Source organism: Takifugu rubripes, chromosome 8, assembly GCF_901000725.2.
Source record: "Takifugu rubripes chromosome 8, fTakRub1.2, whole genome shotgun sequence".
Classification (NCBI taxonomy): Eukaryota; Metazoa; Chordata; class Actinopteri; order Tetraodontiformes; family Tetraodontidae; genus Takifugu; species Takifugu rubripes.
In genome coordinates, this window is record NC_042292.1 from 16,871,503 (window position 1) to 17,012,147 (window position 140,645).

General features: G+C 53.7%; 3 protein-coding genes and 1 long non-coding RNA gene across 7 annotated transcripts; 1 reads left to right on the forward strand and 3 right to left on the reverse strand.

Moving 5' to 3' along the window:
- Positions 1 to 886: 886 nt before the first annotated feature.
- LOC105416848 (uncharacterized) lies at positions 887 to 19,129 on the reverse strand. 2 transcript variants are annotated; one of them, XR_003889294.1, is made up of 4 exons: positions 18,959 to 19,129; positions 12,683 to 12,763; positions 12,473 to 12,567; positions 887 to 1,213 (listed from the first exon to the last, which is right to left on the reverse strand). It is a non-coding gene; the product is annotated as an uncharacterized lncRNA (long non-coding RNA). The 2 variants fall into 2 exon arrangements; XR_964755.2 differs by lacking the exon at positions 12,683 to 12,763.
- Positions 19,130 to 51,450: 32,321 nt separating this feature from the next.
- On the reverse strand, positions 51,451 to 111,501 carry arap2 (ArfGAP with RhoGAP domain, ankyrin repeat and PH domain 2). 2 transcript variants are annotated; one of them, XM_029840438.1, is made up of 33 exons: positions 111,304 to 111,501; positions 109,144 to 109,980; positions 108,618 to 108,700; positions 106,836 to 106,912; positions 106,497 to 106,558; positions 105,448 to 105,756; positions 105,013 to 105,082; positions 98,180 to 98,297; positions 92,835 to 93,019; positions 88,857 to 88,963; positions 84,267 to 84,466; positions 81,853 to 81,938; positions 81,557 to 81,739; positions 78,658 to 78,832; positions 74,625 to 74,750; positions 68,990 to 69,134; positions 66,937 to 67,039; positions 66,264 to 66,462; positions 61,970 to 62,033; positions 61,481 to 61,644; positions 61,192 to 61,404; positions 61,005 to 61,110; positions 60,769 to 60,916; positions 60,033 to 60,110; positions 58,172 to 58,246; positions 57,847 to 57,964; positions 56,126 to 56,242; positions 55,764 to 55,903; positions 55,245 to 55,327; positions 54,013 to 54,048; positions 53,418 to 53,481; positions 52,019 to 52,147; positions 51,451 to 51,945 (listed from the first exon to the last, which is right to left on the reverse strand). In XM_029840438.1, exons 2-33 carry the CDS (start codon positions 109,920 to 109,922, stop codon positions 51,598 to 51,600), a joined length of 4,890 nt encoding a protein of 1,629 aa, XP_029696298.1. In that variant the 5' UTR covers positions 109,923 to 109,980; positions 111,304 to 111,501; the 3' UTR covers positions 51,451 to 51,597. The 2 variants fall into 2 exon arrangements, with proteins under 2 accessions (XP_029696298.1, XP_029696299.1); XM_029840439.1 differs by lacking the exon at positions 111,304 to 111,501 and adding an exon at positions 110,473 to 110,618.
- Positions 111,502 to 112,960: 1,459 nt separating this feature from the next.
- On the forward strand, positions 112,961 to 118,931 carry dthd1 (death domain containing 1). Of its 2 annotated transcripts, none has more exons than XM_029840908.1 (9): positions 112,961 to 113,437; positions 113,515 to 113,866; positions 113,936 to 114,248; positions 114,344 to 114,523; positions 114,622 to 114,857; positions 115,162 to 115,317; positions 116,956 to 117,448; positions 117,524 to 117,581; positions 117,652 to 118,931. In XM_029840908.1, the coding sequence occupies exons 1-9, from the start codon at positions 112,993 to 112,995 to the stop codon at positions 118,020 to 118,022; spliced, it is 2,604 nt and encodes an 867-aa protein (XP_029696768.1). In that variant the 5' UTR covers positions 112,961 to 112,992; the 3' UTR covers positions 118,023 to 118,931. The 2 variants fall into 2 exon arrangements, with proteins under 2 accessions (XP_029696768.1, XP_029696769.1); XM_029840909.1 differs by having other exon boundaries at positions 112,961 to 113,428.
- On the reverse strand, positions 115,128 to 116,430 carry LOC115250792 (uncharacterized). The gene is made up of 5 exons (XM_029840910.1): positions 116,074 to 116,430; positions 115,873 to 115,992; positions 115,645 to 115,804; positions 115,346 to 115,575; positions 115,128 to 115,270 (listed from the first exon to the last, which is right to left on the reverse strand). The coding sequence occupies exons 1-4, from the start codon at positions 116,379 to 116,381 to the stop codon at positions 115,366 to 115,368; spliced, it is 798 nt and encodes a 265-aa protein (XP_029696770.1). The 5' UTR covers positions 116,382 to 116,430; the 3' UTR covers positions 115,128 to 115,270; positions 115,346 to 115,365.
- Positions 118,932 to 140,645: the final 21,714 nt, after the last annotated feature.

The following is a 140,645-nucleotide window of genomic DNA, read 5'->3' on the forward strand; positions in this document are numbered from 1 at the left end:
TAAAGTGTGTGTGTGTGTGTGTGTGTGTGTGTGTGTGTGTGTGTGTGTGTGTGTGTGTGTGTGTGTGTGTGTGTGATGTACAGTAAGCAGTTATTTTTTTATTTTTTTTTTCATTATTGGGGAGGAATTCTGCTGAAACCAGCATCTTCGGCCGCTCAAAGTTGTTTAGCATTTGGTTATTTTCTAATTTTACTGATGAATGGACGGAACAACAACATGCTAGCTCCGCGAAACAGGAGTTCATTAGTGGGAATCTGATTCTGGCCTCGGAAATGGGCCGAAAATTAGCGGCTTCTTCCGCGGAGCATCCCTCGGTCCATCCGTTAGCGTCGTTACTCACCGCTACCAAATCTTCCTTCCTCCGAGGAGTCGAACCCGTGACCTCTTTGCTCAGCAGGGAGCTACGTCGGCTCCGCCCTCACCCCCCTCTTCCCAAATGAGGGGGGCCTGTTCGGAGCCGATCCATCACCTTCCGGAATGAGGAGCGAGCCGCGGCCCTCGGAACGAGCCCGGTTTCCCTCCTCCTCCAACCTTCCTGCCCCGGGCTAAGTGCTAAGTGCTAAGTGCTCGGGGACGCGATCCCGCGGCGGCAGCTACGCTTCCCCAGCCCCCGACAATCCAGGTCCGGGTTTTTCTTCTTGGACGCCATCCATCACGATCCACCAGGCCGGGTTAGCACATGGCTCATACCGACACTAGCGCTAGCAAGATAGCTGTAGCGGTGGCACTGTTGAGAGTGGCGGCGTCGGGTTGAGCTAACGGCTCCTCACAGCCAAACGTGTCGTCGGTAAAGCAACACGTTTCCTGACGGGAAACACGTTGGGATGATGAAACGGGAAAGGACAGCTCCGATTAATTATTCAGGAAGGAGGAGAAAAGAGGGCCTTTAATAATAAAGCGGCATTTCAGACGGCTTGTCATGCTAGCTCGGAAAATACGAGGATTCTCTCTCAAGTCAAAACACATAAGAGTCCGACTTTTGTTCGTGGGTGGCGGCTCCTGTTGTGCGATGATGTTTCCCGGATGTCAAACAACTTCAGGTATTTTCATTCCTCCCAAGGGAATCGCTGCTGCCGGCATGCTACGCTAATCACTAAATGCGACAGTGGGGGGGCAGATGCCGTCAGTCTGCCCACTGACCATGCGGAGGTAGGGACGCCATCTCCATGGCAACATTAGCCCCTCCCATTCTTTGTGGGAGGCGTAGTTACGACTGTCAGGAGGAAGAATAGCATCCACGTTAGCTTCCTTAGCGTCTTTACAGCTGTAGTAATGCTACTAATGAGACAAAGTTAGCAAAAAATAAAAAAAAACCTGAAAAGATAAATTGTTAAAAATCAGGCAAATCGGAGAAAATTGCAGCGAAAGTTTTCCGGAGTCGGCGAGGTCGTCTGTTCCCTCCGGACAGAAACTATCTGCTGTGAACTCGCGCGGCGGCGGCGCCATCCAGGGAAATTAAAGCTCGCCCGGAAGATTAGATGTCGCTGCGCCGGAAACGTCATTTTTCATCTTAACCCGCCGCCAAAAGACGGGACCCTTCAGAGCCGGGACGACCCGGAGCGGAGGCGGAGCTCCGGTGGGCCGCGACAGCAACCGGAGTCTGACTCGGAAGCCTCGCCGGCGCTCCCGGCGGGAGATAAATCCCGATGATCGGGCCTTCCTGCATAATTGAATCCATCTTTTTTAATCCATCGCTGCCTCACCTGTTGTGGTGCAACGTGCTAACCGCTGCGTTCCGGGGCTATAAATAACTCCGACCTGGACTCCCGATGCATCCGGCGGCATTCCATCAGGATGCCTGATGAATGCAGCCGCACACCAACTTCGACTCCCGTTTAGATTCATTTGTATCCGTCCCGGGAATCACCTGAGGGCGACCTCGGTGTCCGAGCTGCCCGCTTCGATTATCCCATTACGCTAAAAACGCCAGAGCCCGAAAATGTGTTGCACCTGTTCAGGGAAGAGGACGAATGTCCAGACGGGTTTGAGGACTCCGACATGACATCCGTGTGTGTCCGGGGCGCGGCGTTCCCCGTCTGGGACACACCTGTTAACTTATCGATGCCAACATTCAATTTCCCAATATTTCCAAACTGTTTTTCCCGGAAAACGGAGACTCAACATCTGGAAGCAGGTCCCGACCCGCCTGGTGCTTCACCGTCATCGTAACGCGTTCACAGTTTTCCACGTTTCGGAAAAAACGGCAGCGTCGACATCCGCCCGCGCGGCATCAGTCAAACAATCGCACCAATTAATTCTCCATTACCGCGTTTCCCCTCCAGGGGAATCCACTCCACACTCCCGTTAAAGCCGGAATCCAGGAGAATATGAATAATTCCACTTTTCATTTGCAGCTTTGATCCCGGAGCGTGTAAACGCTCCATGACCGAGTGGCTGCGCGCGGCGGCGTGAAGCGGCGAACCCCTCACGCCGATGAGGCGACCCCGATTAATGCCGCGTCCTCATACGTGTGGAAGCGGATTAGCCAACACGTGTCCGGGGAGGGGGGGGGGTGTTTTCCGTGTGTTGCTTGAGGTCGTTTCCTCGCCAAGACTCTGGAATGTCGCACCCTTGTACTCTTTGGTGCTGTTTAATTAGGGGACGCTTATCATAGCGAAGGGGTGACGACGCCCCGGTGTTGGAAAATTAATTACATCACTAATGTGGCCCCCGTGTGCGGAATAGCTGAACTCTTCCCAAACAGCTCATTAATCTTCAAACAGACACTCCTGGGCTGGGTGTCGCCGTCTGGAATTCCAATACCCGCCCTCGCCGCCGTAACCTTTCCGAGCGCCGCGCGCTAATCCGGCAGCGTGCTCCGCTTTAACGGCGAAGGAAAGCTTGAAAATGAGGGAAGCTAGCCCGGCCGACAGCAGGTGTCGGATTTACCCACAAACCTTCCAAATTCCATTCGGAAATTCTGCTTCTGAAAACGACGGGACGCGTCGGAGGTGTCAGGGGTCACGAAAAGGTCAAATGAGGAACGCGAAGGCGGGTCTGATGGAGCGCGGCTGATCCAGCCGGTCCCCATCCCGGTTCCCATCCCTGTTCCCAGCAGCTTCCCGACTGCTCCGCTCCTCCTCCAGTGATGAAAACTTTAGGTGAGGCTGCCGGAAAAGTGCGTTTTCCCTCATTACCGTCGATTAGGGACGCGTCTTTTTTGCCGAGGGAAATTGAACCGGAGCGATCCCAGAGATGCTCGGAGAGGAGCATTCCCTAATTGGTTCTAAGGGTCGGGAGGACCTGGATGAACCGCGTTTCCTCACCCCATTAAGGAACTCAGATGGCCGATCGGAGCGCTCTTTGAACTGGCCTCAATTACGGAACTCGGGTGTGACATCATCCAGATGTGCGCATGAATCATTCATGGGTTTACGTCCGCTAACAAAGGGGACGTTAATCTGTTAGCCAGAAATGTGCTAAAAAGCTAAATGTATGTGTACGAGTCATTTTATGTCACATGATTGAAGCTTTCTGCATCAAACAGCATGTTTAGACTGCCCCCTAGTGGCGGAAAGGACCAGACAGCATGAGTGAAGCCAAAGCACTGGAAGCTAGCCTCAGCTAGCAGCTAGCGTCACCACATGACATTTCGAGCAAAATTCCTCTGCTTCGCTGGGATCGAGGGCCTCGTCGCTCCATCTGTTTCGCCACATCCACCCTGATGTCTGGTGCCGCCACGCCGCTATTTTTACCTCCTCGCCATCTTTGACGCCAGCGAGCGAGAAGCGTTGACTCGCCGCGCAGTAAAAACCGGCGCACCTTCCGCGTGTTGAAGAGCGACCAAGATAAACAGCTACTTCCTGTCGCTGTGGACCTACTTTGTTTTGATTCGATTAGCTGGGAGCTTGCTCACACTAGCTAGAAGCGTTCATGGAACACCGCCCGATGGCTAACAGACCTCGGGGCACCTGCCAGGGCGTCGGTGGGTGTTTTAGCTCAGCCAGAGTCGATGCTCAACCTTGTCCAAGGTCGATCCGTCGCCCCGCCGAGTGTTAGCATCCGTCCTCGACGCTCGGCCAACTGTCTGCCGCCGCTAACGCTTAATCGTCTTTGTTACATTATAGATGAGCCTTCAGCGGCGCTCCGGCTCCCGCGGATCAGAACCCCTTTTTCCGTTTTAGGAATCGCCGCGTTGTTACGCCGCCGACCTCATCCCGAGGACGCCAGATTTCCCAAACACGTTAGCGAGTTCGAACACTTCCTGCCGTTGTGCTCCTGCCCAGGCGGCAGCAGCCGCTAACACCCCGACGTGCTCCTCTCGTTAGCTCTCGACACGTCGAGCGCCGCTCCGTTAAGTCTACCTAATTTGAGTTGACGTCCCTCGGGAATTCCTCCGTGCCGGCGAATCCTCGGAGAGAACTCAAGTCGCGCACACAAACAAAGCGAAAAAGCGGCGTTGAAGTTTAACGTTTTACCTTTGGGCGTGTTTGCTTTGCGAACGCCTGTGATTCTGCAGCCGCTGAGGGAATAACAACAACAACAAACAACAACAACTAAACCAGCCGCGCTCAAGATCCGCGCGGATCCGGCGCCGACGGAGCCCCGCCCCCTCCCGCAGACCAGAGTTTGATCTGACGTCTGTGGGGACCCAGGGGTCAGAGGTCGAGGGGATGCCGACGGACTGACTGGTGGGATTCGCCGGGTGACTCCGGCGCCGCCTCCTCGCTTGATCGGACAGACGACATTGATGAGCGGGCGCCATCTCTCCCGCCTCCCTCTCGTCTGGCGATGGCGACACCTTGACAGGTTAAAACTCGCCGTGTTCGACCTCCCGGGCCCGGACAAACGCCCTCTCACTTCAGGGCGCCGCCACATACCGCCAACGCTCGCGGTGAATACAAAGGCATCGGTCCAACAGCGTTAGCTTAGCCGCGCTGCCGCCGACCAGGTCAGAGAGCAACGTGCACATCGTGCATCTTTTGATTGAGCGAGTCCTCAAGTCCCCGGTAGAACCGTATCGACCACGTTGGCGTTTTTGTCTCTGCTGTAGCTTCGCGGCCTTTGATGACCTCATTGCGGGGCAGGCGCTAGGTTTCAGGAGCTATTTGTAGCTATTTAATGGTTTAAGCTAATGAAAAACAAGCCGTGCCGAAGACACGTCGTGCTGGTCGCTTTAATCTCATCTTGAAAAGGCAACTAGCTAATGACGCGCGACGCAAACTCAAGAGCGCGACCTATAAACGCCCATTAGGCGCTGCCCTTGTGGTCGCTAACGGCGGCTGAAGGTTGCGGTTCCAGTTGGGCGCCGACGCCGCTGCGCTAAATTAAACTCTTCCAGGTTCCAGCGGGACACTTTGTCAAGAGATTCTTCGGAAATTTGGCAAATCAGAAAAGCCCAATCCCGTCCCGTTTGCGTCCGCTTCCGTCTCCTTAACGAGACCCGGGACAACAGACGGCTGCGTCTTTATTGATTCTGCGAGCGAGTCGGAATGTGATTAAAGGGAATTAAAGTCCAGCCGCTGATGCAGATCAGGGCCGGAGGCAATGAAACGTCCAGCTGATCCGCCCCAACGGAGGGCGGAGCTCTCCGACCCTGCGCGGGGGCGTCTGAACCCGCCCCCTTCCAGAACGCCATTGAGGATTCAAGGCGGGTAGTTTGAGAAGCTGCCAGGCCGCCGTCAGAGTCGATCCGGAGGACGGCTGGCCGCCCGCCAAGCGCAGAATTATGCTAATGTTTGTTCCAATAATAAAAAGCAGCCCAATCTATTAATATCTCAACAGAGGAACGGCCCCCCCGTCTCAGCCGGAATGCTAATCGCGCGCGTTTGCAAGGAGCGCCGGCATCCTTGACACGATTTCCAGTCGGAATTTCGGACGTAGCGGGCGTGCATTTGTTCGGCGTGTCCGGCTCATTAGCGGGCGCGCAGCTTTAAACGCCGGCGTTTGATGTGGAGAGCGAGCCGAGCGCGCGGAATCATGAATGTTTCATGCGGGTCGGGCCCAAACGATGCGCCAATTCCGATTACATCGTCCTCGCCGAGGCAGGAGGTTATTCCACGGACGTCGGGAGCGGACCGGACCGGACTCGAGCGACTTCTGGAGAATGAAGAGGCGAAATCTGCAGCTCAATTTGTCGTTTTAAGCTAGCCGCTCTTTAGCCTGGCGTCGTTAGCGTTGGGCGGCTGTGGTGGAGGCTCCTCTGGAGGTTCTCGGGTCTCAAAGTTCGGGGGGGGGTCGGGTAGATAAACACGTACCCGCCACTTCGCTCTAACGCCCCCCCCACTGGTTCCATCTCGCCGGGTCAGCGCCTGAACGGCTGCAGATTAGCGTGACACCAGGATTCAGAGCACGTGGAGCCCGTGACGCTAATCTGATTCTCCAGGAGGAGACGGGACCTGCGGGGCAGCCTGGGTGGGATTCGCCCTCCTCCCGACATTCTTCCCTGGCTGCAGCTCCACCCTGATTAAGTGCTTTTTAATGAGTTTTAATTACTTTGGCATTAGCGAGCTCATAGAGCGTCGGAAACTGGGTGCACAAGGTTAGCGCAGCGGAACTTCTGGACTATAAACTGCACGACGGCCAAATTCCAGATTAACACGCCTGAGGTGGGAGGGTTCTTTAGTCAGAGCTGACGACAAATGCTAACACAGCCGTCCTCATGCTAGCATCATGGGCCCCTAATTGAATATCATGTCACTCTTCCTAATTAGCGCTGCATTAGCGTGGATGTTAAGATGCAGCAGAAATAGTCATTAGCTAAAGGTTATTAGCAGCTAAACGCATGCGGAACATGGAGCATGCTGGGCAGCGAAACAACACACTCAGGTTTGTTTATTTTAGCTAACGGATTGTTTTCAGATAGCAGATTAATCCCGCCGTTGCTAACAGGATTAGCATCAGATGGAATCGGCCATTAGGAGCAAAGAGACACATTAGCGCTCAAAGCTATTAGAAAAAATTATGTTTGCATCAATTTGTAAAGCGATACTTTACTACGACGCACCTTTCAGAAAGAGAGAAGTATCGCGACGTTAAAACGCGGTTGCGTAGCCTCCGGTTAGCAATAGGCTAGCAGCGTTTACATCTCACTACTTTGGCTTGAGCTCTGGGGCTCGATCCACTTTAATCCACTGGTTCTGGCTCTGATCCCAGTCCGCGGCGCTCGGCTGGTCGTTGATTTTGAGTCCGATCGTAAAAACATTATGAGGTTTGGATAATGGCCGCCGAACGCTTTTACACGGAAGCAAACATTTAAATGCCCCGTGTGTGGGATTGAGAGTATCGGCGGGGCCGTCTGGGTCGACCAATCGGAGCCACCGGACCACCGCCGCTCTTGTGGAGAGTCCCCATAAACACTGATGATTCCGCCTGGCGGGCGACTGTAAATCCGAGGTTTTTACGACGTCGCCGAGCTCGCGGGTCTGATTTTAACGTGCGTGTATTCGCCGCCGTCCTAATAAAACCGTATATCAAACTTCAGAGAGCCGAACTCGCACTCTCAGCTAATGTGCCCATTTCTGCTCGTCTATGCTAACAGAAACCAAGGAGGACCAATGAGAGAGACGGTTCTGTCGTTACCGCTCGATTTAGCACGAAGAAATAGCGGCACAGTTTCTGAAATATCGACGGGGTCGCGGGAAAAAACCTCTTTTCTCTTGTTTAAAGCCGGTAAATATGTTAGCTCCGAAATGCTAAACACGGCCCGTTTGCAGCGACAACTTCAACAGCTGGAGTCCGAAATAAAGACGTCCCAGAGGACCTCGGTCCACGATACCCGATGCGGCTAACAGGCGCCGTTTCCCGCTAGTGCCCGATACAGAGCTGCTTCACGATCTTTTATCAGGCGTTAAAAATCCGATTCCGGTGCTCCGGTGCTTCCAACGACTTGGACCCCAACCTTTAATTTAGGAGGCTACTTTCTGTTCAATCCAGCTTTTTGGCAAATTTTAATCGGAACGCTGGATTTTTCACTGTGTTGCTCCTGTTTTTTTTATCCGGCCAAACAAAAAAACCTGCGTCCTTGCAGCTCAAAGAACAATTGTTTGTCCTTTATTGGAAACTCCAACGTTTCCTCATCATCCCTGGATCAAAGCCTCGTGAATAAAACATGAAAGGGAAAGAAAAACACCTGAAAGTACACGGTTAGCAAACAACCCGGCCCCTCCCCCCAGGGCCGCCTCGCTCATCCCCTCTTAAGACTCGAGGACACTCGGTCACATGACCCGGCTACAGGATGAACCCGCAAATGTAGCAGAATTCCAGAATATTCCAGTGGACAGGGTCAGCCCCCACCCCCCCAGACACAAGCGTCCGCGGCCCCTGTTAGCGTTTAGCCAACGTCCGCGACATCGTTAGCACTGGCACGAGTGCGGACCGAAATGTCGGACGGCTTCCTGCTCTGAGACGCTCGGCTTGGCTAAGCTACGTAGCGACGTGGCAACACGTTCCGGTTTGTGGCGTTTCGGAATACCACCAGCTTCCGTTTAGCCCGATGCTATTCCTGCCAGATTTCCCACAACACTAATGGATTAAAGAAAGTGGGATAGCGCGGCTGAACGGCGGCGTCTTACACTCTAAAAAAATTGATGCACTTTCAGGTGCCTTTACTCCCCCCCCCCCCCCCCCCCCCCCCAACATCCACCCCCCAACAGCCCCCCCCCCACACACACACACACCCCCGGCAGCATTTCCAGCTCCCCCTCTGGAAAATAAAGCAAAACTTGGACTAAATGGCAGGTTGTTCAGTCACGAGCTATTAGCAGAGCCGCACATTAAAGTTGTTTTTGCAGTTGAGGAATAAATTTCCGGCTTTTTTCCGCGTTATTTTTCTCGCATAAAGTGCAAAGATATTAAAAAGAGACGGGAAGAGGAGGGAGCGCGGGGCCGACACAAAAAGGGTCCCAGGAATCCTGCGAACGGGACAAACACTAAATCTCACTTGACGTTCGCCGCTCCGTGTTCTATATAAAGTACATCGGAGCGTCTGCGGGAGGAAAGATGCCGAGATATTCCTGAGAAACGAGTATTTGTGCGAGTTTGGGATCATTTTTAAAAGCGTTTTCCGGAACAACAACGTGGTCCCAGGAGGGTTTCAGGGGCCAGAACAGAAAAAGATCTGAGGGCGGACCGCCTGGAATAACAGACCCGACGCCCGGGTCCATCTCTCATCTGCTTCCACGCGGTCAGACTCCGGTTTTAGCTCGTTACAGCGTTTCCTGCTAAATTTGAAGCTACGGAAATATCACCAAAAACGACGTAAAAGAAGCTTTTCGATCAATTAGGACAAAACTTTTGCTAATTTAAGCATTTTTCTGTCTATTTTTACAGAACGAGGGAAAATCAAAGTGGCTCAACGGATTTAGCTTGTTAGCCGCGTGCTTTCTCAGCACGCTAGCGTTAGCAAATCTAGCATTTCTAGCAGGAAATCGGGATTTTTACCTCATCTGAATTCACCAGGAGAAATATGACGGAAAAAAGCCATAAGTCACCTTTGTAAGCAACCATGGCAACGGCTGGTTAGCATTCATAAATTAGCAGGTTATTAACCCGGACAACCTCGGCCGAGGAGGCAACGCTAACATTTATTATCATAGCTTCACATCTGAGGCGCGATGCACCGGGAAGGTTGCCGGTGAACTCCGGCGTCATTAAACATCTTTTGTTGTTCCCATTTTGTGTCTCGGAACTGGAGGGCAAATAGCGTGCTAGCATGATTTAGCTCCGTCGGCGGGACGACCGCTGACTGAGGAAAGTGTTCCGACGGCGTTTGAGCCCGTGTGAGCGAGCGGCGGCGTGTTTTCGGAATATAAATCAGCTGCTCCCAACTCACAGCGCTGTAAAAACGGAGGAGTTTAGCCTCCGTTTTTACAGCGCTAGCCTCCATTAGCGTCAGCTCTGTTAGCAGCGACCCGTGTTTCCAGATAAACATTATCACCTGTGATCGGAGACGCGTTTTTATTTTAAAGGAAACATCTTCGACCTTCCCGTCGCCACGTCCGATGCTGTAAACGTGTCCAACTGCTCTCGTATTCACACGTTTATGTGCACTTTTATAACCTCGGAGGTTTTCAGCGCGCGTCGCTAACGCCTCGCACGTCGCTAACGCCTCGCCGTGCGTGTCGCTAACGCCTCGCCGTGCGTGTCGCTAACACCTCGCCGTGCGCGTCTTTAAAAGGCTGGAGCGAATTCTGATGACTTGTTATGATGGATGCAGCCGGATTCCTTATTTTCCGTTAGCAAAGAGGCGGTTTTGCTATTTAAGGGGACTGAATGCGTCCGTGACCTCAACTCGGCCTTTGAATCTTTCGCCCGAGCCGAAGTCGTTCCAAAAATTCAGGAAGCAGATTAATGCGGATCAGGAGGTTTTTCCTCCCACGTCGGAAAGACGAGCAGCCGCTTCCAGTAGGGAAATTTCAACCCCCTTTGAATACACGTCGTTAGCGTGTCGCGCCGGGTGATCCGGAGGTAACCTTCGGATGCTCGGGAAAACCAGGGGTCAACCGCAACGTCGCGGATGCAGCCTTTGGAATACAGGCAAACCTCCTGTTTGTTGATCGGGAAGCGGCCGGAATTCTTAACGCTGTCGCGATGAGAGGGAGAAATTCGGTTTCCTTTCCGAGCGACCTAATACCTGAACCACCTGGAGTCTCCGAGATTCCCCCTCAGATGGGGGGACGTCCGCCCACCGTCTTCCTGGCAGTTTGCCGGGAAGAGACGTCATCAAAGCAAAGATCAAAGCCAGAAGCCATCGTGGCTGCTCGATCATCAGGGGACCAGCGAGGCGGAGACGACACAGGTGAAACACTCAGAGGCTAAAAGGGGGGGCGGAGTTTGTTTTTCCTGGCCCACGAGCATCCACGGAGGGGTGAGAATTCCCGTATTTGTGCTGCGTTCAGGTTCAAACCCGTCATCTCCGACACCACGCCGCCGTGTCGTGATGCACCTGTGGGCGACAACAGGCAACATCAAAGCACCGACTTGGGAAACGAGAAGCGTCGGGAGCGAAAGCTGCCGCTTCGGAGAGGAGGGGGGTGAAACGCTAACACGCTAGGACTGCCGGCGCCTGGAAGCTAGCTACCCAGCTACAGGCGACGGCCCTAGAGCGCCCAGGCTACCTGTTGCATACGGGATTAAATCCAAGTCCTCCCGATCCGACAGCTTTGCCGGGTCAGGATCCCCATCAGCAGATTTAGTCGCCCTCGCGGTTCAAATATTCCCGATTCTTTATCCGCCCTCAAGCATCTGGATCCACCTGCTTCGTTAGACTTTAGAATGTGGTTAGCCACACTTAGCCAGTCTGGCTAGCGCTGGGACTTAGCCTGCAGCCTTTATACGGATGAATGCGGATTAAAACCACTTCTGGCGCTCGCCGGCGCGCTAGCTGTTTACTGGCGGGGGACGCGATCCGGCCGTTCCGGGGCGCCGGAGGAAAAGCCGTCCCGTTTCATCCGGTACGGATGCGAGACAACATTTTGATAAGGTCAGAACCTGTTGATCCGTCATCAGCCGAGGGTCAGTATATTAGCATCGTCGCCTCTAATTTATGCTCCACGGAGAGATTAGCACAAAATTAGCATCTTAATGCTCATCAACACATGCTGAAGAGCAGGGCCGCATACCTAAGTTAGCTTGCTAATGTATTAGCAGGAAATGAACTCTCAGAACTCCTTTGATACGACACCCAAGCCGACGGCGCGGCTCCCCCTGGTGGTCGGCTGTGGAACAGCTCAAAGGTTCAGACGGCGTCGGGTAAATTGAGGCACAGGCTAACATTAGCATAGCGACAGGGAGCTGGTGTGAAATTGACACCCCAGCTTTAATCCTCGGATGTCTGGAGGGCTGCTGAAGCGCGATACTTCCTCTTTTTTTCCATTTGAATAATTCCGGGAGAGATTGAAAGTACTTGGATTTCCAGACTCTCCGACCCCCTTGTATCATCGTTTGTCTTGGAAGTTTCCATTATTCCGCACTCTGCTATTATCGTAGGTGGGAAAAAGGGGGTTGGAGGACAACTGGAGTAGCGAGTGGCGCTACTGTTAGCATCGCTAGCGAGGAGGAGTTACAGGGCGCCACCACGACCTGCAGAGACGGACACTTAATCAGCGCTACAAGGCAGAAATACAGAAATCGGATAAATGGAGTGAAGGAGTGGTTTACATGTCGGATTACAGTAATCGGAATACTTGTGGTCACGTCCACACACACCTGGAATTTCAGGGTCAAAAGCCAAGCACAAACGCTTTTTGGCTTTTTCGTGGGATCGGAAACGCCGCGCCGACCAGAAGCCTCCTCGGAAAACTCTTCCGGGCCGTTCCCGACAGCCCGCTCCGGGCGGGCGGCCCTTCGGAGTAGGTTCCTCTGCGCCTGGAACAGCTGGGCGGAATTTAAACCGTCTGATTTTATACATGAGGAAACAACAATGCAAATGGTTTCCTGAGCGACGGCGTCCTCGTGTGTGTGTGTGTGTGTGTGTTATTCCTGCTCTCTCCGGTCCCGTGGAGAACACCATGCATGAATACTCCCACCTCACCTTTCACACCCTCATCCATTATTCACAGACTGTGGACGGACCGCCGGATCCACTACAGCCTTTTTACAACCGACGCAGCGTCGCTATGCAGATACCTGACACACACACACACACACACACACACACACACACACACACACACACACACACACACGGGAAAGTTGAGACGCATTTAGGGAACGTTAGCGAAACTGAAGGGAGGTTCTTCACGGGAGAGGAGGAAGTTCCGGGATCACGTTCCAGGTTCCAGACGGGCTCCGGGCCAACTCCGAGTTCTCCGCTCCGTCGCCCCTTGAATATTACAGAGTTCTTGTTAGCTAGCATCCTTCACACAGGCGCCGCCTCAGGGAAGGCTAACGCTAAGTGTTAAACACGAGCTTCCACTGCACATTCACACCCAAGAAAGGAACCGCGGGCTCCACGTAGCATCTTAATGTAGCGACAAAGGTGGGGAAAGTCAAGGAAAGCAACCGACGAACAGGAAGCCTGATGTCGCCCCAGAAACGCCGCCGACGCCAGCGTGCGCCGATCACGAGGGAGCGTCGCAGAGCCTTTTGTTTTCTCCGTAAATATGCGTGTCGCGGCTAATTTTCTCCGGGATGCGACATGAATTAATCAGCGACGTCTTTAAAGACCTTTCAAAAATGAGGCAGGAGGGTTTTTTTCTGCCAGGCTGCTGCGTCTGAAAGCTAAACTGTTAGCCGCGCGGGCTCATCCTGCGCTCTGACGGGACCCAAAATACATCTTAGCAACATCTATTGGCTCGTTATCTTTGGAGTGTCGGCAGCGATTCACAAACGGCTAAACGAGCCGAGCGGGTCGTCAAATTCCTGCCGGCCGACGCGTCAAACTCGGGATGTTTGTTTTCATTTAAATAGAATTCCTCCTTTCACAGGAAGCCGCTACGTTAGCCTGATGTTTACCGAGAGTTCGTCTCCAGCGTTGGAGCAGAAGCCATTAAGCTAATGTCCAGCGACCGCCGTTTTCCGGGGTCGCGCTCCGATCGCTCAGCGCCGACGGTCGTGAATGTGCGGACGCTTTCCATAATTTTCCCATGAAACAAAAAGGCCGAAGCGGTTGGAATTAGCGCTTCTGGAACGGCCGTTTCCTCCTAATCAGGTCCGTTTTTACAGCGCTAATGGTTCTGTGAAGGGACAGACAGGAAGTTCTGTTCATTCTTCCAGGTTCTTCAGGAAGACGGGTCGCTCGTAGATCCGTGTCGGCCGTTGTTGAGCGTCTGTTTACATTTATCCCCCCCTCGACAATTTCAGCTAATCTGCCGGCGGCCGTTTGCGTCAGGTAGCTTGACGACAACAATGGAGCTCATTATAGCGGCGGCGGCGGCGCTCGGAAGGCGGAAAAACACGAGTTTTCAATCTAAAAAGGGAGGAAACGCAGACGGAGGACAACAAAAGCCGAGATATTGAAAGGTTAGTATCTCCGCTCTGAGGTTAGCGTCGATAAGCCCGACGAGACGAGCGCTAGGCTAATCACAGTTATTTGTTGGGATGACTATGAGCAGGTGTGCACCACCAACGCTAAAACATGCTAAAATGGCTACCACCACCCACGATAGCCAAGAGGACCTGGAACAGAAGAGACCTTAAATCCTGCTTCATGTGCTGCAAACACATTAACGCTAACGCCTTAGCGCTAGCTGAATATGTTCGATTGTGTCATCAAACCTCCTCCAGCCAATGAAACGAGGTCCGTTTCCGAAGACGGTTGTTGTGGAGCAACTCCGTCTGCGGCTTCTCATCGTCCATTTGCGGCGCTCCCGCCTGGTTAAGTGCCTAGCGTGTCACTGCCTGTTAGCGTCTCTCCCACGGGTCCGCGGTCCCGACGCTAACGGGAGCCACTCGCGACAAAACGGAGCGAGCAAACAACAAATCCACGCGGCAGCGAGATGTGAAGCATCCCAACAAACCACTTATGTAAACATGAGGAAGAATCCGGGCGGGCGTTCGTCCCCGTGGTGGAGCCCAACCGCGCCGCGAGATTAGCATGGAAATGTTTGACGGTGCCGGTTCAACAGCTGCTCAAGGTGGAAACTCTTGAACTCGTCAGAGGCTCTCGCTAAGATGCTAACGAAAGGCATCCCGACCGCGTCACGCAAAGCGAACCATGCTAACGAGGGCGTTCAGGTTGTCAAAACAACGATATTCAAGTTCGGCGGCGTAATTGTGTGTTTTTTGTAAATGTCCATTTTAGCGCGACGATTACAGCCGCGACGACCGTCCCCGCTGTGGGACATTTAAGCTAACCGAATTTAGCCTTTACTGAAGGTCTGAGGCGGGAAAAGGGACTGCGGAGTTTTGAGCCTTGTTTTTGTTCCTGGCAGTGCAGGCCGGTGCACGTGCGTGTGCACGGTCTCATCAGCCGATTCTGCCTCCAGGACTGGGAAGGGGGGGGGGGGCTCTTTATTATCCGATGTAAATGAGCTGAATGTTTTCTGCAGAGGCAATAATATTTGCAGAGTATCTCCAAAAACAACAATGGTTCCGTCTGCGAGAGGCGTTTAATTTCAGGAGAAAATACGATATTCCAGCTGCGGAGACGCCAATTATTCCCCCCCGGAGCAGCGCTCCCTCAGGTGGAACGAGCCGGCGGCTCCCACTGGGGAGGGAAAGGTCAAAGGGCAGGAAGCAGCATTGTGGTCAACGCCGTCGCCAGATTAGCCCCCCCGATGCTAATCGGCTCAGGCTCTAAATTTAGGGAGAAACGGGGAAAAGCTAAGATAACGCTATAAGCAAAACATCCAGAATATTCCAGAAACTTCCCAGTGTCCTCGGTGGCGAGGGACCACCCAATCCACAACATCCTCAAGGATTCCAGGGGGGGGTCACGCCGGTCCTCGCCCGTTCACCCCTGGACCCTCGCTGTCCTTCAAACTCCCGCCGATGAACCCAGCGGGCGTGGGAACGCCGAGCCCAAACGTGGGAGCTCGCTATGCTAATGTTAGCCTGTTCCTTCCCTGCCAACGTTGCCTTGAGACCAGGCGGAGCTACAGCGGCAGCGATTGTGCATCTAATAATAACGAGGCTAAAAATACACAGGTGAAACACGCGCGCGGCTACCGCGGGGACGCGGCGCCGCCGTCCACCGGGGGAGCGCGCGGCTAATGAAGTTGCGAAGCTTAGAGCAATTAGACACATCAAAGCCGGAATCTGAAAATTAATTAGGCTCTCCTCTCTTTTCTGCTCAGCGCAGCCGCTCATGCAGGAGCTAATTAGCATAGCGCCGTCAAAACAACACAGGTGTTGGTGGTGGAGACGGTTTTGGGCAACACGTGCTGATCACGTATGTTCAGACGATCAAAGACAAAACGGTGAACGAGCCGCCCTGTCAGAACCGCGCCAGAGCGGCGGCTACATGTGTAGCGTGCCCCCAGCTTATTTACCCACCGATGTTGACGCTCTCTGAAGCTAGCGACCGTTCGCCGGGGCGTTTGAGGACCATTTAGCGCGTCAACGCTCGTTCATCCTAGCAAAGATCTCTGGCGCTAATTATGAACACCTGATCTGGAATGCAGGCTACATCATGCTACATCACGCACTCACAAAGGGGGCTATGCTAGTCGCGCAGACGCGCTATTGTCCACACCTGCAGCAAACAGTTCAGGAGGAGGTGACATGGTTGGAGGCGGAGCCAGAAGTCGCACACAGCCTATAATTAGCATTAGCTTTGAGCTAAGAAACACTTTAAAGAAGATCAAAGCGAGACGGGGAATGCTCGGACGAATCCTGGCACTGGATTTCGGCTTCCAAACAGGCTAATGACGTGGAATATTAGCTACCTGTTAGCATCAGCAGGCTTTTCTAGCGGCGCCAATCAAATCTTTCCTGGAGGTTTTTTAGGAATTGTCTCTGTTCGGCCGCTCTGCCGTGAATATTAATGTAGCCCGTTAGCCTGCTGCGGTTGGATTAATCACCCCGGGGGTGGGAAGGTTGGGGGGTTGTCCGCGAGCATTCCGCATAAACTTCCCAAAGTTCACGGACCACGGAAGTCGATCAGCTCCCTGCAGGAGCCGGAGGCGGGAAAAGAGCCGTCTCTTTGAAGCGGCAACGCCGACACCCGGCAGGTGAGCGAGGACCTCTCCGAGTCGACACGGCGGGAAAACAAAGTTCCGGCTGGGGGTGGGAGATAAATCCCAACGGTAGACAAAGCCGATATTTCCGTGTCTCGGCAGGTTTGCTCTAATCTGTCTCTCTCAGCCCTGGAAGCTATTAGAGGCGGGAGAAGGCCGGAGAAGGCGTCCGGTGCTAAGCGCTAAGCGGGAGGTCTTATTTACCGGCTAACTGCCACTTTGGCCCAACACCTCCGTCTTCCTCCCCCTCCGCCATTTTCCTTCTCCCGGCGTTCCTTCACACTTCCATCTGCCGCTGTGGGCTTTTAATCTCAAGAAGCCCAGATTCCATCTTTGGTCCGAAAGGGCCGGCGTTCCGACTCCGTGTTTCGGCGTTTAATGGAACCATTGTTCAGGTGGAGGCAGATCCCATTAGGCCGAGCCCGGAGTGGAGGGAAAACATAAGTAATGGGAGCCTGCTCCGGCAATTCCGGCTTTCAGTCTCACCACTATTAAAAAGGTGGGTTTTTTTGTTGTTTTCCAGCCGCGGCTACACATGCTCACAATAGCGTAGCAACAAGTGCGGCGCCGCGCGGCCGGATTGGAGTCGGTGGTCAGGACCGGTTTCAGTTCTCATCCGTTACGCCCTTAAAGCTGCACAACTCCTGTCTGGAATAAAACCATTCCGGAGCGTCACTGCATCGCGTTAGCGGAGTCGTTACCGATACCGACGTTAGCCACAGCGCTAGCAGGAGGGAGCTAAAACAGCTGTATTTAAAGTCAGTCAAACAGCGTCAAGAAATAGACACGATTTATTGCTATTACAAAATGTCCATATTAAATTAGCCAATGCTAAAGCGTAGCTACTTTTCAAGGGTGAGATTTCTTCTCTATTTCTCATTTTTGACTTTCAAAAGATCAGATAATCTCATATCAGAGCTGCCCCGCGATACCGTCACGAGTCGACCAGTCCTCACCAACGCTAGCCGGCGCTAGCGGTTCTACAAGTGAGAAAAAAATATATTTTTCCTGTGTGACCAGAAGCGAAATCCAGATCCAAGCTGTCAGCAAGTAAATAACCCCGGCGGAGCGGCATTATTTGCATCACGAGGCACCTTAAAAGCGCCTGACACAAGTCATAAAAATGTATTAGCTTTAGCGGGACGTGGGCGGCGGGAGATGTGCTGAGTGTGTTGCCTCGCAGTGCTGAATAAGCTAACGCTAGGGAAGCTTCCTGGGAGGCCTGCGACGGGATACGGGCGGGAATTGATCTCATAATCATGAATCTGACACCTTGTTGTGCGGAGCCGCGGGGAGCTACGCGGTTGCTGCCCCTGGGCTGAACGCTAGCTAGTCGTGAGCATTTTGGTTCGATTACTCAAAAAGCTCGATCGGCGCGGGGGGACAGTGTCACCGGGGCAACGCTGAGGGAGTCGACGGACGCACAGCCGCGACGCAACCTTGTGCTCTGAAAATGCTAATGCTAGCAGAGAAAATCTCAATTTTTAATCGCCAGTATCGACCAGTAGCAGCCTTCAAGGCCCTGAAATTTGGAAAACATCCTCCCATGAAGCGCCACACACACACACACACACACACACACACACACACACACACACACACACACACACACACACACACACACACACACAAAAATTCATCCATTCACCTCTGCCCTGTTCTCCAGGCGTCCCTGGTGAGCCAAGTTCACCATCACTTCCCTCCATTACTGTAACTATGCTATGCTATGCTATGCTACGCTACGCAGTAAAAGGCCTGCTTGCCACAGCACTTTTGGATTCTGTCACGTCTGATAACGTGCGGCACCGCTAACGTGTTAGCATTCACTGAAGCCTCGATATTCCCAGATTTACAACGAGCAGCAGGTTTACAGTCATGTGACAGCGGGTGAAAGCATTAGCTTATAAAGGTCAGTGCTAACATCGGTGCGGTCAGAGCGCAGCAGTAAAGGTCAAGAAGGTCAGAAGCTCTTACCTGCAGCAGGAAGGAAGGAAGCAAGGAAGTAAGGAAGGAAGGAAGGAAGGAAGGAAGCAAGGAAGGAAGGAAGGAAGGAGCTTGTTTAACATTTTTCCATAATTTATCTTCAACCATGGATTAAAGCAGTAAAATGGCAAATTAAGGAAAAGATAGCATTAGCATTAGCATGTGACACACAGCTGTTCAGCTTTAACAGAACCAGAACCTCAAATCTCTCTCTCTCACACAACTCCTCCCCCCCCCCCCCCCCCCCCACACACACACACACACACACACACACACACACACACACACACACACACACACACACACACACACACACACACACACACACACACACACACACACACACACACCGCAGCAGCTCATTAAATCAGCTAGCAGCAGTAACAAACAGAAAAACCCAAACTGGTGAGACCGACCTTTAGTTCTGCGGGTTTCCTGGTTCTGGTTCTGAGCTGCTGAGGACTGAATCCACATGCAGGTGAATGTTGCTCCAAACATTTCTCCAGAGGAGACACACCTGTGGTCCGTACCCTTAACGACTTCCTGGGCGGGACCAGGAAGTTGGACCAACTAAGCCCCGCCCACCACAGGTCAGGGCTGACCTCCAGCAGGAGCAACTTAAATACAGACGTCTCACATGAACTACAGACGTTTGACATGAACTACAGACGTTTGACATGAACGACAGACGTTTGACATGAACGACAGACATTTCACATGAACTTCAATGACACCACTTCAAAAACCTTTTTCATAAATAAATAAATAAATAAAAGCTTTTATTCATTTCAGGGATTTAAAAGTAGTTTATTGTCATAAAAGAGCCCAAACTGAGAAACATGAGCCACATTTGGCCTTTAAAGCAACACGAAAGGAAGCTGAATAACTGTAGCATTAAGCTAGCAATGCTAACCCAAACAGGCGACATCTCTATCACAGCTCTGACGCCATCGAAGCGTGCGAGAGGTTAAACGTGCGGCCAGTCCTGATCCAGGCTCGGCGGCGTGCTCCTGCTCATCTCCACCGTCCGGGGGGGGCGGGGCGGGGGGGTCAGACGGATGAGGCTGGAGCAGGGGTGGACTCGGGGGGGGTCAGAGCTGTCAGGACGGCGGTCTGTGATGTCCTGTTTACGCTCCTGGCGTTGGCGCCGGCTGTTGTTTGGACGCCTTCGCTGTCAGAAGGCGTCAGCGGCGGGATTAGCCTCGACCCCCGGCCCGAGTTGGCCCCGAGAAGATAAAAAAACAAAACAATAAACAACAAGAGATCTTTCATCGGCGTTCAGCCTTGGACGCTAAATCAGGAATCAAAGAGAGCTAAAGACGTGTGTGGGGGGGGGGGCGTTAGCTGGTTGATAAGAGGCGTTGAGCACGTGTAGCGGTGCCGCGCATGCTAAGAAGCCTCGCAGGCCCAGCCGGGGCCTGAAGAAGCTCTGGTACCGAACGGGCGGAGCGGCGCTGATGCGCGATCGTTAGCAGTCTGATAATTACCTCGGCGAGTGTGTGTGTGTGTGTGTGTGTGTGTGTGTGCGACGCAGATACCGCCGTTACCACGCGGCGAGGCCTCCGAGACCTGGAGATTAGCGCCGCGTTTGTGCCTCCTGCGCCTCAGCGTTGTTTACGTGTGGCCGAGCCGCGTCCCGCGCCGGCTTTGCGTTAGCATCCGCGCTTACAGCCGAAAAATAGCAGTAAATCGGCGTCCAGGAGGCAAAGCCGGCGAACGCAGCGACCCTGGACGGATTAAGACAACGCGCTCGTCTCAGGAGCGACCCAGGTTTTCCCTCCGTTTTTAAATTCAAAATTTTTTGATTTCAAATGTGCGTTTTTAGCTAAGCTAACGCAGCCAAATTCAAATAAATCTCATGAAAGCTAGCTCAGCTAACGTTGATTCAGAATGAGTCCTCCTCAGGCAGCAAAGCTAACCAAAAGCTAGATAGCACAGCAGCTAAGCCTCTGTGAATACAACATGTCTTTGTAGCATCTTAGCTATCCCCTGGAACAGCCTGAAGGGTGACGCGGAATGGGACCGCTGACATCACGCCAGGGCCAAAGTTAAACGCTGACATCAGGCTGCGAACGTGCGCGGCGCCGGTGGATCCGGGCTAATCCTCCCGTCTGCCCTGCTCAGATATCGGGGATCCGGCTCCAGACCGACACTAAATTCCACCTTTACACCCCGGAGAAATGTGCTCCGAGTTTTTCCACTAGCGACAGCATCTTTCTGTCGGCGGGGATGTGAAACGCCGGCGACGTGACGGACCGCGGCGGCGTGCCGGCGAGTTTTATCTCCCAGCGCTCCGAGTCAACAATGGCGCCTTTGTTACGGCGCCGCCGACGTGTTTGGTGTCCGTCCAGACCCGCGTTTGGGCGAAGCAGAACCCGAACAATCGCGGCCCGTCTGCTTTAGCCCGCGGCGGGTAATTGAATAGCATCAAGCTGGAGGAGCGCTGAGCCGTGGGGGGGGGGGGGGGGGGGGGGGTCTGAGCCAGCAGCAATTAAACAAAGAAATGATGCGTGAAATAGCAAAAGGAGGAGAGACGGGGGGACGGGGGGACGGGGGGGGGACGGTAAAGGGGACGTAATCGAAGACACAAACGCAGATGTGAGAGCAGATTAAAGTTGTGTGAAACAAACAAAAGACAAGAAGACGTTCGTGCTGCGTTCAAGGACGCGTCTAAAGTGTCGCCCCGTCCCTCCGTCCCCCCGTCCCTCCGTCCCTCCGTCCCCCGTCCTTCCGTCCCTCCGTCCCCAGTCCCTCCGTCCCTCCGTCCTTCCGTCCCCCCGTCCCTCCGTCCCCAGTCCCTCCGTCCCTCCGTCCTTCCGTCCTTCCGTCCCTCCGTCCTTCCGTCCCCCCGTCCCTCCATCCCTCCGTCCTTCCGTCCCTCCGTCCTTCCGTCCCCCCGTCCCTCCTTTCATTGACATCCCGTTAAAAGGTGACCCCCCCCCCCTCGGCCCAATAATGGACATTTTCTTTCTGCCGCAGCGACTTCGGGAAACCAAACTTTCCTCACTCCTAGTCCCCCACACCCCCCCACATCCACCCCCCCCCCCCCCCCCCCCCCCCACATCCACCCCCCCACCACCACCACATCCACCCCCCCTCCCAGTCGATGAGGGCCTGATCTAATGATCCTCGTTGAGGAGCAGGAAGTTTGACTCTTTCCAGCCGGGACGTTTTTGCCCCCAACGAGCGAAGGTGCCGGTTCACTTCCTCCCCGGTATCAACGGTGACCTTTGACCCTTCTGTCCCTGTTTTCCCCGGCCAGCATCACCAGAGTCCTGGAGAGAAATATCGTCTCTATTGGCGTCTTTAAGGTGAAAAGGGGGCGGAGACAGAGGAGGTCAACCCAAACGGAGCCCTGGGAGATAGCCGAGACAGGAAGTTTTCGGACAGGAACGTCTCTGGTTGGGGACCGGGGGACGGCGTGGTGGGACGGAGCGGTGCCGAATCACAGCGCATCCAGAACGCCGGTGAGCAGCGGCACCAGCTGCCCTCCGTCTAATCCCGCCAGCGGAGTTCCATTAACTGTCCGGACTCCCCTCACAATTCCGTTAAAAGTACATTTGCCGAGCGCGCTTCCATTTCACAGGCGGCTCCGGACACTAAATCCTATTTGCGGAGCGTCACACGCGGCCGCATTAACATGACAAAAGTGCCGCTCTGCTGGTCCTGCTCAGGGTATCAATCCCCCGCCTCCTCCCAGGACGGCGACCCGCGTCCGTCAGGAACGCCGGCATCATCGGAAGAGGCTTCGCCTACGAATCAATAACCCCCGCTCTCCCTCCTAAAACCGTCGGCAGCTTAGAGGTGATTTCGGAAGTTCAGCCGGATCAAAGCGCAGCAGAAATGGAAGGCAGCACATTTATGAAGAGCTTTTGAAGTAAAAGGGAATCGCGGACGATTCCCTTCCAATTTCGATCGGCTTTAATCTCTAATTGTCGGCCTTGTTCAGACTGTCGGGCAGAGTCGGAGCGCTCCCACATCCGAACGTTATCCAAGGTGACGTTTGAGCTGCGAGCAGGAGGAATCGGAATGTCTCTTAGCATCATCACAGCCGCAGAAACGTTAGCGCGGATACGAGTATCGTCGGGGATCGAGGGCGATACGCCGCTCCGGATTAGCAAAACTCTGGTGGCTCCTCCCTTTTCTGGTCCCTCCAGCTCGCTTCCCTCCTCGGCTCCTCTTGTTTTCCCCTCTGGTTTCATTCCACATCTTTAGTCGTAAATTATCGCTGGAAAAGAAAAAAGCCTCCTGAGGAGGAACCCGGCATCCATCCGGCCTCGTCCCTGAATGAACCAGAACTGGAACGTCTCGACATTCCCAACAACAGCTAATGGGTTTTCCTTCCGAAGCGGCAGGGGGGTTTGGGGAAAAGCAGCGTTGGGGCAACTGATGACAACATCCGGATCCACTCGGAATACCAGGAAAAGACTGTGGCTGTTTTAAGGATGTCAGGATTTACATCATGGAAGAGCCACGCAGGTTCTCATCGCTAGCTTCCAGATGGAGCGAACCAGAGGGGGCGGGATAAAAGTAAGAGCAGACCGGTCTTCCTTTAGCTTAGCGTCTTAGCTCATCCCAGGTGAGCATGCGCGGAGATCCTCCAAACCTTCGGACCAGTGGGGAAGTTTCCTCCCCGATCAGAAGTTGCGGAAGTGCTGCCGCAGCGAGTTTAGCGCGCTAACCTTCCAACATGCGACAGTGTTTACATAAAAGGCTCCGGACTTTGTTGGAATATTAATTATTGATGTGAAGTGTGATGAAAGATTCATAACAAACCAATCAAGAGCCGTCTCTCGGCGCCACCTGAGGGGTATTAGATATTTATGAGTCAAGGACGCGCTGTCATTGTGGGGGCATTCGTTCTTCACACCTCGCAGCTTCCCCCCCCCCCCCCCCGTGGGTCCGCCTTCAAAGGCCGACGCTATTGGCTGTTCAGCAGAAATCGCTCTCGGGGACGGCGCCTTCCTTTAACGTCCGCAAGCATCAAGTTTTGCCGCTAAAGGTGAGACCGGAGTGCAGGGTCAAAGGTCGCCCACTGACCGACACCAACCGGCCGCTACCCCACCTAGCGTTCCCGATCCGGCGGACTGAGACGTCGTTTTCTTCGCGTTTTCTGACGAGCGGTTTGTTGGAAACGACCTGCCAAAAACTGCGGCCTCCCTGTAAAGATCCAAGTTTTTAAAAACTAAACGCACTCGAGGAAAATGCTAAAAAACAAGGCTAAATCGATTAAGGGCACCATTAGCGCTGCATGCAGAGCAATATGCTAAGTGCTTTGATTAATGCCTTCTGTTAGCGAAGGCGGTTAAACAAGGTAGCGCGTTGCCGTGGTCACCAGAGACACGTTGGTTGGCTCCACAGTGAGTGGGTCACCTGGGGGAGCGGAGCCACTGAGTGGGGCAGATTGATGGAATTACCCCCCCCCCCCACCCCTCCTGATTGGTGCGACTGTAAATGGAGGTCAGGCAGGTTGCTGTTGTACACGTTGCATAACTGATAATTAGGAGCCTTCCGATATCCAGAGCAGATTAATTCATAGGAACGAGATCCCGCCAACGCCGGATCGGACCGGATCACGGCGGCAATCAGACGAACCTTGGCGAGGGGAACGGCCGAAGGACGATTTTCACGGACAATTAGCGCTAAATACCGACAAATGTGAGCGGGTAAAAAATAATAATAACGTTGGCAATGATTGAACCAGTTTCCTGGGTAAATATCGTCATTATTAGTCGCATCGCTGTCGGAATTATAGTTCGACTCGTTCACAAACCGTCACGGAATCAGGTCTCAATCCCTCGATTTAGGCGACTGCTAGCTATAACGTTAACAGCTATAATGCTACAGCTGCTATAGTTGCTTCTTGAAGGGGCAATAAGATCTGAAGATACGGCCTCTTTGAGTTTATTGGATGCAAAATAAGCCTTTTTTCCCGTTTTCAAGAGGATTTAAAGGCCGACTGAGTGCCTGACAAAGGAATACCGCATTGTATGGAGCGATATCAGCTAAGCTAAGTTATGTTGCGCTGTAAAGAGGCCCACTTCCCTGTGTGGAGTGCACCAAGGCCTGTTTATTATCCTCCTACTCCCGCCCACCCACACATACAGCCGCCTTTTGATAGCCACATTTTCACTTTTTCGAGGGGCCGTCGCTAAGGAAAGTTCAAGAACGGAACGCGACAAGAGTCTCTCCTCTGTCCTTGATGCTTTTTTTAGTGAAGGTTCGGACAACGTTAATGTATCGGATTCTTCGCCACGGAAGTCGGTCCCGGCTGCCTGCGCGAGGGAAGCGAAGGCGGTGCGTCGACAGGCCAGGGGCTCAAATTCCGGCTCCATTTATAAATCAATAAGTCTTCATAATCCAAAGACAGCAAACGGTGCGCTTCTCGGAATACGGTGGCGTTCCGAGGCTTTGCATATTTGTGGGATTTACGCAGGCTAGTTCCTCCCGCGGCTAAGCCTCGGCCCCGTGACGGTGCTCAAACCTGTTGTGAAGGATCCTGATGTGGTGACGTTTGGAGCGGCGTTGGCGCCGGCCAGGGGTGCGAGCACCCAGGACCGTGTCACGTGGCACGTTGTCCTCCCATTGCCCCGCAGGGCTTGTTTCCCTGGCAACGCAGCAAACAAAACAGCAGTTACGGCACAGTAACTTTAATCACACCGCTTTAACCACGATGAATGAAAACACTATTTCAGGCTTGGTTTAAAGAGCTAGGCCACACTCACACCGTGCTATTAAGCTAGCAGACGCTAGTTTTGGGAACCAGCAGAGTCTTTTTCCCGCCCTTTTTGCGAAAAGTCAAATTAGCATTGACGCAATGCTAAACGTCTCCAGCAGAGATGACCAGAAGTCAAGCGTCCGATCGTTCTGGTTACGTTTAAATGAAATATCGAGAGAAAGCAGTGTTTGGATTATCGTGTTCCACATGGTTTGCCCCCCCCCCCGCCACCCCACCCCCCCTTCCCTGGCATATGTTATCTGCGGCTGCAGCTGCATGGCAGCAACTCCAGAATATCCCCCCTCTGCTCGTCCAGACGCACTCCTTTATTTTCATCGCTTTCGCTCTATCGGACCCAGAGGAGCCACTAACCTGCTAGCGCCGTGTAGCAGCCGCGGCGCTGGCAGGATTCGAACCCTCCCCGTGGCCGGCGTGCCGTCCAATCTGCTCGGACTGGCCGACAGTGGCGCTTTAGTTCCACTTCCCCCTCCTGGAGCCCCTTCAGAGCGCGCGCCAGTGTTAGCGCCATCCCTCGAATGTGCCCCGGTTCCGTGCCAACGGGCGCCGCTGCCAATTATTTGTTCTATTGTTGCCCTCGACCGCCAGCACGACGCGTTTCTGCAACGTTCCTGCGGCGGCTGTGTGGCTCCCGAAGACACCCGGACTGGAATCGCGATTGAAGACAAATCGGAAATTCGCTCTTTTTCCTGACGAGGCCCTTATGACGCAAGGCCCCCCCCCAAAGGTGACAAGAGGTTCCCGAGGATCAGGAGGCAGGAGGGCAGCACGAGGGGCCACGAGGGACCTCCAGGGGCCGAGTGTGTACTTATGCTGGATGAAACGACGCCCCCCCCCCCCCCCCTCGGAGGTAATTTTCCGGTAGTTTGCTCCGTCCCAGAACCACATACATCTTCCCTCCACAACCAGGATCTAATTAATGAGCCCGTCTTTATCAACACGCACTAGCGCCCCTCTTCGGCTCCCACCTGCTTTGTCACCGACATGGAACTTTGTTCCTGGTGAAGGTGTGTGTGTGTGTGTTGGGGGGGGGTCAGTGCTGCCTTCACAGGGATTATTGGTTCTGGACAGCAGCTATTTTAGCGCTTTTTTCATTTGCTGCTGTGGGTGGATTTGGAACCAATTTCCGAACACAAACATGCTTCAGACCGGTGTCAAGGAAACACCTTCAAGACCCCGATAGCACTCGAGCTAGCGGCCATTTTTGCTTGGCTCCGCGGCAGCTTAGGGAGGCGCCGTATCTCCCGTCCGCCTCTCCTCGCCTGTCGCTCACACACTCCGACTACAAAGGTGCCCAGACGCCTCAAATCTCCAACGCTGATCTCCTCCGGCAGACGGTCGACCCACGCGGGATCCGTCTTGCTAATCACCGCCTGGAACCGCTCGGGGCTCACGGGCCGACAGATAAAGTCGGCGGGAAATCGCTGCCGGCCTTCCTCCTGCACGCCGCGCTTCCATCTTGCCGTTGGAAGAAAGTTCCAGCACAGGGGGGGCGGAGCAATGTCACCTCTGAGCTGGCGGAATGCACGCTCCACAGCAGGTTAGCGTCAGCTGGGGTCGCATGCATAATCATCGCAGTTTCATTGTTTTTTAATGTTTAGCATTAGGACTGCCCCCCCCCCCACACGGCCGACTCCCTCTCAGGAAAGGGAGCGTGTGATAAACGATGAACGGCGAGGCCCGGAGAGCGAGCACCGCATGACTGCACCGAATCCGCAATTAGCCATTTCATTAGCATCCATTAACATTTCATTTTATTGTGTGTGTGGGAGCAGCGGCGGAGGGGGGGGGGGGGGCATCTCCTCACTGACCCGTGAATACGAAGGCACTCCGGTGCTACGCTAATAGCAGCTCCTGTTCCCGCATTTGATCGTTGAATGTAGCCAAAAGGGGCTTGTTAGCTACAATAAAAAGGAAGTTTTGGAGGGGATAGCGGGGCTGCTAAACGTGCGCTAACCGGGGTTATCAGAAAGTTGCTCAATGTTAAATGGGAGGAATTAATGCGCTCACCGGCTCAGTCGTGCACTCTTGGAACTGACATTGCTGCTAAAAGGCAAAGATTAAAAATCAACACAATTAGCATAATCGAGGAGGGGAGCTGTGTTTACGCTAACGTTGTTGGAGGCATTTACGTTCTATATCACGACGGCAGGATCGTGTATCGTGTCTTGACAGCTTGCAACGAATAAAATAAAAAAAACACGCATGCAACATTCATGCTAAAGGGCTAACGATAGCTTTTTGGTAGGAACAGAACACCGACAGCGACAAAGATTTGTTGCCACGGTAACTTAGGCCAAACATTACGTTAGGTATGACTTAGGTCTTAAAATTCTACCTCTTAAAGTCTTAAAATCTGACTAATTTGTGCTTTTATTGCTATTTGAATTTTTTTGATAATAAACGAAACACCAGTGTTTTTGTTTCCTCTGTGTTTGTTGATGTTTGTGACTGTTTACCTGTGAATTCCTGGCCGGTGGGTGGGGTCAACAAAAGCTATTTGCTTTGATCTTTCAAACACCTGGGAATCACATTAGCTTAGCATCTATTGTCCCGTTTAAATGCACATTTCAGCTTTCGAAGAGAGAAATAAACACTGGGTGAAGTTCTTAACATCCCAAAAGGTTGGACGAGGACTTTTTCCTCTTTTGACCTTCGTCACTTCGGATTTGTTTCGTTTTAAAACCAATATTTTTCTCCTCCTTTTTCGGAAAATCTCATGTTTTCTTTCCGTTGTTGTTCAAAGAACTGGAGGTTCAGCCAGTTCGGATCGTCAAGGGCGTCCGGTGCCTCCTCTCTGCGACGTTGTACCTCGTTTGCACTCTGTGCTACAAGGGCACTGTTGTCATAGCGACCTGGCGGGGAGCTTTTGTCACGGTACCAAAACAAAAACACACGGCGACATTAATGGACGGCGAGGGAATCGCTGTTCCTGGGACCCGATTGGAAACCCACCAATCAGGGCTCTGCAGCAGCCGTAGCCTCTTAGCTATGCTAAAGTCGCGACATTTTCCCTGTGGAAATCCAGGAAGTACCCAGTAACCCCCCCCCCAAAAAAAGACAGATTACCTTTTTTCTGTGGGACTAATTGGAATTTGGCAGAGTCACAGCGGCCACGTGAGCCGCCAGCAGGGATGAGCTCCAAAGGCCCAGCCGGAAAACTGTGGAGCAAACTGGGATACTGGGACTGTCAGAGTGGTGTGGCTGAACTGGGAGGGGGGGGGTTGTTCCCTCGTCCTTCACAGACCAGCAGCCACATTAGAGGAGACAGGAGAGGGAACGGTGGAAGGCACCCGGCTGGATCCATCTGGACTTTCATCTGGAATATTTCTCTCCCATCGATGCTGCTCCGGAGCGACATTCCGGGATCCTAAAAGCCTTCTGAGAGTTTCGCCCATTTCAGCCTCATGACAGGAAAGTGGACATAAGTCAAAGGAAGACGGGCTGGAGGGGCAGTTTTCCCCCAAACTCCCCGATGGGAGCTGGCGCTCGTTACGGTGCTTCCGTATGGACGGAATCCGGGGATGCTTGAGGAAGGAGTCCAGGGAGTCGCAGGGTCCACGGCGAGCGAGTCCTCGCATGTCCCGCGCCGCCGTTACCTGATGGCACAGGTCCAGAAGTAGCTCCTGGGGGAACATCTGCCCCCTCCGAGGGTCCGACTGAGTAAAGGCCAGAAAACCGGAACTGGAATTTCACTGAGCTGTTCGGTTGTTGAGGTTTTCCCAGACTTTAAACAACGTAACCCGTCAGGTGACCAGAGGTCGTCAGCGCGACCCCCCCTCATTAAAATGCTAACATAAACACCCCAACTCCAGAACGAGATCCTCCCCGGCGCCGAGTGCCTGGCCCGGGTCCAAACCGGCTTTATGTCCAGGTGGAATTATTCCGGCTGCTGCCAACTCCCGATTCACTCCGATGCCACAATCATTTCACGGCGTCTCCAGCGGCTTCAGAAGGCCGAACTTTCCCTCCCAGCCGGCGCGGTACGAAGTTCCCAGCAGATACGATCTTTATAATCCAGTTTGAGTTTAAGAGCAGGCTTATTGAATATCCCGCCGTGTCCCGTCTGTATCCGTGCCGCTCCTGATTTGTTTTCTGGCTGCTCATGATAAAGTCAGCAAGATGGCCGGTGTTAGCGGCCAGGCTGCTGCCCAGGAGCTACAAACAGTCCATTAAGAGGCCGGCCTGCTTTCCATCTCTGCTCTTTCCACCGTTATTCCGGAACGGCTCCCGGGAACGGCAAATCCCGATGCCGTGCCATCAATCAGAACTCCGTTTCTCCAGGAAATGTCCGGAGAAAGCAAAGCTTCTGGTGTCGATGAGGTCATTTTCCTGCTCGTTACAGCAGGCAGGCTAACAAAAACAACAAGCTAACTTTTTCTTTATTCCACGCGTATGTTGGGGGGAAAAAACAGGAATTTAGTATTTTCATTCAAACAAAAATGTGAATTAATTACCGATTCATAATGAATTTCTTTTGTGGGGCTAATTGCGCACATGTGCATTAGCTTGATCTGCACAGTTTTCAATTATCCTGGAAAGCGCGTCCGATCAAATTAACGCTACAGAGAAGCGTAATCGGGAATTATAAGGGAATTAATCAAGTGTCTCGTTTCATTCAGGCTGAATCCGATTTTGATGTGTTTATTTGCGAAGATCGCGTTTTGTTAAAAAAATCCTCAGATAAGAATTATCTAAAGGTTTTAACACGGAAACATGCTAATGTCCTCGTTAAAAGTTCTTAATGTAATTTTATTGAATTAATACCTCGATTTCACCCGTTCAGACAAACCCCATTTAGCTGCTGTGTAAAGTCGTAATTGCCTTTTTTTTTTAAGTTAATTAATCTGCGCTCTGGGGAAACGCAGATGAGTCAAATTAATTTCAAGTCATTGTTTCATTTTTTTTTAAAAAAAAGCTCATCACACTTTCAAGAATGTTTCCCTCCGTCTGTAGATGGAAAGTTTCTCAGCACAATTACGAGGATTTCGCTTATTTCGATTGTCTTGAGATAAGCAATCAGCTCCAAGTGGAAAATGGCTTTTGCTAACAGCTAGCGGGACAATTAGCCGCCTTTCAGCCCTCAGTGATTTCACTATTGTGCTGGAGATTCTGTTAGCATTCATGTTTAGCGTGAGTCTACATAACGCTACCAGATTTCAGTTACCAAATAAAAGCCTGAAGAAGCTAGCAAACAAAGATAGCAGATTAGCATCCAGCTATTTTCTACTTTAAAGTTAAAAACTTTATAAGAGTCATTTCCAGACTCTTATCCGACCCTCAACAGTTGGTCATCACCCAAGAATTCCCAACTCCACCATAACAACCTGACCAAAACTGGAAAAATTCAGCCAGCTAGCTTAGCAGCAGCGCTACATCACACCCTGCGGGAGGATTTAGAAGGGTGAGCATTCCCCAACATTCCCCAGGACCTGCTACACCTGTGCCGGGACGGTCGGGGCCGGGCTGGCGGCACACAGTGGGAATATCCTGGGTGATCCGACAGGATTACCTCTAGCAGCAACAGACACGGAAGCTGGAAGATCCTCAGAAGCAACACACAGCTACCACCACAGATCCCCGGAGGGCGGAAAACTGGTGAAGGCCTCGTTTAGGACAGGTATTCCTCATGTCATCGGAATTCTTCGCACTGCCAAATCTCCCACACCAGAGATTCAGACCATCTGCAAATTCCACATCTGCCTGCAGAAGAAGCAGGAAAAAGGCATCCGGTGTTTTCCTTCAGGAGCTAGCTTGGCAGCTGGTGATGAGCCCCCCCCAGGAGAGGCTCTGGGAGGGGGTCAGAGGTCAGAAGCGTGACTCAGTGGGAAGGTTTGAGAGCCCAAAGGAGCCCAGAACCACCAGAACCACCAGAACCACCAGAACCAAGGCTACGGGGGGTTCTACTGGTTCGGGGGCCAGCCGCAGCGCTGCCACACTGGTCCAAAAAAGTCCAAAGATAAAGCTAACTCATCATTTAAAAGCGCTAGTACTGCTAATAAGCGCGTTACTGCCGCCTGTGCGAGCTACACCTAGCATACCTGAACCAGAACCAGAACCAGAACCTTTGACCTGTTGGTACATTAGCATGATTCCGTTGCCGCACTTGACGTTTTCTCGCCAGCTTGTCAGACGTTTTCGTGCAGACAAAATAGTACCTGCAGCTAGCGTAGCTGCAGCTAGCGTAGCTAAATGTCTTCTCTCTCCGCTAACGAGGGGCATTTCTCAGCAGGTCTCTTAATCACCTGGACGATTCATCTCTGCGCTCCGACCCGCCGGCGTCCCGGTGTTTCCTGCCTCGCTTCCCCTCCCAGGCGAGGTTGAAAAAAACGTGCACTTTCACCGACCCAGCAGCGCCTCCTGGGGACGCCGCGGGTCCGTGGCGGCGGCACCTGGCAGGTGGCGGACTGGGCGTCTTGATTAAAGGGGGGAAAAAAATGGTGGCAATTAATTCTGAAGAGGGGAATGAATCTCCTCTGTCTTATAGCGGGGGGGGGGGGGGCGCCATAGCGACGATCGAACCAATGAGGAAACAGGAAGTGCAGGATGTTTCTGAGCCTCCTTCAGCTCTGGGCCGGTGCTCGATAGGATGGTTCCGAGTCCGGAGGAACTCCATCCAGTCTAGAGGAACGCCATCCTGTCCGGAGGAACGCCATCCAGTCTAGAGGAACGCCATCCAGTCTAGAGGAACGCCATCCTGTCCGGAGGAACGCCATCCAGTCTAGAGGAACGCCATCCTGTCCGGAGGAATGCCATCCAGTCTAGAGGAACGCCATCCAGTCCGGAGGAACGCCATCCTGTCCGGAGGAACGCCATCCTGTCCAGAGGAACACCATCCAATCCAGAGGAACACCATCCTGTCTGGAGGAACGCCATCCTGTCCAGAGGAACACCATCCAATCCAGAGGAACGCCATCCAGTCCGGAGGAACGCCATCCAGTCCGGAGGAACGCCATCCTGTCCGGAGGAACGCCATCCTGTCGTTGCCATTAGCGGCGACGCCTGTGACTTTGCTTTGACACATCAGAACCAGTGTGGATCCCTGTAGGGAATCAGGCGTTCCTCGGGCCTCGAACCCTCCAGTCGGGAATCCTCAGATGTGCCGTCGGCGTACGCCTACGCCCACCGGAGCAAAGTCAAGAGGAGCGCCGGCGCACGCTTGATGTTCCAAATGACTGGAGAGAACAAGAGCAGCCCAGTCGGCTGTTCCGATACTTTCCTCCCCCCCCCCCCCCCCCGCCGCCCTCGGAGCCCCGCCCCCACCTCCCCGTGGACCCAGCCGACTGTTCCCGACGCCCACGACGGTTTGTGAGGTTGATGCTGCAGCGCGGGAAGCAATTTAGCAGGAACGATGTTGCTATACGGAGCAGACCAATGCTTAATTAATCTGTAACGTTGTGCCGCTACGTCCATGCTAACGTCGCTACGCCGCCTTAACGAGCGCCTATTTTAGTCAGACGCACTTATTTCGTCCTCGTTACGGCGGCACGACATCAAACTGCTCCAGTTGCCGATGTGGGCCGATGGAACGCAGCCACCTCAGGAACACGTCTGTGTTGAATCAGTTAATTACCCCGCACCCTGCAGCGAGAGCCCCCCCGCCCCCCGCCCAGGGGTAGTAAATGATCCAGATGCAATATGCTACATGCTAATCAACAATTGGGGTTTATTTCTCGACGAATTGTGGGATCCTTTCACGAGGGCAGCACTCGCTAAAGGCGGCTAGCTAAAACCCACTGGGGTCACGCACGGGCGGCTGTTGGGATCGTGCGTTTGTCGGCGCAGCGCGGCGGAGCTACAAGTGCGGAGCTACGAGCGCGGAGCTACGAGCGCGGAGCTACGAGCGCGGAGCTACGAGCGCGGAGCGGAACAATCCGCCGTGATTGCGCCCATAATTGTCATTGTGGAAGCCAAGCGGCGTTCGCTGCAGCTGCCAGAGAATTAGCCGCCGTTTGTCATGATAGCGCCACGTGCTAAATGAGAACATTAATTCTGAATTCAAAAATCCCCCAAAAAGGTTCGTTAGGTGCTTAAAAACATCAAAGACATCAAAGCGACACCCTCTGAGCTCCATCCAACGAATCCTGACTGGCATCCCATACGGTGTTACGCGCGACATCCTCGGTCAGGTGACCGGGAGCGAGGGTGTGTCGGTGAGGAATTTACCTGGAAAACCCCTGGTTGTCATGGAAATGCGCGGATTTTCCGGCACCGATGGAAAACAACCTGATTGATTAGTCAAGACAGGAGGTTCGTTTGCAAACGTCCACGCATGGCGCTAAACGTGTTCCCGCCCCCGCACATGCACGTACGTGCACCACCAGGCCGTGGCCCGTGTTTACACCCCCCTCCATCCCCTAATATCTCGCCTGCCGGATGACTAATCACCCCCCACCAACCTCCCCAAGGCTCCAAGTCAAAAGAGCAGCTAACAGCAGCTAAAGGAGCCCATAATCATCAGCAACGTAGCGCCGCGGCTACATCATCAGGAAAGGCCAAATGAGCATTTCTTCCCGCTTAATTCTCCAAAAATAGGTCCAGTTGGGGCGGTGGAGCGCTCCGGCCTCTCCAGTGCACCATTACCCCCCTCTGCTGGTGAACGAGGGGAACCCCCCCCCCAGCCACCACCTCATTGTCATGAGCCGGCACATTCCGCCGCCGCGGTGTTAAACAAGAGCTCGCTGTAGATTTTATTAGCAGAGCCGCACGCCGCCGTTCGTTCCGAGGCAGCCAAGTGAAGTGCCCCCCCCACCCAACCCGACCCCCCCACCCCCTCTCATTTACTGCTGAATTCATTAGCTGTGCCGCTACGCTACCGACGTGGTGAGGAATGCTAAGCAAAGTGGCGGCGCTGATATCCGCGGACATCTGCCGGCGACTGGGACCGATGTCGGCATCAGAAAAATCCTCCTGTCCTCCGTCCACGGCGTTTCCCTCCATCACCCCTCCCCCGCGGTGCCCCCCCACCCCCCCGCCCGTCACACATGGCCTCCCCTGGACCAGTATGCTTTGTTTTGTGTCATGCTAGCGGGCGCCGCGGCGAGCCGCGTACGGATGGTTTCAATCTTTGAGACCCCGGCAACACTTTTATTCTTCTTTCTGTCAGACAGATATATTTGCTGCCTTGTTCCCTTGAGCAATTCATCCTCCACCTGAGCACCGCCGCTGATGTATGTCACCATGCTAATCGATTTAGCCGCGCCCAGTGCTTGTACAACAACTTAACTGAAGCCTCAGCTGGGAAGCACACGGTGTCGGCATGTAAAACTGTTTCTTTATTTCGCAATTTAGCATAACACATCAGTCAAGCTAATGCTACTGACCGGCAGCCATCATGCTAATGCTGTCTGTAAAAACACATATGCAGGACATTAGCCACCTTAAACCTGGTAATCGTTCAACAATTGCTTTGATCGCTCAAAACAAACCACAGAACACAAATCTGAATGCCATCTCATTTGTTAGCAGGGTTAGCTAATCTGAATGCCATCTCATTTGTTAGCAGGGTTAGCTAATGTGATGCTACTGCAGGGCATTATTTGACCCTTCTGTTCAGGGATGTGGAATGAAAATACATGCAAAAAACATGTTTCACATAATTGTAGCTTTCCAGAGTGTGCTAGAGCATTGAGGAGATGTTACGAATGCTAACTGCTAATTTCATGAGTTTCAGTTTAGCCGACCGCTGTGCTGTTACCGTAACACAATCGCATTGTACCGACTTTCTTTCCGATGTCGCTCAAACATCCACAATAAGCTACAACAACATGTGCGTTAACGCAGCGAAAGCTAAGAAACATGCTAACAACTTGGTTCTCTGGGGTCAAAAACAGGTCACAATGTCGCGGTGTCACGCCTGAGCCTCATCTCAGCTAGGTTGTAAGTTAACGGGCACAGAACAGCTAGCGTCGGAGTGGCGCAGCCCCTCCCCCCCCCCCCCCCGGCATTCCAACCCACTTTCTCCGTGCGCGTCTGCGGGTTTGTCATAGCAACACCGGTTGCTTTCAGCCGCCGCGTTCGCCATTTCTCAGGGGCTTTGACTTACTTACCGCGCCTCTATCTGCCCCCCCCCCACACACACACACACACACACACACACCCCAACTCCGGTCTCAGGAATCACAGGCAGGTTTGCCGCTGCTGAGGAAGCAGCCGCGATAATCCTCAGGCTCAACTTCAAAAAGAGCCTCTAAAGACTCGCACTCGCTACAGTTCTGGCAAGTCAGCCAGCGCTGGGGGGACGGGTGGGGGGGAGGGTGGTGATGGAGTCCCCTCCCCCTCACCTGCCTCGCACTCCTCTTCCCCAATCCTCCCCCCCCTCCTCCTCAGCTGGAAACGCTCGGTTCCTTCGCCGTGATGGAGAAGCAGAAGGGTGACGATGGGGGGGGGGGGATTCTCTGAGGGTCACCTGGGGCCAAGGAGGCTCCAAGAGGTGGACTTGGAGGCCTCAGACTTGTGTGGGTATCCCACAATGCATTTCAGCTGAGCTAGCGCAGCGGCGGCGCTGGACGGAACGACGAGTCCTTTGTGCGATTGAGAAACGGCTGATGATTAAAAGCTTTATGGAAATAAGCGTCGCAATTAGCGCATTAATGTTTTCACACACTAAAGAAAACAAACCTTATGGCTCCCACTGATCCCAGACATCAAAGCGCAGCATCTCGATGTGCTTTCATCTGATTCCATCTCGACTTCTTTGATTTCCGCATTCACAGGCGAGCCGCCGCGGGCTAAAGGCATCGAACGAACAATCCCGAAACTCGGAACGCGCGTAGCTTCAAAGCTAATATGACGCGTAAAAGTCGTAACGGACCGACTGATCGTTGCAGACAGAAGCAACCCGACGTCGTTTGCGTCGCGTCCGTCTGCGCGTCGGTTCCTGCAGCCGTTCCCAGGATCGATCGGCTCTCCCCCCCCCCCCCCCAATCAGTCGTAGCAGCGTTAATGTATTGATTTCATTACGCCGTCGCTTTGATCTTTTTTAATAGGAATTAAATTTCAGTCCGTACTTGAGCCCTCTGAGGGCAGCTAGCTGGTCGTCTCCACTCTCGTTGAGGACTCTTGGTGGTGGGGGGGGGGGAAGGGAAGGGGAGGGGGGGGGGGGCGCTCTGACAGGCGTGCCTTAAACATTTAAAAAGGAGGAGGCCCACTTCAAAGGGATGGCCTCACAATCAGTGTAGCCTTTCCCTTTCAATTAGCCCACAGTCTGCCGGGCTCACCTCGGAGCCGGAGCCCTGAAATATTGATGACCTCTTCTCGGAGCGAGCGGAACGCTTTGTGCTCCGCTCCCCTGGGTGACTTTATGTGTTTAAGACTTTCTTTCTCTCTCCCCCCCCCCCCCCTTTTTTTTTTTGACAGCACGGAGCTGAACGTGCGATTTGTTTGTTTGATCAAAGTGGGTGTGCCAGCGCTGCACCCCTAGCGCACGGCGCTAAACTCAATCAAAACACGTCTGGGCGAGCCCTCCTCCATTCCGGCCCGGCAGCACATGAATCTCGTACGAGCGGAACACAACAAATCGCTCTTTGTTAGCTTTGATGAATCTGGCGTCTCCCGACGTTCCTCCCTCAGCCTCAGAGTGACGCTAACTTATTATCCGCGATGTTTTACAAATCCATCCGCGGCGCTTCACCTCTGGCTGCTGCGTGCCAACTTGGAGGACAACTTTTCCTTTTTTTTTTCTCGCAGGAATCAAAGTCTTTTGCCTGGAACCACGAGTAAACAAGGCCTCATTATTTTCAGCCGCGTTCCCGCAATCATCGGGGATGCCGAACAGGCATCTGCATCGCTAATTGCATCAGCTCATCTATCCGACAAATGAACGGCGCCCAAACGCCTCATCGCGGTGAACCTCCGCAACCTTCTCCCCGGAAAAACGGCGCATCTGTGCCGGTGGAGGGAGGACGGCGTTCTTTTGATTCCGCCGCTACGTTTTCGAGGTCAAGATGCTCGGGAGTCGTTTTCGCGCATGCTAGCGAACGGGAGTAGCCGAGCGTTTAGCCGCTTGGAGTCCGGCCAGCATGTTTTCGGTGCTTTCTCACACGTCCAGACGGTTCCGGGGAAGTTCAGGAATGGAGCACAGGGTGTCCTCACGAGGCAGAGGTGCGGATCGGACGGGATATTAGTCTGGGGTCAGTCGGGGGGGGGGTCCTGCTTCGCCGTGAGGTGTCGCAGCCCTTAATGGGGCAGAGAAGTGATGTGCTGATGTCCATAATTGATGGATTAGAAGCAGATAATTCCCAGCACAGAGGAGAGAGGAGCTGGAACACGACCTGAACGGAGCAGCGAGTTGAGGAATTCCCGGGGCGTTTTATTTAAATGAGGCCGGAGGAGGAAATTAGGATGAGGAAAATGGGAGCGGCGAAGCAGGCTGAGGAGCCGGACAGGGATCAGAAGGCAAAACGAGGAAATAATGAGAAGGCTCGAGCTCCGAGAGGAGGATCCCCGTCAGAGTCGGGGGGAGGAGCGGAGGATCCGGATCCATCCCGGCGCCGCCCATCCCGAGCCATCAAAGAGCAGTGGGCGGAGAAATCCTGCCCGCACGCCACTAATCCTCCTTTAAACGAGCCTTCTCCAGGAACAAAGCCGCCATTACATCCAAGGGGCGTTTGAGGACCATCGGCGCTCCTCTCCCGCCGCCGTCATCAAAGGAAGCAGGAAGACTTTGAAATCCAGAAATGATTCGTTTGCCGGCTGTTGTTTACTTCCTGTCCCGCTCCGAAAAATGGACGTCGGCGAGTAGAAGCAACAATGAGGAACACGAAGCTGAAGCCCAGACAAGGGAGCGTCCCCAAACACCCCCGACTTCCTGCCCGGGGGTAAATATGGCGAGAAATTAGCCGCCTGATTTGAAATTTAGATTTTATTCTGCCGACATGATGGATGAAAGGTGATGACAAACTTCCTGGGCCACCGTAGATTCACCATAGTTGGGGGGGGGGGGACCTCAACACATTAACATCTCGATGCTAAGTGAACCAAACACAGCGATTAGCATGTTATTAGCATAGCATTAATCATAAAAGAATCCTTTTTCTGACAGCGGATGACAAATCGAAGAGTTTAATGAACAGCTTGCCCGCGCACGCCGCCGCCGCCGCATTTGTACGTCTCCATTTTTGGCCACGAGCTGGCGGCCCACGTTGATAAATGTTCCGACGGGGGCTAAGGGGACATGTAAAACAAAAAGGTCAGCTGCTGCGTTCGGCGGCGAGTGAAATCATTTCCACGGCGTGACATGACAAATGGAGTCTGCTCCTCGCTCTATTGTCAAGAGGGTCTCTCGCTCCCGCCGCCCGATCCCCGTCCTCGCGCTGCTCCTCGCAGAAATCCATGAATAAATAATTCAAGCCACAGACTTTTCATTTCATGACTGCAGATGATGTTGATGCCCCCCCCCAAACCCCAACCACCCCCCCACCCCCAATATGTTTGTTCACCTGAGACTCCAATAAGAACTTTTCTGGCCGCTCCAGGTTGAGGGGCTGCAAAGATGTTCCCTTTGTTTCCTTAGGCTCATCCCTTACCCCCCCCCCCCCCCCTTTACTCCATCACCCCCCCCACCACCACCCACCCCGGATCACGCTGGGAATCTCAGACAGTGACAAACTCCAACCAGCAAGTCGGCGTTTCGGCGTTCCCGATACCTCGCCGCGTCCCAATAATGGAGCAACCTGATCCGAGAGACTTGTTACGGAGGCCCTGGCGGAACGTGTGGAGCGTCCCATCCGTCAGTGGGGGGGGGGGGAGTGGGAAGACAGGAGGAGGGGCGAGGGGGCCACGGTTGGCTTATCGCAGCGGTGGGATTAATGGATGTGTGGGCTTTAAATTGGCTCCAGATGACAGCGGAGGCCGTGTTTCAATCACTTATCCACAGGTTCCTCGCCCTCCTCTCATCCCTCGCTCCCCCCCCCACCGCCGCCGATCGTCCCTAAACTTTTAAAGATTTCTATTTGAGTCCGCCGCACATCAATCTTTCCTCGGCTCTGCGAATCCAATCCTGGAGACAGCGTGGTGTCCAAAATAAAAAAAGTGACGGGAGCCGCTGAAATTACGCCGCCTGGCGCCGCCGCGTAAACGGGCCGATGAGCGTTTTCAATATTTGATAGGCGAGCGAGCGAGCGGCGAGGGCACGCCCAGTGTAAACACGCACGTCCTGCGGGTCGCAAACTGTCCGGGGCACCGGCGACCCAAACCCACATCGGACTGAGCAAATCACCCCGGTCACCGATTACTAGCTTAGCCCTTTAAAATCATGCTTTTATGCTGGAATTAGCTCAAATCTACTCTGAGGATTGCGAAGCTAAGACGCGAAGATGTTGCCCAATGCTAAATGCTAGCTCCGGGGAGCGCTACGCTCCCAGAGGTTCCGACCGAGCCGCCATCACGTCGCCAGGACTCCAACCACGTCCGTTTGAATGCGTTGGAGACCACCGCGCTAGCTCCAAAAGCTCTGAAAGAAACCCCCATTTGTGGCGGCAGATGTGCTCGGAAGGAAGAAGCAGCCGATCCGCCGTCGTGCCTCAATGGCGTAATTACGTCTGACTTTGTGCCGAGAAGAAACGGAGGAAGACGAGTTTGCGGTAGCACCAAGAAGCAGGAAAAGTCCCCCGTTTGTGCGCCCCCTTCTTTGTGTTCCACATCCTCGCCGCCACAAAGGTCCCCTGTGGGGGGGCGAACAAACCCCGTCAGCTCCGAAACGCACACGGGATTCATCCATTCACACTCACCGCTAACATCTGCGGCTAACGGAAGAGACGCCCGCTAGCTGTAGCGAGAATTCCCCGCGGCGAGTCTCAATTAAAGTCCTGTTGGTTGGAATGAAAAGGGATTATCCCGGGCAAAGGAAGCGCGTTTTAAAGACCCCGTTGAGCGTTTAACGGAAACTTTTGCATCGGGATGATGCGCTAAATTATTAAAGTCGTGCTGGAGCTTCTCTGAAGGAGCGTTTGACAGATCTTGGACGGGTTTGACATCCAGAGGAGTCGAGTTTGTTTAAGCAGAAGAAGCATCTTTACAAATGGCCCCTCAGCCGGGGCTAAACCAAGAGGGGCCCCGGGGGGTAAACGAAGACTGGAAGACTCTGGGACCCGGAGCCTCTGGGGACCACGAAGGGAAGAGGTGACCCAGTCTCAGAGTCGGTCCACTCCTTCGTCACGACCTTTTCCCTGTACAGCTCCGTTTCCTTTCCTGCTAGCGACTGCGGAATAAACATGGGCCAAAGATCAAAGACGGGCGCTTCAACATCAAAGCAAGCAACAGTGAGACTAAAGCCACCTTGGCCTCGTTTGGCAGAACACGTCTGGGTTTAATGGGGGGCGGGGGGGGGGGGGGGGATTTGCTGCCATTTCAAGAGTGAAAACACTCAAATGAAAGAGATTAATCAGAAATCCTTCATCTGCTGGGAAGCGCGTTGCTCAGCACGCAGGAGCGGTTGGCCCCCGCGGACCACCCCCCCCCCCCCCTCCGTTATCGGATTTATTTGGAGGAAAAGGCTTTATTGTCTCAGCCACCACGAGGTGCGCCCGCCAACCTCCGCGAATTGCTAAATGGGAAATTTTATAGCCGTCCCCTCCTTGAATGGCAATTAAGTGTGGCAGGCGTGGGGGGGGGGGGGGGGGGGGGGGGGGGGAGTTTGTATGCAGAGTGCTCAACAAAGTTAATGGACTTTTAAATCGACGGCGCGCACCAAATTCCCTTATTAACGCCACCTCTGGTCCCTGCCCACACGAGCGCCGGATCTCAAAGGTCAGCTCTCAAATGTCAACGTCGCGGCAGTAAATACGTTTTTATGATGCGTTCGTCGGCGTGGCGACGTGAGGAGTGGGCCGGCCAAGCGCTGCGATTCGTTTACCCTTTATTTATCTTGCCAAGTACGCGGCGTGCACGACTGTCCGGGGCCCTGCACGCGCTGCCTCTTACGGATGGAGCTATTAGCTTTTAGCGTCTTGCTAAACCAAGAATGTTACCTTGCTCATTCATACTGGCGCCTGGTGCGTCGTGCGGGGGAGGGGGGGTTACCTCGATACCCTCTGGAACACGTACATGTTTTAATTGTTTATCTTGGGCGCCGGTCTTTGTTGCTACTTCTGTTAGCTTCATCTTTCTCTCGGAAAGGTTCACGACCCTGCCGACAAACAATATGGTTTTCAGCTCACATCTCAAATATGAATCTGAACAGGCTGTTCACAACCAGAATAAAGACTTTGTAATCGCTTCCTACACTCCAAACAGCATGAGGGCGCGTCAGCAGATAAGAGGAGACGTTCTCCTGTCCGTTAAAAAATGCTAACAGGCAAGTAAAGGAGAAGGTGGGAGGAGGAGACCCAAAAAAAACAGGTCCCGGCTGAAAACATCCATCCGGTTTTGGTCAAACGTACGCTAGCGTTGAAAGTCGGTGGCGAAGAGCGACAACCAGGATATCAAAAAGAAGGTGCGGGGGGGAAGGAAAAACGGCGAATTCTTCAATGGCCTGAAGCAAACAGACTGTAGCTGTCGCTTTTAATTTGTTTCCATAATTATCTGATCATCGCCTGCGCCCGTGGATTCATTCCTTCTGCTAAATTTAGGACCGATTGTTCCAGAGCGCAGCCACCGAATCCTGCGTTCGCCGCTGGAAAAGTTAGCCTCCTCCCCTCGCTGAATAAAACAGTGTTTTGCTAATATGCCCAGAAGGCAGCGTCTGATCAGAGCCTCCAGATGTGCCCCCCCACCTGCTTTGTTGTTCGTCTTGTTGTTCCGGCTCTCATGGCCCGGAAACATGCCGCCACTGTTGGGACGCTAATGCGAAGGGAGAGTTTTAAAAAAAGAAAGGGAATTTATTAAAGAGAAGGTGGAAGGAGAAGTTTCGGGGTGTCGAGAGGCAAATGCAGAGAGACGGATGAAGGCGAAAACAGGAGGATTTGGAGAATTCAGATTAGCGCCGACGCTGGCGCGGAAGCTACGCACGTGTCCAATTCCCCTAAATGCTCATCGATTTCCCGTCGGGCCTCCTTGAGTGATACGCCGGGCGCATTCCTCCGTTCGTCGCGGTTGAGGAAGGAGGCGGAATACGACGAGTCGGGCCTCGTCTAGACGGAATCATGTGGATGCATACTGAGGTGGCGCCGCCAAATTATCGCCGATAATTCCGGGTGACATTTGCGGTTAGCTAGGGAAGAGCCACACAAAAGGAAGTTAGCATCTTAAGGGAATCGAGGGGATTTCGATACAAAGTGCTGAATACGGGACAGAAACGACGTTTTGGAGCGGAAGCCGGTTTTTTTTGGTCCCACAGACACGCGACAACATCGAGCCGACGTCTTCGTCCGTGTGCGTAACGATGACCGCCGTCATGAATTAAGCACGTCTCCCATCTTATTACCACTGATTAAAGGAATAACCGAGCAACAGTAGTTAGGCTCCGCCCACAATACTCATTTTACCGGAAAAAAGTTTGAGAGTCTAAGAAGCGAAACCCAGTTGAAAGGATTCCGCTGTTTCTGCGTGAGGAGTCTGGAATTCTTTCTCCATCTCTTCTCCATCGCTAATGGAATCGGCGCACACCCCATTTCCAATCAGCCCCCATAATGCCTTGCTCTGCGCCAGCCCCCGGCGATGGCTGTGACACGCTATAATGGTCTCCGCTCCTTATCTCACACACAGTTATGCAAATATTAGGTTCCATCCGAATATCTGGTGGCAGGAGCTTCTCCGGCTTGGACCCGCAGATGACGGCGCGATAGAGCCGCCGCTGTGGAAGCGACGCCGCGGCGAATCACCATTGGACACGTGTGGCGGTGGGTTCCACTCAAAAACTCGATGCTTTGGCCGACGAGTGCGTTTGTTTGTTGGAGACGCCGACGGGCGTCCTCAGAGAGGTGGGAAATCCTTTTCACGCACCCGAGTGTTGCGCCTAATATGCTACATTCTGTGTTTGCTAATGACGCTACAAGCCCGAGCGCCTTGATGCTCCCGCTGATCCGCCACAAATACGCAGTCGTCATCAGCAAAAGAAGTGATTAATTAGCCTCAAAAGTCGACACCTGAACGCATCATCGGGCGGTCGAGACTCTGGTTTAGCTAATCCGGCTCCACTTTGTTGACCCGATTCACAAACTGAGCAAGACTCGAACACACACGTGGTTCTAATTAACGATCGCAATTATTCGCCGTTGCATTTTAATCAAAACGATGTGATTATTGGAAAAGTCTGCAAAGGAAAAACAAACGAGGTTCTGGGTTTAATTAAAACTCATCACAGCGTTCGCGCCCCTGCAACTGAAGCTAATCTGCGGCTCCGTTTTTGTGTTTCCTTGTTAGCATCGAGGCACTTTTAAGGACACACCTGAACCGCGATGCAAAGCTGCTAATCCTGTGGGTTTTCGCCGCTTTTATTTTACGTTAGCATTTAGAAGATGTGCCGCGTTTAGCATCGCCGCTACAGTGCTGCGGGCTTGTGTCATTTCAGCTGTCCGCGGTCGCTCAGGTGACGGCGCCCGCCGAGTCCGTTGACAGCAAGTGTGAAGGAGGTAGCTGAGAAGTGCGTGAGCAAAATAACCAGTTCCTCGCTGTCACACACTCACACACGGGCACGCTCTGAAACCCCCCCCCCCTCCCCCAGGGGTAGTGATCTGTGACTCCTCAATGTTGTGTGCACATCCGAGATGACAGCGCACACAACATGGCCAGCGCTCCGGTCTGGGTTCCGCATGATCACCCACAGCAGAACTGTACAGCAAACAAGACACAAGTGCTTTGTGTGCAGACGGGGGAGCCGATCAGGCCGCCAGCCCGCCGCCGCCGGCGCCGCGCTCGCGCTCGGCCGCGGGAAACTGTTCAAATACTCCCAAACGTCGGCCTGATTTGGAGTCGCGGTTATTGACTCCGAGCACACAATAAAACACCCGCTCCTGTTGCCGTGTTTGCAGACCGTATCGAGCTATCGAGATCTCTGAGATCAAAGCGAAAATTTGCACATCCTGCTCCGAGACGACTTCCTGTCGGATAACCTGTGGGTGCACCCAGGTGTCGCGGTAGCGATGCTAATGCTCGCGGCCGCTTTGATGCTTTGATGATGAAACGAAAGCAACTGAAGTGACTCCGAAAGGCTCCGTGCGGTCCCGATCCGGCCTCATCCGATGGTGTCGGTGAGGTCGTGACCTCCGCGTAGGAGCCCCGTCGCTTCATCGGTGAGGAAACAGGTCTTCATCTCTCGTTAATCAAAAATTTGGCTTTTGACAGTCAGCATAAATCTGTGTCAGATGCTTATAAATGAGCTCCCACAACGCTCACGTGGAAGGGAACCCGGAATACCGGATGAGACTCGCGCTCGCCTTCCAGTCGTTTGATTAGGGCGGGGGGGGGTTGTGGGGGAGGGGGGGGTCCTCTGCAGATATAATCAAGTGTTTCATCAAACATGTGTATCGTCTGTGCGCTCCGAATGTAAATCCGTGTCTGTAGTTTCAAACCCCAGACGCGTCCGTCCACCTCCTGGTTACCTGCCGACGAAGGATTCCGTCCGAGGGGGGCGGATCACCAAAGAGTTTCGCCATTTGGGAAACAAATCTGAGATCCGTCTGGAGGTCGGGACCCAGAACGGGCGTGTTGTCGACGCCGCCTCCAACTTCGATTTGATCTTATCGCTCTTCCCACTTTCCCGTCTGTATTTTCAAGCCTCGCAAATTAAATTCAACTCCTGAAAAGACTCCCAGTTACCAGTTAAAAAACTCCTTTTTCCGAGAGTCAGCGTTTGTCCGGTAACACGACGGCGCTCTCCGGTTGGGACGCCATTAAGTTTTTAATATCCACACGGCTCCGTTTTGTCTCCGTCATCAATAAGGAAATTGTGTTATTTGATGTCCGGCATGCGAGGTGGCAATATTGGCTGCATATCCTGGAAGCAATAAAGGCGGTATTGAAGTTTTATTTATATTTTTCCCAAATTGATTTTCCTCCGCGGTCGGGAGAACATAACGCGGTTGAGTTTGATCTTTTCTGGCTTTAGCGACTTTAGTTGCCTTCTTGTCTTTTACTTTGTGGTTCCTTTAACGACAAAAACAAACCAAAAAAAAACAGCAATTACTGAATTCAAATGAAAACATTCCCGCTAACTTGTGGAATCGCCTCTAATTTCCCGGTTTTCCATGGACACAGGTGACACACACCAGAACGAACTGGGAGGTTTTTCTCTTGTTGCTCGCGCCCAACTTTTATCGTCTTTGATCTCCGACAAATTTGTCCTTTTCCCGTACCCTTCTGCCTCGGAATCTGCCCGTCAAAGATTTGCGAGAGCCGTGGACGGGGAGCCGGGAGGTTGGCACGGCGCCCGGGAAAACGGCGAGAAGAAAGAGATGGAGCGAGAACAGAGGAGGACCAGAAACGCGATCGGCGAGGAAGAGCCGAGGGAGTCGGCCGGTGCCAGATGAAAGCAGAACACGAGGACAGAGGGAAGAACGAGTGAGTAGGAGGTGTTTAACGGAGGGAGCCTGTGTAGGAGTGACAGGAGACCCCGCGGGGCCCCGAGGTGATCTGGAGGTCTGGGCTAAAGCACAAACATGAGCATAGAGGCCCCTCGAGTGACCCTACACCTCCGACTCCACCAAACCCACAGCCGAAAGGGTCCACATGGGGATCAACGGTCCTTTAGCAAACATGGAAATAGCCACAAGCTAACATCATGTGGTACAATTTTCACCACAGGAACAGGACGGAATCTTCTCCAGGGTCAGTTATTCCCAAGGGAAGGGGTCAGTGCACTTCAGGTAGGCCTTGAAATTCCGATTTTCTTCCCTTGGTAATGAGGAAGTGGCACAGAAACCATCAACGCGGCCGTCCTGCCCTCTTCCCGCCCGCTGACATTTGTCTGGAGCTTCGTAGGGAAGTGTTATTAATGGAATATCTTGTGGACAGGCGGGGGCCCGTAAACACCATCTCTCATCAGGGGAAGGAGGCTCAGGCGGCCAAACGTCCTCGGCCGTCCGTCTTCATGCAGTTTGGGGTATTTCATCAGAGACCGCCTCTGGCTCCGTTCACCCCCGTAGTCCCACACAAGACGAACATTCCTGGATACAATTCCTGGGTCCGCTCCTCCGCGTCCACCTCGATCGCTGTGAGAGAGATGAAAAACACGGATTTAATCATCTCGTGCTCCCTTTCCAAACACTTAGATTATGGCTTTGTTTTCTTTCAATTTGAGGGGGGAATCTGACGCCAGCCCTGCTTCATACATTATGGAGATGGCGGCGCGTGCTTCTTTTAATAAGGCCTGACTGGAACCACAGCAGGAATAACGAGACGGGCTCTGAGGCCCCGCCCACCACCAGGAACGCACCACAGCAGCGGGACGTCCACAAGACATCCTCATCAATTATGAAGGAGCCTCGAGTGCCATCCATTACACCCAATCAGCCGGAGAAATCACTGCTTTACCACCATTAGCTTCCCGCTATTCATTTGGAGAGCACGGGTGCGTCTGCTAGCACACAATGGGCCCAGCGAGACGGGGAAAATGTGGGCGAACTCAAGAGTTCTCAGAAACTACTTCCAGGTCCTGGTTTATTCATGACCCGAATGGAGTTCCAACGCAAACAGACCTTGAACTCGTGTTAATCAAGCGGACAAGAGCGAACACGGATCGATGGGAGGTAAAAAAAAGGAATGGAAGGGTAAAAATAGTGGACTGAAGCGGATCCATAAAGACAGGACAGGACAAATGGTCTTGGATGAGACCACGGGGACCCCTCTGACCAGGAAATCATCAAAGATCAAAGGTCTTGACCGAGGAACAATTCCCGACGTTCCAAAATGCAGGAAAACAAGGCCGTGCACTTAAAAACTCAATTATTTAGTTCTACGGAGGCGTTCCCACCCTGGCCGAGGCCCACGTCAGACGCCGGGCCGGCCTTGAACCATTTCCCACCGTCCGATCCGATTTCCTCAAAGACATTCCCAGCAGTTCACTGCTTTTTACCGAGTGGAGGAAACAAGATCAATGGAGAAGGTGGAAGTGGGCGGAGAGTTGCTGGGAGGGGAGAGAAGAAGACGTCAGAGGAGCCGTCGTCCCGGAGACGACCCGGCCCGGCAGGGACACTTTTCCAGGAGCCGCTAAGCTTAGAGGAATATTGAATGTGGATCAGGGGGGTATTATTAGGCTAAGCTACTATTAGGCTAAGCTGGAATGCTAGTTCCTGTCCGTATTCCACTGCAGCCGCTATCGTGTTTTCCATCAGCGAGGTTGATAAGCGGAGTTTCTTCCCGCTAAACGAGCCTGCGAGGGTGGAAAGAGACAAACAGCCTCCGAGTCGGAAGAAGTCGTTAATCAGCGCCTTTCTCTCCGTCCAACCCTTGACCCTTGACCTTTGACCCATCCCCGGGGAGAACCGCACAGCTCCCAGATTAAGGTGCGGAGCAAACGTGGACGGAAAAGAGGGCGAATTCCGTCAACACAGATCAGCCTTTCAGACGTAATTAGCCGCCATTGTTCCTCATCAAAAAAAAAAGAAATCTGCCAAACGAACGAGCGTCGTTATCTCACCATCAGGAAAAACGAAATCCCAGCCTGCGGACGACGTCTGACGCGATGTTTGTTCCGATAGAATTCAACCTTATCGCGAGAAAACGCAAGACAGGGTCATTTTCAATCCCCCCCATAGAAGGAGGATTTATATCAATTACGATAAACCTGTGCAATTGTTTTTCCGCTAATTGCTACTTCAAAGGAAGATGCGAAACATTAGCCTTTTTCTGCCACTTTCAAAATGAGATAATTGTAAATGATTCGGCTGTGACGACTTTAAGTGGATTCATTAACTGTTAGCGTTCGAGTTAACGTCATTTTTAGCAGGTGTTCACCCGGATGAACCAACCGAAGGCTAACACGATACGTTCTTCAATAACAATAAAATAGACACATTAACTGGATTTCCACGAAAATTATATTAAAGTGAATGTGCCATCTGGCTAATGCTGTAAAAGAGATTTTGTTAGCTACCTCAGGACGCTAAATAGCCTAGCCCTGTTCAAATTTACTCTGCAATGCCACAAAATTAGCTTCATGCAACAATAATGAGGCCGAACTCTTTGTTTGCCCGAAGCGTGTGTCAAATATTAAAGTCGCACCAAGGACACCTGAACCCGAGGACCGCTGCTACGCCGCAGCCGCAGAAATGCTAGCCATTTGCCGTTGATGAGTTCGTTAAAGCCGCGCTAAATTGATCTGAAGGTTACCCCGAATGGTTTGGTGCTTTAGATCAGAGGGGGATAAATAAGTAATGGACGGAGAATCAGGCGACAAATAACGCTGCCAAACTCCAATCGACGGCGTCCGATCTATACCCGCGTCCTTGGGCTAGCGCGCGCCGCAGTGGAGCGCGACAAACCGGCGGCCGTCTCCTGAGCTGTGCTGCTCCTCACTCTGGGGAACTGTATTAAAAGGCCGACGCGTGCACAGGCGCACGGCGGATAAAAGGGGCAAGAGGTCGGCGAGCATTAGCCGCCTCCCACCGCTGCACCTTCGCACCCGTCACGACAAAACTCTCCAGTACTCGGGCCCATTAGGCGCATTTTCTAACTCATTTCCTTCCACCTTGTTTTGTCCCCGTTCCTGAGGAAGGCAGCCGATTGGCCGGGGCCGGCGGGGCCATTCTGCTCGCTTCACCCTGGGGGAGGGGTCACTAAATGGAAAAGGCCGCCGGGTCGGCGGGTCTGACCCGACCGGCTCACGGCTGCTTCCTGCCTGCTCGTTGAGCATGCCTGCATCTCTGAAGGTGTTTGAACCCTCACCTGAGCTCCAGCCTCGCTAATGTGCAGCTAACCGCTCCGTGGGTGCATCAACTCACCTGGATTCTTTCGACCGCGTTCACCATGGCGACGGCGCCAGTTCACACTTGGGAACAAGAGAGAAAAACAAGACGGGGAAAGAGAGACGTGATCGTGAGATGAGCCTCTTCCAGGACGCCTCCATAAAAAGCTGCTCAACAGCGACACCTGGCGGCCATTTCTATTGAGTTAAATTGCGCCAACTAGCTTCTTTTAAAGACTTTCCTAAATGCTAACGTGGTCCAAACATTTTTTGAAACCCTTCAAATGTGTAGCCCAGCTCAGCCAAAGTCCGACATTTAAAGGCTACGCTAGCCTTAAGCATAGCGCCACAATTCCTGGGTGGCGCTATGCATAGGCAACCAGGTTGCCGTGGAGATAAAAAGGCAACATATATGCTGGTGACCTCCGCCACCTGGAAACAGTCTCCCGATAATAATAAGCTACAAATATGAAAATGATCTACGGCCCGCGTCTCCGGCAGCATTAGCTCGGAATGTTCGACATCCTCTTCGTTATTAGCTCTGCGGCGGCTCGTCCCCTCCCTGGACGGAGGAGGGGAGGGCGGAAAAAATATGATTGAGCTTTTAAAGACTCAATCCCAGTTGAACTGCAATTGCAGAGGCTTTTAATTAGATAAAGCTTGGCTGGTTTGGAGGTATACTTTACAGCCGTGTCAGGGTAAAAGGCTGCGAGCGTCGTAAATATCGCCCCAGACGTTAATAGAATCCAGATTAGGGCCCGAATGTGCAGATCAGCGTAAAACTGCAGCCGGCGACTTCAGCGGGAAGGAGGGGGGGGGCTATTTATAGCGGCTAAAATGGACGACTCCATTAAAACCAGGCTAACCTTTTTCTGGAAATGTAAATCCGGCGAGCCGAGTCTGTGACGGGTGGCAGGGAGTCGGACTCTGGGTGGTTCTGGATCTGGTGCCAAGGGACACGTCCTGGTGTCCACCTGGTGTCCCTCGTCTCGTCAGATGAAGGCCGGACCGGATGTTAGCCTCGGCGGACGCTAGCACGAGGCCGCCGACTGATCGATGACCGCCTCCTTTTCAAACCAGATTCCCGTTTTTGGTTCTGAAAACAGCGCCGGCGCTTTTCTGGGCCCCGTTGAGAGGCCTCTCACGCGCCCGTCTCTGTCCTTAGCAAAGAAAAGGACAGAACAGGCTAACGGACGCTCTTGGGTTGCCTTTACTGTTTTACACGATGTGGAGGAGTTAGCGGCTAGAAGTGGCCAAGTTAGCTAACAAAGAATTGGGGTGCAAATCTATTCCAGCAAAGGCCCACAAGGATAGCGTTCGCACATGGAGTAGCCAGGATTTGCAAGGCTAAATCCACATGCTAGCTCTGCACAGCTGCTGCGTTAGCTCAAAGGACCATTAAACCATCAAACAAGGTCAGCTTTAGTCGAACCAAACGCATCGTACCCACTGGCTCTTTCCCACCACGACGAAACGACGAGCACAAGCTGCTTGAACCTGAATCATCCCGCTGTGCTTTATATGCTAACGTAGGTCCGTCTCTAGATCTGGACTCTGGATTAAAACTGGACCAGTAAACGTGGCGTCTCGGTAAACGTGATAATATCGGCAACGCTAGCGAGGAGCTTCACCGAGAGACGCCAGGACCACAGAGGCGGCGGCCTTCCGAGCACGAGTGCGAGCACGTGAAACAAAGGCCAGGCAGCTAGCGCCGCGGCGGTAATGAAAATAAAATGTTAATATGAATTTTTCATGGAGGAACCTGCGCGACAGTTGCCGACGTGTGCGTTTTTCCCTCCGCGATGCATTATTCAGCAGGAGCGCCCGGCTCGAGAGGGTTTATTCTTACATTTCACTTGAGACGGCGCGAAACTTGATGGAAGCTCTGAATAAGGCGATCATTTAATTACACTGGAATTGGGTAGAATAGGGAGACTCTTCCACTCTTCTTTTACCGGGCAAAATCCGTCTGATGGGATATAAAAATATGGCCGTCTAGTAAAAGTGCACAGACGCACATCATAAAGGGGAAATGACGAGCAGGAAAAGAGAAATTCGGCGACGGAATGGCGGTAATTAGCATCAAATCCACCTCCGCGGTATGCTTACCGCGTCATGCTAATGCGCTAATGGTTCAAAATGATCAACGCGAGACGACTAAAAAGCAAAACGGTCAAATAAACAAGTCAAAGGTGATAAATGTTTACTAGGTGACTTACCCAAAGCTAGCCAGCATTCGCGGCGTAACGAGCGTCCTAGGGTCGGGCGGGTCCTCCGGAGAACGTGGAGCAGGAAGATCTAAAATAATCCTGATCCAGGACTTCCCATAAACGGGCTGGTGGTCAGACGCTCCCCCGTAAACAGACGACTCAATAAAACCCTGAAATCATGTGACGCTCCCAGCAAAAGCAGCTTTAATTCAAATATTTACACTGTACAATCACATCATGAGCAGTAGAAAGGGGGGGGGGGGGGTCCGGCGGAGGTCTGGGTGACCCCCCAGGGAAAGAGGGGGTCGTCGCTCCATCATGGTCCTCTTCTTAGTTCTCCTCTCTCCCCCCGAACCTGCCGCCGGAGCTGCGGTCGCTCCTGGTCAGCACAGAGTTGAGTTCGTTCATCAGACTGGGGGGCAGGGTCCCCCCCCGGCCCAGGGCCGGCCTCCTCTGGGGGAACCTGGAGCCGCCCCCCAGGGAGAGAGGCGAGGGGTGGGAGCGTGGGGACGGGGAGGAGAAACGAGGCCGGTGAAGGTCCGCAGAGTTGGGTCGGAGCGGGGCTTCCCGAGCCATCGTGTGGCCCCGCCTCTCGGCCGCGCCGGCGTCCCGCTGGGGGGCGGAGTCCTTGGCCAGCCTGGCGCTCAGCTCGTCCATGTACGCGCGCCCGCCGCTCGGCTGCCCGCCAAAAGTTCACGCACGTTACAAAATGTACAAGCGTCTCCCGGAAGTTGTTCACCTGGACGCTCACCTGCGCGCTCGAGTCCTGCTCCGACGTCCCGAAGGTCACCTGACCTCTGCTGGCTCCGCCCCCTCTGGAGGGCTTGGCCCCTGCGGCTTTTCTCCGGGTCGCGGCCTTGGGGCAGAGGTCGGAGCCGAACTGGACACAAAGAGCGGAGATCGTGACTGGACCGGAATCTCTCCACTCGGACATTTGTCCTAATGGGAGAACGTCTGGAAGCAGAGCGGCGCGTTCCCGTCTGGCCGCCGTTTGCTCTCCGGACAAACTTTGCTAATAATGTCTCCCTTTATGTGGGCGCGACCCGCGGACCTTCAGAACCGGCTCGTCTTTAACAAATCCTTGTTTCATTACTGCCGTGACCCGTCCTTCACCTTTATGCCGTTAGCCGCACCCGCCGCCGCCATCCATCCCGCCTAGCTTCAAAATGAGGCCCTCCATCAGCGGTTGCCATGGAAACTGTCAGCGCGCAGGCCTAGCTAACAGGTGAGAACGGCGCAGCCCTCTTTGTCTTCTTCCTCACATCGCTTCTCTCTCTCTGCCCCTACAAAAGAAAAACCTCTGTCCTTCTCACCAGCTCAGGCGAGTGGCGCCGACAGTCCCGATATTTAGCAGATTTGGGATCAATGCTAATATTTTCAGCCGCATGGAAGCCGCGACGGGTTTAGCCGAGCTTCCGCTAAAGAACAGAGGAAAGTCACCGAAATAAGCACCTGGAAACAGGAGACAAAAGTTGCCCCCCCCCCCCTCAGATCAATTGTCTGCTGACAGCGTTGGCCTTTATGTCGGCTAGCCCGGAGCGTGGCGCTAAAAGGCTTTTACGGTAAGCACCTGTGATAAACAGCGACGCCGCGCAGACGAGTTCCCATAACGGACGTGAGATGTGCTGAGAGAACAATAACGGCGACACCAAATCTCAATCTGCGACTCGATATCTGGGAATCGGCTCGCTAATGTGACCAGGAGGCGCCGCGGCTACGTTTAAGCGCCGGAAGAAGGGTGAACAATAAAGGCGGGGGTCTTACACATCCACGGTCTGCTAGCTTTAGCGTGCATTATTTATGTGGCGCGTGCTGCGTCAGCGACAACACTTAGCCGTATCTGGGCGCTAAGCGCCACAATGTGATTGTTATGGTCGCCTTGGCCTCGTTCTCGCAGCTTTTCCACCAAATATGATTTATGCCGCCGCCGAGTGACCTGGAAAACTTTACGTTCCTCTGCGTGTGCGCGCTCCCTCGGCGTAGCGGCGCCGCGGGGGAGGAAACGCGGCGCGTCTTCCGGCGGAACGAGACGAGGGCGGATTGGGAGGTTTTCGGAGCGAGGGGAACTTCCTCCCGCAGCGCTCCGGTCACCGCAGGTTGGCCTCATTAAAACGGCGAGCTAGCGCACGGCGTGCTAATGCCGATCTTACCTTCATCCTGATGATGTCCGTCACCCAGCCGACCTGCGCCTCCCTCGTCTCGCAGCAGAAATGCCTGAGGAGGGAGAGTCCGGTCACACACACGGTTCCACCTCGTTATGGTCGTTACGGAGTCAGCTGATTGGACGCGGCGGCTCACGCCGTTAGCTGAGTCTATTTTCAGCTAACGGTGGGCCGGCTGTCGCACTCCCGATGATAAAGATAACGCAGACCGACAGTGTCAATAAAACCCGTCAGCGTCGACGCTTCTACGACGTTTATTTCCATTTTTAAAAGCGCGTGAGGAGAATAAACGTAAAAATGTGACGACAATCAATGAGCGGAAGAAGCTAAATATGTATTATTTTACTCAGGAGATCTGATCTGCTCATGTTCCTGAGCTACATTTAAAGTAACTGAGCCAGGTTCCTACATAAATTGCGTTCAGTGCCGACTCGTGCTAGCTTTAGCTTTGTTTTTAATGAGCAAAAGAGCATTTCTGAGACTCTAAACGCGCCCGCAGCCCCACTGCTGCCGCGGAGCTCCTTCACTTTTCAAACTTTGCGATTGTTTCCGGTCTTCGGTCACTCCGAATCACGACACTCACCACTGTTGTTTGTCCGTGCAGACGGTGAAGCCCCAGCTGTCAAGCGAGAAGGACACAGGTCAGAGATCTGCAGCCTGGAAACCTTCAGCGAGCTAGAGATGGCGGTCGTTAACTTGTTTTTAAGAGCTTTCGCCTTTCACAATGATTTAGCTTAGCGGCAGCGACTCAGACGCCCACAAAGAGCAGAGTTGAACAGTCTGTTTGTGTAGCTTCAGCTTGGCAATTACACAAAAACTTGAGTCGAAAACATCCTAAATGCATCTGATCGCTAGCTTTGCTAGATCAACCAATTTTAGCAACAATCTGTTAATTAGAAACAAGAAAGAATGCCCTGAAATGATTTTCTGATTAGCATTTGCTTTGATGTTGAAACAAAGGACTTTGCTGTTCTTTAGAAAACTTTATTATACAAACCTTTTGGTAAAGACATTAAAGCAACTATGCTAGTTCAACACATTATGTGTCTGGAATTAGCCTCTTAGCGCGCCGTCTCATTTGAAACTCTGGATTCCGTCCGTCTTTATTGAGGAGACACCAGAAAGCTTCCTCCTTAAGGTGGAGGCAGCCTGCTTCAAATCCAAGGCGCTAACATTAGCATTGTCTGGATTAATGACTGCACTTCCACTGCTCACATGTTTGGAAACGACCTTATTAAGCTCTTACCAAAGTGTACAAAACAGAAGCTATGAGCAGCTAACCTATTAGCCTGTGAGGAGTCTGGAGAGGTGGATACCAGCAGTAATGAAGTTAAAGCCAAGCAGGAAGTGGCTGACAGGAGGCGTTGAGGCCACCCGGCTGCCGGGGCTCCGATCCCGAGGACCCCCCTCCTAATGAGCTGCCTCCACCCTCTCCGTCTTCCCGTCTCCGGTCCGTCACTTCCCCCCTCGACCGTGTCGCCATAAAGCGCCGGCGAGCGCCGATCGTCACGCTTCCCCGGTCCCCAAAATTCCGACACGGGGAAAATTACGAGGAATTATTCTTGGCTAATTCCGACGGTCGTCCGACCCGGAGGACCCGCTGAAGGTTCAGCAGACGGTTAAATCAAACTGCCGGCGGCCAAATTTTATCATTTGTTTGGGTTAAAATCTCATTAAAATCGGGAAAATATACGACGGGGTCGCGACTGCTTCCTGGTGAAATGGAACTGGGCATAAAGAGAGGAAAAACACACTTTCCAGCCAAGAGGAAGAGAAAGGAATGACAGGAACGCTGATCCCAAGGAAGCGTTTTACCTGGTCGGAGGTTTGAGCTTCCTCTTCAGGCCCAGGTAACATCTGGCGGAATCCAGCTGCATCGTTTTCTCGGCTTTAGCGCCCTGCAATTAAAGAGCGACCCAGCTTCAAAGCATCGGCGCGGGGCAGATCAAAGGCAGGACAAAGCTTCACGGCTCCGCCGAGCGACCTCGCCGCTTCCCGGCGACATTAGCAGAGGACGATAATAACGTAGCAGCCGGAGACGGCGGATTATAATGACACAACCTGATATTTGGAAGACGCGTTGCAGCCGCGTATCGACCGCCGGCGTCGCTCCGCCTCCGTTATTTATTCAAACAAATCTCTCGTTTCAGGCGGCAGAGGTGTGCACAGAACCGGGCCCCCCTGGGAGGGCCCCCTGGGAGGCCCCCCTGGGAGGGCCCCCTGGGAGGCCCCCCTGGGAGGGCCCCCCTGGCCCTGGCCGCCGTCGCTCCTCGTTTCGATTCCTGCTTTCCCCACATTAGCATGCTAACGCTGGTTTGGCAGGATCGGCCTTACTTTGATGTCCCTGTAGAGCCGCAGCGTCTCCGCGCTCAGGACCGCGTACTTGTCCTGGAACTTGTGTCCCGACAGCAGTTTGGAGGAGCCGTCGCTGAACTTCAGACCGCCGCCTTTGGTGTAGCGCTTCAGGTCGCAGGCTAAACACAAGAGAAGACCTTTGTGACGAGGAGCGACACCCGCAGGTTTCAGTGAATCGCGCGAGTTTAAAAGGTCCGCGCTGGCTCCCGAAACAAAGGACTCGGAATTTTAGCGAGCTAGCTTCCTGCCGCGACAAGAGTCGCAATAGCACAGCATCATCTGCATAGGCGGGTAGTTAAAGTGAGCAGCTCCAAATAAAGCGTTCAAATCCGCTCCTCTACCTTTCTTCTCAGCCACTGGGAACTTCTTCAGGACAAGACAAGCCGAGCGGGGGCTCTCCAGGCCGCTCCAGTCCAGCACCTGCTCCAGGATCTTCTCGCTGTGGTGCAGCGGTCGCTCTGTGGGGGACCAAAGAAGGCCGTGAACCCGCCCCAGCAGCAGGAGACCTGCGGCTAATTCACCAACCCCGCTAACGACACGCAGTTTTTCTGTCGGCTTCGTTGACTTTACACATTCGAAACTGATTATAAAAACACACCCAAGTGTAAAATACCGCTATTATTGGTGCTAATTGGCGGAGGGCGTGTCCCCTCGACCAGAGGAAGGAAGTAGACCCTCCGGCCCTGCGGTGGAGGTGGAAGGAGACGCGGTGGCATAACTTATTCATGACCGAGGGCTTATCTCCTCCCTGGAATCTCTGCAGACCCGGACCGTGGAATTAGCTCCTCATTCCCCAACAAATATTAGCTCCCTCTTCCCTGCCTATTGTCCTCGATAACAGTGTTTATCTCTAGCTAGCCGCTAAAATGGCTAATTAATGCACCTTCCCCTCCCGCCTTTATGGCTTTATGAGCAAAACCTGTCACGCCGCCGCCTCCACGGTACCTGTTTACTCTCCCTCGCACATATCGCCGTGGAAAATAGCGGCGGCGAAGGCGCTCAGTATTCAGCAGGACTCCGGCTTTAGAGGAGGACGTGGCGTCCTCTGGAACTTTATGTGAGGAAAAACAAACACGAGAGCTCGCGTAAACTCTCGATGAACCGATGGAAGGGGCGGGGGAGGGGAGGGGGCGCCAGCTCAGCAACTTTGGCGACACGGCTCAACTTTGACTTCCCCTCCCTCAAGCGTGCGATCAAACGCGGCCCGCGAGAGACGGCGGGCGGCGCCGGCGCATATTAATGCCCGATGAGGCGGGTCGGCTCCCCGGGTTGGTGGCGCGAGGAAGACGGCTGTAATTCCTGACATGTGACGGGGAGGATGATTAATTAATGCGCCGCTCACCGGGCTGACGCGGCCCCGCTAACGTCTCGGCGTGCGGCGGAGTTCACGGTCAACGGCTCGCCGGGGCGACGGCGTCCGCCGTCTGGCTTCAGAGGCGCCGCTTACGTGAAACGAAACAGCCGAAATATTTCCAATTAGCGCGTTAGCTCGTTCGCCCGTGGTTCAGGGGACAGAAGAGAAGCAGTGATTTACGTCTTGTCGCGGTGCCTAAAAGCGCTAATCACTTTGCCTCCGAGGATCCTCGTGCACAGACAGACGTGTAATAGATACAGAAAAAGTAGTAAATCATCTTAATTAAGGATTTTCTTCCCCTCTAACGAGAAGAAAGGATATTCTCCTCATTTTGATTGAAAGAAAATGTTTAATGTATTCAAATAGATGCTCAGAAACATTAATTAGGGTGTTTTTTTGTGCTTGTTAGCTAACAAATCCCAGTACAGATCCACTGGTTTGGTTGGTTTGAGCTTCAGATCAACAATTTAGACTCTTTCAGATTGAACATGGAACACGTTCATTTTAGCATCTCTGTGATCAAAGCACTAGCGCCAGTCGTTAGCCTTCCACGGCGTTGGCGGTGTCCACCTAGCGGTGGTTTGGGGTACTGCGGCTTTAATGCACATCCGTAGCAGGACACCGAGGCCGAGAAGATGGTGAAGCTGGTGGAGACGGTGTTGAGCCGGAGGTCGGAACCGTCCGCACCGAGAACCCAGTTCCCAGTACCTAGCTCTCCGTTCTCGATGACCTCAAAGGTGGTCCAGGAGTCCTCCTCCGCGAAGGTCACGTTCTTCATGCCGAGCGCCGTCTCTGCCAGCTCCGCAGACGTCATGCTGGGGGACACCTGCAGCCAACAGGACACAAGAGGGTCAAAGGTCACGCAAGCCGGGTCGCAGCGTTCCGCCGGGTTCCAGGCGCAGTTCAGACTTCCTGGAATTCCAGAGAAGGCTGGTTTAACGTCTGATTCCACCTGACCCTCTTCCCCCAAGGGATGAATGCGAGCTCGACTGCCTCACACACACACACACACACACACACACACACACGGTACCTTGATTAAACAGCAATTCTCGGGCTCTCTCTTTTCCAGGTAAACCTCAAAGATCAAGTCCCCAGCCGGAGCGAACTGGGGAGGCAAGAAAGCAGGAAAAAAACCAGCAAATGGAGTCAGACAGAGATCAGCCGAATTACCAAAACAATGCAGCCGCCTTAATTGGCTTTCCGTGGAACGTCGGAGCTCGGCGCCGGATGAATCTCAATCGGGGGAAGTGAGGGAAACTGTTCCGTGGCTGCAGACAAAAGGTTGTTTTCTGAGGTGGAGGCCGGCGAACTCAATCCCGCCGCTGCTAAATCCCGACTCAATAAAGTCGGCAGGGCTGGAGGAACCTCAACGTTCTTTCACAGTGGTTCTGATCCGGTTTCACACGCTCTCGTGCACAAGCGCTCCCACTTTTTAGAGGCTCCTTCTTATTTAGCTCCACACCAGGAAAACAACTTTAATTCACCCTGGAAGGGAGTCGTTAGCAAAAATAGCCACCGTCTTAGATTAGCTCAGCATTCGGGGTGCATTAGCCTTTCAGGATATTAGCCAGAAGTGCTAATATCCTGCACAAAAACACGATCTCTGACCACGTATGAATGTCTTCTCTCCTTATTAAAACATTCAACAGTTTACGGAGCTAAAAAAGGATAAATCGTTCACCAGAGGAGTAGATTAGGTAAACATTAGGGACGCATTAGCCCAACAGGAAATTAGCTAATATTATTGACAAAAACAAGATCCCAGAACATGCGTGAGTGTCTCCTGTCCACAGAAACAGCAGTGATTCGGACCACAGCACCAAATAACAAAGGAAAACCTGGCGGGAATTCGGCTGCAAAACCTGGAGGCTACAAAAAAACAAACCCTTTATTTCCTCTGAAAATTACGGCTACTTTTGGCGTTTAACGGCTCAGGTGAACTCGGGTCCATTACTGGCTTGAACTGGAAGAACTATCTGGTGATTAGAGGGAAGGGCCCACTTCTGACTCCACCGGCCCCCGAATGACAGAGAAATTACAGTCATCCGCGACGGCCGAGCACAAGCTGTAATTGTGAAAATGTCTCGCGCAGCTACGGCGGCGCCGAGGACACTAGACCGCCTCCTTCTGAGGTCTGATGTTAGCGAAGGAGCCGGCTTCAGAAAACCGGGGAGGGGGTTGTTCACAGCTGTCGGAGGAAGAAAGAGGAGAAAAGCTTTGATTTCTCTTCTTCAAAGCAACTCAAAAAGATCCTATTTTATCGGAAAGTGGCCAGATTCCGTTGAATTTAACGTTTGTTTTTAATTGCATCGGACCGTCAGTCGGTCTCACTTTGATCAGTCCTGAAGTGTGAAAAAGTGGTTGGTATTTAGCGGGATGCTAACATTTTAGCATGGCTCGCATGCAGAGGGGAGAGAAGAGAGCGAGATCGGATCATGGGAACGTTTAATTAAACACTCCGATGAATTTAAGTCGTGTTGGAATGTTAAATCGTGCCTAAAATAAGCAGCCTTATTAGCTCGCTCGTTCCCTGGTTCCCTGTAATGAAGGAACCAGGAACTGAGCCCTCAGAACCAGACGCCGCCGTGCCGCGCTTCACCTCAGACGACCTCGTGTTCTGACCCGGCTGACCCCCAGAGCCGAGCCAAACCGCCATCAACGAATTATTTCAGATCCCAACAGAAGCAGCTGCTTTAATTAGCCCCCTCCCCCGCTTAGCTGAACGTTTTTCCCGGTTGAGGGATCCGGCTGTACGTGACCTGACGGAAACCTAACGTGAACCACAGCGGATGTTCCCCTCACACCGCCGAGAGACCCCCCGAAACGCGCCGGCGAGCCGATACATGCGGCGCCAAAGCTAACGCCCGGCTGCGGCTCCCGTTCGGGCCTACCGTGGCGTCCTTCTTGTCGTTCCAGCGTGTGATGAAACCGTTTTCTTTCTCCATCTGCTGCGCCCGCTCCTCGTCCACCTGCGGGGAAAAACGGGACAGACGCGGCTGCGGGTCATCGGGGGGGGTCAAAGGTCGTGTTTGCTCGCAGCTACCCTATTACGTTAAACGAAGAGATCGTTAATGGGACCAGAAATCCAACGTAAACTGTTTTAGTGGATCCATGATGGCTGAGTTGCAAACCTGCTTACGGTAGCGTCACGATAGCCGGCGCGTAATGCTAACACAGCTAGCGAAGTGGCGGCGGCGGCGTTGTGACAAAAACACCTCCTCGGTTAGCCGCCTGCCTCGTAGCTTCACTTCTAACGTTACCAGCAGCAGTTTCCTGTTGTTAACGGCGCCACCGGCCGGTTCGGGGGAGGAAACTCTTCCAAACATCGGAACGAGAGGGATGCGCGACGCTCCGCTGAGCGCTAGCATCGGGCAGCCTTCCAAGTGTAACGCTGATCCCGCCCCCGTCAGAACAAAACGATCTGCTCCCCAGATGGCTGCGGCGAGACGGCGTAAATAAAGTCTCGCCTGCCCAAATATTCGATAAAAAAATTACGTTTTCCAGACTGTGATGATGGAACGAACGCCGGGGCCCAAACATCAACGTTAGATCGGACGAACGCCACATTTCCGGGGATAAACGGGCCCAATTAGGGGCGACGCTAGCAGGCGGCGGTTTTTAACCCACGCTGAAGAGCAGGATGTAGTTCCTGATGAGGTCGTTGACCACGGCGGCCTCCTGCGGCGTCCGGCCCTGAGTCTGGAACAGGCACGGCGAGAAGACGGCGGCCAGCTTCTCACTCGGCATGTGGTTCAGGTGGGAGCACTGGTGGATCCTGGGAGACGGGGGCGGGGTTAGAGGCGGAGCCGAGCATTTCTGTGTGTGTGTGTGTGTGTGTGTGTGTGTGTGTGTGTGTGACGCACCTGTACAGGTGTTGCAGCAGAGCCTCCAGCGTCGACCTGTTGACCTTCGGTAAACTCTGGATAAAAGTCGAGTATTTCTTCACTCTCCGGCTCTCGTCCTTCTCGTCTACAGCCACCACAGAAATATTTACGGCGACCAAACTTCAAATGTTGGCAAATAAAACCTCAGATTCGGGCGTTTTTGTACCCAGAGCCGACACCCAGTAGGGGTAGAGCTCCTTGGCCAGGAGGGCGTCCTCCACCTGGGACAGGAAGTTCTTCAGGGTGTCCGTCACGTCCTCCAGGCGCTGCTCGTTCTCCCTCAGCTTCACGTTGCGAGCGTCTCTGGTGAACTCCTCCAGGAGCTGGGCCGCCCGCTCGGGGTCCCCCTGCCTCTGGTAGACCCCCTCCTGACACAAACCTGGGAGAACCGGAGAACTGACGTTTGGTGGTCGAACCCCCCCCCCAGGTCCCCATTAGGCCTGGTTCTTGCTCACCGTACTGGGTGACAAAAGCAACGCAGCTGTCCACCACAATGGGGACGCCGTTCTTGGTCAGCTGCTGGTCGCCCAGGTCCCTGCTGTCCGTGCCAGCGGCCAGGGCGATGGCGGCGTGCCACACGGAGAAGTCGGTGGCGCTGAAGCCGTGGACGTAGAGGGTTCTGAGCCAGACAGGTCAAAAGGAGAAAAGCCTTTGGGGTTGTTTTTGTCTCTTTCATGCAGGACAATCTTCACGCCAGGAACAAAGGTTGATTTATTACAAAAAGGAAAAGCAGCGCGGAGTCATTAAGCAACCGCCAAGATTAAAGCGAGCGCCGCTTCCCCAGGAGGTTTGATCCAAAACAAGCTAACAAAAAGCCATTAATGGTGTAAACAAGTGTCGCGCTTTAATAAAAAGGCTTTTTCGGCAGCTTTAAGCCAGATCTCCTCCAACGAGAGCAAGGCTAAATTAACGCCAACCCAATTAGCTGCGAAGGACCCACGTACCTTCTGCCCTCCACCATCAGCAGGACCTGGATCTTCTCCTCACCCTCGGTGTGAGTGGAGACAGCTGGGGGGGCATGAAGACACTTATAAGCGTGAAGAACTGGATTAAAAACGTGGGCTGTTTCAGAGGAGGCCCATCAACATAGTTAACATTTAGGATAAAGCTATTAGCGTTAGCCTTTTATCTCAGGCGTACAGTCCAGCCCCAATAAAAAGGAGACATTAGCGACTCAAAAGCCGAAGGATAATATCTTAAAATCGGTGGATTCAAACGATCTCTGATGAAAGTAACGAGCGCACAGAGGGGTGCTAAAAATATGCACGAGGCTCTGTTGCCGAGTCTCCTAGCAACGACCGCGAGCGGCGTTATCGCACCGTCTCTGCTCAAATAATGCATAAAACCTAAGAAAACAAATCCGTAAACAATGTTTGAGAGCCGCGGCGCGCTAATGGAAAAAAAACCCGTCGAGAAGGTTACAGTATTTATCGGGGAGTTACGGGAACAGTCTGACAGCCTGAAAGACGGAAAAAAACATTTGCTTTTTTCCAGCAGTTAGATAAAAAGTTCTGGATCGACTTCCTGACTGATGTCGTTTTCATTCCACTGTTAGCGAAGTCGTTGCGGCGCTGATTTAGCGATAATTTGCCAGAGCCAGAGGTCCCGGTAAGAGGATTACTGTTCTTTAACTTGACAAGAGAGACAATCTTTTCACCTCCGTTTCACAAGTCTTTGCGCTAAACTGCTAAAGAGGAAATAAATAAAAAAAAACAACAACAACAACAACCAACAAACCGACGACGACAGTCAGACTCGAATCCAACAGATTTCCATCCAATGTCTAAAATTCGGGATGAAAGAGAGTCACTAAATGATGCTGATGCTCGTTTTTAAACGCAAATCAAGGGCCTGGCGCGGGTTTATCCTGATGCTCGTTTTTAAACGCAAATCAAGGGCCTGGCGCGGGTTTATCCTGATGCTAGTTTTTAAACGCAAATCAAGGGCCTGGCACGGGTTTATCCTGATGCTCGTTTTTAAACGCAAATCAAGGGCCTGGCGCGGGTTTATCCTGATGCTCGTTTTTAAATGCAAATCAAGGGCCTGGCGCAGGTTTATCCTGATGCTAGTTTTTAAACGCAAATCAAGGGCCTGGCGCGGGTTTATCCTGATGCTAGTTTTTAAATGTAAATCAAGGGCCTGGCGCGGGTTTATCCTGATGCTAGCAAAAGAATGTGGATCTTGTTCAGCCACGTTTTACCTGCTTGGATCAAAGTTCCTCAACGGTTTAAACACGTTAACGATTTTAATCGTGACTTTTACGGAATCATCCCAGACCTGTGAGGGATCCTTTTCCCTCCTGGACGCAACATCAGCTCAAACCTCATTTTGATGTGATGAAGACGGAGAGAAGAGAATCTTCTCCAGAGGAGAAACAAAAAAAAACAACAAAAAAAAAACCGCAGAATCGCTGCGAAACGCCTGCGAAACGTCGCCCGAGCGTCTGTAATCACTGAGGTGAACGGATGCTAAACGACAACTCCCACATGCTTCCCTGCTGCCATCTGGCACCATCCGCCGCACCGCCAGACTGCGGAGAAGATTCCAGCCACGGAAAACCGAGACCTCCGCTCCTCGCCGGCAACCACGACCAGATGCCGTCAGACAAGCGAGGAGGAACCGCAGCCGCCGGCACTCCGACACTAAAGACGCGTCTCCGGGATGCTAAAGCTATTCCTGATGAACTCGGTTTCCCAACGTCGGCGAACCTCAGTAAGTTGCCGCTGTCGCCCCCCTCGGGGAAATGCATTGTGGGACACCGAGCTGTCCGACTGGATAAAGTGGCCACAGCAGGATCGCGTCTGGGAAACCCGTGCGCGGGATTTTGCGAATTTCGGGTCGCAACTGCAGAGCGCGAGAAGACGAGAGCGGCGTATTCTGTTGTAGCGTTAGCGTTAGCATTAGCAGTCACAGTAGAAGAGATTATCTTCAGCAACCGGGAGCCAACTGGTGATAAAAAAAATTTAATTAGTGCAAAAGTACATCAGTTGGACTCTTTTTTGGCTAGCGCTCTGTTCTTTGTCGCCTTTGTTCGCTGGGCCGAACAACAAAAAAAAACAATTAATCCGCGCGTCTCTCTGAAGGAGCCGTTTTCTCTCGACTTTCGTTGGCAGGTTTTCATCGGCGCCGCGTTTAATTTGTTTCCAAACAAACAGACAAAAGCGCAGAACTTCGCAGATTGATGTCGACTTAAGAGAGGTTTATTAGCGCCATTATCAGGTAGGAACGCATCTGAACAAAAGCGCGGAAGTGCTCTTTAATCCGCTCGCGGCTCAGCGGGAAACTTTTCACTAGCGTGTTTGTGTGACAGGAAACCAAATTTGCGGCCTCGTTTCCTGTTTAATTGTTCACTTTCATGTCGCTTCTGGGCAGTTCGCGGCGCTTCCGCGGCTACGTTTGCCCACAGACGCAACTTCGGCATCGGCGGATCAAGCTAAGCGTGTTCCTGGAAACGGTTCAGAGGTTTGGCGGGAAAACGTCAAACCACAGGTGGAACCGGAACAGCAGAGAGTGGATTAAAGCAAAAATGTCTGCTCTGAGATTAGCGCCCCCTGCTGAGAGACGTCAGGACCGGGGCATTCCCAGCCGCCGCAGGCGTGAGCCCTTTAACACCCGGAATAGCAGTTTTCTTTTAAGCTAGTGTAAAGCTAGGGGCTATCACAGGGCCTATTAGCACTGGAGAATGACTCGGTATCCAGTTAACTTCAAAGCAAACAGGAATCGCCAACTGTTCCCTCTGTGAGCGGAATCGTGCGTGGACGGAGAAGATTCCACTCGTAAATACGCTCGGCCGCTGTCCTTTAAAACAAGCGGAGCGGGAAGGTTTTCTTTTCCCCCCAGTTGGCCGAGACGCGCGCCGAGAACGTTCCTGCAAATGAGTTGAAATGTTTTGATTTGGGGGAATTCGGACTCATTTGTGTAGCGTGACAGGCTAATGATCCGCCGGCGGAGGCCGTCACCTTCGCCCGCCGCCCTCTGATGCCGCTTATTTGTGTCGGAGACACTTTTGACACCAGAGAAAATGATTCATTGTCCCTCAAAAAGAAAGCCGAGTTATTTTAGAACAGGCTTTTTTCCCATTCGTGGCTTCGTGGAAGTTTTTTCTCCACTTTTATGGAAGAATATTCCACCATCAAAGAGCAGAGATCAAAGGATAAAAGAGCCGATCAGACACGTCGAGCCATAGATTAACCGCTAATTCCCCGCCACCCTGCCAATCACACACCTGTAGGCGTGGAGGTGAATCACCTCTGGTCTTTATCCCGCCCTCTGCTTGCAGAGGCTCCGCCCCCTCCGACAGTGTTGCGATTCATCGCGTTTTCAAAAACTTCTTGCCCACTAATCTTCGGTCCCGGCCTTGTTGCACCAATGACTTTAGCGCCACAGTGGAAGCTAGCCACTCGTGTTAGCGACCTGCGCGATGACACCAGTTGTCCCGTGTCCCCAACAGACGCGTCCACTCCGGACCCAGAAAAGCCCCAAACTGATTTACTTTACACGCTAAAGGTCGTGTTTCAGCGCCGCCTGTTTGCCCAAACTGGAGTCTTTCCGAAGATAAATGTAATTTTTTTTTAAAAAGGAAAAAACTAGTGTCTCGTTATCTATATAAAAACTGCGAGACTCGAATTAACTCGGCGCCGTCTCCGGCGGTGACATTTATGATCAGAATAAATTCAGTTTAATTCCTTTAATTTCTCGCCCAGCGTCACAAGATGTAGATATTATTACACAAAGGCTGAACGCCGCGCATGCTAGCGCTAGCGATAGAGAGTAGGGCGCGGCCGAGGTTGGCTAGACGCGCCGCGCCGTAGCAGCTGGCGTGAACGTATGAGGAATAAATCCTCCCGGCGTACTTTACTATCAGGAATTATCGTAAACTCGTGAGAACACATCATAATAATGCCGTTAGCCTCACAATGGTCTGTTAATTAAACGCAGCGCAGCAGCAAAGAAGCTAACGGGGTCGTGTATAGAGACTGTACAGTGTTTTTTCCAGTGTAATTAGATTCTTTCTCCGCTTTTAAAGGCTGAATTATACTAAAATAATGCAATGTATGAATATAGAACGCTCCGTTCTCAGACCCACCCACAGGCTGCTAATTACGCTAAGAGCAATTTGCCTACTGTGAGATTAATAAGTTTGCTACAACGACCAAAACAGATTCTCTAATTGCCGTCATTTATCGAACAAACAGATTCCAAACGTGGGTTTTTCCACGGAGCCGCTGCGGTTCTTACTGAGCTCCTGCAGCCGTTTGAGCTGAAGGACCGCCTCCTCGCCGTCCCGCTGCCCCGCGCTGAAGTGCAGGGCCGAGCCCGCCAGGACGAACCAGCCGGGCCTCCAGTGGTACAGGTCGTGGCCCTCTTTGTAGTGCAGCCGGCCAATCAGCTCGCTGTCCCTCCGCACCAGCACCTCCACCGTGGGGGGGACGAAGCACTGCCGGTCACACACACCAGAAAAGGGAGTTTTTTTAACCTCCACAGCTGCATCTCACCTCCGAAGGTGCTCAACAGCCGGCAGGTATCCCCCCCCCTCCCCACCACCACCACCACCAACCCCCCCCCACCAACCCCAGCACTGCTCTGCCATTCAAACTGGGACAGGTGGGGACGGACAGCTGCACCAGCGCTAGCTGTGGTTGCGATTAAAGGGATGAAACAGGAAGCAGGGGGGGACTTTTCTCAGCTGTGTGTGTGTGTGGTGTGTGTGTGTGTGTGTGTGTGTGTGTGTGTGTTGGGGGGGTGCAGACACTCGTCGGTCTAGCGAGAGGCAGTGCGGGGGCTCGAGAGAAAGATGAAAGTGGCGGAGGGATGTGCTCGCTACTGCTAACCTGAAGTGGCAAACAAACTTTGTGTGTGTGTGTGTGTGTGTGTGTGTGTGTGTGTGTGTGTGTGTGAGCACTCTATGCACCTTTGTCAGTGCCTGGATCCAGTCCTGCTGCGTCTCCTGCGTCTCCGCTCCGACGTTCAGCACCCGCTCCGTCTGCAGGTAGAGCTCGGCGGTGAACGCGGCGCTGCCGGGAGGAAAACACGGGAAGAGGCGGGAATTAACCTTAAAAATGACGCCCCAGAACGAGCGCGTGTTCGCGGGCGTCTGAAGCAGATGCTCTTTCCAAAAGTGAGAAATATTTATTTCTCACACACAACAGTGGAAGCATTGCACCTATTTAAAAAGGACCTATATCGCCATGGCAACCAGTCCATTTTACCCATTCTGCAGAGATATAAAGCTAACGGATCGTTAATATTTACATCAAAGCAACTAGCGTGTTTCTACAACAGGATGGTAGCATTCAACAATAATATTGTTGTTTTTGTCTGGACCACGTTAGCAAGCTAGCTAAAGCTAGAGAATTAGCTCTTGAGAGATGATCCTTGGTCCTTGGACGACATGTCGCGGTTTGAGAGCAACGAAGACACGCTCAGGTTGTTCGTAAGGCGCCAGCTATCATCACTAGCGTCGTTGGCGTTCCTTCCCGGGTTGCTTTTCCAGCTCCCAGCTTCCGAACCCCTGACTGCTCCGGCTCGCCGACACGTGTAGGTGAGAATGTTGCTGTCAGAGGCAAAAAGGCGGCTATTAATCTTTGTTGCTCTTTCTCCTCCTCCACTTTCTGCGAAGGCGCAGGGGTTAGCGTATCGCTATCTTAATGGTTTGAACTGGAACCTCGGAAAGCTGCAGTGAGTGGCCGGCCGGGTGGGGGGGGGGGGGGGGGGGGGGTCACCACGCGTCTTCCCCGCATGTCTCCGGGGAACCGGCGAGAGGCGGGTGTTTGTGTGGCCTGGTGCGACCTTTCCGCTCTTCCTCCTCGTAGCGGTGGAGGTGCGAGGGAGCTTGTTAGCGGGGGGGGCGTCCCAGAGGGACAGCGCGGCAACTCGCCGGGCCAACGGCGTCGTAAAGGAGGGATGGGAGATGAGCGCTGGCATTACGAGCGCGCCGGAGGGTCGAGCTCTTCATCGATCTTTAAACGCTTTGGGTCTTCTTCAGCGTCACATTTAGCTCCGGCGTAGCCTAGCTAACCAATGTCGGAGCGGGGGAGGGGCTGAAGCAAATGTCGTGGAGCTACCCAACGCCAGATAACAGAACGAGTAATTGGGAACTGAAGCTAAAGTTTTTCCAAGGTCAACGTCGAGGTCGGAGGCACTTTTGTTAAAACAAAAAAAAACACGGAAAGTCCGGGAGAAAATATCGTAACTGGTCGCCAGCCCACACGCTCCCTCTGCTTTACTTCCTCCGGAGCCGGTTTGGAATATTCATGCGACTCCGGCGGACGTGTGTCGGGGTCCGCTCCCAAATTACCTCGCCGCTGTGTTTAATGGAGGCGACACCTACGGCGTCCTGTCGCGCCGCGATAGGCTAGCTGACGGGAGCGTGTCATCTGCATACGTTAATATTCATGAGCTCCGGAGAGTGGAGAGGTGACGCCGTCCCTGCGCCGGCGTGCTGGGAAAGCGTGCGAGTAAGTGGGAGTTTGGCAGAATTTAATCTGCTCGAAAAATGTCTTCTCTTGAGCCGAAGCTAAGCTAAACACGGCGCCTGGACTCCTGGCTTTAACCTGTTCATCAGAAAGGAGGTGGGATGAGCTAGCCAGATGTGCCGCTAACAGCCACATAAATATTTTGCTCACAGATGAGTGCAACGTCCTGTCTTCAGAACAGCTGCTGCCATTATTAAGAGCCGAGCCTGCGCTGGAATCAGGAGATGCTAACAGAGGAACCCAGACATCTGTTTCTTCGAAACTTCAGAGGAAACGTTTGTGGGACGGCAGTTGGAGCCAAACCACGGAGTAAAATATAGAGCTCGTGAAGCCCCGACGGGTTTCTGCTGAACCGAATAACGCTCAAGTTAAGATTATGCTAATGAGCCATATGACGAGGCGGGGAGATTAGCGAGGAAGTCTGCTAGCGCACGTGTCCAAGCAGACTGGAGCGCCAGACAAAGGCAGAAACGTCGATGTGTGTCCTACCCAGCTCCTGTCATGGTCTCCGTGTTGTGGACGGCTAGGCTAACCACCTCGCCGACGTCCACTCTGCCGAGCGCCGCCGCGCTCCGCTCGCTCTCGTAGTAACTCAGGAACCCCCCCTCCAGGGTGCACCAGCGACGGGTCATGTCTGGGGAAAAAACGAGAAAAAGAAAATCCACAATGTTTATGCTGCTAACGATGAACGAGGCTAACGCGGCTAAAGCTCGGTCGCTTCTTCGCGGTGTCGACTTCCTGTCAATTCAAATCAATATTCAGGGGTATTAAAAGGTTGTTGCCCCAGCAAAGAAGGGAAACCCCCTAAAAAGACCCATGACTGCTTAAATGTTGTGCACCGATGTGACGCTAATTAAAACTCGCGCTGCTTTTGTTTACGCACATACAACCCTCACTTGTTTACGATGCATGTGTTGGATTAATACCGTCGAGTTGTGCACTCGCATACTGATAAAACCGAACAAATTGTCTCTTGTTGCTGCAGTGAGAGGAGGAAATTAGAGCCTCCGACGTCAGTGAGTGGTTCCTGAGCAATTAGCACCACTCCAGCGCTCGAGAGCCGCTAATAGCTCCGCACGCTAAGGCGGCATTTACAGATGAATCATTTGGAAGTTTGAATAAAAACCAAAGGCAGTTAGCATCCGCAATCAAGTGGTAAAACATGCTAACGACATCCCAGTCACGGAGAGCAGAAGGTTCCGTTAGCATGATGAAAGCAGCGAAGGAGCTTCTGCCGTGTTCATCCGCCTCCGTCGGAACAGACGATTCCGACAGGACTCGAGCTGCGATTGGAAAACTGGGATAAGCACGAGAGAGGCCCGGTTTCTTAGCGCCTTTAAGAAAATGCTGCTAATCTGACCCCCACTTTGCTTCAGAATCATCGTCTCCATCTGACCGTGTGTGTGTGTGTGTGTGTGTGTGTGTGTGTGTGTGTGTGTGTGTGTGTGTGTGTGAGCGGGAGACCGTGACCGACTCTGGTATTTAAAGTAATTACCGATCCAATTTTTCCCTGACAGGCCGCGCTGATCTGAAGCTCCTCACTTCTGTTGCAAATGTGCGGCCAGATTGCCGAGTTCTGCAGAAAATGTCACGTCCGTCATTTTCCCGTCGCGTTTGCGGCGGGAATTTTCCCGCGTCTCCACTTCTTCTGTCCTTCGAACAAAGGGAATGAAAGTAGAGACGTTCCCGTCGCACAGTGGGGAATTCTCGCGTCATCGTCTTCTGAAGCGGCGCACTTGACCTCGGAACAAACGGGAATTATCGTTTCGTTTTATGTTGTTAGCTTTGATGTCGGACATCAAAGATGATGACTTTTATATAAGTTGATTAATAAAAATCACATTTGCCTGATTCGGCTAATTAGAAGCAACAATTATTCAAAAGTTCGAGACATTGTTACTATTTTTTTGTCCGACATCTGGTTAGTTGGCAACGAAATTAGCCACAGATGCTACAAGTGGGTTTCAATGTTGCGAAAGCTACTCAGGACTGTGGAACAGTCCAAAAAAAGCAACGATTCAGAGTCAACCTGGCTGCAAAGATCTCCTTTACTTTCCCGCCAAAAAGCCTCTTTTAGCCGTTAGCGTAGCTTGACGCAGCCGTGGCCCGTTAACAAGCTCACAGGAAACGGTCGTAGCTTGAATCAGTTGATCTGTTTCACTCGGTCGTGAGAGAATCATTTTTCAGGGGTTCGTCCGTCCAACAATGTGGAAACTCCGGTCAAGGACGCCGAAAATCCCGAAGGTGCCGAACTGGAAATGCATAAATGAGGTGAGACGGAAGTCCAACGGAGTATTAATAGATCTCATTTTGATGTCGGCACATGTCGGATCGCCTCTCATTGGACGGACAAATATATCTATCGTGAAAATGTCTTTAATATCTCCCTCGGTTCCGAAGAGACCGACCCTAAAATTCCCGCTGCGGCTTTGGAAAGCAAATTGCTGCGGGATCCTGGGGGCAGCCCGACCGCGCCCATCGCCCGGAGGATCACTTCCCGAATCGTTCTGAGGAGTGACTGTTGGAACAGCTGGAAGGAGACGACGGGACGTAGGGACGTTAATAACAGCGGGAATCAGACCTGAGTGGAGAAAATTCCACCAGGAATCTGGATCTATCCGAAAAAGTGGCGCCTGTTTGTGGTTTCTCCTCGGCGGGTGGGGGGCGGAGCCAGCGCCGACAAAAGGAGCCGCGAAATGGGGCAACAATAGCGCTTGATTGACAATCAGGCAGCTGCGTCCGTTCCCAGCTGGTCCCCGCGCACGCCGTCGGCGCCGCCGCCGGAGACGACTCACGCGACACGTGCCTCCGGGAGCTAAATTGGGCCAATTAGCTTGCGCGTTCACGGCATCTAGCGGCGAAGAATGTTTGTCTTTATTTGTGGGACGCGCACGTTGTCTAGCGGGCCGTCTCTCCAGCTCTATTTTTACCCATAAACCTCCCTCCCGTTTAGCTTGCACTTTATCGGCACGCCCGTCCGCACCTCTTCCCTCCGGAGCGCCGCCCCCCCCCCCCACCGTCTCCTCCGCTCACGCCGCCTCCTCCGCCAATCTTCTGCCCATCTCGGCATCAGACTAAAATATCTCCGATGGAGACATCTGCCCGACAGCTTGTCAGGGGGCTGGAAATGGAAATGGAGAAACTGAAGGGATCTGAACGATCCGTCTGTGCCGGAATTACAGCCCGCTTCATTACGGCGAGGGACAGACAGATTCGCCATAAGACGGGGAAAAACCTCACTATCCGGATTTTTGGACTCGCCAGCGGCCGAGCGCAGGTTGTTTAAAAACGCGGCGTTCAGGTCGGAACAGGGAAGGTTCCGTTTAGCGTCACGGGACACCAGCCTGGTTTTCATTGGTCGAGAGCTTGGCTAGCCGCGCCAATGCTACCCCTCCACCCCAATAGACTTGTTATTTACGCAGTAGCTAAAGCGCAACGCTTTACTGGATCTAACTTAATGCTAACGTGAAGGTGCGGCCGAAGAGTGCTTTTATTCCACCTCAAGCTCAACCCATCAATTATTAACAACTACACAAAGTCAAAGCGTTAGCTTCAGAGCAGAGCTGCGTCAAAAAATACCTCCTGCCAATAAAGTTCTGACAGGGCCTCCTGGCCGGGCTTTAAGCTTCTGGAGTTAATGTAGCATTAAGGCACAAAAGGTCCGGCTCCACATTACAGGCGCAATAACAACTTATTTATTGGTGGAAATTGTCGGCGCACTTATCTGAAATGGAGCTGTTAGCCGAGCCCACGGAACAAAAGGAGGTGCAAATGGCCCTGGATAAAAGGAACACCTGTAGCTAACCCCACGGAGCAGCGGCTCATTGTGCTGAGGGCGCTATTCCAGAACCAAAGCTTTTCTTTCTTAGTTTTTACTAAGAATAGCTTCCTTAATCGTGCTGAGAAGACAAAAGAGCTGTGATCAAGAGGATTATGCCCACGCTCGATACAATAAACGCTAGCAGTCAGGCGTTTCAGCAGGTCTATTAGCAGCTTTTAGCCGCTAATTTAACCGCTGAATTTAGGCTTGAACGTGACGCTATTATCCGAAATCTCGCTAGTTTAGCCAAAAAAGTTATGCTGAAATCCTAAATGTCTCTTTTAGATGTGAAAAATCCGTTAGAACGGGAAAGATGCAAGTTTGCTGCCTGAGAGCTCCTCATACTTCCCGCAGACGTGTCTCCATGGAGACGGAGAGGCGTGATGCTTCTCAAACCTGCAGCAAGAGCCCGCAGGTGGAAGCTGGAGCCGAACCACAAAAATAACCTCACATGGCGGCGGCGGCGGCGAAGGAGTGCGAGGCACAGGTGGGACTGGGCTACATAAACCGCCGACCTGGGAATTGGTGTTCGGGAAGAAGGACGGGGCGACGTCCTGAGCTAACTAGCTACTAACTCCTGGTTGAAGCATTTCAACCCTGAAACCACGTTAGCAGGTGCACGTGGATGTGGAGAACGTGGTATAACGGGGGAAACAAAGAGCATCTTCAGGGACTGTTACGATAAAACTCTTCATTCGGACATAAATTCCAAATTAACTGGGATGTTTGTTGTGTTTGTAGGTGGTCGGAGTAGATGTGTAGTGGACAGTATCAGTGGACGGGACAAGAGCCACCACGGTGTCCTGGAACCCTGGAACAAACTCAGTTCAGTTAAAGAGAGTCCCACCACTGACATGTGGCCCCTCCCCCACTGTCCCCGTCCCCGTCCCTCCCCATGTCCACGCCCTCTCTGTCCCCGTCCCCGCCCCCATGTCCCCGCCCCTCCCTGTCCCCCTCCCCCTCTCGGTCCCCGTCTCCACCACTCCCTGTCCCGTCCACGCCCCCTCCTTGTCCCCTCTCTAATCCCCGCCCCACCACATGTCCCCGCCCCTCCCTGTCCCCGTCCCCTCCCAGCCCCATCCCCACCCCCTCCCCATGTCCCCGCCCCCTCCCTGTCCCCTCTCTAATCCCCACCCCTCCCCATGTCCCCTGTCCCCTCCCTGCCCCCTCTCCATGTCCCCTCCCCGTCCCCTCTCTAATCCCCGCCCCCTCCCCATGTCCCCGTCCCCTCCCCCGCCCCCTCTCCCTCCCTGTCCCCTCCCCCGCCTCCGTCCACGCCCCCTGTCCCCTCTCCAAGACCCCGCCCCCTCCCTGTCCCCTCTCTAATCCCCGCCCCTCCCCCTCCCTGCCCCGCCCCATCCCTAATGTCCCCGCCCCTCCCTGTCCATGTCCCCACTCCTCCCCATGTCTCCGCCCCCTCCCCTCCCTGCCCCGTCCCCTCCCTGTCCCTTCTTTCACCCCTGCCCCGTCCCTGCCCCTCCCCATGTCTCCTCCCCCTCCCCTCCCTGTGCCCGCCCTGTCCCCTCCCTGCCCCACCCCATCCCTAATGTCCCCGCCCCATCCCTAATGTCCCCGCCCCTCCCTGTCCATGTCCCCGCCCCTCCCCATGTCTCCGCCCCCTCCCCTCCCTGCCCCCGCCCCCTCCCAGTCCCACTAAGGGACCGTTTCCCAGCCCTCTCCCGCGTTCATTGAGCCAACAGCCACCAATGAGATCCGAGCAGGAGGTGACGGAGGGGGAGACGGTCGTCTCACCCGGGAGGCAGCAGATCCAGCTCAGTGAAGTGGTAGGTAGCTGTCGCCCCCCTCCCCCCACCTCCCCACCAAAGCCCCCGTCCCCAGGGGTGACGTCCATAGCTGGCTCCCTCTCCTAATTACCCACAGGCCCCAGGAAGCCTCCAGCTGTTGGGCCGCTGCGGCGGGAGGCTCAGCGGCGGTGGAGGAGCATGAAAACCTGCCTGATTAAAAGTTTCCAACTGGCTCCGACACAAAGGAAGCAGAAGTTCCGGAGCGTCGCACCAAAATTCCTCTGTTGCCTTTTTTTTTTTTCCCAACCTGACCCAACTTTACCTTCGGCACCGAGTCAACCGAGCGCATATTTCTGTCTGACAAGCGTTCCCGGGGGGATCCGTGCAGAATCCCGTCTGAAGGACGGATCCATTGATCGCGTTGGTGCTCGGATTAAACGATCGGCGGTTCGACAGCTGACGAGCCGACAGTGATTGATCGACCGGCGCTTAACTGGATCGGACCTCTGACAAACGCCCAGTTTAAACAACTCACACGCGCGCTGATGGATCGACTCACCGTCTCGGACGCGGCGCTCCGCCGAGGTCTTGGCCTGGCTCCAGGAGAGGTAGAGGAAGCCGTCCATGAAGGGGCGGAAGTCGGACTGGGAGGCGTTCTCCGACCAGTGGTCCATCCTGGGAAAATCTGAAGGAAAAGTGGACCCATCAGGCACCAGCAGCACGCTGGATTAGCGCTACAATATACGACATTTATGGGGATTTTATTCGAAAAAATAGAAAAAACCACAATCACGAGTTGCGTTCATGGATCTCGACGCCAGTTTCTATCAAATTCTTGGTGTTTGACCATATATGGACGTATTCTGTCAGCTTACGTTTCCTAATTAATTGGATGATGGTTTAGCCAACAAATGCTATCCTCAGTCAAGCTAACATTGGTTAAATTGTGTTGCCTGGTTCCACCATTAGTGGCGCCACCAGTCTGTGGGACGGGGCGGAGCCTAATGGTCGGCCCGGAGCTAGAACGCCGCGCCAGGCTGCGGTCCCCCGGGACTGTCAGCTAGTCCTGGCTAAGACAGCGTTGTGTTGTCCACGGAGGCGTCCCGGTCCCCGGTGAGGGACGTTGACGTGACAGAGTGCTCAATTAGTCACCCGGTTGCCCGCGGCGATGGTCAGGAACACGGTCACCGGCGAGAGCGGACGGACACACACGAGCAACTATAAACAAACGCCTAGACGAGGTCGCCACATAAGCTAGCGTGACTTCGCGACACTGTTTCGACGTCAACACGACGACGGATAAACTTTTCCTTCTCTGCCCAGAACTAAACTTTAGAGCGACTTTTGGCTTCCCGACCTTTTCCGGGGTGGAAGCTACGCTAACGGTGTATCGGTTATAAGATAAACAACATAAACAAGCTCAGAATAGAGACCCCGGACCAAACGGGGCCCCTGATTTAGCGTCTGTGTGCTGGAGCAGCTTTTATTGTCCCCTCAGAAAGCCGGCTGGATAAATTTTTAATGCGCGGGGGGATTCGGAGATTCGAGGGTTGCCGGGGTGACGGCAATAAAACTTTCTTCGCCTCTTTATCCGCGGTGTGTCATTTAAAGAGGGAGCAGAGTGATGTCAACAGTAAGCTGCGCCGCGGCCTCCTGGGCGGACCGGAGAGGCGGCGCCGAGCATAACTCAGGCGCTCGCATCGCCGCTCACACTTCGGGCGACAGCCGGCGCTTTTATGCGGCGTTTTATGGCGACGGCGGCCGGCCGGAGCTCCGCGATACAAACAAGCCGCTGCGGGCCGGAATCAAAATTGCGACGTTAAATCTAGCGTTCCCGCTGGCGTCGCGGGCTCGCTGTCGGCGTGACTGTTGTTTCCACGGTGATGGAATGGCGCCGCGTTGTAGCCGTTTCGCATCGGCGCCTTATGGACGATGTCGTAGCGCGGCGCTGATCAGGCGACGCCACCGCTGACGCCGTTAGCAACAGAACATTCCAAGGTGACCGTTTACAGTTGTGGTTCGGGTCCTTCTGGAAAAAAGGTAACTTGCTGGTTAGCTTAGCAGCATTGCGTACGTTAGCATCGGACCGTTAGCGTCCTTCATTAGCCAGCGCGCCGCAGACACGTCGGATGCCAATCGTTCAACTTCGAGTCGTCGTGATCCTCAAAGCAAAAGTTCGGATCCAGTTCTGTCGACCTCGCGGCGAGCAGATTAGCATTGAGGTAGCTGAGAAGATCAAAGCAGGGACTCATCAGTATTGGACGTCTGACGCCACATCCATCACGCTGTTCAGAACCGGCGTCGGACCTTGGAATTCTGCCATCATTCCTCAAATTCGGCTCCTTCTTCTTTTGACGGAAACAAAGCACCGGCTGGAGGAGCGGCTTCATATATCCTTTATGCTTTCGATTTTACTCACATCCAACATTTGGGACTACTTTGGACAGAGCGAATGATAAAAGAGCCTAAAAATATCCGCGGAACCACCGCCGCCGACGCCTTTGACTACGAGGGACAGATCCATCATCGCAGCTGCCCTCCCGGGTGCCCGGACGGCGAGGAGGCTCCGCCCCAGGGAGGCGCCATCGGAGCGTCTTTAATGGAAACAGGGATGGGGTATGGAAATTAATACGCTCCGACAGTATCTCAGGGTGCTTTGGGGGCAGGCGGGTTGGGCGGGAGAATGAGGTCCGCCGAGGCTCAAGGATGCACCGGTACCGGGGAGGGAAGGCGCTAATGAAGTGGCAACGCGCCGCCGTGAGTGGAGCCACAAATGAGCGGCGGCGGAGGCAGCGGCCGGCGGAGGCGCCCGGATGACAGCTTTGTTTTCCAACGCCCCGCCGGGGACGACCGGAGGTCCTCTATTTAGATTCCTACAAATTGGAAGCACAATTCCGCTCGTGAAGAGACGCAAAGGCGCCCCCCCCACCTCCTTCCTCACCGCCAGAGTTGAGACAGTTTTGTTGCTGCCACACTTTAGCTAGCTTTCATATAAACAAGCTGGGTTTTATTTCAGAGCGCCAGAAAAGTTCTCTGACCCAAAACCCACAAAAATGGAAGGAACGGAGGACGGATCAGCATCGGTCTCCGAGGTCTCGGTGGCTAAAGCGAAGAATTCTGGTTTTTCTTCTCAATGTCTTGGCCTCTTTTTCTTCCCCGTCAGCTAACGGCGTGAACGGGCGTCACGGCAACCGAGAAAGTTCCACTTCTGTTGAGCGAAAAGTCTTCCGAGGGCCGTGATAGCGACTACGTCGGTGCGACCTGGCAACAAGGCTGCAACGAGAACCTACGCTAACGTTAGCGACGTTAGATCGCTGGCTAGGAACAAACTCAAATGCGATTCAAACGACATCCACTTTGCAGTTTTCTGTCGTTTTCGCCGAAGAACGCGGCAACTTTCTCAATCGCCGACTCCCCCTGACACCGCTCGGCCCGGCAGAAGTTCGCCGCTTCGGCTGGAGCCGCGTCTCATTAGCGCCACGAGTGTCTGACAGTTACGACGAACGACTTCCAGACGTGTAACGAGCTTAAGGAACCCGCTAGCTCGACGGCGGAGCCAGGAAGTGAACCTGCGTGTCGACGCCCGTCTCTGAGCAGGCCTCCGAGTAATGACCATCGCCACGGTGACCAGGTGACCTCGGCTCGCAATTAGCAGTCGCTAACAGGCTCGGCGCTCAGAGGTTTACAGGGACGCGGTGGAGTAGTTTATGTAAAACGGAATCTTCCCGGCAGCCTCAGCCCGTGGCGCCCCGCGCTCCTTTAATCTAACACTGGTCCTGCGTCAAGGCGCCAAAACCAAACACACCCCGTCGCGGGGGGAACGCCGCGCATCTGCCGCCGCGCCTCTGCCGCTGCCAACGTGAGCAGGGAAAAGAAAGAAACAAAGAGAGTCACGACTGTGGGTTATTTCTCCTCCGTCTCACTGCTGGTGGCACCGCGGCGAGCGGCTCTAAATCTGATTGGCAGCTCCATAAAAGTCCGTATTCCCACTAGCGCACTGCGCTAAGAGTGTGACTGTGCCCCACCCAGCGGAGGGCCGTCGTGAGCTAAACCTGCAGGGGGGCGGGGCCTCTGCAGCAGGAGGCGAGCCACGACCGCGTGACAGCCCAGCACGGTCCCTCTGCAGAACTGATCCTGGAGGAGTTCTAGCTAGCTGGGTGTCAGCGCGGAGGTGAGAAAGCTGCGAGTCGTCTAATGAGACCCGGAACAGCACGCTAACAGCTGCTAGCTAAAGAGAAGAGGAAATGAATCATATAGATGCAGCGCTCATCTGTTCATATTTAGTAGAATAATAAACACACCGCAGTTATTAGCATCTTTATGAGCATCTTTAGCCGATCTGTGTGTGTAGGATGTTTATTTTCAAGCAACGATCCCTGAAAATTGTCACATTTTAGGAGCATTTCCTCCCTCCTCGTTGTTCCTTTCCCCGATTCACAGCGGTTAGCCGTTAGCAACCACCTAGCTGGCCAGGAATGCATAAATAAGTTAAGCGTTGCGTTTTGGCAGCCATTCCTGCAAACATCCCGGCCCTTCTGCTCTCCTGGTATAAACCTCGCCGTCTTCCCGACGTTCCCAAGTGCTTGGCTCACCTGTGAGTTTGTTGTGGTGCAGGAACTCCATCTGCAGCCTCTGTCCCGCCCGCTGGGCCAGCAGATACGGCGTGGAGACCAGCGGGTCGCCCGTGGCGCACATGGCGTCCGCCCCGCTGAACACCAGCTCCATGGTCTGCAGCACGCTGGGGGACGCCACGGCTGCACATAGTGCCTGCACACACACACACACACACACACACACACACACACACACACACACACACACACACACACACACACACACACAGACTGATTCCATGGGGGTGTCGTCTCAACGCCGCCGCTTCCCCGCGCAGGAGGTTGATGGAGGACAAAGAACCAATAAAGTGGCATAAAAAAACACATCTGGAGTTCCGAATCGAGTTTGATCTCGAAAGGGGAGTGAAAATAAGATCGGGCTTTAATCCCCCCGCAGGGGGTCGTTTGATTAAACATCTAATCCCTGCGAAAAGAGGAGCAATTAAGAGAACAAATGGGCCACGTTAAATATCAGGAAAATAACTATTTCCTGGAAGAAGAAGCTACAGGATACAGAAGGAGCTAATGAAGCTAATGTCCTGCCGCTGCCACAGTTGTGCTAGCGGCTAGTGCTAGGTGCTACACCTGCTACAAACGATCCCCCCCCCCCCGTCAGGCTCTGCTAAAGTCACCTGTATCGCCCGCTGAAGCTTTGGGAAGAGCCGGATAAAAGAAGTGATGAAAAACATGGCCGACTCTGGCTGTCGCCTTCCATCAGCCCGGTCGGTCGCTGGGACGCGGCGCCGTGACCCGCGACAAAGGGAATCAGCGCCGAGTGGCAAAACGGCGGGATTTGAACCAGCGACCCCTCCTTTCATCGGAAGGACCACGGAGGACCACGGAGCGTTGGTGGAGGTCACCGCGATATGAGATCATGACGGGCGAACAGAACCCTCCAGAACCCCCGTCTGAAGACGCTGAGCTCGTTTCGTGACAGGAAAAGTTGCCGATGCCGATGAGGAAATGTTATTCCGGAGGAAAGTCCCAGAGGAGCGGGTTTAATATAGCTTTTGTTGTTTTTTAACGTATTGACGCTAGCGCTACTGTAAGCAAGTGTGACACCGAAGTGGAGCAACGCGCCCGATGAGATTAGACTCAAGCGTCCTTGTTTGTGGAACGCGTTCCTCCGGTTCGGATTCGGCACGCTAGCGTAGCCACTTCAGCACGCTAGCTAAAATGTTGCAGCCTCTCCGGAAACCTAGCGAGGATGCTCAGAACTCGGCCGTCCAGGCTGATCTGACTGCGACTTTTTTTTCCCAATGAAACTGAAAAAACAGCTTCACACACACACACACACACACACACACACACGTGTGGTGCTTCACACACTTGTTCACACGTGTGCCGCACTCCCGCACAGACAGAAAAGTCTGCAAAGCTGAAAGAAAAAACCCACCCTAGCATTTCTGCCGCGGCTCCTAATCCACTTTTCCACTCGGCTAGCCAGTAAATATCTTCCTTACTTTAGCCCGACCCCCCCCCCCACGTCCGCCTGCCTCTGGATCTGCGGGAAAAGGCAGCGAATATCTGGATAAACGCTGACACAGGTGGAATTTCAGCCCGTTAGGGCCTCGGTTTATGAAGGAGCAAAACAAAGACGCTTCCCGGCACGAGCAATAAAACGCTAAACCCCAAATTTGGAATGATGGCCGCACCAACCGGCTGGAAATCAATAAGACCCGCCCCCAGCGGTTCTCAGTGCCACGGACAGGCGGGATTCTGGGAAATATTTTTTTAAATTTAATTGTATTTGTTGTATTTAGATAGAAAAAGCTGGTGTTGGCTAGTTTAGCCCCACTGACTGCGCGTTTCGGAAATGGTTCGTAGTCTGTACGTAGCATTCTAGCACTTTACTGCTAACGTGGTTGTTGTTTACTGCAGATACGGAACATTTCTACATACTTATGTACTTATGATAGGACGTCGGCAGCTACCTGATAACTGTCTGATGGCGTCATTGCTAGCAAGGAGGGCTGGCTATTTTTGGCGGCCATTTTTTTTTTTTAAAGTACATTTCCAAAACAACCTGATTGGACATCACGATGATAAGATCTAACCTTAGTGTGCTGTGTGGGGATTTAGCGTAGGTTAGCCACATGCTAATGTTGCATTATCGAGTTTCATCGCGAGGAGCTTTCACGCTACTGAAGTTAGCTAATGCTATTTAAACAGGCTTCTTCCGGTTTCAGGACTGGGGAGGACTGTAGTTCACTGACGCAAAAAAAAAGTGGCGTTTAGCATTCACGAGCTTTACGCTTGTCAGCATTGCTAGCAACTGTAGCAAAGAAGGAAAATGCAAACACACCAACTAAAGTTTTCAGACAACAGACGAACGCGGGAGACTTTTGAGGTATTCAACACGGGGAAGAAGCACAAAGCAGCGCTCGGCACGCGTCGCCGACATCGTTTAAAGACGCGCGCAGCGAAAGGCGTAGCTTTAATGTTGAGGGTAGCCTGACAGGAAGTCGGCGAGCGGATCCGCTGGAACTGAAGCACATCTGCTCTGCTTGTTTGCCGAGGAACGCCGAGAAGATCGCACTCATTAAAATATTCAAATTAAAAAAATAACTTCAGCATATGGCTGGAAAAGTGTTTAACTAGAATCAAAGGGAAGCTAGTCTCAGCTAAACAAGCGGCGCGTGAGAAGCCGGTCGGCCCGCGAAATAATTAATGCAGAGATTAAACCTGAAGGGGGGGAAAAAACGTAGAATTTACTGAATTAAATATTATATAAATTTGAAATCGCTCTGAACTGTAAGCCCTGAGGCGTGTACATTCATTAAAGGAAAGTTTCACCTCACCCTGTTAGCCCGATTCTGGCTGAAACTAGCTTCCGTAAAAATTGCGGTTTTTAAAGTTTTGTTGGGAAAAGTTGCACCTTGTTGAGCTGCTCCGGGTCGGTCAACCCCTCCAGAACCCTCCGGTACTTCCTCTCTCGGTACTTCCTGCGGATGAAGGTGGCGCGCTGTTCCGCCAAGGCCCCGCTGTGGATTTCCTCCTCCAAGGGAAGATTAGCGGCCCAGAAGCTGTTAGCATGCATGTTTCCCACCTCCAGGAAGAGCTGGAACGATGAGGAACAGGAAGAAAATTGAAAAATCGGGTCTTAAAAACAGCAACCGGCTAATCCGGGTTTTAAATTGCTGATACTTTGCAAAACCGCTGCGGCTAACTGACCTCAACTAGCTCGTTGCTCCAGATGCTGCTGTCCAATTTCAAGCTCCGCACTTTAGAGATGCTCGGGCCCAGGGAGCGATGCTGCCCTGGAAAACACCACCGCAGGAACAAAAACGGCTTAAGAACCAGACAAACGGCGGCGTTTAGAGCGCAGGTTGTCGCTAGTCGGTTAGCAGACAAAGAAGCGAAGCACAACTGGAAGCCGGTTCGCTGGCTCAGGCACGTTCGGCCCCGTCAGCCCCCCTCCCTAATTGGAAGTAAAAGCAACGAACGAGGGTCATTAATCGCTAATGAATCATGAGTAATTCATTCTGTTTGTGGGTCGGCCGGTTTATTCGGCTTCGGGGGTTGATTACGGCCAAAGATTGACTGCAGACGCATAATGCATCTGACAGGAGCGCACGCCGCGTGTGTGGATGGGAATTGTCGTCCTGCGGCGTGGAAAAGAGGATCCGTTTAGCACCGGCGTGATCTCGCTACCTCGGCGGAGGAAAGAGACGGCAAACGAGGGTGTGGGTCCGACAAACGGAGCAGAAATGACGTCCGGGATTGAGGTTTTCATCCGGGACGCCCGCTAACAGGGAAGTCCAAGGACGGAATTCTCGAGTGCCTGACAAAAGTAAAGAGGCAGAGGATTGGACCTTGAGGAACCCCGAGGTGGCGTTTTAGAAGGAACAAACTCGGACGAAGGAAAGTGGGAAAAGTCGGGGAAATACGCTTAAATGACCCAACGACGGTCGCAACACTCCACCCCTGTTGAGACGTGCTAACTTTTGGGACAATGCTGTTGTTAGCATTGGCTCCAGACACCGTGGAAACACCAGAACCTTCCGGATCGGACGTCAGTTCGCTTAATAAACTGGAAAAATGTGAACGTTATCAAAGCGTTGGCACAAAAGAACGATTTCCGCCGCACTCGCCTACAAAGGAGCGTTGGCGTTTCACTCCGGCGGCGCCGCTACACCCGCGCGCCGTTCGCCGAGCTGCTCGGCCACTTTTGCCCGCCTGAAAGTAATGAAGCTGAAAACCCGGCGCGTCCCTCGCCTCGCCGGGTGCTTGGCGAATCCTCGCCGCATAAATAGCCCGTCATGGACGTCTTCATCTTCCCAAACAGGAAAAAAAACGGCACACAAAAGGGCAGCCCCATTAGAGCGCACGCCGAAAAAATAAAATTGTCAAAACCCCCCCCCAAAAAAGATTTCAGCCCCAATTAAAAACTTTCCCCGCAGCACTTTCTCAGCCTCGCCGTCCTCGCGTGACATTTTCCCTCCGCTCGCCAACGAGTCGGAGGGAAACAAAAGCCAGCCGCTCCGTGTGTTTCCAGGTTGCCGTGGTAACTGTTGCCAGCGGACACGGGTGGCAGAAGTTGCATCCAGCTTTATAGGAGTGCCACGCGAGGACAGGGACCTCCTGATCCCACAGTGGGCGGGGCCAAAACAACGGCGGGAGGTTTGCAGCGCTAACGGTGAACGTTAGCTTCCCGCCGGGTCGGGATGAGGACTCGGGTCTGGGTCAACGACACCGTCGGGGCGCTGGGTTCCGCCTCGGGCTCCCATCACGACATAAACAAGTCTGTAATCCCCCTCCGAGCACGGGCACAGATGAGGCCTCGGTAATTAAACGCTGCCTTGCTTCAGGGACGAAGCTAAACGCACTCGCGGGTCTCAGCCGTCGATCCCGTTTCCATGGGCAGAAATCAACGGCGAATAAAGACTCGAGATTTGGGGAACGTTGGTTTCGGCGTCTGCGAGCGAGGCAAATCCCGCGTTAGCGCCGTTCCGCCTCACAGAGCGCGTTCTCCGGGTAGAGAACGGGATCATCTTCACCATCAGCCTTCTCGTTACGCCGCTCCTCTTCCTCCACCACTCGTTGTCCCCGACACCAGCGCCGCTAATTAAAAGTGGGAAACATTGTTGGTATTCAAAGCGGCCCCCGGACCCCCCCCCGCCTACGTCCACTTAGTAAGAGGATGTCGGGTATTACAGGCGCTCCTCATAGGTGAGGCGGTTTCAGGCCTGAGGGGATGGCGAGGGGGGGGGGGGGGCAACCAATCAGATACGGCTCCGGATCAGCCGTCTCCCTCTAATCACGTTTAGCGGGTCAAGAAGCAGAATGCGATCTCTCCGAGTTCTCACCCGCGGCTTAATCTTTGTTGTCATTTCATCTGCAGCGTCCAGCGTTGCCAAGTAGATTAGAGAGTCAGGGGCCAGACAACAACCCCCCCCCCCCTAAGTGGCTTATCACCTGGGAACGCACTCGGAAAGAGCCTCCGGGTCACAGCGCTCGCACAAACAAGCTGCCGACCACACAGAACAAAAAAGAATCGGATTTCAGCCCCTATCGACTCGTCGGGAAGTTGTGGAAAAGTTGCTCCAACACTGAAAACGGGCCTGAACTCGGAGCGCTGGACTCACCGGCGCACTTCTTGCAGATGACCACGCCCAGGTTGATGGAGGCCCACTCCGGCTGGGGGGCCCGGCAGTCGGCGCAGCTCCGGTTGGCCTCGTTGAACCAGATCTTCTCAGCCACTTCGTAGTCGGACAGCGTCTCCGCGATCGATTCCTGAACCGCTTCAATCCACTCCTCCTTCTCCCGCTCTGACTCGGCAGTGAAGCTGAAACAATTGATTAGTTTGGGGGGGGTTTCCTCAACATACCCCTCACTGGAGAGGGCAATTAAGGGGTGCAGGAGGAGGTACAGGAGGAGGAGGAGGTACAGGAGCTAGAGAAGGAGGTGCAGGAGGTGGAGGAGGTACAGGAGGTGGAGAAGGAGGTACAGGAGGTGGAGGAGGTACAGGAGGAGGAGGTACAGGAGGTACAGGTGGAAGAGGAGGAGGTACAGGAGGTACAGGTGGAGGAGGAGGTACAGGAGGTACAGGAGGTGGAGGAGGAGTTACAGGAGGTACAGGAGGTACAGGTGGAGGAGGAGGTACAGGAGGTACAGGAGGTACAGGTGGAGGAGGAGGAGGTACAGGAGGTAGAGAAGGAGGTGCAGGAGGTGGAGGAGGAGGTACAGGAGGTGGAGGAAGAGGTACACGAGGAGGAGGAGGAGGAGGAGGTACAGGAGGTGGAGGAGGAGGTACAGGAGGTACAGGAGGTGGTGAAGGAGGAGGTACAGGAGGTACAGGAGGTGGTGAAGGAGGAGGTACAGGAGGAGGTGCAGGAGGAGGAGGAGGTACAGGAGGTAGAGAAGGAGGTGCAGGAGGTGGAGGAGGTACAGGAGGAGGAGGAGGTGGTACAGGAGGTACAGGAGGTGGAGGAGGAGGTACAGGAGGTACAGGTGGAGGAGGAGGAGGTACAGGAGGTAGAGAAGGAGGTGCAGGAGGTGGAGGAGGAGGTACAGGAGGTAGAGAAGGAGGTGCAGGAGGTGGAGGAGGAGGTACAGGAGGAGGAGGAGGTGGAGGTACAGGAGGTGGAGGAGGTCGGTTCAAACTTTCCAACCGTTCTGCCGATGTGACGAGAGCAGAAGGGAAGACATGAGACACCAGAGGAGCAGGAGAGGGATCACAGCCGGGATGATTCCATGGGGGGGGGGGGGGGGATGGGGGGGGGGGGTCATTGCAGAGACAATTACCGGAGCCTCAAAGGCTCCAAAACACAGTTAAATCCACAATTTAAGACCATTTTGAATCTCAGGCTGTTAAATTGTGTGAGTGCTCACTTTATTCCAGACAATAACCTTCCCCTCTGCTACATGCTAAACTCATCCAGCGTTCCTAAATCATGGAAGAAAAAGCCCGCTCCTTCATTTACGCTCCAGCCTTGAAAGGAACCGTTAACTTTCCTTTAAAATTGGGCCATTTTTCCGCGGCGGGACCGTGGAGGTGGGAAAAAACAGACATTCGGATGCAACCGGAAACTCCCAGAGTTGCTCCGTGTCCAAGTCTCGTCATTCCAGCGGAGAACATTTCGTTGAAAAGGGAAAAAAAAAGGCGCCGGAGCAGCAAATGACGTCCGGTTGATGAGCATTTCATCAGCCTGTCAGCCCGTCAAAACGGGCGGAAAACCGCCAGCAGGAAACGTGTCGACTGTTTAAACGAAGCGTCTGACTGAAGGATGCGAAGAGTCTCGCTGACGGGACGTCTGGAACGTTGAAATAGATCCGATTCTGACTCCAGATTATTATAGAAACGATCACAGAGGGATCTGACGCCTCGGAACACCTGGAACACCTGCCGACCGGCCCGGGTGGACTCGTGTCGGCCCAGAAGGAGAAACGCTTCCTTTCTGCACAGTTGGAGATTTTTGTCAAAACTAAACGCTAAAACTGGCACAAGAGTTCGGAAAAGTTGTTTTCCGACGGCTAAATCCTTGAAAAGTTGCCGATTGAAGAAGGAAAGAATAACCTGGGCTGTTTTGTTGTTCGCCAGCGCCGCGCTTAGCGCGACATCAAAGCAGCCGGACAAAGATCAAAGCCAACACCGGAGAGCGGCGCGTTCCGACGTTCGCTGGAATCGTTCGTGAGAGCGTGGGCGGCCGCAGCGCCGAACCCTCGCCGCACGGAACCGAAAAGTGGCCCCGAAACTGAACCGCAACTTAATGGAGCTGTGAAAACAGGAATAAAGGAGGAAGCGCAGCCGAGAGGGGGGCAACAACTTCCCCATCGAAAGTTGGCCGACTTTGCCGGCTCGTATCTGCCTGGTCGTGGTTCCGTCTCCTCATAAAACGCCGAGCGGAGACGGCGTCCACGGTGGGGACGGCGTCCACGGTGGGGACGGCGTCCACGGCGGGGACGGCGTCCCCGTCCGTCTGTCCCCGTCCGTCTAACAGCAGCTAAACAATAGAAAAGCCAGAGCGAGTCTCCACAGCTCAAAGTGATTAGACGAGTTTCTCGCTAATCCCAACCTTCAGCAGGTAGGAAGACGCTCCCAGGGCTACCGATCGATCACACACACACACACACACACACACACACACGCACACACACACATGCGCACACACACACGCACAATGACATCAAAACAATTCAGCCGAACTCGAACTCATTTTAATTCCAGCTCTACTTTTTGTTTCACACAAAATGGCAATTACGCCCGGCGCGCTAACGAAGGCGCCCAACGACGGGACCATTAAGGGAGCCGACGCAAACAGATCGATCGGACACGCGGGAGGCAGGTAGAGGAATCAGGAGGGGGGTAGGTGGGGGGGGTGAGGGGGGGGCAACAAGGGGGGGAGAAGAAGAGTCAAAAGACAAACAAGTGAGCATAAACAAACGAGGCGCGCTCTGCCCGACCAGCTGTGACGGTGTCTCCTAAATGGGCCATTACGGCGCCAACAAGGAGCCCAGCCATCGATCGCCGGGCCCCCGGGAGGGAAGACACCTGAGGTAGGACCACCAGGCAGGAGAGACACACCTGCCCCAGGACACACCTGCCCCAGGACACGTCAGCACCAGGACACACCTGCCCCAGGACACGTCAGCACCAGGACACGTCAGCACCAGGACACGTCAGCACCAGGACACACCTGCCCCAGGACACACCTGCCCCAGGACACACCTGCACCAGGACACACCTACCCCAGGACACACCTGCCCCAGGACACACCTGCCCCAGGACACGTCAGCACCAGGACACGTCAGCACCAGGACACGTCAGCACCAGGACACACCTGCCCCAGGACACGTCAGCACCAGGACACGTCAGCACCAGGACACACCTGCCCCAGGACACACCAGCCCCAGGACACACCTGCCCCAGGACACACCTGCCCCAGGACACACCTGCCCCAGGACACGTCAGCACCAGGACACACCTGCCCCAGGACACACCTGCCCCAGGACACACCAGCCCCAGGACACACCAGCCCCAGGACACACCTGCCCCAGGACACACCTGCCCCAGGACACACCAGCCCCAGGACACACCAGCCCCAGGACACACGTGCCCCAGGACACACCTGCCCCAGGACACACCAGCCCCAGGACACACGTGCCCCAGGACACACCTGCCCCAGGACACACCTGCCCCAGGACACACCAGCCCCAGGACACACCTGCCCCAGGACACACCTGCCCCAGGACACGTCAGCACCAGGACACACCTGCCCCAGGACACACCTGCCCCAGGACACACCAGCCCCAGGACACACCTGCCCCAGGACACACCTGCCCCAGGACACACCTGCCCCAGGACACACCAGCCCCAGGACACACGTGCCCCAGGACACACCTGCCCCAGGACACACCAGCCCCAGGACACACGTGCCCCAGGACACACCTGCCCCAGGACACACCTGCCCCAGGACACACCTGCCCCAGGACACGTCAGCACCAGGACACACCTGCCCCAGGACACACCTGCACCAGGACACACCTGCCCCAGGACACACCTGCCCCAGGACACACCAGGAACTCCAACGTAGAACGTTTGTGTCCACTCAGATATTCCCACTAATCTGGAGACGCCTCCACCTCCAACACAGACGAAATATGAACCTTTTTCTCTCACCTCGTTTTTTTTTTTTTTTGCTTCTGAAAATAATCACTTTAATTACTGCGGATAAACAAATCGACTCCACCGCTAACGAGCGGACGGGAGAATCGCCCGAGTGATCCAGAACCTGCCGAACACGTCGTTGATGCTACGAAACGGACAAGAAAAGGGGACCACAGACGTCCAGACCAGACGTCCAGACCACAGACATCCAGACCACAGACGTCCAGACCAGACGTCCGCCCCATCTTGCCTCCCCCACGGTGCCCCGCCCCATCCTGCCCCCACCACCGGTGCCCCGCCCCCACTGGTGCCCCGCCCCATCCTGCCCCACCCCCACCCCCCCACCGGTGCCCCTCCGCATCCTGTCCCGCCCCCACCGGTGCCCCGCCCCATCCTGCCCCCCCCACCGGTGCCCCGCCCCCACCGGTGCCCCGCCCCATCTCCCCCCCCACCGGTGCCCCGCCCCCACTGGTGCCCCGCCCCATCCTGCCCCCCCCCCCCACGGTGCAGCCGGCCTGTTGAATTGTTTCAGGCGAGACGACAGGAAGTGACCAAATGCAAAACCTACCAGAAGCTTCTGAAGGGCGTGTTGAGGTCAAAGCTGCGGCGGTCCACGTTGGAAATATTGGCGGCCGTCAGCTCCACTTCCGAGATGGCCAGACCTGCTCGGTGATCCTGGGGGGCACAGAAAGGGACACGGATCCACAGATTCAGGAACGCCGAACACGGCGAGAAGAGACGGCGCCCGATACATCAGCCTACGATGCCAAGATTTGATGCTAATGAGTCCAAACAAATACTGGAAAATTAACCAACACCAGCTTTGTTGATTAGTCACTTTCGGGGGGGGGGGGACGGTTTACGTATGTCGCACTTCCACGGAACCCTCCGACTTATCTGTCAACGGGCTCGTGAACGCCGCCTGACCCCCCCCCCCTCGTCATTCAGGGCCGGTTTTATCCTCCGCCAGAACGGAGAGAACTCGGATTCAAAGTGGAGTTGCTTTGAAAGTTGCTGATGTCATCACACGATGGCTGGGGGGGGGGGTCATTCTGGGTAAATGACACCCATCAGGACTCGGGGAGCGGGTGTTTCCGTGGAAGCATCGCGCCGTAAAACCGCAGTCAATGTTCTTCAATTCAACCGCGGCCGCGGTTTAAATATTGGGAGACGGAAAAAGCTTTTCCAAAAAATGAGTTTCTGCGAAAGGAACCACGGGGAAAATGTTCTGTTCCTCCGATCACAGCCCATCTGAGGGCGCCGAGCCACCTCGTCATCGGCCATCTACGCGCACACGCCCGGGCCCAGACCCCGGAACGCCGAACCACCTCCCGTTGGGATTAGCCTGTTGGGATTAGCCTGCTGTCGCGCGTTTGCTTTGCGCTGAACGGCGTCGACGGGAAGACGGAGGAGCCGCCGCCGCATGCTAGGACGGTCAGGAGACGCAGCAACAGCGGAGGGGAGGGGTCACCTCCCACCCCGGGTGGACGGCAACAACCACGTGGGGGCCGGCGGCGGCATCTCTGTCCAGGCTAATTAGCATAGTTGGTGAACGCGTCGGAATTAGACAAGAGGCAACGTGACCGGCTAACATCGCTAGCTAGCGTGTGAGCTAATGGGTCGTGTTTGTGGCTCGCTGCCCATCAGCCGGGCTGGGAGTCACCCAGAACAATCTACGCAGCTACCGCGAGCGCTAACGTTGAGCTACCTATAGATGCGGGACGAATGGAAGGGGGGAGAGGCTGCAGATACCCGCCTGCCTCAGCGTATGTGCACGCTAGCCAGCGCGGAGGGGGCGAAGCAGTCACCTAAACCTAATGACCCTCATCCCTCTCAGGCAGCCAATTAGAGCTCTGGCTGCTAGCGTCCGCCCGGCCCTCTCCACTTGTTACCCAACCAATATGTGCCGTGGTCTCCTGCCCTCGCCAATTAATGCGGCGAGGACGAAGGGGAAGGGAAGGGGGGAGGGAGGGGTGGGATTAGAGGTAAAAATAACTCCACCAATTACCACAGGCAAGGGGCAGGTGGCAATAATGGCATTTATGATGAGAGGCAGAGGCAAACGCTGCTTCCTGCCCCTCCCCCGCCAGAAGCGCAGATACGGGAACACATGAGCACAAACGAGCTGCGGATCAATACCCCCGTCTGTGGGAGACATCCCGGGATGAAAGGTCCGATGGGGGGGGGGGGGGGGGCAATTCCCAGAGCGGCTCACAGCCACCGACAAACTTTAGCGCGGCCTGTTTACTCGAGGATTAGCATCACTTTGGCGCATCGATTTTGGCGCCGCAGCACAGAAGTCTCTGTGAGGCCGGGTCACACCACTTCAGCTCCACCTCCCGGGGCAGAAATATTGCCCCGTGGGTTAAACCTTCCCCTGGGAAGCTCCCCAGGTGGCTAATTCCAATACCGACTACCTCCCGACTCTCTGAAGTTCTTCGTGCTTCTATCTGCAAGTCAAATGCGAACTTCCCCCAGGCGAGCTAGTTTTCTTGTTGGCATTAACTCCCCGGGAACGGGTTAGCTAACGAGCCTAAGCTAGCAGCAACAAATGGTAATAACAGCCTCAGACGTCACCTTCAAGGACTTAAAACAAACACTTCAATCGAAATACCATTTTTGCCTCAAATTAAATTGATTTAAAGAGCGAATGACTAATGATCGCAGCGGCGCATTAGCGGCTAAAATGTTGCGAGGTGAACCAAACATAACCGTTAATGAGTAAATATCAGCACGCGTTGAGATGATGCTAATCATTACGAAGAACTCAAACACAGCAGTTGAGAAAAAGCTGAATTAAACCCTCAGCCTTGCTGTTACAGCCCCCCCCCCAGGTAGCGTTAGCTTTATTAATTAGCGTGAATCAGAGGAAAAGGTTCTGGGTGTGAATTTCGTGTTTTTAATGGCAGCTTCTCACAAGCCAGAACATCCGCCCACCACCCTGGAGCAGAGGAGCCGATCTTCCCATTTTCCCTCCCTCCAAAGGCGATGCGGGCGGTCCAGCTCCTCTAGGGGGAGCCAGAGTTGCTCCGGGGCCAGCGAGCACATAATCCCCCCCAGCGTGCTCTGGATCCACCAAAAGGCCTCATCCCTGCTGGCTGCGGTTGGAAGCCCAACAAAGGGAGACTTCCTGGCTCCATCCTGATGCGGAGGAACAGCGCTTGTTCTACAGAGACCTTTCAGATACCAGATACCCCCCCCCCCCCCCCCACCACCACCACCACCACCACCATCTCGGTGATTTATGATGATTTATCCAGTTTGATTTGAGCCAAAACTTTCAGCCGCGGCGTCGATAAAACCGGAGCGGCTCACAAGACGCTCAGGCTGATCCTGAGGAGGCTGCTAACGACACGTGTTCACGCCTCGCCGGCGCCTCTTCGCCGCGGCGTTTAAACGACCTCAGCTCGCTCGCCCGGGCTCACGGCCCGCGAGGAGGGGGGACGATGATGTTTCCAACAGCTCATTCATCACGTCGGATTAAATACCGCACACCAGTGAACTTGAACCCCCCCTCCCCCCCTCCCACCCTCCGTTAACTCCCTCCTTTATCTCAGAAACCGCCAACAATCATCTTTAACGCGACCCCTGCGCCGCCGCGCTCCTCCGGCTTTTGTGTCGCTCCTCCGGCTCCCGGGGATTCAGCCTGGAAGCCGAAATAACACAATTAATTTGTTCCCGGCGTGGTTCTCCGTTCCCCCTCTCGCTTCTCCCGCCGCCTCAGATCAAGGAAGTGGAAATGTGCTGATACCCAAAAGGGAATTTCCAACATCATGTTTGTTCACGCTAATGAAGAAAATAATGAAACGCAAACAGCGAAACTGAAAGAGTGAGCGAGACAAAATGAGAGCCAAGGAGGCGTGGATGTCAGCCGGCTACGACGCACGCTATCACAACACAGACGAGGTGTTGAAGGAATTCATATCAGCGCGTAACGTCTATCTTTAGATTAGCTTGGATAAACAGATTAGCTTGGATAAAGACACACAGATGTGTGTGTGCTTGTGGCTAATCAGATCTGTGCGTCCACGATGCTTCAGCATCTTCGCTCCTCGTATTGACAATAAGCACTTAAGATTGGAAGGAATACAAACAAGCCAATGCTAGCTGCGCTAGCTAACAGCAGCAACAGGAAGGGTTTTTGCCAAAGCCGATCTTTCGGAGGGCGGTTTTAGCCGATCATGTGACCGCGTGTGTCACCGGCGACCGAATGAGGCAGATTCAGACGCTTTGAACCTAAATAACGTGGATTCCTCTCCGCCTGAAATGAAGCTAGCTAGCGCTGCGCTCGCCTCAGAGAGCCGCTTCAGCGCGCGGACCCAAAAGAGCAGCTAGCAGCAACGCCGCGACGTGCAATTTGTGACATCCGTCTGGGGTTTTAAGGTAATTGCCTCCTTCCGTTTGACCAAAGTTGCACCCAAGTTCTCACAAGCGTGTTAGCTTTTTGCGCTTCACCTTCACCGCCCCCCCCACGCGCTATTCTCTCGCCTTTTCAAACGGGAAGCTGTCATCCTGTGGCGAGGAGGTCCCGGCGGCGGTGAAGTACCTGTTCTGTTTTGCAGAGCCTGACTTTGCTCCCCGCCAGGGACACCAGCACTCTGCCTTTGTAGCCGCGGAGCTCCAACAAGCCCAGCTTGTTTGCAGAGGGGAGGCTGTCGGAGGGCTTCTGGGAGCCGCAGACGGGGGCTTGCGTGGCCGTCTGAAGCGCTTCTACCCACTCCTGCCGCTCCCCTGTGGACACACACGGAGACGGGAAGAGAGGAAAGCAGGTAGGTGGTGGGTACGGATCCAAGAGGGGAAGAGAGAATCAAGAGGAGAGAAGGAAGCGGGATGTCACTCCATCGTAGCGTCTTTGATTCCTCCTGTTAATTTATCAGTTAGCCGCCTTCCTGCTAGTTGCTTGTGTTCTCCGAGCTAAAAGAAGAGCTACCGACGCCGGGAAAATTCATTTCGCCCCTGAACGAAAGAAGAGAAGAAGAGCAAACGTCTGCAAACAAGTGCAAACTGCCACACTGAAGGACAAAGACAGCTGCTTCTCGCTGCCAGATGTGCAAGTTTCCAGCAAACTGACTAATTATAAAATAGCGAGGGTCTTTTTTTTTATAGCGCTACTCAGGAGATGCTAACAGATCCGTGAAGCCACGCGTGTCCCGACCTTCAAACCTCCGCATTTTCCAACTTTTACGTTTTGAAGTGTGATGAGCAGCGGCGTATTTTTATACGCACGCGACTTTTTACAGAAAAAAAGTTGGCGCTTATTGCAGCTACACAGTTGCTAGCTTATTAATGCGCGTCAACGGCGATAAGACGATACCTCTGAATCCAAACACATCTGCGCTTTTCACACTTTAGTTGGAGACCCTGAGAATTACCCACAATGCACCGCGTCTGTCGTTGTTGCTCCCGAATCCTTCTGATGTAAAGCCTGAGTGGAGCTGCTCTTCGTTGACCGCTATCTACATTGCTAATTTAAGCTAATTTCTTCAAATATGTGCTAACTATTACCAACTATTGCGACGTTCCAGGCGGGAATCGCATCCTGGTGGCGTTCCAGAGTGCCCGAGTGCCATCAAAGGCCGTCCGCCCTTGATCGGGATACTGAAATCGCGACTTGTCGAAAATCACCCTGGATTACGATGACTCGACATCTCAAGTTTGCATTCAAAGGACGCGTGTTCAAAAGGCAACTCACGCGTCTCATAGCGCAACTTCTCAAATGCACATAAAAAGGAACATGAAACCGGCGCCGTGAAGCCGGTTCCCCCACCGCCCAAGACATGGAGTTATCAAAGCCGCTGAAGCGGGAACACGAGCTAACAGAGGAGCGTAAACACGCATCACAGGTACGGAGCGGCAGCCGCTATCCAACAGCAGACATGAGAAGAGCAACGGAAAATCCGATTAGCGGCTAATACGAAGCGTCACCGGGACAGTTCACAAACTTGAGGGCGGATTCTTTCCAACTCCACGTGGGGGTGATGGGGGTAGTTCTCATGTTTGGTCCAGAAAGGCCACGCTAAGCTAAATCAAGCAGAATTAGCACCTAGCGCTAGCTGGATGACGTGTTGTCGCAGAGCTTTGTCTGCAACCAGGACCACATAAAACCTGTCCAACCGTCTTTGTGGTAGAAGACGATGATGTCCTCCCCGTCAGGTTCGTCCTCTCGCGCCTCTTTGCATCCTCCTATTTTTAGAAAGCCCCCCCCCCCCCGCGGTGGCTCGGGTCACCCTCTGTGCGACGCCTGGCGTCCTCCAGAACGCTCCGTGTACCGTGACAAAGGCAGAAAGACGCTCACAATGACGTGTCAATCACTCCGCGGCCGCCGTCAACCTGACATTGATCGTAATTGACCTCAATTAGCTTCCTGATTGTTAGCCTCCGCGGCACTGCGCCCGCGGGGGCCCCCCCACCGCTGACCTTGCGCCCAGGCGCACTCAAACGAATCTACCTCAGCGGAAAACTTTCACTTGGACTCCCGACTGTATCCACAGCCCGGTCCCAATCCTTGGCCCAGTGTGCCCCCCCCCCCAGAGATTGTGAATTTACAAAAAGCTGGTATCAATAATGAAAGGTCTCCTTCATTATTGAGCGCTCTTTACATCGCCGGGCCCAACGCTTCCGTCCCCAGGTCCATTACCTGTCCCGCGCTCACTTATTTGCCTGTTCATTTATTCAGGATCTTCCTCGGGCCTGTTTCCACTCTCTTATTCAACCGAGCTGTCAATCGGAGCGCCGACGGGAGGAGGGAGGGTTGAGAGAAACTTCTGAGCCAACACGCCGCCGCCGCGTTAGCATACGCGGCCGACTCTTATGCCGGAATGTTTCCCCTCGCAGATGAAGTGTCGGCAGTCTTGCCAATGTAATATTCACACGGATTCACCTCTGCAGGATCGTGCGAAGGGGGGAAAAAAAAGGAAAACCGGCAGCGATATTCCTCTCTGCTGAAAGAAAGAGCCCCGACGGGATGAGCCAGCCTCGCCACTTTGAGGGGTATGGAGCTCGTAGAGCCACGCTAATGCTCGCTGAAAGAGGAAGAGATGAGAGGCAGGTCCACTCAGAGCTCCACGGGGATCCGAACAGACGCCCACGCGGCTCCTTTAGCGGAACGGGGAAAAAAAACCAGGCTGATCAGAGGGTTCGTGGTCATGTGTGTAGCTCTCGCTCGCCGCTTTAAATCCCTTAAACTGTCAGATATTTTGGTGCTTATAGGAACAAAGACAGTATGTTAGCTTAGTCAGTAGAGGAGGCGCCCCCTAGTGGTAGCACGCAGCATATCCATGAGCTATCCACTAGCTAGGTCGTGTTGCTTGTCTTGTCAAACGATAAACGATACATTTATGGATGTAGCGACGGATGCTAGCAGGGATGAAACACGCTGCAACTGAAAACAACCTATTGTGATTGCAACAGCGGCCCATTTTCTCCTTCTGTTCCTGCCCCCCCCCCCCCCCCCCCCCCGACCGTCCTTCCTGTCATCCTGAAGGGAACCGCAGCGTTCCGGGACGAAACTTGTGGAAAGGCAATTGCCGACGCATCAGAACACGAATCGTCAGCGCTTCTCTACGCCGTCAGTCCCATCTCCTCTCTCGTACCACGTTTGTCTGCACCCCCCCGCCAACCTTGTTGTCCTGAACATTTCCCATCACCCTCTACCCCCCCCCCCCCCCCCCCCACCCCCCACAGCTCCCCCTCTTCCTCCCTCGTTCCATCTCCTCCTGCTGAGGCTGACAGTACCTGAGGGGAGAGGCCACCTGCGGACCAAGTGGAGAATCAGCTGACAGCTGTGTGCACACACTCTCCGGTGGCCCTCAATTATTCACTCACCCCCCCCTTCCCACCCCCCCCCATCACCACCTTCTCCATCTCCACTCCGGCCTCTTCATCCGTCCCCGCTGTCGCCGGCGTTCCCTCCCTGTTGCAGCGTGTCAGGCTCACTCCATCCTCCCCTCGTTCTAACGCACCCCTCATCCCCTCACCACCCCTCGACCTGATTTATATCAGCGAAAGGAATCAGACTCCTCCCACTTTCTTTGCTAACCCGACGATGACTAGCTAATTGGCGACATAGGCAACATAAGGAATCTGGCCAGAGTTCCTCTCACAACCATAAATTTCTTTATTGGACAGACACGATAGTTAAAATTTGTGAAGGACGTGTCGGGATACGGTTTATACGACCTACGGCTGTGTTGGACTAGAAGCTAACTGCCACCAGCAAAGACGACTTCCTTCCATCTTCAGCGGAGGAGACATCAAACAAAGATGGACGACATCGTTTTCTCCAGAACATGGAGACCTTGCGTCCGCCGCCGCTGGATTCCCGCGATGATGAGCAGCTGTCAAATAACCGTACGGAAAGATGCTCCGACACAGAAGCTAGCATGAGCGCAAGAACCACCAGCAGAGATGTGATCGGAGCCCCGACCACTGCACAGCAGGTTATCAATGGGGAGGGATCGATATCGCCCAGCGGAGCCTCACTGTCCCTCTCTGACTGATCTCACATCTCCATCTTTCTCCTGTGGTTCCCCCAAGATTGATGACTCCTCACCACCAGCCGCATGGGCCTGTTTAAAGATGCATGAGGTGATGAGGGCCAACTTTTCCGCTCCTCCTCCTCCTCCTCTTCTCAATCCGAACCATTTTCTCCGCCGGTGGCAGGAGCCGCCTGCGCTCGGAGGCGTCAGCCACCTCCGAGTCCCCCAGGTTGTGTCAGGACGGCTGAGCGTGATGTATGAAGATCGGCGAGAGGACAGCATGATGAATGACGCCGGCGAGGAGCCGCGACTCCAACGCGCGAAAAACAGAGTTAGTCATCGATATCGTGATGCGCGGGATCGACGGCGCAGCAAACATGGATGATTTTTATCAACCAGAAGTCAAAACAATGTCTGACGGCTAATGCAAATGCTGAAAATGAGTGGGAAGGAGTCGCTGTTCTACCCCTAAAATGGACACCCGCTTCTATTTCTGCCTTTCTCCCAAATGACTGTGATCATTGTTCAAATCCCGGCTAATGCCGACGTCTGCTAATGCTAATGCCTCCGTCTGAGGCTAAAACTGAGGCGACACTCATCAAAATGAACCCCAAGAATCGACCCTCCGTCGGTAGATGAGCGGTTTGACCCGAGCTGCCTCGCAGGAGGCGAGGAGCAGAAGCCGTCCCCTTCCCCTCTCATTAACGCCGGCACAGACGGAGCCTGCAGCCGAAAGACCATAATAGAAGAGCCTCCTTTCGCCTGGTCTGACAGGGCGATGAGAGAAGTGAGGAATACCACCATTAAGGAGTGATTCAGAGGAAACTTGAGAAATTGTTCCTCTTTTTTCCCAGTTTCTGAACCTTTAAATGTGCTTTGTAGCAAACGTTAGCATCCTGACATCGACTCTTTACCAAGGCTACGAGCAGCCTAAACAACAGTGCGAAGATCCACGTGCCAACTAGCCTGACAAATTCTTTAGGCTCTTCATATCTGCACGAGGATAATGCTAAGGGACGGAATCTGGCAGCTAACTTGAAAACACTGAGCAGCTTTTCGATCAAAAATTCGTATACTTCATCTCCTTGTTGGAAAACAGGCTAAATGATGCACAATGCTAATCGTTAGAGATTTGCTGATATGAACTGTGAGCAAGAAAGACAGAAAAAAAATAGTTTTACCAGTTGTTCAACACAAATTTAGAGCCAAGATTTACTGAAGGAATTGAGTCAAAACAAACACCAGAGACGAGACAAATGATCACCGCGGCGCTAGCGAGGTAAGAATGAAAGAGGTAGAGACAAACACCAAGGACAGGGGGGGATCGCCGGAGATCAAACGATTAAATACAAGGCCAGGATTCAGAAGATCAGAGCGAGAAAAACACTGACTGATGATGGCGGAATTCACTTACCTTCTCTTTCTGCCCGGAAAATAAAAGTCCGGAGAGTGGTGGCGACCTCAAACTTGTCCCCGTGTCCTCGCACGTGCCTGATCGCGCTGGCGAGGATCATACCTTTGGAGTACATCTCCTAAACGAGAGAAGCACCAACAATGCTCTGAAATAGCTTCAACACGCAGCGCTAGCATGCTAATAACACCGCCGTACACCATTAGCTTCGCTTCATTATCTTTAAGACTTTATTGCACCAATAATCTTGCGAGTTAGCCTGGATTAGCATCCCGTTTAGTCCCACACAACCCCGTCAGACAGTCCCGCATCTCTCCGAAGAGTTCTCACTTTTATTTGTAGAATTAGCTTCTTCGTTCCCTCCGAAAAAGCATTTCAGTGACAAATTGAATCGAACATTCGTTTAAAAGTTTGCATTAGGATGAATGAATGGAAATAACCCAAATTAGACCCAAATGTGGGCTCATGTTTCTCTTTTCATTGCTTTTTAAATTGAAATGTCAAATTGCCTCTGAAATGGGCAATTGCGTCCATTTTAATAAAGTTTGGAGTTAGAAATCCAGGAAATTGGTGCACTGAATGAACCACCTGTGTCTAGGGTACACGGGGGAGGGGGGGTCCAGTAACTGGTCGATCAATATCATTGACACCATGAAGGAGACTAGACGGACCCTAGAAGGTTTCTGGAGACCACAGTGACTACCCAGGAGTCAGAAGTGAAGCTCAGCTGGACTTTGAGGACAACAGCTGTTGCCCAGGTTCCTAAAGGGTGAAAGTAATTGTCCACTAAAGCTCCTGGGGGGGGGGGCAACTGGAAGAGAGTGGACACCAAGCTTCACCTCTGTCCTGGATCATGGCGGGTCCGTCGTGCTACCGTTGTGCAACACCATGGAAATAAAGAGGGGCCAGGTTTAACAGCCGCCACACAACTACAGAAGAAAAGAACCTCTGTGGGCCAGGAAGAAAGTGCCGGTTGGGGACACGCAGGTGCCGATTCATTACTCCCCTCGGCAGACATGGGAGGAGAGAGGAACGCTGCACTGGAAGCAATTAAAGCTCCGGGGCCGCTGTGGGTTTGAAAGAAGACACGGGCGGTGGAAAAAGAAGGAGAAGAAATCTGATATCAATATTATCACTTCTGAGGGAGCAAGGACAGGCTGACACCGGCGCCGGATCAGTATTCGAGCTGTGATCCGACGAGCCGAGCGAAGAAATGCCCTCGACATCGTCGGTGGAAGCCGACGGCAGCTCGGTTTTTAATGGTCGGGCAACGAGGGGGAGCGAGAGGAGAGGACGGTGCCGTTCTCTGGTGGCCGCCGCCGGAATCATTGGGAGTGAAACAAAAGGGTCGGCGGCGGTGGGGGGGGGGGGGGCAGACCTGCATTATTCATCTCGATAATGTCATTATCATTGCAAAGTACGGTGAGGAAAAAAGCCGACATCTCCTCTGTTCCTCCTCCTGCCGCACATCCGAAGGCTTAACCTGAATTTTCCTTCTTGGCAGCAGATGAGGAAGAACTGCTGCCCAAACGGCTACTGGACCGGCTCTACTGGACCGGCTCTACTGGACCGGCTCTACTGGACCGGCTCTACTGGACCGGCTCTACTGGACCGGCGCTCTACTGGACCAGCTCTACTGGACTGGCTCTACTGTACCACCGCTCTACTGGACCGGCTCTACTGGACCAGCTTTACTGGACCGGCTCTACTGGACCGGCGCTCTACTGGACCGGCTCTACTGGACTGGCTCTACTGTACCACCGCTCTACTGGACCGGCTCTACTGGACAGGCGCTCTACTGTACCACCGCTCTACTGGACCGGCTCTACTGGACCGGCTCTACTGGACCGGCTCTACTGGACCGGCTCAACTGTACCACCACTCTACTCTACCACCGCTCTACTGTACCACCGCTCTACTGTACCAGCTCTACTGTACCGGCTCTACTGTACCGGCCCTCTACTGTACCACTGCTCTACTGTACCACTGCTCTACTGTACCGGCTCTACTGTACCGGCTCTACTGTACCGGCCCTCTACTGTACCACTGCTCTACTGTACCACTGCTCTACTGGACCGGCTCAACTGTACCACCACTCTACTCTACCACCGCTCTACTGTACCACCGCTCTACTGTACCAGCTCTACTGTACCGGCTCTACTGTACTGGCCCTCTACTGTACCACTGCTCTACTGTACCGGCCCTCTACTGTACCACTGCTCTACTGTACCACTGCTCTACTGTACCGGCTCTACTGTACTGGCCCTCTACTGTACCACTGCTCTACTGTACCACTGCTCTACTGTACCAGCTCTACTGTACCGGCCCTCTACTGTACCGGCCCTCTACTGTACCACCGCTCTACTGTACCACCGCTCTACTGTACCGGCCCTCTACTGTACCACCGCTCTACTGTACCACTGCTCTACTGTACCAGCTCTACTGTACCGGCCCTCTACTGTACCACTGCTCTACTGTACCACCGCTCTACTGTACCACTGCTCTACTGTACCACCGCTCTACTGTACCGGCCCTCTACTGTACTGGCCCTCTACTGTACCACTGCTCTACTGTACCACTGCTCTACTGTACCGGCCCTCTACTGTACCGGCCCTCTACTGTACCACTGCTCTACTGTACCACCGCTCTACTGTACCGGCCCTCTACTGTACCACCGCTCTACTGTACCACCGCTCTACTGTACCGGCCCTCTACTGTACCGGCCCTCTACTGTACCACCGCTCTACTGTACCACCGCTCTACTGTACCGGCTCTCTACTGTACCGGCCCTCTACTGTACCGGCCCTCTACTGTACCACCACTCTACTGTATGAAGGGAGGCATAAAAGAATGAACTCCTGACTCACTCTTGCAAGGCTTAATTAAGCCGAGTGACCTCGCCATCCACTGGAAAAGAAAGTCTATTTCCAGAGACCAGCAGGGCCAAAAATATCCCGGCCGGCACAGTCAGTCAGCCGGGGAGAGCGGGGGCGGTGGAAGGGATGAACGGCGAGAGGACGGGAAAAAGACAGAGGGAGAAATTAGGGGTGCGAAAGGTCAAGGACTGGGAAAGGACAGCGAACGGTCCCTTCAGGATACCCGCGACGCGGTCGGGTTCGCTACAAAGAGGCAGAGCGCGGCCGAGCTCCCGACGAGAGCGGAGGGACACGAGGGAATGCTGGGAGGGAAAAATCCTGGCCAAGCGAAGCCACCTAAGAGGGTCAGGGAGGCATCCCATCTGATATTAAAGAACAGTGTTAACAGGGCCAAAGAGTGGCTCAGCCTAATTACCGAGCGAGCAGCCTCGTGTATTCTCACCCCAGCAGTTTCACACCGCTGAGCCCCCCCAAAAAGAATTCAGACAAGTTTACAGGAAGTTGGGCAGAGGAGCTCGCTGGCCTCCAGGCGGCAAGACGGGGCTTTAATTGTAACTCACTGGGGGGAGGGGCGGTGGTCGGAGCGTCTGCAGGTGCGAGGATGGCAAAGTCAAACGGAGGAGGAGGAGGAGGAGGAGGAGGATTAGGAAGAGGAGGAAGAGGAGGAGGAGGAAGAGGAGGATGAGGAGGAGGAAGAGGAGGAGGAGGATGAGGAGGAGGAAGAGGAGGACGAAGGAGGAGGAAGATGAGGAAGAGGAGGACGAGGAGGAGGACGAGGAGGAGGGGGAGGAAGATGAGGAGGAGGAGGAAGAGGAGGAGGAAGAGGAGGAGGAAGCGGAGGAGGAGGAGGAGGGGGAGGAAGATGAGGAAGAGGAGGAGGAAGAGGAGGAGGAGGAAGAGGAGGAGGAGGAGAGGAGGAAGAGGGGGAGAGGAGGAGGAGGAGGAAGATGAGGAGGAGGAAGAGGAGGAAGAGGGGGAGAGGAGGAGGAGGAGGAAGATGAGGAGGAGGAAGATGAGGAGGAGGAAGAGGAGGAAGAGGAGGAAGAGGGGGAGAGGAGGAGGAAGAGGAGTAAGAGGAGGAGGAAGAGGAGGAGGAGGAGTAAGAGGAGGAGGAAGAGGATGATGAAGAGGAGGAGGAGGAGTAAGAGAAGGTGGAGGAAGAGGAGGAAGAGGAGGAGGAAGAGAAAGAGGAGGAGGAAGAGGAGGAGGAGGAAGAGGAGGGGGAAGAGAAAGAGGAGGAGGAAGAGAAAGATAAGGAAGAGGAGGATGAAGATGAGGAAGAGGAGGAGGACGAGGAGGAGGAGGAGGTCTGGGTGGAGGTCAGCCCACACAAACATTGAATCTTTATGATCTCAGGAGGACGGGCTGCCAAGGATGCAATGAGGCCGAACCGTCTCTCACACACCAGCCTCTGTCCTCCATACCTGCCCCCCCCCCCCCCCTCATTTCTGCCCCCCCCCTCTATCAACCTGCGCTCTTTATTCCTTTATCCATCCATCTCGTCCACACTGAGCCGCCTCTCTTCACACACACGAAACCAAAAACAAGCTGGTAAACTTCAGGAAACAATTAAGGAGCCAAAGCGGCAGTGATGGAGGCCCCATGTGGAGCGGGAAGAGCGCGAGGTGGAGAGGGCGGGAAGAGCGCGAGGTGGAGAGGGCGGGAAGAGCGCCGCCGTCCACGCCGACTCCTGAATGCTGCAGCGTCTCCGTAGCGACGGGGGATGAGTGGAGGGACGAGGACACCAGCTGGCTGCAGCGGACAACTGCACCTGCGGAGGTTGTTTCTCAAATATCCCTCAAATGTTGCAGCTGAAATTAACGTCCCATTTTCTCCATTGATCTTTCAAAGGAAGCAAACAAGTTTTTCAGAATAATGATCCCCCCCCGGAACGCTCCAACACGCCACATCAGAGCGGCCGCCCACTCGGGCTAGCTTAGGTGTCTGCAGGCTCCGCGTCCAAAATTCACCCACTCCTGAACGGCGTTCAGCGCTGGTTCACACTCTCTTTGGTGCTTTTGGCTAACGGCTACCTGTGAGGGTGTCAGTGGGAAGCTAGCGCAAGTGTGACGACCAGAATCTGTCAGAAATGTCTGAACTACCGAAGCGCTGCGCTAACGATCAGGCCAGGCAGCCTGGGAAACTCAGGAGGGAGTGAGTACAGCTTCCCTCTGCTCCCTGATTCAGCCTTGCCCCTCTTCCAGCTCTTCTTAACCCTTTATCTCTCCCAGCCCCCCCCCCCCCCCCCCCCCCCCCACCGGTGCCCTGGAGCCAGGCTTTGGCCCGCTCGCGCACACAAAGACACCTGAATCAATCCCGCTCTTGATGAAATCGGGCGAAAAGGGATGATGGATACGGCAGATGGGGGCGCAGAAAATGAGACCGGCGATTCCCCTCCGCTCCCACGCCGCCGCCGCCACCCCCCGCCGATGGCGTCACCGCGGCCAAAGACCCTCAGACGGCGGCTGTGATTAAGTGCGATTACTTCTGTCTGGAGCTGGCAGGTCCCAGGGGTGGAAAACAAAAGAACGCCTTTGAAGTTGGAGAACAGAGGAGGATCTTTCGGTAGCGCGCGGAACGGTTCGGAACGTAACCCCGGACTCAGGAGGACGGGACCGGCGCCCAGGTAGCCGAGCAGAGCGGCGTGAGGGTGCAGGTCTCTACGAACGTGCGTTGCTAGGCAGAGAAACAGACGCTTAGCTAACCCCCCCCCCACGAAAAGTTCAATCTGTGACATGCAGCGTTTCTGAGAGGCATCGTGTCTGCCCATAAATTCTTCTTGTACCCCCACCGTCGCCCTATCGGGGCGACACGCGGGGGCCTCGGCGCACACGTGCGCTCGCCCAAATGGACCGTGCCAGGAGCGCTGACCCACCCCCTCTCCCCATCGATCCCCGCGCCGCCACGTCCTGATAAATAAAGCAATAAAATGTGCCGGAAAGACAAAACAAGGGGGGAAAAGACGAGGGAGAGGAGGCGCAGAGGGCTATAATTAGTAAGTGATTAACGAGCCGGCGTCAGACGGGTCCAACATCATTGATTGGGATGTTGTGCAACGCCGCTGCAGCGAAAATGAGCTAGCCTTGGGAAGCGGCGCCGGGGTCAGGAGCGCACGTGCTGTTGTTTCCAGCCGATGGTTTATTAGTGAGAACACAAAGGTAGAGCCTGTGATGTCGGGCAGATCAAAGCCCCCCGAGACCCCCGTGAGAACACTTCAAAGTAATAAAAACACAGGTTGTGCTAATTCTTTTACGCGTAGAACCTTCTAATTCTGGCACCATCAGCATTTACACAGTATGCTAACATCTCAGCACGTTTTCTCAATGTTAATGATTGCCATGGTAACGGCAGCTACGTTTTGAGGCTTTTATTGTGCTTTATATACATTAAGCTAAGTCTGCCCAAAATGCTACCAACAAAAGCTAGCCTTTTAGCATCAAATGTTTTTGATCAGACGATATTGTGCTGACGCCCATGTGTAATGTCTTGATTTTCCAAATGTCAGCGAATTCTCGCCACACAGAGACGCAAATGTAGCGTGAAAGGGGGGGGGGGAGTACATCAAAGCTAAAGTGCTGAACATCAAAGCAACAGTGTTCCGTTTTGCTTCAAGCGACCATCCGTCTTATTTTTTCAGCTAACAATTCAGTGATGAGGTGACGAGAGAGCTGAATTTCAGATCCACCTCTCACACAGCGGGAGAACGAAGCGCGGTCGGAGGAGGATGGAATGCTGAGGACGGCAGAACACTGGTCTCAGCTTCCTTCCCGTCTAACGTGCCAACATCAATACTCTTTAGCGTACAGCTGGGCTGGAACGTCACATGGGGAGTAACGACACTCCGTCCTTGCTGTGACTTTTGTTGTTTCCGTTTATGCTACACCAGCGAGCTAAAAATGACGGCAACCACAATGAGGAAGTGGCAAAAGGAACGGCGGAGTTCAAAGTTGCCGCTCTTACCTTCTCATTGTTGTAGTACGCCAGGCTCTCGCCGTCGAGTCGCACCCACCTCCTCTGGAACACGCACTTCCTGCAACGAAGCGGGAAAGACGATAAATAAGACGATGATGAATGCAAATGTAATCCGTCTGGCTCGCTCGGCGTGGCAGACACCAGTCAAGTAAGCCGCATTAAAGCCTAAAAATGAAGACGCATGGAGATGGAGAGCAATTTAGCTAAGATCGCCCAGAATGGGGACTCGTATTTCATCAAGTGCAGCATTGATTCGTTTTGTCACCAGCTGTCATTAAGCGTAATCAAAGCAAACGAGCGCTTTCCAGCCGGGATATTGAGGAGAGCGAGGATGGCACGATAGCGGCTGATGGCGCCCAATGGCGCCCGACATCAACCAGATAAACTCCGTTTGGAGGTGGGCGGGTGTTGTGGGTCACCTACCCTTGAGGGGACAGCTTGTCCAGCCAGCCCGCCTTCAGCACCGGCGATTTGCCGGCGCCGTAGAAGCAGGCATACGGCGAGATATCGGGCATGGCCGCGGCGGTTGTGTCCTCCAGGGCGTCGGTAGGCAGCGAGTACAGCTCACACTCCACCATATCTAAAGACCCCAGCGGGGGGCCAGACGAGGCCGGCTCACCGGGGGCACCGTCAGAGGTCAGAATCCTGGCACACTCGGTCACGGTCGAGTACTCGTCTTCGGGGGTTTGGGTGGGATCTTCCTTGGACTCTTTCGGCTTAGCGGCCTTTTCCCTGTTGAAATGCGGACCGGACGTGAAATTTGATACTTTTATGGGAGCATGACGCAACACCCGTGTAGCTCGGGCTGTAAGTGCGCACGTAGCTTAGCTTATAAGAAGGAACTGCGATAGGATAAAAATTCAAAGCTAATTCCTCCAAGCTAAGCCATTCTGTACGAAGTTTCTGCTAATTCTTCCCATCCCAATGCTAATCTAAGGTGACTTAATTAGCTGGTTAAAGAGACTAAACTGTTGTATCTGCTAAGGTGACAAGAAATGCTAAGGCGCCATTTACAAGGATAATGCAGAGCAGAATTCCACCCAGTAGTTGTGCTCATCAAAGATCCAAAAGCTAATCATCAAAACAAAAACAGAGAGTTTCATTGCATATTTATGACTGGTGGCCCAGTGGCTCCGCCCCTCCTCCCGCGCTCGCCTCATGTTTGTATTTGCTTCCGCACCGTTTAATCAAACAAGCTACTGTTTGTTCATTAACAAGCTACAAAAACAAACTGGCTCGAGCGGAACGGCGTCATCCCAGCTCCAGCTTTTATGCTGGGATGAGCTAGCGGTCGTCATTAGCATACAGACATGAAGGTGGAATCGATCGTCTCCAGCGTTCACTGGGAAAAGCTAATCAGCGGGATTCCCAAAGTGTCACAGATCTGAGAGAGCAAATGTTGAGCTACCGTCCTAAACTCACCCTCAAACATTTCTGATTTACAGCATAGCCTTGGGACGTAGCTAGCATACCTGTTTTTCTTCTTTAACTTGTCCCTAAAACCTTTGTGGAACACTTCTTTAGCGCCTCGATCCTGCAGAACACATGAACACACGTCAGAGGTGAAAGAAGTCGGAAGACGTTCGCTCCATTCATGTTTGCTTTAGCTGCTAGCTGCTAGCTGACATTTCCATTCCCCTGAAGCAAATCCAGCATTACTTTATTTTTTTTTATCCTGTTAGCTGCTTTTATATTGTAACTGTAACGTTTAAAGATGTAAACAGGCTGACTGTTAGCATTAGCTACACAACGGATTGGCTTCTGGTGGGGAACTTTTCACGAGCGCTAGCGGTGCCAGAGGGCCACCTTACCGGAGCGCCGTCGGGGTTGTTGTACAGGCACAACTCGCCGTAGGGAACAATCGGCGCCGAGGTTCTTTGAAGAGGAGCTGAAAAGAACAAAGACAACAAAAGTGTTCTTTGATGACATTCAGGCTTTGGTCAGTACAAAGGGGAGGGTCTGAACACGGCAGAACGAGGGAAAGTAAAATCCCTCTCTGAAGTGCCAGCTGGGACCTTGATCCTCATTCTGCCTTGAACAGGCTGAATCAGCGCCAAGGTCCAGTCGGTGGTCGTTGGCGGCAAAAGACAAAGAAGAAGAGCGACATCGGCCGGACGCCATTAGTCCGGAGACCCGCGGTGACCCTGCGTGGGCCGCCGCCCGTCACCATGACAAATGGAACCGCCTCCTCGCGAGGGCTCGGTCCGAAAATCGAAGTGCCAAACGGACTCGCGGGGATCCAGATGTGAAGCTCTACGCACAGTAAACAATAGAGCCATTACTGAAGGACACGGAGGGCGCACGCCGGGCTTCATGAAGAGGTCAGAGCGGTCCACGCCGCTGCAGCAGCGCTCTCGGAGGACTGATCGCAACCATCAATCATCATCCATCAGCTGACCTTCGGGCCACTGCCGGGTTTCTCCAAGGAGCCGCGGGACGCTACTGTACTCAGTTCCTGTCAGATTCTCTCCCTCCCGCGGCCACAGAGGCGGAGGCCGCCGCTTCTTTATCTGCTCCTGACCCGCCGCCGCGCCGTCATTACAGAGGGAATTGATTTTTGCGCATCCGGCTTTTCGTTGGCGTCGGGTTTGGCGTCCTCGGCGGCGGTCCCGCACGCCCCCGTCGGAATATCAATGACATGTGGAACGCTGAATATCTGTTGTGGCCGTTGCCCTTCCTTAAAAGGAGTGGAAAACTAGCATGCTAACAGGCTAAACTAACATTTGAGGGGCTAGATTCTCGTACTGGAGGATTTTATTAGCATGCTAGCCTCACGTAGCCTCGTGATTTAACTATTAAAAATCACAAAGTGCGTCAGATTGTAGCAATACTTCCACCGACAGTGTTTAGACGCTGTTTAGCTCATTTTAGCATCCGGCGTTTTACAAACTAACACCGCGAGGCCAGAAACTGTCGCGCCGACTTTTCTGTCGCACGTTACACCTCGTTTCACACGAATCCCGCCAAAAATTAAAATAAATAAATAAATAAACGTCGACTTGTGGGATGCTAAGGGTGTTAGCCGCGAAGCTTCTAAAAATAAGGTGTTGAAATTCCGGAAGCTTTGAGTGGGAAAATAAGAACGAAGTTTGTCCCGACTGTCTTGGGGAAAACTCTTCAAATATTGTTGGGGAAATATCGGCGGGTTGTGGAGGGACGTCTCGCTCGCTCCCCGTCTCCCCGCCTCCCCGTTCGGGGACCGTCTCGGCGCTCCTTCGCATCCTTCTACCCTTCCTTCCTCTCAAGTCGCTCGCCTGCCTCTCTGGTCTCGCCGCCTCGTGTGAAAGTCGGGAAAAACAAGGCCTACCCAGAGACCGCGGCGGAGCAGGTACGCGGAGCGAGGCGGGAAGAAGGCGAGGCTGCGGTGGAAACGTGTCACAACGTGGCGCGTCGACGCGGACGCCATCGCCGAGGAACCGGCGGAATCCTCGGAGGACGCATCTGGAGCGGGGAACCCGCCTGTCGCTAGCAAACTTAAACAACTAAAAGATGTGAGGGAGCGTCCCCCCCCTCCTCCGATCCGCCTCCGATCCTCCGCAGAGCTCTTCTAATCCAACGCCGGATGAAATATTCATGGCGGAGAGACTTCGTACCTTTCTGAGCGCCATTTGCACCAGCGGGAGCTTCAGAACCGGCGAGGTGCTCGGCGGTGGCTGTTTGCACTGGCAGCGCGCTCCTGAGGAGGAAGAGGAATCACAGACAGGAAGTCAGGGGAAATTAGCCGGAATCTGGAGTAGAACCCTGCGTGGAAGCGGGGCCGCCGACCCGGTCTCGTACGTTCTCATACTTACGCGTTTCTGGTTCTCGGGACGCGAGAATAGAAACTGCGTTTTGGGTTTTTTTAATCTCAATAACCTTTTCGTTTTTGAAGAAACTTAAAGCTTCGGTTGTTGTTCCTGTTCTGCTTTTAAATCAAAAGTACGACCGTTTTAGCATTATTAGTTTCCATCACAGACTCTGGAGCGCGACTTCTTCTTGCTATGGCTAATGCTAGCCGATACCGTTCCCACGCCGTTAAACGCTGGGAAGCGTCGGCGACGTTGACCTGGCACTGATATGGTTAGCAAAGCTAATTAGCTGCTGTGGAGTCATGTGACTGACACAGGATAGTGGGCCTACCGGTCCTGGAGCAGCGGCGTGGTCGGACTGGGGATACTGGGGACGGGTCGGTGCCTCAGGCGATACGAGCGCGTCGGCCGCGGACCTGCGGCAGCCGCCGAACGGGGCCGCGCCTCGTAAATGGCGTTTTCCACCATCTCGCCAGCGAAGCCGCCCGTGTCGTTAGCGGCAGCTGATGAGTCCGAGCTGGACCGGGGGGGGTCTCCTGGGGAAAGGTCCCAGTCCGAGGAGGTGGGGGACCCGCTGCTGGAGGAGGACACCGACGGCGGGATGCTGGGAGGTTCATACCAGATCTGGATATTTTCTGGTTTGCGTGGAGCTGGTTGTGGGGGGCGGACACATCCGGCCTGGGGGGCGACTTCAGCCCTCACGAGTCCCGACCCAGGAGGCAACGAGTGGCTCTTCTCCTGATCTTTGCTCTCCTTCAGCGGAGGGTGTTGATACGACAGCCCCCTCTTCTTGTCCTTCAGGAAGATGTTCCTCGGGTAGGGAACGGGCCTCCTGTCCCCCGCCTCTTCATCCTCATCCTCCTCCTCCTCCTCCCCCTCCCCCTCCCCTCCGCTCAGCTGCTTCACCCCGAGCGCTTCCAAGCTGCGGAGGAGTCGCCTCCGATGGCCCGTGGGCAGGATCTTCAGCTCCAGGAGGCGTTCCTCAGTGAGCTCCCTGCAGTCTTCCAGGGTTCTGTACCCCGCCCCCAGGAAGGCCGAGGTGTACTGGGACAGGCGGAGGGTGAGCAGCCACTCCACAACCTCCTGGATGGACTCGCCAGGCTCCAACATGAGTCTCACCTCTGGAACATCAGGAAGAACGCTGGAAACACAGAGTTGTCCGGCTCAACTGTAAACAAACACAACAGAGTAGCATCGAGACGACTTTAGCAGCATTTTTTAGCAACTGGAAGCGCTAAATCAGGGTGGTTTTTCATAGGAACATCACGGTTTTTATAGTGCCGCACTCAAATTCTACAAAATGACGAGGTCTGTTAGCGGGCGTGCTAACATTTCCAACGTAAATCCACTGCAAAAATACAAACGAACTACGTGCCTCATCTGAAATTAACCGCAACCTGAAAGCCTTAGCTTAGCTTAAGAGGAGCTTCTGCCCACAAGTGACAGAACAGACGTGAGTTTTTTTGGGGGGGGGGGCGGTTTCGGGTCCGTTTGGTTGCCCTCGACAACTGCCAACTTTAAATTTGCAACACCTCCAGGCTAAGACAGCAGGAAGCGCAGCAGCTGTGGGGCAACAGGACGCTAGCGCGACCCAGGGGTCAGCTTCCGCGGCGAGATCTCAATCCAAACGCCGCGACTGAAGTCGTCTTTCAACACTTACCGGCGTGGAGCCCAAGATCACGCAGGTTGCCGGGCAACACGCCGAGCCTCCGCAGCGACGGCTATATATAAACGCCCAGCTTCCTGACGCGTTCGCATCATGTCAGAGGAAGAGCCGCCTGCCACAGGAGCTGACCTCACCGCTCATTGGGCTGCGAACCTGTGCAACTCCGGGGGTGATTAGTGTTACTTCTGCTTTTCACCAGCGCTGCGGCTCGCACAGGTCTGCTTGCACCACCACCTCCCTCGTGCGCTCTCCTCAGGGACCTGGGGGGGGGGGGGGGGGGGAGTGCCCGGTAGCACCAGCACCAGCGTGCAGGGACCTGTTTGCACGCGGGTTTGACACCCACCAGGGAAGGTGTGACCTCATACCAACAATGAACAAAGGTGACTGTTGTGGCGGGGGAGCGCGCGCTTTCACAACACCACAGGTTCAAACCACGAAGGGGGGGGGTGTGCGCTGCTTCCTAAACAGAACAGAAGTGAATGAGAAATGCGCCTCCTCAAACATGACAGGTACGGCTTTGGGAGTGCGCGCGCCCGCACGCGCGTGCGTTTTTATGCCTCGTTCGAAGTCCATCGGGCGTCATCTTCCTGTTCGCTGCTGAGTTCAACACGACGTTGCTGTTAAATTCGGCTTTTGCTCGCGCGACGCGCTTCTTTCGGTCGTGGCCGTGTTTTCGCTGCACGTGCGACATGTTTACATCGGCGTGAGGTCAGCGGGCGCGTGAGGGTCTAGAAACGGGCGTCGCCCTCCTCCCGTCCCACCCACCCGCGCCGCGTGCAGCTCTGACGCATTTTTAAATCAATTAAAAAGGACAAAGCGCCTTACTTGCGTCTCGTGTCTCTACCGGCGAAGTTCTGCTGCGCTGACGTCAGCGCGCGCGCGTCGTTGTGGTTCTTCTTCTGCTCCTTCAGGACCTCATCCGGAACACCGGGTCCACGCTGTCATCACGCAGTCCCCTCACATCCTGCCGTCGCCCGCGCGCCTCTTTCCGTCACCCTTTTCGTTTTCACTCTCCGCGAGGCGCTCGGCCACGCCCACCTGGGCGGGGGTCACGCTCGCGCCTGTCGCACCTTTCATTGCTTTGATCATTGTTCTGCCCTCATTTAAAACCCTTTCTGACCGTTGTCGTGATATGTTTAGCATTAATCTTCAGAGGAGACACTTTAGCTTCATTATAGCTCCCAAAAAAGTTTGATTTTGATCAATATTCAAGGTTTGACCGAGCTTGTCCATCCCAGGCTACTGAGAGCAACAGTCCAGCTGCCTCTGAGGGGACACGGGTCATCTTTTACTTAAATATCCTCCTGCTGAGTGAGCAAAATCACACTCATGTCCACATCTGTGGACATTTGGAGACTTTTCTTTCAATGATAACTAGAACTTTGAAGGTTTGAGGTTCGCTAAAATCCCGTTAGCGTGACAGCAGTGGAATTCCAGCTGAGTAATTATGCAACACTCCTAAACCACAGTTTTGCTCACTTTCTGTTAGCTAGCTTGTTTATTTTCTTAACTTATCCTGTCGTGGTCTTAACAAGGCCGAAATTCACTTTGAACTCGTGTGGCCTTCGCTGAAACTGATTCAACCACGACGTGGCCTCGGACGTGATATAACAAACGTGGAGGTGTTTGCAAGGTTTTCCGGGACGGCATGCGTGTCCCAGCTTGATCCCGAGGCCTCGGGCTGCACATTCAGCACCGGCAGGAATGTAGGCAGAGTCCATCAGACACGTAATGAGGCAAGTGTCCAACTTTCAGGATCGGATTTTTGAGTAGTTTTGAGGAACAGTAAATTATAGCAATAAAATGAAACCAAAGGAAATAGTTTCAGCTCTTTTGGGTCAATCAGCAGGGGTAACTTTACCAGACACCGGCACTTATTCGACTTTGTTTCGAATAAAATGTTTTTTTAAGGAGTTTCACGAGCGTGTAATGACCCAAACCGGCCACGCGATGGCGACAGAGCGCTGCGCTCTTTTTTTTTGCCTCGAGGCAACAGCGATGAGACTGTTTGAAAGACATGAAACTTTCAGGCGCAGCACAGATTTAAAAAGCCTTTTTTTATACGTCATATCTTAGTTTGCACAACCGCCTTTGCGAGGAGAAAACGTGTAACCGGGCCCTCCGCCACGTCCCCGCTGTGGGTAAAGGTTTTTGCTTTTCCTGCACCGTTTTGAAAAAGCCGACATCTTTCAGGTTTAAAGGGAACGACAGAACAACGGTGGCAACAACAGTGGCCTCCCGGAGGCTTTTCTTTTGTCCAATTCCCATCGTGTCTCCTGGGTTCACCTTGGCAACGCGTTTTACTGCTGGCAACCGTTTAAATACAGAATTGGCTCTTAAACCGAAAGAAGCGCTCCACTACCCAGCAGCAGTCGATGCCAAGGACATGGGGAACAAGAGGGAGGGGGGGGGGCTTCAAATATAAAAGGAGGCACGCCAGGGAGGGCTGCGGATTTGAGAGGACCTAAAGGGACAGAAGGTTCATTATTAACATGTCGTAGGGTCTGCAGCCGTATGGAGGAAGAGGAATTTCCCAAGGACGCCCGTCAGGAGGAAGCTCTCCTCGGGAGGTTGGTGGAGGCGGTTCGAGGGCTGAAAGCTCTCCGAAGCCTCAGAGATCGTCGCCAGGAAGTGGCGGCAGAGGGAGGATGTCCGGCCGGAGAGGAGGGAGGAGGAGGAGCAGGGGACGGCGGCGGTGGTTTTTTTGGAGATGCTAATGTCCCTGATGGACACCCCCTAAAGGGGTCAATAAAGTACTCTGATTCTGATTCTGATTCTGGAGGGAAGGGTGATGAAGAGGAGCGCATCAGGAAGCTGCTGCATTCACTGAGGGGGGTCGGCATCTCCCATTCAGCCCGAGCTACGTCCTGGAGAGAAGCCCTCCGGGAATGTGTCTGCGTCCTGGCCACGCCTCCACCAGGGGGCAGCGGTCAGCAGCCCGTCCTCACAGGTGATTCCGGTCCGTAATAAAAAGGCAATAAAAAGTGACGTCGCGTCACAAGTTGTTAAAGTTTAGTCCCATATCGCGTTTTTCAGGTAGAGAGCGTCACGACACCTTGGTCAAAATTCTTCTCAGCGTGGAGGACGACGTCCAGAACCTTACGGACACGCTGGCCAGGATCGTGGCAAAGCTCAACGAGGAAATCCTTCAGTTCCACAAGGAGGAGCCCAGAGACGCCGCGTCACCAGAGCAGCACGAGGACCACCTGAGTGAACACGTCCACCTTGGACCGGACTCTAATGGGATGTCAGGTCCACTGGACGCTCAACCAGCAGCAGATTCCAGCAGCAGACTGGAAGAGAAAGGGGCGGAGCCAGTGGAGGACAACACCCACACAGATGTTGTTCTTCAGGACAACCAGGGAGAAGATGGAGACCTGATAGTGGGGTGAGTGCTCCACAACCAGACCAGGTTCCCTAGAAGGTTCAGCTCTGTAAACCTGCTTCTGAATTCCAGGCTGGGTTGTCCGGGTGTTCCAGATGTGTGCTTCGTCAGAGGGCCCCCCGGGCTGGCCGGCGCCCTGCGGTGCGAGGTGGCCGACGCCCTCAGCTGCCTGATGGTGCGCGGTTCTGAAGAGCTGGTGAGCAGAGTGGTTCGAATCCAGGTCCGGGACGGTGCGCGCCTCCCTTTCCCTGTGACCGTGGTGGTGCCCTTCTGCGGGAGCTACCGGGGCAGCTACCGGGACGTGTCGGTGAAGATAGTGGACGAGGTGGGGGGGAGGAGCTACGTGACGCCGCTAGCAACCGAGGGAACATACGGGGGACAGTGGGTAAGGTTCTGCCATGGGTTTGGATTTGTGGGCTAAAACCAGCGGGTTGTTTTAACGGGTCGGGAGCGTCCGGCCATGTGATTTGTCCTCACCAGGGCTCGTTTGCCGAGGTGCGAGTGTACCGCCTGGGCCTGTTCGCCGTTGTTTCCTGTCTGAAAAGGGAAAACTATACAGTTCCTACGAAGGGCCTGTCACTCAAGCTGAACATGGACCCGCGGATCTGTCTGAACTACCTCCCAGGATGCTTTGCAACCCCAGTGATCGCTCAAACCATGGTAGGAATACAGCTTAGCTCACCTCATTTGGAGGTTGGCTGGTCCAGGAAGGTCAATAAAGGTGAGTGCCGCTCACAATCTCCTCTCCAACGCCTCAGATCCAGCCGTTGGACACGACCCTGCTGTCTGCTGCCAAGTCCAGGACGGACGCCTACCATTCGGTGGTCTCCACCAGTCCGGTTCTCTACCTCACCCACCCGTCCACTCAGCCCCTGAGAAGACCCCTAACCCTGACCCTTCCCTGCCCCCCAAATCCTCAGAAGAACCACGGAGGGAGACACGAGGAATCAAGAAAAGACCAAACTCAGGAGGACAAATCCGCATCCCAGGGGAGGCGAGTCAAAAGTAGCCGAGAGTGCTAATTATGTTTGTTGTTATTAGCAGCGTAATTTAGCAGGTTAACACGGTAACTAACGATCACTGCTGCTAGGGGCTTTTGTCGGCTCGTCTCTTTTGAGATTTTTTTCTTATAAACCACAGTTTTGTGAAGAGACCACACTTTTATTTATACACAAACACAAAAGAGTCGCAATTTGGACCACAAGATGTCACCAACTTTACTTTTGAAATAAAACGAACCTTTTCGCCAACTTTTCCTGCTCTAACTTTGCACGACTTTTGCTTTATGTGACCGTCAGGACCTTGGCTTCCTCCGTGAAGTCTCAGGGGATTTCCGAGGAGTTGCTGGTCGTTATGGGTTGGAGGGACAAACAGTGGAGCCTCCTGGACCAGGTGGCCGTCAGGAACCTGCAGAAAGGCTTGGTGACCTTTGACCTGATGGAAATCTTTGACAGGTTTTAAACATAACTTCTGTTAACATACGAATGGTTTTAACTGTGACGCTAACGTGGAGGAGGCCTCTGCAGGACTCTGTGGGTCGGTTTTCCGACCATCCAGCCAAAGCAGAGCGCAGCACAGAGAGCCAGGAAAGGCCGGAATGTCCACAAAAAGACCAGGATCAACGTAGAGACAAACAGGGTCGCGCTTCCTCCCTCCTGCGGGGCAGTTTTGGCACCAAGAGGTCTGGTCCGTCCAGCCAGCAACAGGAACACCTGAAAAAAACCGAAGGCTCAAAGGAGCTGTGCCAGGATCCGGCTCTTGGAACAAACCCCCCCTCTCACCACGTCTCCCCGAGCCTGAGCCTTGCGGCCGAACTCCCTCAGCCACCGCAGCTGATCAGCAGGACTGTACCATCTCAACACGCCGCCACGCTCTCCCGCGTACAGCGTCAAAATGGGTCGATCCCTCCTGACGGACAGGAGGACATAGCGGACCCCTCGCCTGAGTCCGGCGGAGAAAACCGTCAGCCATAGATGACCGAAAAATATATATTTTTTAAAATAACGAACCTTCGTGCAGCGACGCTGTTGGCGGAACCTGATTTTAGCCTTGTTAGCACCTCAGTGGATGACGAAAAACCCCAGACGCCGTCGACCCCGGCGGTCTGAGTCATCCACAGCCTAGCAAAGCTAACACAAAAGATCAGCGGTGCGGAAGAAGCCGAACAGGAAGTGACGCCTGCCGTTCCGGATTAGCCGGCGCTAAACTACCTGTGGGTGAAGTAAAGTCGCCTCCGTCGTCTTTCCACAGCGGAGTTAGCCTCCGAGACACAGACGACCTGAGTCGATGCAGAAACAGCTTCCGAACCTTCAGAGAACAGAAACAGGCGCCTCACGTCCGGGTGCAGCCGCGACCGGAGGCCCACGAGCCCGGCCGCCGCCTCCAGCAGCCGTTCGACACCAGCGCGGCGCCGGGCCGACATGATGACCACGTCCAGGGTCGTGGCCGCGATCAAGAGTTCTCCTGCCGCACACAGGAGGGGGAGGACTGAGCCCCCAACCACAGAACGAAGCCACATTAGCCGAGGCTGAAACGAGCTCTGCTAGCAGGCAGGAGTGGGCGTGGCTCTGAGGACGACAGACGGGGGCTTATTTACGCAAAATATCACAGCTTTAGTTGCTGCAACGCTAGCTGAAGTCCAAACGACACAGAATGTAGCACAAATCATAACAATAAGTCCCTTTGTTTCATAGAACCAGAGAGATTTTCAGCATTATCGGATATCGGAATTGGCCACTAGGTGGCCGTTTATTTAAGATCGTCATAAAAAGCACTCACCGACGCGTCGACATGAGCAGCTGAGCGCTACAGCTAGCTGGTCTATAGCGAGCCTCCCTTCATGTGAGGGATTTGGGAATGGCCGTATGGATAAGGGGGGTTTAAATGCTTTAAATTCCGAGCTTTAGCTTTTCCTGCGGCCTGAATAGAGAAGCACGCGTTAGGATCCAAAGCTCTCCTCCTTATTTTAGTTGAATTCCCTTATCTAACAGCCTTTTCCTGGGCTGATAACGGTGTAATAACAGCATTTTTAATGGGTGTTCAGGGCGATAACGGGCTCCTTCTTCCTTCGGTTGCACTAAATCTCGTTGCAGGCTGCTGGTGCTGCGCCTCCGCTCGCCCCTGCAGCCCAGCGACCTCTCCTCCCTGGCAGAGGAGCTGGAGGAGTCCGTCCGCAGCCACGCCGTCACCCTCGTCCTGCAGCGGCGGCCGGAGGAGCCCGACGCCGTCCTGGTGGCGGCGCTGCCCAGCAGGGACCTGAGCTGGGAGCTGAGCAAACTGCGAGCCCAAGGCTACGCCGGCCTCCCGGAGGCCTCGTCCCAGCTCTCCATGTGCGACGGAGACCAGCTCGTCCTGCGATTCGGCGGCAACGTCGCCGCCGCGGGCGACCAGTCGCACCAGCGGCTCACCTTCCACGCCCAGCTGCACAGCCGGGTCCTGCTGCGCCTCACCCACGTGGATCCATACGGGAACTACAGCTCGCCTCACTACAAGGGCACCGCCAGCTTCTATAAGGTGACCCGGGAGCGGGCGGACCGGGAGCAGCTGGACCGTCCCGTCTGCAAACTGTCCCTGACTTTACCGAAGGTGCGGACGAAGCCGGGCTTTCGCGTCAAAGCCGTGACTTTCAAAGATGATTCTGACACCTTCCTGTTCTGTTAGAGGCCGCGAGCGGTCCGCCGCCAGAACGCCGCCCGGGTGAAGTCCTGCGACGAGCCAGGTAGGCAGAGAACCCGACATCATTCCGAACACGCTGAACCCGCCTCCCTCACCTCCTCCTCTGCCACCAGACTCCCTCCCCGACTCTCTTCTTCTCCGGCTCTCTGCGGAGCTCTCGGAAGAAGAGGTGGCCCGGCTGGTCCCGTCCTTACGCCTCTGCCGCAGCGCCGCCCAGCTGGTGAAGCTCCGGGCCGGGGAGAGCCCGTCCGCCCAGGCCTTCCACGTCCTGGCCATGTGGCGGAGGGGCCTTACAGCTGCGTCCCGGCGACCCAAAACCTCCCAGCTGGCCCGTTGTCTGGCCAGGATGGGCAGGCCGGACCTGGCCGGGGAGCTGCTGCTGCGTCAGCCAGAAGCCTCCAGACAGGAGGCAGAACCACCAGCAGGCCCGGGATCCAGGAATCTGCCGGTTGGGGAGCCCGACGGCTGCGGTGCCTTGTTTTAGCCACAAGGTGGCAGAATTAGGCTGAAGAATCCGATGTGCCCGTCAATCAGCTTTAGAGGCACAAAGATGTTAATTTTAGCGGACAAAAACAGAAACTTTTCTCCATGAGCGCTACGTGGCTAATGTTTGCTATCAGTAATGGTGTGAAATGACCAGACAATCAAGGTCAAAGTCTACATTTAGCCATTTGTGATCAACAAATGACCTCATGTTCCGTCAGGTATCAAGTGTTTTCTTAACGTGAATGATTCTTCATGTGTCGTACGAGGCTGTTGCACGTGGCCAGACGTTACCTTTAAAACTGACTAGCTAATGCTATTGCTAATGGCGTCAGAAGCGGGTCCTTTTTAAAGATGTCCTTTAAACCCTCACGCTCCTGCTGTTTGACATTCGACGGCTCCCCGAGCTGAAGGAGGGGCACTGACAGATGTGTCCGGGGGGGCGTTGGGGTGCGGGGGCCACCAACTGCAGCCCCACGGGAGGTGCGGTCGTGGGCCCGCGGGATTAGCCAAGCACAAAGCGGTCGGCGTCGGAACCGAAGGATGGACCTTTTCCCTCCAGGCTCCTGCCGCCGCGGCGTTCCCGGCTGTTCTCCGTCTCACCACCAGGGCTGCAGCGCGCGAGGGGGGGGGGCATCATTAGTGTGGCAGAGGGCCAACAAAGCAGCGCACACACATCAAAGGGGCCCTGCTCGGGGTAAATGTCACAGAGGGGGCTCCAGCGGTGCCAGGAAATGGTTTCCGCTCTTGTTTTGTCTCCCCAACTACATTATTGAAAAGGCCACGCAGCAAGGCACTCTGGGAGGCTGCCCGCCGTCCTGTGGCGGAGGTAGCCGAGGGCTAATGAAGTGAATCCCCAAAGAGGGCCAGAAGATGAGGCCCTGATTAAACCCCCCCTTGCAGGAAGCTGCTCGGCTGCAAGGTAAATGTGACCGAGCTGCCGAAACAGTCAACGGAAAAAAGGACGACAGACGGGCTCAGTGGTAAATTAGCCGCTAGCGTGGCGGTAAAGACACCTGAAGGTTGCATTAGCATGCGAGTCGAAGCATTGAAGGCTGATTAGTTTGGATGGGAGGGTGGTTTAATTGGCTCTTGTTTACTCATTTAGCCAATCATGCCCACGTACTGCCGGGGAGTAATTTATGAACACGGAAGGATCTTCGTAAAGATTCCGTTCGGAGGAATGAATAACAGATCGAGTGTTTTTCGCTGTCTCTAAGCAACCGACTCTGCTCTCAAGGACTCCGTGTGATACAAACACTCTTTGAAGACCGTCGCTGGGAAAAAATACGTCCCAGCCGCAGCGAAGGGTGACTGGCGTTAGCGTACCCGGGGGTCCTGGGGGTGACCGACGCTGATGAGAGACAGACGGAAACGGCCGCTCGTTCGTACAAAAAGAGGAGGGAGGAACTCTCAGGGGCCATTCCGTGACTCACACCCTGACCCCAACTCCGTGTGTGTGTGTGTGTGTGTGTGTGTGTGTGTGTGTGTGTGTGTGTGTGTGGTGCTGTCCAGTGGTGCATGATGAACACGGTTAGCTGGACATGTTCTGGGCTCCATTTGCCATCACTTCTTTGCTAACAAGGCTTGGCTACATGACCCCATGGACAGTATTGGACAGCAGCGTCAGCTAGCATGTCAAACAGTGGTAGCTGCTCCCAAATATTCCTCGGAAATGTTTATTCGCCATTAGCTTAGCTTACCAAAGAGGTACTCCTAAGATTTAGGAGAGATTTAGGAGGACCAGGTATGATAAATCTTTGTTCGTTTTAGCACTAGCTACCTCCGGATCGCCCCAGGTTCAGATCCGATGTTTTCCTCGTAGAATTAGCGTTGTTTACCCTGGAATCGTGCGTGAGATGGAGCCAGGAAGAGAATGAGGTGAAAGGGTGAGGATGGTGGGGGGGGTGATAGCAGATAGCAGAGTAAACAGAGGGGGGGAAATGGGAAACGGAGCAGAGCGCTCGAGAACGTGCGGCACGACGGGGAGAATCTGCGGCATTCCGGTCGCTGGAGTGTGAAACCAGTCCGACATCTGGGGGGGGGGGGGGGGGTCCTGTAGCTGTGAGGACTTTGGGGGGAGAGAAGAAACTAGGAGAAGAAACTGCCGATATTCTTCCGAAACAACGCACCAGCGGTCCACCTGGCCGGCCGACCTCCCCCTGACCTCTGATCTTTAGCCTTTGGCGAGCGCCCTGGACAGTGGCCGCAGCATGCTAATATGTAGCATTGATAATAAGCACCTCAAAGACTCGCCCATGTTATTCTGCACCTCAGTCGACCCGCGAACACGAGGCTAACAGCTAACAGGACCCAACAGCTCCATGTCACACAAGAGATTTCAGGATTTTTCTGGCGTGGCGCCCCCTGGTGGCCGAACCTGACACCAGAAAATGCTAATTTCTGTTAATCCAATTGCGTTGGAGCATATTTGACCGATTTCTAACAGCAGGTTTGAAACTTGTTAACTGTTTTTCCCTCTGGATCGGCTGCTTGTTTTCCTGTCAAACAGGTCCTGTTTTAATAGGAACGTCCCGTGTAGCATGTTAACAGCTGCAGGCTACTGTAGGCTAGCAGCGCACGTCACGATCAGTTTTAATGAGCGGCTGTCACGTCTATCTGCTCCCATCTTGGATTCACAATTGTCTGTTGTTTGGTTAGCCGTTAGCTTGTTGGCAAAGCATTCCGACTTTCTTCTGGACTCATCTTGCTGGGGATCCTTTAGCGGGTGAAGCGTCTGAGGCTAACGATGAGCATAGCATCGCATGATAGCATGAAAACGCAGCAGAGTTAGTGACATTTGAGGGGTTTGGAGTCCGAAACGGTCCAAACCTGAAGAGCCAGGAAACGGTTTGTAATAAACAACAAAACGCTCGTCAGGGTGTGTGTGTGTGTGTGTGTGTGTGTGTGTGTGTGTGTGTGTGTGAGAGCTTGGGCTGGATGCTAGAAGTATGAGGGAGCTACACCCCCCCCCCCCCCCCCCCCCCAAGGACGGACAGACCATTACAGTAATTAAGCAGAGAAAGAGAGAAACATAAAAATGGAATCGGTTTAGCTTTTGGAGGGTTTTCTGCCGAGGCAGCAGGGGTGGGGGGGGGCGGGGGCAGGAAGGGGGGTGGGGGGGGGTGGAGGGGTGAGGCGAGGAGGGGGGTTGGTGGGGGGGCTGTTAATCCCTGAGTGACTTTCACTGCGTACAGTAAGCGGTCCAGAGTCCCGGCAAATTAATCTAGCAAAGAGCCCCCACTGAACGCCCCCCACCCCCCCACCCCCCCAGCTCTGATGGCCACCGTACGATTCTCCCCCAGTGCAGTGTGGGGGGGTGGGGGTGGGGGGGTAGAGGACAGAGAGGACGTGATGTGAGGAAGAGCTCACTCCGATGACATCATCCGGGAGGGCGATGATGTCACGCTTCCGCTGCACCACCACGATGCTGCAGCCTGGGGGGGGGGGGGGGGTAACTTTAGCTGCTAACTGCCTCGTCGGGTGCCAAAGTCTCTGGCACCAGGCCCACATGGGGGTGTCCTTGATGAACGCCGGTGCCGCGCCCTCTCCCCCCTCTTCACGTTCACCGTCGTTAGCCAGCACGTAGCTTTATTCATGACGGCCGTTCCTGCCAAACAAGCTCCGCCTCTTCATCCCTCTTTCATCTCCCCGGAGCCCCGCCCACTTATTGAGTCAGGTGTCCTCAGGCCCTCGTTCCACCGGCGACCTCTTGGGGGGGGGGGGGGGGGGGGGGTCTCCATAAAAGGGTTTGGCGTCAAGGGATTAGCTTAGCGAATTAGCTGGAGCCTGTAGAACCGTCCGGAGGACTTGATCAGGAACCAGAGAGGCTGGATGGCTAATTACCCCCCAGCGGGGCAACATTAGCCGCCGCTCGGTGCTCTCGAAGGTTGAACTGTGTAGAATTCAGGGACGAGATGGAAAAACGCCAAAGAAAGGAGCTGATTTCAGCGCCGTGGAGGAGACGGCGGCGCCGAATGTTGGGTTTTTTTCCTGCGCTCTAATTGGCTCCTCTGGCGTTCACCTTCACAGGTCAGCGCCTCCGAGCGTAGCGGCGAGGACGGAGGCCAAGAGGTGAGGCGCCGCTCCGTGACGGCCTGTCTCCCCGCGAGGTTCCCTTTCCGAGTGTAGAAAGAAAACAAAGCTAAATCAGAGGCCGGCGGCGGCGGCGGCCGCGGCGGCGGTTAGCTGCCTAATTTGCTGGCTGGTTTTCTAATCGAGCCACCGTAGCTTCTCCAGAGGCTCCGTGACTGCTCGCGTCGATCCGGACGCACGTCTGCGGACCCACGCGGGATCGGCGACGCTCCGGTCGGTTGTTTTCTCCGACAAACTTGATTAAGCTGAGCGCCGGCGAGACGGAGGCGAAGATGGCGGGCTCCTAAACGCCACCGCGGCGAGCCTCGTTATTAATCCGGGACTCCGGTCGCCTTTAGAGACAATTTCACTTCACGTCACTGATGTTTCGGGACCGTTTTACATAAAAGAGCAACATCAAAGCCGCTCCGAGGCTGAACCGCGGCGCGCTATCGTCTCCCTCCGCCGGAATTAGCCAAACGTTAAAACCAGTGACGAGCGCGACCTCCGGCAACTAAATCTCTGCATTGTTGCCATTAATCTGGTGTCAAGCAGCAACGCGTCAACGTCGTCCTGAGCGCCGCGGCGGCCGCTTCCCATCGCGGCTTTGCATCTCAATGGCGCCGCTCCCAGCACGCCGCCCCACGGATTAGCGCGTCATTTGGGATTTTTCACCCCTTTCAGGGGCGCCCGCCTGCTCGAATTTCTTTAAATAATGACGTTTTTATTTCTGCGCGTGCACAGCGAAACACTGGAATTGTGAAGCTACACAAAGCGAAGCCTTCGGGAGGTACAGATGCTAGCTCGATAGCTCAATAGCTCGTTAGCTCGATAGCTCGATAGCTCGATAGCCTCGACGTTGCGACTGAATCGTTACGTTAAAACACGTCGCGCCTCAGTTTTGGATGTCCAACGAAAAGCACATTAGCATCAGATCACTGTTTTAGAGTTTTGCGCCGCTTTAGCTTTTTGGCCGCTAGCACGAATAGCCCTGGATGCTAATGAACGTGGGTGCGCTCCCACACACTCGCAGAGCTTCACCTCCGACTTGATTCCTCCAATTGAACAAATTGCTCGTCCAACAATTCTTCACAAAAGCAGATTAGCAAACGGTCAATGAGGCGCCGCGCTATTAGCCTCGACAGTGTGCTACGTGCTGCAGGAGCGCGGAGCATTAAGTAGCCTCGAAAACACTTCAAGAAGCAATTAGCCAAACGGCTGCGTTGCATTTCACGTGGGAATTAGCTGAATTCGACATTGAGCACGTCAGCAACAGTCGGTGGCAGGAAACTCCATCAGCTCTCAGCTAGCGGTTAGCCGACATCACAGACAGGCTAAAGAGCATCTTTGTGGCTTGTTGTTCATGGAGGTTGTGGACGCGTGCGCAAAAACAAATCTGACCTTTTTATGAATCACTTCAACGATTTTAGCCGCAACACCAGCGCTGTTAGCGGGGGGGGGGGTCGTTTAAGGAAAACGATGCGGGTTTAACTGGACCCACAGGACTTCTGGGGGTGCATAAACACAGCGTCCAATCATATGGAAGCTTTAAAACTCGGGTCCACACTCCCGTTTTCCCCATTTTTATCCCCCGCTCCTACTTTTCCCTTCCGATTGCGACCCGCTAGTCGGGCCGGACCGCACAATAGAACCAATCATTGCTATTCAATTTAGCCCCATTTTTCCAGACAACACAGGCGGCTGCGTGCTTCCGCCCCGTGATCCGGCTCCCATTTTCCGCGCGTGATTACACCTGAATTAGCATAAAAATGTCAAACAAAGAAGGCAGCAGCGAGCAGCGCTACCGCCGTGCTAGCGTACGCGGACGCAGGAGACAGCTCGTCAGCCGTAGAATCCCCCGCCACCTCTTTCATTGCTCATTACTTTTGAGTTGTTGGCAGAGGAAACGACGCTAATTAAGAAGTAGCTGTCTCGCTGACGCGTTGTTTCCCTCTTGCGATGATGTGAAAGCGTTTATTTCTCCATAGAAGCCGAATTAGATGAACACGTTAGCTGTCAAAAGCTGCCGCTCGCAGGGAAAAGCAGCACGTAATAGAGCGACATGGCGTAGCCGTGTTTACCCGCCACCGTATGAAAGCAAATTCCAACAACTGCTTAGCACGTTAGCACGCGGCGCACGCACGCAGAGGGGCCTCGGAAGCAGCCGCGGCTAAATTGGCGGCCGCTGAAGGCGGTGACGCAACCGACGCCGGGACGGCGGTGACGAGGAAGCTCAAGGCGCCGGCTGGGAAAATAAGACGTCGCCGTGCCAAACAAATCAATTAGGCTAATGCGCAGCGCACATCAAAGACCGCTTAAGATGATAAGAGGGTTTCTGCTGATGTGCACGATTTACATCCGAACCTCTGAGGTGTGGAAGCAGAGTGGCGGCTAATTTAGCCTCGTTAAAGTGCAGGCCAGAGGAAAACAACAGCATTTATATTGTAGCCGGCGCTGCTAGCGTGCGAGCAAAATAACGCATTGATAGATGCTAGCTCACATTCGCCATTACTCACATGGAACTGTTAGCATGAGAACTGCGTGCGTTTATGCTAGCTGCCCATAAAATAGCCCGAACAACCTGTGGCAGGATAACGAACACGAGTTTGATTGATTTGGATGAACGAATAAAACTGCGATGTGGTTTCTACGGTAACAAATTCCCCGTCTGTTATCTTCGCGGGCCAGTCCCCCCCCCCCATTCTCTCCTCACCCTGAGATTAAATGTGTCCTCTGCCTTCGCCCCCCCCCACTATCACCTCGCCGTCTTCCCCGTCACCCGCTCAGTCGATCAATAACGCCAACGATAATTTGTCTCCATTTCCGAAGGTTTTTCATGCGTCAGGTCTTAAACCTCCACCCGTTTTAACAACTAGCCGCGCTATTAGCTTCATTATAAACGTCGCTGCAGTGGGCGTGCGCTAGCTTGTTAGCTAATTTGCCTCTCCACTACCACAGACCTCATGCTTCTGTTGAATGTATTTGTTATTTGTTCAAGCCGTGGAGCTAATAAGCATGTTAGCGGCTAATTACACTCACACAGTAGTAGTTTTCCTCCCTTTGCTCTTTGTTCTACGCGTGTTGATTAAGCGGCGCGGCGAGCAGCTGCGGCGCGGCGGCGCTGGCCGGCGCTTAAACCCCTTCAGGTGGAACTCCGTCAACGGCATCTCCGAAAGGGCGACACCGGGAAAGGCCTCGGCGGTGGGAGACAGGAAGAGGAAGCACAACGGAGCACCGGTTAGCAGAGGGCCAAAGCCGGGGCGAGAGCGCTGATCCGTTACCCAGCATGCTCCTCTCCATCGTCCCACCAACAGCTGCAAACATGTGGATCCAAATGAGGCTCGGCGAGCTCTTTATGACGTATCAATATTTATGGCGCCGCCGAGCTGGCTAATAACACAGCGTTTGAATCTAGCGCAATTAACCAGCCACAGCTGCGGCTCTGAGCGAGCTCACGTGGTCGGTAAATTGCGTCTGCGCGGACCGAAACGTGCCCAGGAATAAACGTCCCTGAAGCGAGAGTGGAGCGATCCAGCCGCCGGATCGATACCGCCGGCTCAGACTGGAAGAATGCAGGCAAATCCGCCGCCGTCTCGCGGGGGCGGCGCTGACAGACCGACCCGCGTCCCGCCGTGACTCATCGCGTTAGAATAATCGATGGCTTCTGCCTCAAGCAGACAAACAAATAGAGCCGACGGCGGCGGATGAACGTCAGCTCTGGCCGTGTCTCATGAGTAATGGAGGCGTCTCCAGCGACTCTTTCACCAATTTTAGCGTCTGTTTCCCGCTAGGCCGTCTGAGGCTCTGGGGGATTTACGGACGTTCGTGTCTCCGACGATACGCGGCTGCTCGTTAGCGAGGCGCTCTGGTTATTCTGGCACGTTTGACATGTCAAACCTCACCAGCCTTGTTAGCGCGGCGTCCATTTGTAGCGGTCAAAGAAGTGAGACGGTTCATCAGAGCGGCCATTTTAATCGGGAATACTGGTAGCACTTGGCTAGCTAGTAGACTTGATTGTGAGTCTATTTTCCAGAACAGAAAGTCTGGAATTCTGTGGAGTTTGTAACGGCCTTTAGCCAAATGCTAGTAGCAGCGGCGGCGTCTCCGTGCTATCCTGGATGAATCTGTTCGGACGCTTCACTTTTCCCTGTTTTTAAGGAAAACTTTGACATCTTCTCGCGAGTTTCCGCCTCTGAAAATCGGAAAAGGCGTCGACGGACGACTCGTTATTTCCGCGGCCGCTCTGACAGTGATGAACGAGCAGCTCATCCAGGGGAAAATCCACTCTGCTGATCCTTTGAATCCAAACCCGAGGTAAGAGGTGAAAATCGAATGGAAAGTCATTAAAAACAAAATTAAAACAGAGGGCGGGGGAGGGGAGGGGGGGGGGCTAGCGTTAGCCACGCAGCACTCCAGGGAGACGGGTCAGGGAAAGGATGGCTGAGGAGGGAAAAAAAAAGAGAAATGCGGCAGATTCCGTTCTCATTTGCTAATTGAGGAGATAATGTGCATCAGTGGAATAAGCGCTCCGTTAAAAATCAATGGGATTAGCGAAGCGCTGACTTCCGAGGAGTGAATCAGCACCTCTGAGTTCCGCCTCAGTTTCAGGGGTCAGCAGTGCCAGATCCCAGGCACGTCGCTAACACAGAACCAGTGATTCTCTACGCATTTAGCATGTAGCATGGGCGTAGCATGACTCCCAATCATGGAGGATAACGGCAGCATTTGCTGGCTAACGGCGCGGATATGTGTCTTCTTAACTGAAGCTACAGGAGATGGTTCCCTTTGGTCCAACAAGCTAGTGGCTAAAGAACATTAGCCGCTCTGCAATGTCCCGATCCTTCTGTGGGCGGAGCTAGAGAAGCCGCAGCGATTGGTTAGCTTGAAAGCAACAACTCAGCCGAACAACGAAAAACTGTAGTTGGTACTGGTTCCACGGCGTTACCGCGCTATTATACCATCATGCTACAAACATAGCCGCTGCGGCTAGCTTATTGTCGCTGTTATTACTATTGTTGTTGGAAGCAGAAAGTGGGACAAAATTCCAGTTATTTAAATTAAGTGTTCAATGAAAACATCTCCGCTAACGATGTAGCTCAAAGGTCAGCGGAGGAGGGAAAACCCGGCCGAGGGCGGCGAGGGAGCGACGCCACCGTCTTCAATCATCGCTCCCGCCACATCCGCTTATCCCGCCGGACACAGAACCGCCTTAATGGCCCGGAATATTATTTTATACGCGAGGGAATTAAATGAACGCGCAGCTCTGGAAAAATAACGGGAATCCACTCCGCTTAAAATATTGGATTTGTTCGGAAAAACGCCGTAAATCCGGAGCTCGACTTTGAGGGTTGTCTGAGAGGGGAAAAGGGGGAACGCCAACGTTCCGTCCGGGATACAAAGGCCAGGACAGACGATTTAAGACGGAAGTACGGAAAAAAATCTGCACGTCTCTCCGAGGCTTCGGGTAAACGCTTCCTGGGAGAGGTGCTCCTTGACAGCGCCGTTGCCGTGGCAACCCCAAATGCTTCAGATCCGCTGGAGAGGCTTGAGAATTAATGAGCGGGTGTTAGCGGTCCGGTCACCTTGGCAGTCCTCCGGGGAACGGGAACGGTTCTGCCGGGGCTCGGCCTCGTCCTCGTCCTCTCTGTGGGACGAGCGGCGGGAAAAGCTTCCGAAGAAAACAACCGGAATATCTTCTTTGAAGCTCCACCGGAATGTCCCTTTAATTGTTTGGACTTCTGGAGGCTCCGAACCGCTCGGCGTGACTAGCATCCGTCGGAAATGGGACAACTGGGAAGAATGTCCATGGTGCACCAACCAAAGCAAACGTTAGCACGCTGTTAGCGTGCTGTTAGCACGCTGTTAGCAGGAAGTGCAAGAAAGCGATGCAGTGCCACCACAGCGTAGCATACTGGACAGCATAGCACTCTGTTATTTCACACAGTTAGCACCAGAAGCTAACTAGCATCAGGTCAGAAGTAGCAGACTTGTTTATTTGTTTTGCTTTTTTTATGCTTAATTTTCTCACCTCATTAATCGTCCGTTTCGCCGGTGCGTTCACTGACAATCGCTCAATGTAGCGTCTCCAGACCAACCCTGGCGACTCCTTTAGCATCGCCCGCTAACAGCCGCCTCGCTAAACAGGGACGCCTTGTTTTGAAGCGGGAAGTGTTGCGTTACTTTATAACCAATTAAAAATGATTGGACGCCAGGAGAGCTCTGGGTCATGTGACAACACACAGCTAACGAGGCAGCTGGCCACAACACACACACACACACACACACACACACACACACACACACACCGTGTCAGGAGATGACCGTTCGGGGGAGACGATTAGCAGGCTAACTCTCGGGGCCACGGCGGTCAACATTTTATTGCTTTGTTTCCCGTTTTAGAGGCGCAAAGATTCCTGGGAAAAGAGAGCGACGGCGAGGCGACGGATTCCTCGTCTCCCCCTCGTTTCCTACCTTTCCGTGATGCCTTCCCGTTGACTGGATCTGACCCGACAGTCAGCGGATCATCACTTCCTCCCGACCCTGTTGGCGTTCCGGTTGTCTACCCTTAAAGGCTATTTATTACTCGATATTCCACTTCCTGTCATGGAATACCGGAGGCGGAGAGAGCATCTTTATGGCCTTTCCATTTGGGAGCGACACGGATTGGTGCCTTCTCGGGAACACCAGCCAGGAGGCCCTGCTGGGACACGGAGCACCCCCCCCCCCACTGCCCCCCTCCTGACCCCACAGAGGGGTTCCCCAAACACACGCGCTCCTGAACGCATCAGAGAGGAGGGAGGAGGGAAGGTGCTGAAGGGCCCGATGACCTCATCACACACATACACACATACACACACACACACACACACTCTCCTCAAATGTCTTGGAAATGAAAGCGTCTCCGTAGCTTCTGGAACAAAGACGAGTGGAATCAGATCCGAGCTTCCCTGACAGACGCCTCCCCTCCCCCGACGGTTTTTCACCTGTCCTGTCTCACCTGAACCGTCTCACCTGAACCGTCTCACCTGAACCGTCTCACCTGTCCTATCTCACCTGAACTGTCTCACCTGAACCGTCTCACCTGAACCGTCTCACCTGTCCTATCTCACCTGAACCGTCTCACCTGAACCGTCTCACCTGAACCGTCTCACCTGTCCTATCTCACCTGAACTGTCTCACCTGAACCGTCTCACCTGTCCCGTCTCACCTGTCCCATCTCACCTGAACTGTCTCACCTGAACCGTCTCACCTGAACCGTCTCACCTGTCCTATCTCACCTGAACTGTCTCACCTGAACCGTCTCACCTGAACCGTCTCACCTGTCCCGTCTCACCTGAACCGTCTCACCTGTCCCGTCTCACCTGTCCCGTCTCACCTGAACCGTCTCACCTGAACCGTCTCACCTGAACCGTCTCACCTGTCCCGTCTCACCTGAACCGTCTCACCTGTCCCGTCTCACCTGTCCCGTCTCACCTGAACCGTCTCACCTGAACCGTCTCACCTGTCCCGTCTCACCTGTCCCGTCTCACCTGAACCGTCTCACCTGAACCGTCTCACCTGTCCCGTCTCACCTGTCCCGTCTCACCTGAACCGTCTCACCTGTCCCGTCTCACCTGAACCGTCTCACCTGTCCCGTCTCACCTGTCCCGTCTCACCTGTCCCGTCTCACCTGAACCGTCTCACCTGAACCGTCTCACCTGTCCCGTCTCACCTGAACCGTCTCACCTGAACCGTCTCACCTGAGCATCGGGAACGCTGACGTTTGGAGGTTTTCCCCTCTCAACGTTGGTTACTATAACAACACGGATGAGACGGGAGGGACCGGAGCGTCTGTGGAATTCCATCCCAAAATACAAACCAGTTTTCATCTCTACAAGAATTTAACTGAATGTTTGAAAAGAGATTTTTTAAGGTTTTTCTGGGGGGGGTGAAGTCGCCGTCTGCCTCAAGTTCCGGGTCGTTCCTTCCTCCTCTACACCGTCGGCTGGATTCGCTTCTCTCCGATATCCAGTCTGAGCTTTTCCTCGACCTTCCTCGGCGTTCCCTCGCCTGATGGTTCGCAGCTCCGCGCAGCGCGAAGCTCCGGCGGCTCGCTCTTCCGAGATATCCGCTTTTGGATGTAAATAAATCTGTTCGGTGCCTGACAGCACAATTCATTAGCTCCCCCAACAATCTGGCTGTTCACGCAGAGAGTGTGTGTGTGTGTGTGTGTGTGTGTGTGTGTGCGTGTGTGTGTGTGTGTGTGTGTCGGTTTGGGCAAATTTTCCTGAGAAAATCCTCTGAAGGCCAGAGTCACGCGTTTAAGGTGCTAGCCGCGGCTAACAGCAGCTGTTTTGTTTGTCTGGTCTTTGTCTAAATATTATAATATTATATTATTATAATATTTATAATATATAAAATATAACATTTATAATATTTCTTCGCCTCAACGTTAAATTATTCATCGCACACTTTAGATTCACTGGTTCTGGGATAATTAGCGGCGCTAAGTTCTCCAAACCAGGTGTTTTCCCTGGCTAGGTGGTGAGAGAGGGGTTAGCATTAGCACTGGATGAGGTGAGCTGTAGCATGCTAGCCAGCTAGGAACAAGTTACTATAAAACTTTTCTGGCATCGCTGGTCTTTCACCGTCTGTTGCTGTCGTTAGCTTATACACACACCAAACTACAGCCCTGCAGGCCACGCCCCCTCCGACACACCTTCGCTAATCACAAGTAACCCTTTTACCCCTTTTACCCCTCATCCTGAAAAGAACCAACTCTCGCGAAACAACATCCACCAGAAGGTGCTGCTGACATGCAGCATGTAGCATGTAGCGTGTAGCATGTAGCATTCAGCATCTCCATTGTTCGTGTTCTCCTTGATTGAACGGGGTGTTTGTCAATGCTAGCTGGAGCTCTGAGCCTCCCTCCTCCCTCACCTGCCGTCTCAGTGTGTCGCTCTGTGCCGCTAGCCCCCGCCGCCGCCACCGCCGCCGCCTTCACGTGCTGCTTTGGCGAATATAGAAAGAGGCTCATGTGACACGGGGGCCACAGAGGAAACCCCCCCCCCCATGGAGGTAGACTGCGGCGGCACGTGTTTTGGACAATGAAAACTAATTAGCGCAGCATTTTTAGCATCGTGGACCTCAGCTGGGGACGGCCTAGCGCTGCCAGAGAGAGCTGGGACCCGGTCGCACGTGGTGATTCACGTCAGCTGACCTCCTCCCTCAGGTGAAGGTCACGGGGGGGGTCACGGGGGTCGGGGAGACAGAACGACAGACGAAACGACGGCATGAAGGATAAAAACGTCAGACTGGCCCAGAGAGCAGCCTCGTTTGAACGAGCTAGCGCAGCATAAAGAAGCTACATCAACCTGGTACCTGCGAGCCCACGTGTGCTAATGTGTAATGTGAATAAATCATCGCATGAGACGGCGTTAGCATTTTAATACCTCTATTTTTATGGCTGCTTTCACTTCACACGCTGCATCAACTCCGATCCACCGAAAAAAAATGCTTCTAGAATCTCAAATTCAGTCGTATCTTTCCCAAAAATTAGCAAAACAGCCAATAAAGTGGATGGCCTATGAGTCAATTAGCATAAATGTACATTTCTGCTCCTCTATTAGCGCTAAACACGACCACTAAAATGTCATTGTGGTTTAGGATACACCGGTTGAACTTTAGCATGTTAGCATTATGTTAGCACATACCTGTACGCTAACCTCTGTCACTACACATTTTGTCATGGATGAAGCTACCAGTATAGCAACCAGTCCGCTCCCAGTTCACCTGTATGTGTGACCGTTGTTTCCTTATCAAAATTAGGAAAGTGTTAGCATTAGCATCAGTTATTTCCTTGCAACAACAAAAAAGACACGTTGGTTTGGGGTTTGATTAGGACTCTACAACTCAAACATGCTACAGTCTAAATAAACGCGCTCGTTATGTCGCGTTGTTTTAATCTCCGCTTCGTTAGCGGTGCACGCCGTCTGTGCGAACAGGCCGGCGGTTTCTACCCGCGCTGACGCCGCGGTGCCGTGTTAGCAGCAGATGATTAACGGATGAGAAGCGATTCCGACAAATGTCATGAGGCAGCCCTCAAACATGCTAACGAGCTTTTCCATGTGCATCGTGATACGGCGCCCAAAGATGTCCTCTTCGGACGATCGCAGTTCATTACAGGTCAAACGTACAAATGTTCGTCGCTCAGGTTAGCAAACGCTAAACACAGGAGCGTTTCTCTGTGCCCGAACGATGCTAGCCATGCTAATTCTGTCAAATAGCAAAAGTCGCTGTTTGGGAAGAGCCGGAGGAACATGGGTAAGATCCCGGGATTCTGATTTATCCACCCCTGTGGGGCCCCCTTACACCCACCGATCACACACACACACACACACACAGACACACACACAGACACAGACACAGACACACACACAGATTATAACTATGAATCCATCTTTGCTTCTGGCACAAAGGAAGTGAAAACGAACCAAAGATAGCGGATGGGGGGGTGGCTGTTAAATCATGTGACCATGGACACACAATAGCGGTGGTGGTGAGGGGGGGTGTGAGCGGGTGCCCAGGAGCGACCGTTACCTGTTCCTCTCCTCCGTATGTTCTCTTCATTAGCGAATTAGCGGTGTAGGATGCTAAAAACGGTGCGGAGGTGATTTTCCTTCAGGCGAACGTCAAAGCCAGACGGCAATTAAAGGTGCTGAAAATGTGGCGCTACTTTGATTTTAAAAAATAGAAAATCTTTCTGCGTTCCGGGGACCTTCAGGATCTCCCCCCACGCTCCGCTCAGATGCGCTAAAAGTCGCTACGCTAACACATCCTTTGTGCCTTGATGCTGAGCCAGAATCGCGAAATTTAGCTACAAAAGAGAAATTTCCCACATGTGGGAAGAGGAGGAGGAAATTCAGCTATGAATGCTAGTTAGCATGCTAACTTGAACCACCTGCACCGGCGTCCCAGATGCACATCAATGCTACTTAGCGCTAAAACTCGAGGATCATTCATTATGAAGGAAGAACTTGTCATTTTCGCAGATTTTACCCATCAGGACATGAAAAACGAGCACAAACGGACGAGCAGACGCAGACATCGGTTTCTTTGATCCCTTTCAACACGGATCGATTCCCTTCCCGCTTCATTTCTGGCTTTTCATCCCGTCTCGGGCGGATTTTGTGGAAATGTTCAATCACCTGTCAGCGGGACTCCTGCCGGCTGGAGACGAGGATCAAAAACGCATCCGCGTCCCTTCAGCCAGACGAGCTAATTTTTATCGACGGGGCTAAAAATCCGCTGGCGTTAGCGGTGAGAACAAAACTCCCCCGTTAGCGAGGCGGCTCGGCACCGGCGGGAGCGTAACGCGCTGCAATTTCCTGCTTCGCCTTTTCCAATCGTCCGGACAAATTGAGAGTGAAATTGACAAGAAATTCCATATAGCGGCGTGTAATATGGAGTAATTACGCGATCACGGAGAGGTCGGACATTATTCGGCTTTTTATTGTCGCAGGCGCGGCGCCGAACCGCCGGTTAATCGTGATTTGACAGGCGTAATAAGCGATTTTATTGTTCTATTAGCGTTTGACGGTATATTTAGCTAACGGGTGACAGCTTTAGCGAAAGCGTAGCATTGTTTGATGAAGAATGTGCCGAGAAGATCATGAAGCCCCCCTCTCATCCGGAGACAACGAAGCGGCTAGCTACGACGCTAAAGTGTGATTAATGTGTTTTATTTCATTCCCAACCGCTGCTCCCAAACGAGAGGTCACATTCCGAACGCATTTTCTCTCGCGTCCCCCGGGGTCACCGAAGGATTTCACGCGTGATATTCCGGATCTTTGAGTCCAGCAGATCCGGACGCAGCGTCGTAGCCTTCGCGCGCGTCGCTAATGCCCCTTTAACGAACGAGAGCAGCGAACAACCTTCACAAACATCCGTTTGTCCGTTTCCGCCGCCACGAGCTGGTGCAACAACAACCCGCTGGTTTGTTTACGCGGATATTTTTATGTCCCTCGTGCCTCCCGAGAAGCATCTGCAGAGGAAAACGGCGCTCCGACAACTGCTAGCCAACGCAAATAACGCCTTGTTTGCAGACTTCGCAGGTTCTGAGCTGCTGCTAACGCACTCACACACCCACACACACACACACACACACACACACACTTCTGATTTATGGCGAGGCTATTTTTAGACACCCGCGGAGCTTCATTTAGCATCAGCTACGCGTCTCCAAGAGGAGCCATTTTTACTTGGGAAGATTTCTGGACCCACGTGAATAATTACGCCGCGTCATCCGGCGACGGGAGACGGATCGGGGCAGGAGTGCACCTATTTACGCGGAGCGGAGCTTTAAAATAGACCCTGTTGTTCATTCATCACGGCGCGGAACGCTCGGAAGGCTCGGAGCGCTCGGAAGGCTCGGCGGGCGGGCGGGATTTTCTGATCGCTCCATCAATCAGAGCAGACAGGCCGCCGTTAGCCCGCTAGCTGTGTGTTTGTGTGTGTCGGGGAGAGTGACGGGGTTACCAACGCAGCGGAGGGGCGCGCACGTACGCCGGCCCGGCGCCTCCGCCCACGACCCGGGCACCAGCACCTGGCGACCCCACAGGTGGTCCGAACGGTGCCGCGGTCGGGACGCCGCGGGGGGAGAGAACCAGTCAGAGCTAGCCGTCTTTGCGTTGCTCAAGGGCACATTTCCGAAGCGGCTCTCCGCTTCCTCCCACGCCGGTCGCAGATGAATTCCGAACTGTCGGAATGAGCAACGTTCCAGGTGACCTTTAAGCTTCCGCGGCAGCTGTTGGGAAGCAGCACGAGCTTAGCAATACGAGGCGGATCGCCGCGCCTGCCGGCGCTCACCCATCGTGGCGTCGCAACAGGCGGGCGTGCAGTCAGCCGGTGGGGCGTTCGTGGCGTGCGCAGATGTTGCCGGTGCCTGGAGACGCGGTGAGTGGCAGCTCCAGATGTTGGGCTAATTTAAAGCTAAATCGGGAGGCGTGCACATACGGCGGCGGACGCGTAAATGAATTCGGACTTTTAATTACATCCGGCAGAAGCGGCGAGATGAGAACCAGCGGGCCGACGGGGCGATCCCTCCTCGGAGAGATACCGAGGGCGGGCAGCACGTCGTCATAGCAACGGACTGAAGCTCATGGCCTTCTTTTCAGTTTAACGCCGCCGCCACGCCGCCAAACGCAGGAAGTTCTGGCCTCTGGGTCTTTCCGAACACGTGGAGACGCACTCGAGACTTCGTTTTCATCTCCATCGGTACCGGACTCACAGCGGGGGGGCGAGTCCGCTGGAATCCGTCTTTCCGACGCTCCTCAGTCGTCCTCCGACATCCTGGATTTATCCAAATTTCTGTGATTTGGGAGGATTTAACATTTCCGCCCACGATCTCCAGAACTGAGTTAACGTTAGCATCACGCCAACACATCATATTTAAAACGAGAGATTTAGGGACATTAAAATGCTTTTTGAGTGAATCTGTGATGCACTGAAAGGTTTTATTTGCTATTTGACCTCTATGTTGCTGTAAAATTATCGGATCGGACCACAGTGGCCGTCACAATCTTTGTCCACTAGGGGGCGACTGTGGAAACATCGTAAAGAATCATTATTAAGAGATCAATTTTGATATTTTCAAAATAAGTAAAATTAGCGTGATCAGATTTTTTAATGCTCTGAAACATGTTTTTCCTCATTTCTAACCTCCACTCAGTTTTTGGCGCTAGCTCACTCAGGATCCGAACCTTTCGTAGCTCTTTTCGTTGGGCTGTTGCTCATTTTTAGAAACAAAGCTAAATATAACCGCGGCGCCTTTGTAAAGTACAAATCTGCGTTTGCGGTTAAGCTAAATTAGATTAGAAAGAGCGACTGGTCTATTTTCTGGGTAAAGTGATGCTATTATGCTAAAAGGTTAATAGTTCCACAGGCCCGTGATCTTCTGGGGGATTTCTGGGCTAAGCTAGGCTAGTCTGGGCTACACTAAGCCGGCTGGTAATAAGAGCGTCGGTGGAGAGTCAGCTGTCACCGCGCCAGTCGCTCTCTCCTGCGGGAGCTCATTAGCTTAGCATTTCGCCTCGGTGGTCCTGCCTTCAATGAGCAGTAGCAGAAAATCTGAACCCGAGTTTTCGCGCCTCTCTTTTTTCCCCCTCGCTCCTCACGTTCCCGACCACATTCCGAACCCTTTTTCCCGATTCAGAGGAGCCAACGAGCCACCTGGCGTCCTTAACGGGATTCTCTCCCTCTCCCGTTCGCTTTGTTTCCGCTCCAACTCGGATGGAGAAGGAAAAACTTGTTCACGTTTTTTTGAAAGGACTTTTGCACCATCTGTTTCTCCCTCACAATTCCCGCCTGACGGCCGTTTACATCCGTATCCGCGCGGTGCCGCGACCCCGGTGAGCCGTCAACCGCGGATTCCTGTTCACGGAATCGCGGCCACTGATGGCGAGCTAGAAAAGACTCGTTGCTTCGTCTCTGCGGCCGTTTCAGACGACGCTGACTCGGCGCCACCTGTGGAGCCCTGACGGAGGACAATAATTAGCAGCATGTCAACCACGCGCGGAGGTTTACTAACGCGGGTTAGCCTACGCTAGCTTAATGATAAGCAATGAACGCGCCACCACCTCCGGAAGCATCGAGTCTCGCTCAGGGAGCCTGAGCTAATTAGCCTCCGGGATGTGCCTAAAACATAATGTCGTGTTGGTGAGGGTTAGCCACCGCTAAAACAGCGTTAGAACGCTAAAACGAGAGGGATGTGATGCTCCGTTACGGCGCACCTCCATTATTTATCGGTTCTTGGAGCGACGCGATCAAAGCCCACACGATTCCGCTGCGGGGAATGTCAGGCGTTCCAGGAAGGAAAGTTGTCACCACATCCCTCACTGACAGGCATAAAGAGGCGTTTGATCATTTACAATCACAGGACGGTATGCATTATTCTGCGCTACGTGCACGTGCACACGTGCGCTTGCAATCTCCACTATGCCAAAGAGATGGATTATTAATCAAGAGCGATGCCTCGGTGGGTCCATTTTCCATGGCGGCTGATCCGTTCGGGACAGAAACACAAGGAAAAAGACGCAAGTTTCTGACACGTGAAGCGTTACGTAAGAAGCTAACGCTAACGTTGAAGCCCTGCTGTGGCTGAGGTACGACCAGGGAGATTTGAGGTACAGAACGGTACAGATGGGTCTAAATCTGCTGAGCAGGACCAGCCGGGATCAGCGGGGGACAGGGGGGGAGGGGATCAGAGCGCAATCCTCTCCGATATACACGCGCTTTTCTGCTAGCGCTCGGTAGAAAGGCTAAATTTCGTCAGGACTTGGCTGCCGTGGCAAAGGAAGGAGAGGAGGTAGCGCAGAGGAGCGGAGGAGGAAGGACATCCAGCCCGGAGGAGGAGACGTCTTTGAAGAGCGGCGACATCAAAGCGCGCTTCCTCGACATTCCCGCCTGTTCCGGCCCCTCCGACGGCTCCGTCTGCCCCGGGTCAAGGCAGAGATCCGGCGTGTTCCGTAGCTGCTCGGTTAGCATAGACAAGGACATGAAATCCATGTGAGCATGTGGTAGAGGAGACTCAGGTGGACCCTCTGACCACCTCTCTGGTTCAGGTACTCGTCTGCCTGCACTCGGTCATGTGACAGATCGTCAGCCTCTGGAAAACCCGGAAATTCCCGTTCCGAGACAACGTTTCATCTTCACACTCCCTCGCCTGTCAGAGATTTCTTGTGCGACCTCCGGCCCTCTTTTGAATTCAAGGTTTTGATTCCGGAGGCGTGAAAGTGGATGTTTGCACCCGCGAGGAAATTACCGGAATGAGACGCGTCCAAGCGCACACTTCCGCATCCGTCACCCCAGAGTTGAGGTGATGATGCATGTCTGGCCGGTCCTCACAACAATACCAAGATACACAGACCCGGTATCTGAACACCAGTCTGGGACAGCAGCCACAGGTGTGCCACCACTCCCAAAGCAAGGAGCACACCTGAGGATCTGGATCTGGAGGCCAGGTGGGAAAACCTGGACCCGTTCCATAGAAAGATCTAGATCTACTGGCTCTTCTGGACCACATCATGAGAGGCATCTTCCCACTTTGTCCTTCCATTTAAGCACATGGAAGTGCTTAAGGTAAGGAGACGAGGAGGCAAGGAGGTCGGGAAGGAGATAAACTTGCTACTAGACTTTCCATAAGGGAAGATGAAAGGCAAAGGCCTTTCCAGTAGCAGAAGCTCAATCTGTCCAGATCTGTCCAGCTGCATGGAAAAGCTGGGACAAGAACTCTCACCGGAGGCGAGGGAGGAATTCTCGTGTGTTTCTGTAGCTTCTCCACACACACATGAAGGAGGGCAGGGGGCTCCTGGAGCAGAGGTATGTTACACATCTACTGCGGAAAATATGCCGATTGGAATTTTTTGGCTCTGGTCTCAATTTCAGACGACGGCGAAACCACGGAAAGGCCTCAAACTGGAGGCGAGGTGATCGTAGGAGGTCACGGGAGGGAAAAACTATTTTCCTTCCATCACCAAAAATAAAAGCCGACGTCTTTTCCCTGAAATCAGAGAAGCCGACGTGACGAATCTCCCCCAGAGGGAGGGTCGGAATCCCTGCTCAGACGTCACATTAATCCCGTGAGACAGCGGCGGAGAGTTGGCAGGCTAGCTATCATTTTTAGATTAAAGTGACAACAGGTTTTAGCCTCCGCGCTGTCGTAGCTCCGCTCCGGTCGCCGGGTGAAGCGAAGCTCCTCCGGTTTCGTGGCGCGGCGGAAACATCAGGAGCTCCGTTCCCACAGGACGAATCCTCTCAAATCAGGGATGCGGATCTCCTCTGTTTGACCCGTCACCTGTCTGTAGAATCTAAGCTCCTGGTGCGCGGCGGCGCGTATTAGCATCGCGTGACTGTGGTTGCTAAAGCACACGTGCGCGGCCGCGAGCCATAATTGAATATGACTCAGGAAGGCAGATGTGCCTCTTCTGCCGTTTTGCAGATAGAAATAAATAATGCAACATAAGGCCGAAGTCTCGCTGCTGCAGAGGGAAACGCAGAAACAGGTGGGCTAATAAGCGGAGCGACAAACACGGAAGAAGCTTTCGTCTCGCCGGGCGACTTTTCTCAGTCCGAAAAGCAGAAATGTGGCCATTACTGTCACGTCTGTCCCGGCCTGACAGCTTAATCTGCGCCCAGAGAAATAGCAACTACTTTTTCCATTATTCATGCCACACTTCCTCTTCCTGTAGCTCTGAATCTCAACCTTCCATTTTGGGAGGGGGGGGTGGATCAAGAGAGACGTGATGCGCAGGCGGTCTGGTCCCAGCGACATCTCGCTGCGGCGCGCCGTCGCCAGGAAAGCGAGCTAGCCTCGTCTTCCCTCGGAAGGGTGCAAACTTGATAAAAAAAGAAGCCAGAAAAAGACCAGGCTTAATTAGCAGTGCTGTCAGATCTCTTCCACTTCAAGCACCATTAGTAATTCAAGCTAGCAAGGTGCCGCTAGGTTGCTAAATTAAACACGATTGTGGGAATGGTAGAAGATTATATTGATCAGATTAAATCTACTGTCGTCGTTGGCTGCCATGCTAACACCACAGGAAGATCGAGTTCGCTAATCTGTGGCTCAGTCAAGATGATACTTGGGAAATTTCCTGACGATTCGTTCCCTCCCGACGGCAAAGAATCGATTTGAATTTCGCTCATTTTAAACGTTCGGAGCCGCGCGCGGTGGCAGCTGGACGGGAACCGCCACGAGGTCGCTGGTCACAAACAAGACGAATAGGAAAAGGAGCCGATGAGAGTTGTTCGCCGTCGCCGTGGCGCCGTGTCCCAGGCGCAGGTTGTGGCACAAGGACGATAAAATGACACGTCGCATTTGAGCTGTTTCTGCGACGCTGTCGGTCCGGATCAGATCCTTCACTGCTGGACTGACAGACACAAGGTGACAGTTATGTTTCTGCGGTCGCTAAATTCGGAAAATGGCGGAAAATGGTGGGACAGGTAACAAAGGGGTGATGCAACAAAGGAGCAGCTCATAGCGGAGTTATCGGGGGCTGAATCGGGTTTTTAATAACGAAGATGCGAAAGATGTCGGGAGCCGCCTCGTTCGCTGTGTTTAGGCTGATTTGACAAATTCCCATCTCTGCATCCAGCATTTTTTGCTAATTAGATTTTCCCCCGTTTTTGCGTTTCCAACCTTTTCTGATGTCATCGCTCGAAATGTGCTTTTCTCAGCAACGTCCGCATAAAGTGGCTAAACGCGGGACGCTAAACGGACGCCCAAGACCCTCTCGTTTAAGGCTAACATCAGAAAAGGCCCAGACGCGCAGCCGTTAGCATCGTTTTGTGCGACGTGTTCGAGCCAACCCGCTGCAGGGGCACTCGTGAGGATGATGGGAGAGAGCGGCACGAGCGGGTTAACGGAAAGGTCGCCGTTGGAAACGAGGATCCGGCTCGTCTGAGCCTTCCCAGAGTGGTTCCGGCGTGATCCGCCAGAGCCCTGAGCTCCTCCCTGAGACCTCTGGAACGCTAAGTCCAAATAGAATTTTACACCTGTAATTTGCTGCATGTTCCA

Excerpts from the sequence above, each read along its gene's own strand:
- arap2 (XM_029840438.1), bottom strand. The coding sequence starts at position 109,922 with ATGTTGGAGCCTGGCGAGTCCATCCAGGAGGTTGTGGAGTGGCTGCTC. Across the intron at positions 108,701-109,143 it reads ACGCCGCTGCTCCAGGACCG|GAGCGCGCTGCCAGTGCAAA; the intron begins GTAGGCCCACTA and ends CTTCCTCCTCAG. Across the intron at positions 61,405-61,480 it reads TGCTTTTGTCACCCAGTACG|GTTTGTGTCAGGAGGGGGTC; the intron begins GTGAGCAAGAAC and ends CGGTTCTCCCAG.
- dthd1 (XM_029840908.1), top strand. The coding sequence starts at position 112,993 with ATGGAGGAAGAGGAATTTCCCAAGGACGCCCGTCAGGAGGAAGCTCTC. Across the intron at positions 115,318-116,955 it reads CTGATGGAAATCTTTGACAG|GCTGCTGGTGCTGCGCCTCC; the intron begins GTTTTAAACATA and ends ATCTCGTTGCAG. Across the intron at positions 117,449-117,523 it reads TGTCCCTGACTTTACCGAAG|AGGCCGCGAGCGGTCCGCCG; the intron begins GTGCGGACGAAG and ends CTGTTCTGTTAG.
- LOC115250792 (XM_029840910.1), bottom strand. The coding sequence starts at position 116,381 with ATGTGGCTTCGTTCTGTGGTTGGGGGCTCAGTCCTCCCCCTCCTGTGT. Across the intron at positions 115,993-116,073 it reads CGACTTTACTTCACCCACAG|CTTTGCTAGGCTGTGGATGA; the intron begins GTAGTTTAGCGC and ends CTTTTGTGTTAG. Across the intron at positions 115,576-115,644 it reads CTCAGGCTCGGGGAGACGTG|GTGTTCCTGTTGCTGGCTGG; the intron begins GTGAGAGGGGGG and ends GGTTTTTTTCAG.